Source organism: Castanea sativa, chromosome 9 (genome assembly GCF_040712315.1).
Source record: "Castanea sativa cultivar Marrone di Chiusa Pesio chromosome 9, ASM4071231v1".
Classification (NCBI taxonomy): Eukaryota; Viridiplantae; Streptophyta; class Magnoliopsida; order Fagales; family Fagaceae; genus Castanea; species Castanea sativa.
The window spans coordinates 35,037,120-35,181,298 of NC_134021.1; the positions used below are offsets into that span (position 1 = coordinate 35,037,120).

A 144,179-nucleotide genomic window follows, 5' to 3' on the forward strand; every position below is an offset into this window, starting at 1 on the left:
ACTTCAAATTTTTGAACAACTCCAATTCTAAGAGCAAAAACTGCCTATTATAATTAAAATTAAATTCCTAAAAGTAGCAGAGGGTAAGAAATTAGAAAAATGAAGGCGTGGAATTGGTTTTACTCATCCAAATACACACCATTTATAAATGACAATTATAATACTTATTAGTACCTCCTGAGGTATTATTATTTGTCCAGCCTAAATTCTGCACCCTTTAAGTTTAGGTGAATTATACAACACCCATTTATTACCATTTATAAAACTGACACAATTTTCATATGCAATACAACATCATTTTATTTGATTTAACAACAATTTTATAAGTGGTACTGCATACAAAGACTAATTTCACAGAAATGTTAATATTAAGGACTAAAATAAAAAATACAAAAAAAAAAAAAAAACTACAGGGATAAATTGACAGTTCACCCTAGTGTAAGTGAATGTCAAAAATTACTTATGAGAGCTTTTATTTGAAAATTGAGGCCCTACAAAACAAGCTTTGACTATTATAATTACTTAGAAAGCATAATCGATTAAACTACTAATAAGATAAATGTCACACAAAAACAAAGTCAGATTATCTTTAGATATTGAAACTAGTCTAGAGCTTAAAAACTTTGAGCTTAAGCCCCTCTTCTATAAATAGTCTAAAATTTATTTGTAAGTTAAAACAAAGAAGAAAAGGGCATGAATAGCCTAAAAATTCAATTGTTGACACTGAAATTTCTTTATTTTTGTATGCTTCTATTTGAATAAAGAATAACATATGTTTGTGGGTTCAAATAAAAGATAAATATTTATTTTCATGTTTATGTTTATTTTTATGATATTTTTGTAAGATTGTTATATTCGCATAATAATAATAAAATAATTCTTAATTAATATATTCGTTTCCCTTTTCATTCTTTTAAATTATGTTTAAAAATAAAAAATAAAAATAAGTTGGCATTTATTAGTTGTTTGATATCCTTCATTACATGCAAGGCATGACAATAAACATACAAAGAAAAATAGATAAATTATAGTTATTTTATTGGAATTAAATTAAATTATGAAATGTAATAATTTTTTAAAGATTATAATATTACATTATACCCAATGACAATAACAACTTACCACTTATGATTATTTGTGAAAATGCTGTGTACATATCTTATTCTCATTCACACATTTCTCTTATTTTCCTTGTAATCTTCATCTTCTTCTTTTGCACCATCTCTCTCTTTCTCCCTGTAATCTGGTAACTGAGCTCTCTCTCTCTCTCTCTTCCCGTAAACTCAAAACCAATTCCAATCCAAAACTAGTCCCCAAATCATTGCAATTTGTCTAAGGTGAGGCCAAGATTCTACAATATTTGGTTAGTATTCTGTTTAGATTTCTGCACTTATCTTTCTTCCAGTACTTATGTTCATATGTTCAAAAAATTAACACAAAAATAAAGCAAACTATTTTTGTTCTTGGTTGATTTGATAGTTTGTTATGGATGGGGGGGGGGGGGGTGTTAGGATGGAAAATCTGTTTTTTGTTCTTTACTTTTTTAGTAGTTTGTTAAATTTCATTGGTTGCAAGCCAATCTAGACTGTTCTTAGGAGGCCTAAGCAAGTAGTCATATAATGGGGGTGGGGGAGGAGGGGGGGGGGGTGTTATACTTAGTTTTCAAGCCTACACAAATCTAGCAACCTATTCCAAAAAAAAACCACACAAAACACAAAACACAAAATTTTTCCTCTAATTCTTAATGCTCAACAAAGATGGTTTTAGCTTATAGATGCATACCTCATTCTTTTAACAATAGGTGCTTCAACACTGTTTCCCTTGTATTCAAACAAGGTCAAAACAATTCTCAATTTGTCTCAATCCTCCCTTACCACAATTGCTTCGTTCAAAAATTTAGGTGCTGCGATGGGATTCCTTTTTGGGCCATTCTTTGGCGTTCTTCCAACATGGTTGGTCATAGGATTTTCAGCCTTGTTTAATTTTATCGGTCATCTTTTCATCCACGTGGCCGTGAGTGACGCCTAAAACACGGAAGGTTTTGCTGGAAGTGTTGGTAGGGCTTCGTAACTCTTTTCATCTTCAGCTGCAACAGTTGCTATAACTTTTCAAAAAATAAATCCCTATTGAAAAGCAACTGTTGAAATCAAGGTACTCCGCACTTATTTCATCTGCATGGCATAGACTCATTCCACCAATTGTTTGTTCAACCACGTTCTCTTACATTCCCATGGTTTCCAGAAATTAAACTTAAAAAAAAAAAATTGAAAGGTGTACAACAATTGAAAGAACCATAAATAGTTAAAAGCTCCCACCCAAACCCAAAATTAGAAAGCAACATGTCTTTTGCTACACTTGCAAGAAGCTGTACTGATGCTTTAATCATCTGTGCTTGTTAATTAATTTTATTTTCTTCACACTTTCTCATTTCTGGAAATACTTCCCCTGTATTTTTATAGGAATGTTTAAGATGCATGTGGAAAATAGATGAATGCTAAGGAGATATCAAAGTGAACAACCCTAAACTTACAATCCTTAATAATATTGAAATGAATATTGTTTTTCTTTTTGCATACGATATTATAAAAATACTTATAAGTGATCCCATAATTGTGATTCCCAATGTTATTTTTCAAAAAGTAATCCACTAATTTATGAGCTACACGTGAATACATGATATGAACTTGTAACCCATTTAATATAAAAAAACATGGTTGGATTATCTTTAGATATCAAAACTTGTTTAGAACTAAGAAACTTTTAAGTGTAAGTTTCTCTTGCATAAATAGTGAGAACAATATTTGTATGTTAAAAACAAAGAGAAAGGGTATGAATAGCCTAAACAATTCAAAAGTTCACACTGAAATTTTCATATTTTTCTATGTTTCTATTTCAATAAAGTACAACATATGTTTGTAAATAAAATAAAATAAAATAGAAACTATTATTTTCATGTTTATGTTTATTTTTATTATGTTTTTGTTTAAGTGTTATATTCATAAATAATAATTATTAATTAATATATTTGTGGGGGGTAAAAAGATCCTGATGGAAACGTGGGCCTTTTGGGCCGTGTTAAGGAAGGCCGACCTGACCCTGGGTTTGGAAGTTGTTAATACTATGGGTCGGCCCATGCGCCGAGGGTCCGAGGACTCAGCCGAGGGTGAACTTATCCTCGGACTGACACCAGAGAACCCGGGACTTCATGGTACAGGTTAGGGAATGACACGGTCAAGACCAATGGTTAAAAGGGGTGAACCCTTGAATGCCCCAGAAGCACCAGTGTTGAAGAAATGACAAAGACAAAGGCTGCTACCTCCACATTAAAGACCCTGCACCTACCACCCTGGCCGCATTAATGGGGAGGTGACACTTGAATAGTGGAAGGGAAACTTCTAGTTACTGTTCAAAGGCACTAAGAAAAGAAATATCTATACTAAGGGAGGAGTTGGGGGCAACACGTGTATAAAGTATTAAGAAGAAGAGTATTTAAGGGAGGACCTAGAACAGAAAAAGTGACGGAACTGTTTGTAACCTAAAAAGAAAAAAGACAAAGAGAGAGAGATAATATAAGAACAGCTCTCGGCTTACGTCCGAGGAGACCTATTTACATTACTCTTTGCTGTTTCCTAATACTGGCAATCTTTAGTTTGTCATTTAATCTTCACTCACTTCTAACCTAGGTTTCAAGCCCACTCTCTACAAATTTTCATTGTTTAAGGCTCATTGGGCCTGAGCCCATAACTGTTCTTGGGTCCAGGTGCAATTGTGCACTTACAATATTAATGGTCATTTTAGAAATTTTAAATTATGTCTAAATAATAATTATATAGCATGTTGGGATGCAGAACATTTTGGAAAAAGTCCCTTTCATTCATATCCATTTGTCAGTTGTTTGTTAAATTCTAGCTCATTTCAAACAATGTATTTTGATGTATTTAAAATAACATCATTTTGTCCATTTCAATTATAATAAAAAAATTAAAAAAAAAACTTCATTCATATCTATTGGAATGTTCTTGTCTTGCTTAGAATAAAAAACACAATTTAGATTTTTTTTTTTTTTTAAAGATTCAACATCTCATTTTGATATGATCATTTTTTTTTAACAAAATTTGGGAGGAAAAAAAATGGTGGGCTTGTGGGAAAAACTTTATCTTTTTTTTTTTTGGTTTTCTCTCTCTTTCCACTCTAACTAAAATTTGAAAATATCATTTTACTCTCCCTTTACCTTCCCCCATTTTCCATCCTCTCTCTTTTCATCCCAACCTAACGTCACAAATTTTTTTGTGGGTTTTGTGGTGCTATTGTTGGTTAAGTTAGGCTCTTGGAAAGACATTTTTGTGAATTAATTTGAAGATATTGTGAATTGATTCTTCGTTTCTATTTGGATGATGATAAAATGAAGAGAATGAATTTTTTTATTTTATTTTATAGAGAAATTTATTAATTTTTATGTCTTTTAGGTTTAATTGATGTGCCACAATAAATTGAAATGGTATGATACAATTGGACCAATTATTACATGTAGCAAGCTTAGGTGACATTTAATAGACAGCTCATTAACGAATATATACGGAAGGACTTTTTTCGAATGATAAGTAACATTAGGGATACGAATCTAACTTTTGAAACTTTTTAAGAAGCAAAATCAAAATTACCTCAAAATTTTAAGAGTCTAAACTATAATTTAGTATTATGAGATTTATTAAATAAGGATCTACTTAATTATTATGATTTTTTGATAAGTCGATAGTTAAAAAGGGCGAGGGATATTTAAATCTTGGTCGTCCCTGTAAGAAACACCAAAATGTGTCAAATGAGCCATGAGGCTCTTAGCGATGTACCATTAATTTTAATGTCTCAATTTCGACAATTTGCTAAGTTCAGTAACACAAACTTATAAACTATGTTCTTCTCAAAAAAAAAAAAAAATTATAACCTATGTATGTAAGGGAATTGAAGTGGTAAAACCTTGAATTCCTAAAGGAGAAAAAAGAAAGAAAAAAGACATCTAATGTTATGGTGGTGCTATTTGAATTTCATAAAATAAACTCAATAATTTCATCCATGTTTCACCTCTTAAGCTAAAACGTAGGATTGGAGCATCCTATGCGAATGACTATGTAATAATTTGATTTCCATGTTGGACTAACCAATGGTTTTGTTAAGTTTGGTTATAAGGTCTTCTCATTTACCACACCCAAGCGATGTGAGATTGCAAGCCCTCACCTTATCGCACCCACACCTGTCCAATGTAGTCAAAGATGAAACCAGCTATATATCACTTTGTTTCAACAAAACCGTGTATTAACACAGGAAAACACTAGAAAGTGGCGGAGGTGACCAAGGCTCTTGCCTAGCACCTAGAAAATGTGCTCAAAGTGAGTGCCTTGTCTCCAAAGGCAAGTGCCTCACTGAAGGACACTTCGCCTCAATGACTTAGAGGCACTTTTATGCTACCTTGCCTTGCTTGAGCGCTTAGGCACTCACCTGGAATGCCTTTGACTACACTGTGCCCATCCACATGCCTTGCGCCTCTTAGCCTTTTGGGTCACTACAATCCACCCCTTAGAAGCTCACACATTTTCTTCTGTAGGTCCCTACACTTTTGGCTAGGTTTAGTCTCTAATACCATATTGTAACATCCCAATCCTTATGTCAACAATATTATCCACTTTGGGGGCCATATCTCTCATGGGCTTTGTTTCTCCCAAGCACAAAGACCTCACCTCATCACACTCACGTTCATCCACGTCGCCTTCGCCTCTTGGCCTTTTGGATCATTCTAATCCACCATCTTACAAACACGCACATCCTTATGTGTGGGTCCACCACAGTTTAAGCTGAGTTCAAGCTCTAATACCATATTGTTATGCCCCAATGTCGACAATATTGTTCGCTTTTGTGCCCATGCCTCTCATCACTTTGTTTCTCCCAAGAACAAAGCAAGGAAAAATACGTCGTTAACATTTTAGATATTCAGCCCACACCTAATATCTTCCGCTTCACCACACCCAAGCGATGTGGTCATGTGGGATTTCATGGATTGCAAGCCCTCACCTCATCGCACCCATGCCCATCCACATGGCTTGCGGCCTTGTGCCTCTTGGCTTTTTGGGTCACTACAATGTTGATGTAAATTATTTTGTTATATGTGAGAAAATAACATGCGGTAAATCATGTTGCAGTCATTTCTTATGTGTATGTGTGTATATATATATATATAGTTTGGCGGTTTGGCCGCCCCTCTAAAAAAATTTCTTGCTCTGCCATGGCCGGTACGTGACATTGTTTTCTCATCTCTTAAGTCTTTGAGCATTCCACGCAAGATAAGCGAGATTCAGAAGAAATTAGAAGGCATGTCAGACGAAATAGACAGACACTTTACAATTGAGATAGCCAAAAAAAGGACCCACATGGTCATGTCACAAGCCGACGACCGCATAGTAGTTCGTTAATAGATGAATGGACTGTGATCGGAAGGGATGAGCATAAAAGAAAGATAATAGAAATGTTATTGTGGATCGGAGAACGAGTCAATGTGTCTATTATTCCAATTGTGGGGATGGGGGTATAGGAAAAACAACACTTGCTCAATTTGTCTATAATGATGCTGAAATAGTGAGTTGTTTTGATTTGAGAATATGGATATCTGTTTCTGTAGATTACGATGTGGTGAGGATTACAAAATCCATTGTTGAGTCAGCCACAGAGAAGAGGTTGAAGTTATCTGAGTTGATCCAATTCAGGTTAGACTTCAAAATATACTAAGAGGGAAGAGGTTTTTATTGGTGCTAGATGACTTGTGGAATGAATATATTAGTGAGCGGGACGTATTACGTAGTCCATTTAGTGTTGGATTGCCTGGAAGCAAAATATTGGTAACTACTCTTGTGTGGACCCGAATATGGCTTTTGGGCCTAGAAGGAGTTTTGGGCTCATAATCTATTTATATCGTGGGCTTTTGGATTTCCTACAACGGGAGGTGCTATGCTCGGCGGCCCATGTACCCAAGTACCTTATGCTTTCAAGACCCCTCTCCCCCTCTTTCCAAGGTGATTACTTCCTCCCCTTAGTCTCTCCTCTTCAGAATCGCCAACCTCTTCAACTGAGTCTTCCTTGCCTATTTATAGCCAAAGTTAGTGGAATGGTCATGATTACTCTTCTGGTGGGTGGAAGGAGAGGTCCAATACTGTCTCTCCTAAATGGATGTTCAATTGTGAGTGGGAGAAGGTAGCAATGGCATTGGAACTAGCTCCACCGCTAGACTTGATGCTTGACAGGGGCATTCCCTAGGCAATGGAAGAAATGTCCAATACCATTTCACTTAAGTGGATGTTTGGTGATAGGTGGGAGAGGGTGGCAGTGGCATTGGAACTTGCTCTGCTAGTAGGTACTCTGCTCGGCAGCGGCATCCCCTAATGATGTCGTGCATTCCGAGTTCAACCTGCTCGGACGACATATCTGTCGGAGGCGGCGAGACTTCACACTCGCCGGCCATGCCGTGAATGTTTTTACATGTGATCAGCGTAAGCTTCTTACACGTGTTATTACCTCCATGGGCCACTAAGTAAGTGGGCTCGAAGGAGGGTGACGCCTGTACAATAGCCCCCCCTTGATTCATGCTCTGCCTCAGGTGATGAATCAAGGATCCCGGTCAGGTCATGATGATGACTTCCTGTGAATGTACTTCCCTGTATGCGGCCAGGGCAATTGTCATAGCAGATTTCTCAAAAATAGCGCTATGTCAGGTCGTCACATTAGTAATTAAAATTCGGTAGTTGGTGAAGCGTCTGACGATTCGTAAACCACGCCCACGCGTGTGGGGAGGTTACCCAAAAGGAATTTGGGAGGGTTTTCCTGCTCCTTACCTTATTAAATGCCTCAAAGTCCTATAAATAGCCCATTCTAGGCTCCCATTTCATTTTTTGTGTTCCTTTCACTCCCAATCTCTCCTTTGCCGAGCATTCCTCTTCTGCACAAAAACAATTCCTCAATTCTTCACTCCCTAGAGCCCAAAGTAAGTTTTCTCTGCCTCTTTTTTCCTTTTCGATTCTCTTCTGTTTCATACTTTAGGAATGGGATTTTCTCACATTCTCACCTCTGGGGCTGCCTTAGCTAGTTTTAGAGAGACCTTTAGTGTCCAAGGAGATGTCGATATTGCGTACTGCAATATGGACAGTATCGAACTTGAGAGGGCGGCTGATTCAAACGCAGCCTTCTTTCCGTTAATGTCCATACTTGAGGGTGGGGTTAGATTTCCTGTAGACCCTTTCATCATAGGCACCCTAGGATTCTATGGGTTATGCCCCGACCAATTTCCCCCTAATTTTTATAGAGTTGTCAGTTGCGTCAACCGACTGAATCAGATGTTCGGGCTGCAACTGAACCACCATGACATCAATTTCATGTACAAATTGTGTGGTAATTTTACAACCGCCTATTATTTAAAGACCAGAGATTTGCGAGCCCGGCTTATCTCTTGTCTGCCCGACTCTAACAGAAACTCGACTGGAGAGTTTGTTCGGGTGCGTGGCAACTGGCTCGCCAGTGAGTTACTTTGCTCGCTTTCGCCACGTGCAGTTGGTCGGTACTGAGAATCTTTGCCTGTTCTAGTTTTGTATCTTTTATTTGAGTTTAATTGATCGGTTTATCCTCAAATTTGTTGCAGAATCAAAAAGGTTCCTGCCGGACTCCCGAGTCATACACGCGCGAGATCTCAATTTTGTCCTTAGGTCGGAGATTTTCATGCACAAAGATGGGCAACTTCGGGCCTCCCACTTGATCCTCGGCGTTAACCCAGTGTACACCACCTGACAAAACTTCAGCCAAGCGCTTTTGGTAGACAGTCCGCTCCTATCGTACATAGACGTTCGACACAAGAAATTCCTTCCACCCACACTTACTATTGATGAAGCCCGAGACCTCGGCCCCCGCTATACCACCGCAGATGACATTGCTCCAGTGACAGACGAGTCTACCGAGCGAGTGTCCCAAAACCGAAGAAGACACGAAGCCATAGAACAGCCTGAAAACGCTGCCCCAGCAGCCGAGGAAGAAAACGCCGAACCCAGCGGAACCTCGGGTGTTGAACCCGGCCACGAGGAAAAAATGGTGAAGCAGAGGGAGATGACCCTTGCTTGGTTCATACCCAGTGCCGGCCCCATGGCTCAACCTCAAGCCCCCTAAGGGACCAACCTAGCTCTTCCCATTGGTGAGACAAGAAAGAGGAAACGAGTCGTCGATAAGAATACTCCCGTCCTAAGTGACACCCTACCCAAGACCCCGCCCTGCGCAAGGGGCAGGCCCAGGGTCCAAGAGACGCCGGTCGTTACTCCACCGGCGGCTCAAGTCGGTACCACCGTGGCGTCTTCCTCTCGGACTGAGGTTGGCTGGCAGCCTGCTTTTCTGTTGGGCGATAAGCCCTTACTAGTGACTACCAGCGTTCGGCTATAGGACAAGGGTGAAGGGGGGCGGGTAGCTCAAAGTTTAGTGCAAGGCCTCCTGCTACCCGAGGATGTCCACTACTTTTTGGAGGGCGACGACGAGACACTTGTCAGACGACTACAATGGCATACCATTGCTGTAATTCTCTACTCCCTTTGTCGCATATGTTGTAATGGGTAAATTTCTTCCCAGTTTCACCACTCTGTTATTGTTTTACTTTCAGGCTGCATAGTTGACCAGCATTATGGACTAGAGGCTGAAGGATGCAGCTGAGGCCATTGAGCGAGAGAAGGCGCTGAAAGCTGTTGCTGAGGTTACTGCCAGGGAGAAGGGGGAGGCTGCCGCTGCATCAAAGCGGAATACGATAGACGCCGAGAACGCCCGGTAGTCTACCGAGAGCAAGCTGACCGTCCTGGAGACAAAGCTAGATGAGACAGAACTCAGGTTAGCGAAGGCAGACAGCCTGAACCTTACCCACGCCGATTAAATTGCTGACTTGAAGGAATCCCTAGAAGCCTGTGAGGACAAGTGGTACAACACAGGCTTCTCGGAGGCTGAAAAATCGGTGGAATCGATCGTTCACCAGGCTCGGTGCCATGGATTCGAGGAGGGATGGTTCGCTGCTCTCAAGGTGATGGGGGTGTCCAAGGACTCCCCGCTGTGGAATCCAACTAAAATACCCTATCCGGCCTCCCCTCTGCCCGTTCAGAGTCAAGCAGATGCCACGGATGAGGAAGACACTCCAAGCATAAGGGATCTTGCGCGGGACATTGATGCTCATGTGGAAGCTGCTGACCCAGAGGTTACAAGCAACATCCATACCAGAGCTGAGACAACTCCAGATCAGACACCCCCCCTAGTAGCTAGGCCGGACAATGACGGGTCTGGGCAACCTTTTGACCCTACCGTTTGAAAACTTGGCTCTCTTTTCTTTTTGTTGGCTTTGTGATTGATGAGCCCAAGTCGCCGGGCTATGGCGACGGAAAAATTTCTTTATCTTTCGTGTTTTAATTAATGTTGTTCAAAAATAATTGTGTTTCTTACTGTTGCTTGCTTGATAACTGCCGATTTTATAAGGTCAAGGTTAACCTGCTCATCATACCTTACTTTCTCACTACCGGGGGCCGGGAGTAGCCTTTCTTCCCTTAAGGTATTCTGGCTTGGGACATTAGTTGTTCTGCCCGAGGATTAGTGTCATTAGAAAAGAAATGATGTCCTAAAATTTCCGCCTGCTCGGAGATAGGAATCGAACCGAGGAAAGGCTTCAGACCTTAGAAAGCGATAGCTTAAGGTTTCCACTTGCTCGGTGATAGGAATTGAATCAAGAATAGGTTTCTGACCTTAGAAAAATGATAGTTTGAGGTTTCCACCTGCTCGGTGATAGGAATCGAACCGAAGATAAGTTTCTGTCCTTAGAGAAATGATAGCTTGAGGGTTCCATCTACTCGGTGATAGGAATCGAATCGAGGATGGGTTTCTGACCTTAGAAAAATAATAGCTTAAGGTTTCCATATGCTCGGTGATAGGAATCGAACCGAGGATGGGTTTCTATCCTTAGAAAATTGTAGCATGAGGTTTCCACTTGCTCGGTGATAGAAGCCGAACTGAGGATAGGTTTTTGTCCTTAGAAAAATTTAGCTTGAAGTTTCCACCTGCTCGGTGATAGAAACCGAACTGAGGATAGGTTTCTGTCCTTAGAAAAATGTAGCTTAAGGCTTCCACCTGCTCGGTGATAGGAATCGAACCGAGGATGGGTTTCTAACCTTAGAAAAATAATAGCTTAAGGTTTTCACATGCTCGGTGATAGGAATCAAACCGAGGATGGGTTTCTGTCCTTAGCGTGAATGAGTTGTCTGCACACTAGCGATTCTCCCTATATTTATTGCCCAGCGATAATAACCTAATAGTAATGAGGTCAAATGCACCTACATGAATAAATACCGTCATATTAAATACGTGATAATGCAAAATTACATCGAGTTTACATCTTTGGAGAATAACCAGTCAATGATAGAACTTTTTCAAGTTGTGAACATTCCATGGCCGGCGAAGCGGTTTTTCCTCCATATCCTCCAAGTAGTATGCCACTGCCCCTGCAATAGCAGTCACTCGGTAGGGCCCTTCCCAGGACGGAGCTAGCTTCCCTACATTAACGTCTTGTGTATTCCCTATGACCTTACGAAGTACTAGATCCCTCGCAGCAAATTCCCTCTTCCTTGCAGCTCTATTGTACCTCTGAGTGAGTTTTTGCTGATATTCTGCCAGCCAAATGGTGGCTGACTCTCAGTGCTCTTCCAGCAAGTTCAGCTGCTTCGCCATTAGCTTCTCGTTCTCGTTCGGAGCGAATCCTGCGACTTGGTTGCTGCATAGGTTTACTTCAGCGAGGATTACAGCCTCTGCCCCATAGGTTAGAGAGAATGGCGTTTCTCCCGTGGATCTCCTCGAAGTTGTCTGGTATGCCCATAGGACGCTTGGCAATTCCTCAACCCATTTTCCTTTAGCACCCTCCAATCTCCTCTTTAGTCCGTTTACAATGGCCTTATTTCTGGCCGTTGCCTTGTGGATATGTCGGAGTAGAATACTGATTCTTGATGCCGAGGTCACTGCAAAACTTACGAAAATCTTTGCTGTCGAACTGCAGACCATTGTCTGACACAAGAGACTTTGGAACGTCAAATCTTGTTACAATGTTTCTCCATACGAACCTCTTGACATCAGCATCTCGGATGTTGGCCAGTGCTTCTGCTTCTGCCCACTTCGTGAAGTAGTATATCGCCACCAGCACAAACCTCCGGTTGCCCGTTGCTCGGGGGAATGGCTCGACTATGTCTAGCCCCCAACAGGCGAATGGCCACGGGCTGTTTACTGGGTTCAAGTTCCTGGCAGGTTGGTGGATCACTGGGGTGTGTATTTGACACTGCTCACATTTTCATGTGTGCTCGGTTGCATCTTTCCTCATCTGCGGCCACCAAAACCCTTAAGTCATTGCTCGGTGAGCCAATGAGAGTCATTGCTCGATGAGCCAATGAGAGTCATTGCTCGATGAGCCAATGAGAGTCATTGCTCGGTGAGCCAATGAACGTCCCCCCACGTGACTACCTCACACACCCTCGTGCAGTTCAGCCAAGAGCTCCTCAGCTTGACTAGGATGAAGACACTGCAGGTATGGTCCTTCGAACGATATTCGATATAACTTCTGATCGGTGGATAGCCAATACCAAGCCGTGGTTCATCGTACTTTGGCTGCCTCTTTCTCATCTTTCGGGGCCTAATCGTCTGCAAGGAAATCAATGATGGGGTCTATCTAGCACCTTTTAGCTATGGTGACCTGTGCAACTGGTGCTTTAGCAGTGATATTCGGTTCAGCCATCAACTCCACCCTGATCAATCGAGGTACCATGTTAGCTATTGTTGACGCTAGTGTTGCCAAGGAGTCGGCGTGCCAATTCTGTCCCCGAGCTACCCGTTCAATTCTGACATTTGAGAAACTACATATGGTCTGCTTCACTAGTCGTAGATACTCAATCATCCGGGAGTCCTGGGCCTCGAAGTTCCCTTACGCCTGAGTAACTACTAGGAAAGAATCCGAGTAGACTTCCACCTCTTTGGCTCCTAAGTCCATGACAACTCTTAGTCCAGCAAGCAGAGCCTCATACTTGGTCTCATTATTAGAAGCCCTAAAGCCCAATCTGAACGAGTACTCTAGCTTTAGCCCTTCCGGGGTGATGACCACAATTCCAGCCCCCGCTCCTGCCGTATTGGACGCACCATCCACAAACACTTTCCAAGGCCTGATTTCTGCGAGGCAAACTACATCCGCACTTTTTAGTGAGAACTCAACAATAAAGTCTGCAAGTACTTGTCCCTTCACCGAGTTCCTCGATCTGTATCTGATGTTGAATGAGCCTAGCTGGGTCCCCCACTTGGCTATCCTCTCCATAAAGTCAGATCTTCTCAATAATGACTAAAGAGGATACTCGGTCAGAACATGGATGGTGTGAGCCTGAAAGTAATGGGGCAATTTTCAGGTGGAATGCATGAGTGCCAGCACCAGTTTCTCCAATGGTAAATACCAGGTCTCGGCGTCAACAAATGTCTTGCTTATGTAGTAAACCGGCAGCTACACACCACTATCCTTCAATAACACAGAGCTGGCTGCATGCTCGGATACCGAGAGGTACATATGCAGGTCTTCTCCCGGCTCCAGGGCTATCAATGTTGGTGCCCGTCCCAGGTAGTCCTTAAGGTCTAGGAAGGCTCTGTCACACTCCTCGTCCCATTGAAGCCCCCTCTATTTCTTCAAAAGCTGATAAAATGGTTGGCACCGATCAGCAAATTTGGAAATAAATCGGTTGAGAGCAGCCAACATGCCGGTCAATTTTTGAACCTCCTTAGGATTGCTCCGTGGTTTGAGACGTTTCACGGCTTCAATCTGATCAGGGTTAACGTCGATCCCCCGTTTGGTAATTCAATAACCCAAGAATTTTCCAGACCCTACTCCGAAAGCGCACTTATCGGCATTGAGGCGTAGCTGGTGTCATCGGAGTATCTCAAACACCTCTTTAAGGTCGTCAACGTGTTGCCCTTCCTGCTTGCTTTGTATCACCATGTCATCAATGTATACCTCAACTGTACGTCCAATCTTGTCCCTAAACATCCTTATCATCATCCGTTGGTAAGTGGCTCCCGCGTTCTTCAATCCAAATGGCATCACGGTATAGTGGTAGTTAGCATCAGGTGTTATGAACGCAGTCTTCTCCTGATCCTCGGCAGCTACGGCAATCTGGTGATAACCCTAGAAAGCATCAAGGAAGCTCATTCTCGGGTGTCCGCACGTAGCGTCCACTAATTGATCAATTTTTGGCATTGGAAACGGATCCTTCGGGCATGCTCAGTTCAGATCAGTGAAATCGACACAAACCCTCCACTTACCGTTCTTCTTCACGACCACTGTGTTTGCAAGCCATTCCAGAAAGAATGTTTCCTTTATAGCCCCCGCTTCCCTCAACTTTCCAACCTCCTGTCTGATGGCCTCTACATGCCTTTTAGCAGATCTTCTCGGCCTCTGCTTCTTAGGAGGGTATAAAGGATCAACATTCAGTTTGTGAACTATAAATTTGGGGTCAACCCCGAGCACCTTATATGGACTCCAAGCAAATACATCTATGTTTTGAATAAGAAAAAGCAGTAACTCCACCCTTTCTCGGTCACTCAAACTTGCCCCTATTAGGAAACTCCCTTCTCCGTCCGGCAAAATTTTTACTTTAACCAGGTCCTCGGCGACGTTGGTCCCCTCCACTAGGGGCTGCTGTGATTGCTACAAGGGAGCCTTCTTGGTTGATTCCAATGGTTCGGTTTGTTTGTTGGCCGCGGCAACTAAGCACTATCTGGCTGCCTACTGATCACCTCTTATCACTGTAATCCTTTCTTCAGTTTGAAACTTGACTTTCACGTGCAAGGTGGACGGCACAGCCCCCATGTCATGGATCCACGGCCTTCCAAGTATTGCCGTGTACGGCGAGAAAGAAGCAACCACTATGAACGTCACCATTACCTCCTTACCTCCCATGTTGACCGGAAGTGAAATCTGCCCTTCTAGAGTCACCATATGGCCGCCAAATCCCATCAACGGCATATCATACTTGGACAAATCCTCCTTTTTCAAGCCAAGCCCCTTATACAAGTCTGGGTACATTACGTCTGCGCCACTCCCCTGATCTATCATTATTCTCTTTACTATGAAACCCCTTACACGGGCTATGACTACTAAAGCATCGTGGTGCAGTTGATTGGTGCCTCCCATGTCATCGTCGTCAAACGCTATAAGCTGTCTGGTGTATCTCAGCTTCTTCTCCAGTGGGCGTTCGCCCGTGCAACTTTCTGTTGATACCACGGCCAATACCCCGCTTGTTTTGTGTGCTTGTAGTAGGCTCATTGGTATTGCGTGGATGACCTCTATCACTCCCAAAAGGGGCAGGGAGGGTATCCGCGTAGTCGACCCACTTGCCCGGTCTCTTGATTCCTTGTTTCCACTTGGAACTCTTTCAAATGTCCCGCCTTCACCAACTACTTCAAATGATCTTTCAATACTCTGCACTGCTCGGTGGTGTACCTTTTATCTCTGTGGTAGGTGCAATACAAATTCTAATTTCTCCTTAATGGGTCGCCCGCCATCTTGTTCGGCCGCTTAAAATACGGCTCATTTTTTATCCTATCAACGATCCTGTGTACGGACTCCTTGAATGCCGCATTGACTCCTCCAATCACCGAACCAGGCTCTTGAATTCTCAAATCCTTCCTGTGTCTAGGATTGAAGCCAATATTCCAAGGATAATTGATGATCGGGGCTTTCCCTTTGGTCTGCAGCCGATCGTCTTCTAAACGCTTGTACTCCTCGATACGCCTCATCAACTGCCTCATATCCTCGGGAGGCCTTCTCGTCAATGATTCCTTCAACCCAGACTTTTTAGGTAACCCTATCCGAAAGGTGCTTGTCGCGATCTTTTCATTGCCCTCGCCAATCTCATTATACAACTCCCAGTACCGATTGGCATAGTTGCAAAAGGTTTCCCCATCCCCCATTTTCATTAATAGTAACGCGTCTACAGGCTGCGGAACCCGGCTACAAGTCATGAACTGCACTCCAAACTCCTGGATCAGTTCAGAAAAACTATGGACCGAACCTTTCTTCAATCCATTGAACCACCTCAAAGCGGTGGGGCCGAGGCTCGAAGGGAAAACCTTATGTGCGAACCCAAATATGGCTTTTGGGCCTAGAAGGAGTTTTGGGCTCACAATCTATTTATATCGTGGGCTTTTGGATTTCCTACAATGGGGGGTGTTATACCCGGTGGCCCATGTACCCAAGCCCTTATGCTTTCAAGACCCCTCTCCCCCTCTTTCCAAGGTGATTACTTCCTCCCCTTAGTCTCTGCTCTACAGAATCGCCAACCTCTTCAACTAAGTCTTCCTTGCCTATTTATAGCCAAAGTTAGTGGAATGGTCATGATTACTCTTTTGGTGGGTGGAAGGAAATGTCCAATACTGTCTCTCCTAAATGGATGTTCAATTGTGAGTGGGGGAAGGTAGCAGTGGCATTGGAACTAGCTCCACCTCTAGACTTGATGCTCGGCAGGGGCATTCCCTAGGCAACAAAAGGAAGGTCCAATACCATTTCACTTAAGTGGATGTTTGGTGGTGGGTGGGAGAAGGTGGCAGTGGCGTTGGAACTTGCTTTGCCAATAGGTACTCTGCTCGGCAGCGGCATCCCCTAGTGATGCCGTGCAATCCGAGTTCAACCTGCGCGGATGACATATCTACCGGAGGCGGCGAGACTTCACACTCGCCGGCCATGCCGTGAATGTTTTTACACGTAATCAGCGTAAGGTTCTTACACGTGTTATTACCTCCATGGGCCTCTAAGTAAGTGGGCTCAAAGGAGGATGACGCCCGTACACCTTACACATCAATGCATCGTTATAGGCATCTAAAGACATCATTTGAATATAGTGGCTTACATGTTCCACCGGGTCTGTCTTTCCAATGTAGGAATTGAACGACGGTCGTGTGAACCTGCTCGGCATAGGCGCACTCTCAATATCTCTTGAGATTGGAGACATTACAGCTTGGCGTAATGCCCGGCTCATTGCATCCATGGCCACATTTTGAGGTCGCCCTTCATCCAGGGAAGTCGATTCACGGGCCGCATTCTCTAGTGAATGGTCGCGATGTCGACGGGGCCCGGATTGATGGGATCCTGCCGTGCGGCCATTCCCTACGCTTGCCGACCTTTCCCTTCGTTCCTCATGGTCCCTTCTCCTGCATTTGCCCCGCGCTTGCAATTCCAAATCCCTCATCGCCCTACGCAAGCGCTCGAGCTTGTGATCCCTCTGCTCAAGCTCCTGGTCTTTTCTGTTGAGGCGACTGCGGCCCGAGGCGTCAGACATTGTCCGGAGGGTTTGGTATGATCCTTCTATGGGTCCAGATTCCTCTACTTCCTCATGTCGTCTGTCCTCTTACCTCTTTTGCCTTCTTTCTCACCATGTAGACCCCCGTGACGACCCTCCAGAGCTGCTCTCTGCCTGACTTCCCATTTTACTTCTAGGCATTCTCCCGTGTGCGCCTTGATAGTACCATAGCTTCGTAGGATATTCCCACAGACGGCGCCAATTGTGCGGACCCAAATATGGCTTTTGGGCCTAGAAGGAGTTTTGGGCTCACAATCTATTTATATCATGGGCTTTTCGATTTCCTACAATGGAGGGTGCTATACCCGGCGGCCCATGTACCCAAGCCCCTTATGCTTTCAAGACCCCTCTCCCCCTCTTTCCAAGGTGATTACTTCCTCCCCTTAGTCTCTGCTCTACAGAATTGCCAACCCCTTCAACTGAGTCTTCTTTGCCTATTTATAGCCAAAGTTAGTGGAATGGTCATGATTACTTTTCTGGTGGGTGGAAGAAGAGGTCCAATACTGTCTCTCCTAAATGGATGTTCAATTGTGAGTGGGGGAAGGTAGCAATGGCATTAGAACTAGCTCCACCGCTAGACTTGATACTCGGCAGGGGCATTCCCTAGGCAACGGAAGGAAGGTCCAATACCATTTCACTTAAGTGGATGTTTGGTGATGGGTGGGAGAGGGTGGCAGTGGCGTTGGAACTTGCTCTGCCAGTAGGTACTCTGCTTGGCAGCAGCATCCCCTAGTGATGCCGTGCATTCCGAGTTCAACCTGCTCGGATGACATATCTATCGGAGGCGGCGAGACTGCACACTCGCCGGCCATGCCGTGAATGTTTTTACACGTGATCAGCGTAAGGTTCTTACACGTGTTATTACCTCCATGGGCCTCTAAGTAAGTGGGCTCGAAGGAGGGTGATGCCCGTACAACTCTAAACTCAGTTGTTTCATATATTGTTGCCACAATTGATCCTTATTATTTGCAACCTTTATCAGATGAAGATTGTTGGGAATTGATTGCACAAAGAGCCCTCTCAAATAGGAGTTTGGATGGGAAGGAAAAATTAGTAGCCATTGGTAAAAAGATAGCAGAGAAATGTGAGGCTCACCGTTGGCAGCCAAAACAATAGGATCTGTCTTACGTTTCAAGTTGGTAGAAAGTGAGTGGGAAGCGTTGTTAGAAAGTAAGCTGTGGGACTTGCCTGAATACAAAACAGAAGTTTTTCCAGCATTGAGACTAAGCTATAACTATTTGTCTGCTCCCTTGAAGAGATGCTTTGCTTATTGCTCTATTTTACCTCACAATTATGAATTTGAGAAGGATGATTTGGTTCATTTGTGGATGGCAGAAGGGTTCATTCAACCTCAAGGAATGAAAAGGATTGAAGACATTACATTGGCAATGATTACTTCGATAACTTGTGGAGGTGTTTTTTCCATGTTCCTCATTTTTTATTATCTTGATCAACCTGTATATCATGTGCATGGTCTCATTCATGAGTTGGCCCAATTAGTGTCGACTGACATTTGCTTTCAAATGAAAGATGGGATGTCACCCTTATTACCCATATTCAGAAATGCTCGTCATTCATCTATGCTTTCTCAAGAAGATATTCAACCAATGACTTTGAAGATGTTTCAAAGATACAAAGGCTTAAGGACATTCATGGTGTTCTGTAGAAATGGATCTCATATCGTAGAACTCCTATTTGATCTTTTTCGGAATCTACAATGCTTAAGGTTGTTGAATTTGAGTAGTACTGGTATCTTTGAGCTACCAGATTCTATTGACAATTTGAAGCACCTTCGGTACCTCAATGTCTCTAAGACAAATATCCAGAAGTTCCCTGAATCAATTGCCTATCTATATGGTTTACAGATACTAAAGCTCTAAGATTGCTTTAACTTCCTTGTGTTACCCAAACATACGAAAAACTTGATTAACCTGCGCCATCTTGACTTGGACATAAAGCGTCAGTTAAGTTCTATGCCATTAGAGGTTGGAAAGTTGACTAGTCTCCAAACTCTACATGCATTTATTGTTGGAGAAGATGCAGGGTGTCAAATTGGAGAACTTCAGAAATTAGGGAACCTTCGGGGACGAATTTGCATAACAAATCTTGAGAATGTGGTCAATCTTAGAGATGCAAAAGAGGCCATGTAAGAGAAGAAGCCATATCTTGATAGGTTGGAACTGCAATGGAATGAATTTAGGGATGGACAAGAAGTACTTTCGGGCCTCTGCCCTCATTATAGACTGAGAATTACAGGTAACAAATTATGGCGGTTCAATGTTTCCAAGCTGGCTTAGTGATCCATCTTTGTGCAAGCTTGTGAGTATTTACTTGCGCAGTTGCCAAACATGCACAGTTCTTCCACCAATTGGTCTTCTACCAGCCCTAAAGTCCTTACACATTTATCAAATGCATAGTTTGGTTAGTGTGGATCATAGATTTTGCAGGTCGGATATGGACAATATGGTTAGGGGCTTTCCATCTCTAGAGTCACTGACATTCCATGACATGCCAAACTTGAAGGTTTGGACTGGACTAAATGCCGAGGACATGCCTCATCCTCATCAACTTATTGTTGTTGACTGTCCAAAACTGGTCGGCCTGCCTTCACTTCACTTCCTTTCTTCTCTTAAAAGTTTAGATATTAGCCAGTGTCCTACACTTCAATCACTCCCAAATGAAGGGCTACCTGATTCACTCAAAACTTTAATTATCTTAGACTCCGCCATCTTGAAAGGAAGATGCCAACAAGGAGGTGCAGACTGGAGCAAGATAAGAGCCATTCCCAGGATAGAGATTGATTATGTGGAGATTCCACCGCAAGTGTGGGAAAACTGAGTTTCAGTTACAGGTAATGATACTAGACATTATTCCTTAATCAAGTAATATAAGGAGTCTAATGCTAGAGATGCAAATTTTGTTGCAAAATATTTTACAAACTGTTGATACGATGAATTAGTTATTCGTAAATGAAAAATTGATATTAATGGCGGTTTAAATAAAAACCAATAAGAAGTTGGCCACATCGAGATTTAAATTTAATACAACTACGATGGAGTAATGTTATGTATGGTTTGGTTAGTGCCTTAGTGGATAACCTCTAATTAATGTTGGCAATAACTTTGAAATCCTCCCTAATCAGATACTTCATTGTCCAATTAAAATTTAGATGCTTGATAAATGAATTATTATTATTATTGTGTTTCACATAGTATGTGAAGGCACAGATAATTTCATTGGCTGGACTAGTTTATGTAGAAAATTATCTATAACTCTAAAATCTACAAAATGTACCTTAAACGCATAAAGAACCAGTGGGCTACAAATACTTTAAATTAATCTCCCTTCTGAATGCGATTTTCTTTTTTTAGGAAACAAACACACACAAGGGAGAGGGAAAATGGATTGTAACTTTTTTATGCCATGAAAGTTGTTTATTAATTAAATTACAGTCACGCAATGACACAACATATTTCACGTTACTCTTGTTTGATTGATCTTACAGAAAAATTTTCAATATACTAAATCTTAAAAGACACATAATGTATGATCAATTAGAGCTCGAGTAAAAGATATCTCCTTATTCTGATGTCTGTATTAAATAAAACTTCCAAATTTGATCTTGATATCTCAAATTAGAGTGTCACTGTAAGGAATATCCATATTTTTTGCCGCAAAAGGAATCTCCATATCAGTATAAAAAGTTGAAAATGCATTGATACGAACTTATTTAATACTTTCATCCCTTGATTGCAATGTCTCGCTCATGGACCATCTATATTTTTATTGAGCTAGAACTTACTATGCGCATCTGCATTCAATCCTGGTCCTCTAAAAAATGTTTCTTTATCTTCACAAGTTTTAAGCTTTGAATAACTTTGATCTCTATCTTTTGTATCAAGGATGGTAACTAAATGAACTATTTGGCTCACTTATATATTATTGAACTTTTCAGACTCTAGAGTGCTAACAATGGGATCCAACGAAGGAGATGTTCAGTGTTTAAAGTTCTATTAGGAAATCATTAGATAGACACTATGACTTGATGTCTGCTATCTGAATACTATGTTTGGAAGGCCTTGAGCTTGTAAATGAGTAATGAACTAAGTGTGGATGTATTAAGATTTATTATTGTGGAATATTCTGTGTTCAGCACGATCCAATGTGTTGTTTGGTGCATGATTCAAATGGAAGGTTTTTGAACGAGCCACGATTTGAAGTCCTTCATCTTGATTTAGGGTCTTCTGGATCTGGAGTCTCACACAAGAGGTAGTGCGGTATCTCATCTCAGTTTGGCTGTAATTTCTTCTCAAATTTCATAAACAATGCTAAGTTACAACACTTCATATAGGCATACTAAGGTATTTACTGAATGTTGGAAGTCCTTCATTTGAAGTAAGCTAAACCAGATTGCTTCAAGGTGAAATACTTGAAGGCTACATAAGCTGCTGACTAGCATCTATTCTTCCTAAAAGTGAATAACTGAATCTCCCCACAGAAAGAACAAAGGCCTCCAACCTTTTAAGTGATAGTCTAAACCCATGCAATCGCCCAGGTCAGTCCTGTTCCATGCCAAAGCAAGACTGGTTAATGATATTATTCCTGCCCACTCATGATTAGATTGAAATTGTCTTCATTAGGTTGAAGTGGGCATGTTTGGGTCACATATTTGACAGCAGCATGAGGTATTAGGGCAATATGTCACCAATATTTGGAAGATGAGAATCTAGTTGGAGTTGTGAAGCTCAATAAGGTTATGGAAGAATTTAGTTAATTTTTGGAGGTCTAAGGTATCGCCTTATTGCATTGTGAAGACATGAATTCTACAAATTTATAAAATTTTAGTTTCAATGCAATTGTTGTTGTTGAGTTGAAGGTGATCTTGCCGTGTGCCATTTTGAGAGATTTATGGAACTTGACATGAGTGGAGACCTCATATACTAATTCAATTGTTTGGACGTATAGTGATCAAGGAGAAAATTAATTAAGTTGGTCGTTGATAGTTTACTGATTTAATGTGTTATATTTAATATGATTATTAAAAAAAGAATAATAATAATGTCTAATTGAAAATTTTAAATTACAGTAATGAAATAAAAAACACACACACGACTGAATAAGATTACAAAATCTCTCTCTCATGCATGTGCATACATCCGAGATAAATGTCTCTACAGATGTTACAATGATGTATCCCTGGGTCTAGTGGCACACAACCACTGCCTTGGGGTCTCAAGATCGTCACCTGTGATCGTAGGAACATGCCAACTACCCTTTTCTGACTCCTGCGTTATACCAACACGTATTATGTTTTGAATAACTCATTATAAGAAGCAAAATGCTATCTCTATTCTTAATAATTAATGATCATTTTAAATAAGAGATTAGCAAGCAGATGATTGATCATCTTACCTGAATAACAATTGAATAAGGTGGAGGCATGTGGAGAGTAGGCTCGCGTTGTGCAAATGACAGTCGAATCTGCAATTTATCCAAAAAGAAGAAGCAAGCTTCATTTCATTTTCTTCATAGTAAAGACCTGAACTATGTCACATCCATGCATGTGAAATGTATGTGTGTGTGTGTGTGTGTGTGTGTGTGTGTGTAGGCAATAACATTTTATTAGAATGAATGAGGTTTCTCATTTTCACACGGTAGATTCTCCTAAAGAATTAGGATCAGAAAAAGAGGAAGTCAATATAAACAACAATAGAATTCACTTCATTTGCACCAAAAGCGTTGGATCACTCAAATAATTATCTAAAATATGATGATTTCAGCTCAATTACAGAGAGTTCCACACAACTAAAAGTACGGTTAAACCTTTGCCTCCATACAGTCCCATATAGCTATAATCCTCATCAAACAAAGGGGGTTGCATTTCACACAAAGAACTTCTATAGTCACCAAACCAACTTCTCCAACTAAAAAAAATACAACAATGACCCTCTTAGGCATCCCCATATGAACTTTTCTTTAGATGAATAAGAAGCCCACTGAATTATTTTTGCACGTTCATCATCAGTCTACCAAGATAATATATCTTTTAATAAGGTTTTCTTTTAGGCCTTCACTACTAGCTATCTGAGCCCACACCACTTGGAATATTGGCGTATAGGTTATTCAACAAAGAATCAACTTACCCCAATACCCAACCTTTGAAAGCTCATAGAAACCTGATTCCTTGAGTAAGCAACCCTTCATTTGAAGACCCTGAACAAGAGTATACAGAAGGAACTTTCTCCATTGCAAAAAAATCTAGATTCAACTTTTTCAATGAACAATTCTCACCCAATATATCGTACCAAAATCTAACCCTTCTCCCATCCCCAACCACATATAACTAATATAGCCTGCAATTCTCTCCCAACCTGCTGTGATACTCCCCTTCAAATCCTGGAAGAGAAGATTCCAAAGTGGATTCAACAAAATGACAAACCCATTTTAGGAAACTTGAGGACATATGCCAGCTAAAATCATGCTGGTCTGTTGAATTACAGTTACACATCAGAAACCTATGGACTTAATTCATCCCCCACAAAAAAATAAAAGGCTAAATTGCAAAGAATAGCCCTGAAGTTTGGAATTGCTTGGATTTTACACCCTGAAGTTTGAAAATTATGATTTTACACCCTAAAGTTTGGTTCCGTTAGCAAAACTACACCCTCAGTTAATTTTGGCTGTTAAGTGACAAGTCATCATGCTAACTTTTTTTTTTTTTTGCCAAATTAGCCCTTAAACGACCTGTTTAGCCCAAAACTCAACACAAAATCTGGAACTTTATAAGATATCGTTTCACTGTCTTAAATGAGCCTATTCCCAAATCAAAACATCAAACCTATCCCAGGGTTCTCTTCTACTCATCGTGTCCCACGAACCCAGCAGCCATGGCAAGGGCTAATATATATATAGAGGCATCACTCTCCAAAACTAGCACTTGAATTCGTCTGACTCTCGCATATAAAAAAAGAAAGAAAGAAAACCCACAAATTACAAGCAAAGCCAGTAAATTTGATGATGACCAACTCGTTTTCAATGCCACACCATCATCAACTCCATTGGCTTCTCCCCATAGCCATATTCTGCATGCACTTCTGCTACTTATTTTATGGAGTTTTAATCCTCAACTGATACTTCTTCTATTTAGACCATAATTCTTCACCTGATGGCCAAGACAAACATGGTGGATTGCCTAGAAATTTTTCTCAACCATCAGATCATCTCGTTGTCACTGTGGCTGCTGGGTTAGTGGGGTTCACGATGAGTAGAATAGAAACTCTGGGGTGGGTTTGTTGTTTTGATTCGGGAATAGGTTTAGATGGTGAAACATTATCTTATAAAATTCTAGATTTTGTGTTGAGTTTTGGGCTAAACGGGTAGTTTAAGGGCTGATTTGGCCAAAAAAAAAAAACAAGTCAGCATAATGACTTGTCACTTAACAGCCAGAACTAACTGAGGGTGTAGTTTTGCTAACGGAACCAAACTTTAGAGTATAAAATCCAAGCAACCCCAAACTTCAGAGGTGTACTTTGCAATTTACCCAAAATATTACAAGCAAAGCCAGTAAATTTGATGATGACCAACTCGTTTTCAATGCCACACCATCATCAACTCCATTGGCTTCTCCCCATAGCCATATTCTGCATGCACTTCTGCTACTTATTTTATGGAGTTTTAATCCTCAACTGATACTTCTTCTATTTAGACCATAATTCTTCACCTGATGGCCAAGACAGACATGGTGGATTGCCTAGAAATTTTTCTTAACCATCAGATCATCTCGTTGTCACTGTGGCTGCTGGGTTAGTGGGGTTCACGATGAGTAGAATAGAAACTCTGGGGTGGGTTTGTTGTTTTGATTCGGGAATAGGTTTAGATGGTGAAACATTATCTTATAAAATTCTAGATTTTGTGTTGAGTTTTGGGCTAAACGGGTAGTTTAAGGGCTGATTTGGCAACAAAAAAAAAAACAAGTCAGCATGATGACTTGTCACTTAACAGCCAAAACTAACTGAGGGTGTAGTTTTGCTAACAGAACCAAACTTTAGAGTATAAAATCCAAGCAACCCCAAACTTCAGGGGTGTACTTTGCAATTTACCCAAAATAAAACCCTATGGACTTCTAGGAAAACCAGATAATAATGAAACCATTGGAAAATTCTAAGAGATTTCATTAATCAATCAAACTGTAACAGTCTCCATTGGAGTACAATTGATGTAGGGAACCAAGATTTTATGTTTTAATTTGCAATTAATTTTGTTTTTGAATTTGGTCATTAATGTTGATGGTATTTAGGGATTTGATTAGATGCTTTCCATATTAGTATAATTCCTAAAACTATTTAACTTGCACTCCTGTAATGGTGAAAGACAAATGAATTTGAATAAGATTAATTATTATGAGTTGAGAATGTCTCCTCCCTTGTTTCTCTTTGTTTGGTGGCGATGCCAAACGCCCTTAGGTGGTGATGCCTAGGGTTTGCAAGCATATTCTAGGTGGGTATAATGCAGCACAAGTAGAAAATAAGAGATAAAAGAGAGATAAAAGAGAATTAAAAGTAACAACAGAACAAACTCTAGGCTTCACCACCTAGAATCTGCCTGCAAACCCTAGGCATCACCACCAAACAGAGAGAAACAAGGGCGGAGACATTCTCGACTCATAATAATTAATCTTATTCAAATTCTTATGTCTTTCACCATTACAGGAGCGCTAGTTAGATAGTTTTAGGGATTATACTAATATGGAAAGCATCTAATCAAATCCCTAAAAACCATCAACATTAATAAATAAATTCAAAATTCAAATTCAAAAACAAAATTAATTGCAAATTAAAACATAAAATTTTGGTTCCCTGCATCAGGAGCGAGGCATGATCTAAATGACACCAAGAAGAGGGAAAACAAAAAACCAAAAGATCTGCTGTAGAGCAATGGAGGAACAAATGTATCATCACTATTTTCATACATACAACACCAATCTAGTTATATTTCTCTTCCACCGATTGTCAACAGCCAAAATTTTCCAATGCTGCCATTCAAGTGAAGAATGTAACTTGAAACTGTGCTTTCACGTACCAAACAATTTGCAAAGGAAATGAAATTCCTTGTCTGTTTTTCTCAGCATGCTGTAAAAATGACTTGACCGTGAATTCCCTTGGTTTAGACCTTAGAAGCCAACCATATCTTCCTGTCATCTTCACCCCTTTCTGATTTTAGTTTGCATACAACAAATCAAGGAAAGAATCCAAAGGCTCCAACTCCCAATCTTCATCTAACCTAATGAATCTAGATGACATTGTCACATCCCTAAGAAAATAATCTAAATAATGTGCCATTCATGTATTCCTACTGACTGAAATATCAAATAATTCTAGATAAGTAACTTTCAGCAACATATGTCCACACCACAGTTCAAGCCAGAATCATATGTGAGTACCATCTCCTACCTCATATCTAACTAACTTAGAGAACAAATCCTATCTGCCCCTAATGTATTTCCACGCTCCCACAGCATAGTAGCCTTCAACTACTGCTGAACACCATTGACCGCATAAACACCATACTTCCTATCTACAACATTCCTCAAAAATTGATCTCTGTCCATCACATATCTTCACAACCATTTCCAGCAAAGCTTGGTTGAAAACATGAAGCCTCCTCGGCCCTAAACAACTAAACTCTTTGTAACTTCTCTAGTCTTGGAGCCATTGATACAGGTACAAGAAAAAGAGACATAAAATATGTTGGCAAACTAGAAAGGGTGCTTTCTATTAGTGTTTATCTTCCACACACAACCCCCCCCCCCCCCTCTCTCTCTCTCTACCCCCAAGTGATAAACATATATATATATATATTTTTTTTTTTGATAAGTAACATAAAAATATAAAAATATTATTAATAATAAAAAAAGTGCCAAACCAAGTACATTGGGGATGTACTATGGGGGCACAAATCAGGAACCAAAAATACAATGATAAAAAAATAAAAAATAAAAAAGGAAAAGAAGAACAAGAGTAATGAGAAAAGACCACACTCTAAGCAAAGAGAGTGTACAAGAAAAAAGACTTAATCTATAGCAAAGAACGTTCACAACCCTCAAAGCTTCTAGCATTCCTTTCACGCCAAATGCACCAAATCAAGGAATGAGGCACTAATCTCCAAACATCTATATTACGATGTCACGCAAACTTTCCCTGCTAAAACTCAAACAACTCAAGAACTGTATGAGGCATAACCCAGTTAATACCAAACAAGCTTAAAACCAAAGACCACAACTCCCAAGCTATGGGGCAATAAAGTAGGAGATGATCCACAGGCTTCCCATATCTCTTACACATATAGCACCAATCAAGCACTAGCACACGTCTTTTACAAAGATTGTCTATTGTTAAGATCTCACCTAAGGAAGTAGACCAAACAAAGAAAGCTACCCTTGAAAGAACCTTCGATTGCCATATCATTCTCCAAGGGAAGGATACAAGAGTAGGAGGGTAGAAGGAACTATGATAACCTCTAACCTAAAAACCTCTGCTCTTTGTTGGCTTCCAACAAACCTTATCCGAACCAAACCCCCTCATAGTCGAAGAATAGACCAACCCCATAAACCAATCAAAGGCTTCTTGTTCCCAATCTTGTGGTGAACGACGAAATTGCACATTCCAGTGAAACCTTCCAGCAAACCAACCCATAACTTCAGCTACCGAGGAATCCTTTGACCTATTAAGACAATAAAGCTCCGGAAAAGCCTCTTGGAAAGTACAGTCCCCACACCACACATGCTTCCAAAACTTCACTCTAGTACCATCCCCCACATCATACACAAGGAATTTTAAAAAGTTCAACCAACCACTTCTTATGAATCTCCACAAGTTGACCCCATAAGGACTCATCACCTTTTTCGTACACCAACCACCCCAAATATTCCCATATTTTGCTTCCATAACCCTCCTCCATAAAGCATCGGTCTCCATGCCATACCTCCACAACCATTTTCTTGCAAAGGCTTACAGACCTTGGCCCGTTTAACCAGATGTAATTTAGATCCGCTACCAATTCCACTCCACAGAAAAGTCTCTCTGTAATTTCTTCATACGCTTTGCCACCTTTTTCCGGAAAAGGAAGAAGGGAAAGGAAGTATGTAGGTAAAGACGAGAGCGTGCTTTTAATGAGAATTAACTTAACCCCCTTTAGATAAATATAGTCTCTTCCAACCTGCTAATCTCCGTTCCATCTTCTCTAATAGGATAGGATTCCAAATAGATAAGTCCTTAAACTTAGCACCTAAAGGAAAGCTCAAATATTTCAAGAGCAAAGAAGATTGCCCACACCCCAACAATCCCACCAAAGCCTCCAAATTGTGCACCACACCAACAAGTACCAACTCAGATTTTCCCAAATTAATACTTAACCCTGATGCCTCCTCAAATCTAGCAAGAATCGCCCTCAAATTAGCAATCTGAGAAGGTTCAGCATCACAAAATATAAGAGTGTCATCTGCAAATAAAAGATAAGACACCATCAATGATGTACCAGCCGTACTACCCACAGAAAAACCTAAGAATTGCCCAGCGAAGGCAACCAAATCCAACATATGACTCAACGCCTCCATAACAATATCAAAAAGCAATGGAGATAATGGGTCCCCTTGCCGAATCCCCCTAGAACTTCCAAAGAAATCAGATGGACTACCATTGAGCAAAATGGAAAATTTTACAGTTGAAATGCAATACATTATCCACTTTCTCCATTGTTTTGAAAACCCACATCGCTGAAGCATATACTTTAAAAAATCCCAGCTCACATGATTATGCGCCATCTCCACGTCCAACTTACACAACACACCTGGAATTCCTGACTTCAATCTACTATGCTATACAAATTTGCATATGAAAGAAAAATCCAAAAGTAGTACCCACATACATCATAGGAAAAGCATCCACCTTAGAATGAAGAGGACCCACTAACTCATCATTCATTATTCACTACATTAAAAACCTGAACTAAACAAGCCCAAAACTCTCTTTTAAGGGTAGGAATTTGGATAATATATCATAAATCAATCACTTCCTTTGTTGTGCTAGCACATGAATGTCACCATACCGAAGATTCTCTTAAAATGCAATTAAGAATAATACCTGATGTTTTTCCTTCCATCTTGGAAAAAAGCTTGTCCCTAGCAGTTGGAACAGGTGATCCCTCATCTCATCATTTGTCACCAGTAAACACTTACAACTAACAGCAGCATATAACCAGTACCTGTGAATAATGAGAGAACAAACTTTTCACAAAAGTTTACTAATACGGTCATAATCAAAGCTACAAATGCACTGTAGATTTGAATGTTTTAACTTTTTGATTATATTACAAATTACACCTTCCATTTCAGTCCTTTAATTTTCATTTGTTGTCCATTTAGCCCTTTTGTCTAATTCCATTACATTGCGTCATTAATGTCTTTTATACATACATACATACATATATATATATATAATTTTATAAGTAAGAATAATTTTATTGAAAGAGTTCATGTATAAACAACACAAAGAAGACTAAAGAATTAGAAAACAAGGAACTATCTACATAAGTAATGACTATGAATAAGCCGATGATAAGACCACTCGTATGAAGAAGTAATGAAGGTTGCTAGCAGTTGATATTGGATGAATGATTAACTCCCCCATCTTGCCACCCACATAATAGATCAAGACCTTGTCCATTAATACCCATTGAATCCTAAAGGATCTAAAGACAAAACTCCACAATTCAAATGCCACAATATAGCAAAAGATAGTCCACCGTCTCTCCACAACTTTGGCACATATAACACCAACCCACAATAGACTATCGAGTCACCCCTCTTGAGAAGGTTTTCACTAGTATTTTCCCCCAAGCCGCAGTCCACACAAAGAAGGAAACTCTCTGAGGAGTTTTTAACCCCCATATAGCCATCCAAGGGAAAGACATAGGGGATGAACCCCATAATGCTTCACAAAAAGAACAAACACTAAAACCCCCACTTCTCTTAAGCTTCCATCACATCTGATCTCCTCCCATCCCACATAGGAACATGAGATTCTAGTAGGTGTATGAATGAATCCACCCCCTCTTATCTCCCAATAATTAAAATTCCTCATGAACCCCACATCCCGCTACCACAACCACTTACCCACCAAAGATTGATTGAAAGTAGTAAGCTTCCTAATCCCCAATCCTCCACTAGCTATAAGAGTACACACCTTGTCCCATCCAACCAAATGATGTTTGAACTCCTCTCCTAAACCACTCCACAAAAAATTCCTCTGCAACCCTCTCAATCATATTGGCCAAACTAGGGGGAATGGTAAAAAAAAGATGAGTAATATGTAGGTAGGCTCCAAAGTGTACTCTTCAACAGCATCAACCTCCCCATTTTGACAAGTAAAGCCTCCTCCAACCAGCTAATCGACATTTGAATTTCTCCCAAATAGGGTTACAAGTTGCCCTGATTTGAAGGAAGCACCCAACAGCATACCAAGATAAGTCCTTGGCAAACAATCCACCTTAAAATACAAAAGGTTAGCAAATTCAATCACATTCTCCATCTCACCCATTGGCACCATCTCACTTTTCCCCTTATCAACTTTTAACCAGTCACCGACTCAAAACAAGTTAGCAATATTCAAATATACAAGATCTGTTCAGTGTTAGCATCACAGAACAAGATGATGTCACCAACAAACAATAAATGTGAGATAGACAACCCACCATTTTCATCATTCCCAACTTTAAAGCCTTTGACAAGACCTTCCTCCTACATCCTCCTCGACATTCTACTAAGAAGCCCCATAACCAGGATAAAAAGCAAAGGGGATATCTCCCTGCCATAATCCCCTGGAAGTGCCAAAAAATCCACAAGAGCCATTGACCAAAATAGAGACTTGAACCATGGTAATGCATGTACAAAATTGATTCTTAACAGAGCCATTGAAAATTAGAACAAGATTCTTAACTATTTTGTTAATCCTTTTTTCTTCATGTTCTTCGTAGGGTTTAATGCTTCTTTTTTTTAATACCAAATAAGAATTCTACTTTTTAAAAACTTTTGTTATTTGTGAAATGGTTTTTTATTCCTTTTTTGGATTTTTTTTTTTTAATGAAGAAATTCAAAAGAAGCAAAACTACTTTGTTTTGGGCAATTAATGGCAGCCCACCTAGCAAAATTAGACAGAAGGACAACAAATGAAAGTCAAAGGACTGAAATTTAAAAATAAAAAATCAAAGTTACAGAACTAAAGTTAGAGGTGAAATTTGTAATTTCACCTAACTTTTTCAAAATTAAATAAAGTGCCTTAAATAAATAAAAAATAAAAATAAAAAAAGTCAAAGATCAATTTTAGTCATGTTAATCAAAGGGAGTTTTTTATGCATAACATGATAAACAAAGAAAAAATGTGTTAAGACAACATATATAACCAAAACATATATATTTTGTTAGTGACCTCAATCTAACCTATCTATAGTTCAACTGACTGAAAAGATGCAATCACGAAAACTTACCAATCATCGTTTGAACCAGGAGGAGTAGCATAAAGTGCACCAGAGTTTTTCCAATGCTCTAACAACTTCTTGTTATTAGGATGTTGAGCAGGACCACCAGTCACACGATTTTTATGTAAAATAACCAGAGGCAAACGCTTGGAAGGACTCATTTGACGTAGTTGTTTTACAACCATATTAAGCTACAACCAAAAGGAATTAATGAGCACACCATTGGTAGATTTTTTAAAGGATTCAAAAGATAGTGTCATAAGCTATTTCTTGGTATCCCACTCACCTGGGAAAACTTGAAACTATGCTGATTGATAAGACCCACATTGGCACCATCTACAACCGCATCAAATGGACCATGCCGTTGGAGCCACTCCTGAATGAGTTCACCTTCTCAATCAATGAGGATGTCACTGACAATCATTTTATGTATTACTTGTTGAAGCAAACAGAAGTAGCAAGCATCAACCAAACCAAAACAGCCAAACCATTTCAACAATGACAAAACAAGGAAAAAAAAATCCTTGAAAGCCTTATTGCACCAAAGAAATTGGTCTTCCAATTTGGCCTCAGGTACCATAACAAAAGTCTTTTACACGCATTATGTGCCAATTTTTGCCAACATACCAAACCTTCAAAACAGAGCAGCTTAAGTGTACTTTTTTCTCTTTTTTAATTTATTTTATTATTGTTTATTTTAGTTGGCAAGTTACATATGCACCTAGTGGGTTTTGAATCAAGACCACACCCTTCATCCACTCTTGTGGGAAGATGAAGGGCCATTTGAGCCAGAACTCAATGGTGTAATAGTAACAAAGAGCAGCTTATGCATACTTGCTTTTATAACAAATTTTAGTTTGAATTTCAGCATAGGGTGGGTCCAATGTACATCGAGTAGTCTTCTTTTAAATAAATTTATCATTACCTATTAATAAAAAAACAACAAAAGAACACATTTTCGCACCTGGAAGCGAACAAAATCGGCCTTAACCTCCTTTTGGCAAGCCACATTGGTCAATGAGGAAGCAAAATTTTCCGTCTCCTTTGGATCAATATCAATACAAACAAGCTTCTCGCCACACGATTGACAAACCCCGGCACCATCCATTTGAGTACTCACCACTCTCCACTCCCCACTCCCCAACCACCCTTGACCATGCCATCCTCCACCACCTCTCACAACCCCTTCCCTCACTTTACTTGCATCCCAATTATCTAATCCTACTTTTTTCGCCTCTTCACATTTAAACCAATCCTCAATAACCCCAGCAGTCGTCTCCGACACTTGTCTCACCGCAGCTCTTAACCTGTGCATTGTTTCATACACTTTATGTGCATTGTTACAAGCACCACTAACTTTCAAAATCGCAGAAAGCTCAGCCTCCTCAGCCACCACACCGGCCTCAACCATATCAGAATCAACTTCATAAGCCTTACCTGCCATCCCTTTCTCGCAAAACCCGAACAATGCCGGCCCATACGACCTCAACTTCGGCACAATTCCAAACCCTTTCATCTTCTTGATCAAATCAAAAGCCATATCCGGGTCTTCCTTGGCCGCAGCTATCCTCGCCAAGCTAGTAAACGTGGCCTCATTCGGCACAACCTTGTTTACAACCATGGCTTGAAAAATCTCGAAACCTCTGTTCAAAACATGGGATCCTCTGTTTCCGTCTAAAGAGCAGAGATAGAGCAACACATTGTAATGGAGTAATACAAGATTGAGTCCATCTCGAAGGGCCTCGTCGTAAAGGCGAAGTGCCTCGACTACGTCGCCGTGTTTGGAACACATGTCGAGTTTGAGCTTGAGAAGTCCCTCCGGGGATTCTCGGCGAGCTTTTCTACTGGCTTTTTTGGAGAGCCTTGTGGAGGAGGAAGAGTCATGGATTGGTGAGGCGGCGGAGAGAGAGGAGAAGAAGAAAAGAGGAGAGGGTCTGGTGAATTGGGTGGTGGTGGGGTGGAGAAGTGGGCGGCGGAGAGTGTGGGAATTGGTGGATGGGAATTTGGTGAAGGAGAAGAAGAAGAGAGGAGAGGGCCTAGTGGTGGTGAGTGACAGTGAGGGTAACATTACAAGAGAGCGTCTGGATAGCATTGCTGAGAATAGTACCAAAGGATTATCCTCTCTCTTGTCATGAGAGAGAGAGAGAGAGAGAGAGAGAGAGAGAGAAGATTGAGAAAGGGTTTAGGCAGGGTCTAGTCGTCCGCACTACTAGGCATAAAATGGATATATAAGCCTAGCCTACTCCACGTTTCTTTCGTGTAATTTTACCCCTCCTCTCTAGTCTCTCCTACCAAATTTTACCACAATTACTTTTTAACTATTTAGGTAATGTTTGGATAGCGTCTGGTGGCCAGCGTTTGGTGTTTGCGTCCAGCACAGCATGAGTCCCACAGCTACAGTGCATTGGACAGGAAACGCAAGTGCACAGTACCTTGCGTGTACTATAGATGGACACCAAGCAAAGGAAACGCGTCGGCCAGCACCGTTTCTTGTTTTGTATTTCTCATTGTTCTATGCTTTTATCTCACTGTATGTTTTGGGTCAATTTCACCAGGGATATTTCTTTTTTCTTCGAATTTACTGATCTAACCAAACACACATAGAGCAACGACTATTTCGCACAGCCCCATCTCTCTCAACTATCATGGCAAACGTCTTCATTGCTCTTCATCAATAGTGTTTTCAGTTTTCAGCAAAATAAGCTCTATTCAAACAGACTCTTATTTCTTTATTTTATTCGATGTTTATGATTGGTAGCTATTTTTTTCAATTCTCATATTCAACTTCTCAATGCTATTGCATGAGGTGCAATACCCTCTCAATCCGTTTTTGTCAAGACCTTTTCTTAAAAAGTAAAATCTCTGAATTTGTGCACTTATGTTTGTATAAAAGTAAGGTTTTATTAGTATATTCTAATTAACTCAACTCGTAAAGTCTAATACTTGAATAAAAATTTTGAGATTCAATCTCAGTTTTAATAATTGTGATAACCTTTAGAAAATATAGTTATCACAGTCACTCCACATATGGGAAGTCGCTCAAGCTTTTCATAGTCATAGGTGTTGAGTTCTTCGCACAATTTTACCTAGTGGCTTATACAGAAAAGTGAAAATAGATAAAAGGGAATTTTAAGAGATTACTTGAGATTGTTTAAATTTGCTTAAGCCTTAATTTATAAATACCACTTATGGAAATACCCTTAAAATATGGTGCCACCATGTGTTTTATTTTGTAATACTTACCTCTTATGTGATCAGTTCCTTGAGCCATTTTTTGTTAAGTGTAACAGAATTTGAAAATGCAACAAGTGTCAACATCACCTACTAAGTCTGCCCTTTATTCTCAAAAAAAAAAATCGTCTACTAAGAATGAGGTGGAGAAAAGATTGTTCTGCCCTTATATTTTCTTGTTCTTTCTCTAATTTTCTCGTTCAATCCTCATTTGGGTTTGGGTCCATTCACATGCCATAAACTTTACGGTAAAACAATTTTATTTTTTTTGGGGGGGGGGGGGTACTTACCAAATCATCAAATTCCCTGAAAGTAAAGATAAATAGGTCATAATGCCTAACCAATGGGAAGCTAAATGTCAATAAAGTATTACAAAATAACTCCACATTTTAATGATACCACAGGTGACATTTAAAATTTTTTCAGCAAGAGATCTACGAATTACCGTAGATACTAAGTTATTAAATTTTTCTTCCTTGGTTAAGTAAAGGTTGAGTTACATCCAATTAACTAAACTTTGAATGAACAAATTTTCCTAAAAAAATATCACTCACTTTTTAGTTTTTACATTCAAACTAATGGTATTTAAATATATACACCACCGAGCACTCTTTGTGCGGTGGTCACTCCACAAGTATAAACGTTTGTAGAGTGTGGAGAGCAAAGACTGAGATTCAAGTTTCTAAGAGAAAGTTTTACACACATATACGCTTAAATTAAGCTAGAGTAGAAATTCTATCTTATATCAAAAAATATATATACGCATAAATGCATAATCTTAGAACACAAGCACTATCTGCTTCACATTTCAAAAAATAATAGAGATTACAGGTTGCCCATTGAATATCATATCATAAAACACCCCCTGGCCATCATTTGAAGATAAACCACGAATTGTGTCAGATCAAGGAAAAGGTAAATGGAATTTTCTAATCCTTTTTCCATTTCAAGGCTATTTTAGGAGAATGCTACGCCCAATGGAAACGTTTCTGGTTCCACCTGTGGATTGTTCAATGCAAGCCAAGGTGCTAAAGCGATATCAATGAGCCCAGCTTCCAAAATTAGAGACTCTTAGTCCTTGCAATTAGCAACCAACCAATCATCCATTTGTACTGGCAGCGCAAGTTAAGGAAGTATTGCTTCATACACTGACAACACCTTGAGTTGCTGATGAAATTGCTATCCTTTACTTCATCAGAGACAAACGAGACAAAACTATGACATGTTTGTCCCACTTGCTGAAACAGCATAACCTAAACTGAAGGTTACTCCAACAACCAAAATCTCAATCAGCATCACCAAGTCCATCACTCCCATCACCTTTCTTGGATATAGGTGCAAAATGAGGGCTGGATTTCTTCGTTTGTGAAGCAATTTCAGCATTTTTCCGTAAGACAGCTCCTGGAGATGGGTATGGACGCTGTTGAAAGAGAGGACCCTGAAACACAGAAAATAAACAACTAATTAATTAATTACCATTTCACCTTAAGCATGAGACACCATCGAGGAAGTGCTGATGCTAAAACCTCAGATTGTACAAAACTCTGTATTTTCAGTGCGTGCATGTTTCCTACCATGGCCCCCTTGGGGAAGATAGGTTTGCAATGAAGATGCAGGATAAGCTGTCATGTGCTGAACTCCATGGTCAATCATGAGGATGAATACAATCTAAAAAAGGCCATTTATTTAATAAATAATGTGCAATTGTCTGCACATCATTGAAACTTCCATGAATTAAAGTCAATAGGCATTGTAGACGCATCACTCATGCAGTTGCAGAACAGCATTCTCTTAGTCAACTTAAGCAACACCCATCCTCTTGTTTTGCAAACCAACATCAAGATATACACAAAACAAAGATTGCATTATTGTTCCTGACTGCCACCTCCTCACTTCTCAAAAATGTACATCCAACCTTGTCAGTACCATGTAAGAACTAACACTATATTTGAATGGAGCAGATGACTAAAATGTACTAATTTAGTACCAAGTCTGAGCCCAAACTGCAGTGTTTTTTCTTTATTGGTTGTGAAAAAAATATAGCGAGAGCCTTATTGCAGTGTTGACTCACTTCCAAGTGGATTAGATATCAAAGCAGACCGTTAAAAGCAGAGTCCAGGGAGTACTAACTGGCCAAAGTTTATCAGTTATGAAGTATGCAAGATCACATAGCCAAGCCAGTAGAATAAACATTACAGCAAGAACTACTTCCAGTCTACAACCAAGTTCTTGTCACTCTTCCCATGTCCTCCATCTCAAGAGGTGAAGATCCCTAATATTTTTCTTTTGATAGGTAGATTGAGGGGAAGGGAGAGGTGGGATTCAAATCATAGACGCCTAACCTTTTTCACTAATACCTTCATCATGTACATGAAGATGGGCAACCAGTCCAAACTTTACTCAAAAAAATATCCAAATGATTGTTGCCAACTATTGAGAAAGATATGATCCTTGTTGCCATTCAACTCTATCTCTAGTAGATCAAATGAAAAAAAGGACAAAAAAATTAAAAGTAATCCTCAAAGCAAAGCAATTAGCATACCGTGGCAGTTGTATCAGCTGCTCGTGGCTGCACTCCTTTTAGGCCTACAACCCTGCAAAAGTAACATCATATAACATTAGTTATTCAGGCACTTCTCCTGGTATATATGCCAAATAGACTCTATTCAGCATATGCCAGAATCTTTTTTTCTCTTTTTTGTGAAGTGCATATCAGAATAGTTAAATCAAATATCTAAACATACCAGCCACCACGAGGAGCATCTGAATAAGAGCTTGGGTCCATGGGGTCCAATTCATCATCCTCAGCATAAGCACGTTTCCTACCACTTTTTTTACTTCCTTTTCCCATAGGAGGCTTCCAATTGGACCTGGAAATCCATAGCAGAATCAATCAATTCTCTCAGAGGGGGCACAGGGAGGAGCAATGCTAACCTCCTACATGTGAGTATTGTCACCACTCTTCTAGTGCCAATAAAACCATCTTTCCTCATAAAAAGTAGAAAACTGTAGTAATTTTGTTAGAAAACAAACTTAACTGGAAAATATATTCTCTCCATGGCCACTCTCAATCAAACATAATGACGAGGGTAAGACTTAAATAAGGCATATGAAGCCATAGAACTTGCCCATAATTTCATTCCAAACTAGCATGTACTCTGTGCAATGCCTTCTTTTTTGCCACACTTTAAAAAAGGTTGTACCCATTGCACAAAACTCCCACTTTTGCAGGGTCTAAGAGGTCATGGTAGGCAGCCTTATCTCCAATTTTTTGGAGAGAATGATTCCCTGACTCAAACTTGTGACATGTCACATTTGGAGGAAGGCACTTGCCATCGCACCTAGGCTTGACCTCTCTTTTTTGCCACCCCTATGTCCAAATTATGATTGGTTTTTTAATCATTAATTGTGATTGATCACGCTACTAGCTAACAAATATTTTTTTTCATAAAATGCGAGGCTCCTTTAAATGTCACATTCAGCAGCAACTTCTTCAGTCTTGGCTGTACCTTGGGCAGTGTCACTATGGTAACATTTATATTGTATGACAAACTATTTTTTACTAAAATTTTGATCCCACACTGTCCAAGTCAGTAATTTTGGTTGTGGGCTTTAGCGACATTGGACAGCAGCAAGGACAGAGAAGATGCCGACAGCGTGACAAAGGAGGTACAAATAGGAATAAGAAAGTTGCTTTCGTGCCCTCAAAACACGTCTCCAGAGCTGTACTTTTGTTTTCATTATGTATAACTAGATGGGAATAAACATTTAAAAAGTTAAATTCCAATTAGCATCTTCAATATCCGCCTAAACCATCAATCAGACCAAACAAGCATGTGATTGAAAACTGAAAAGCAATAACTATTTTTTTTTATATAAGTAAAGAAAATTTTATTCAAAGTCATACAAATGACTAAATGAGTTGCCCAAGTATACAGGAACTATACAGCAGCAAACCAAAACAATCAAATACATAAATTACAAACATCCATCAAATCATAGACTAAAAAGCACTGACTTAGATTGTAGCTCAACAAAATTTAACAATAAATTCTCTCCAAATCTTTTTTGAAAAGATCACAATAATTAATGAATTATGGAGAGAAACTTCCGTTTTTGGTTTCTGAAAACTGGAAATTTTGCTAGAATTTATCAAATATTTCTCATTTGAATCCAAGTATTATAAAATTCACTTTTTTTAAGGGGAGGGAGTCAAAAGTTCACTACAATAACCAAAAGTCCGCCACAAATTGATTAAGATGTTTTCTATCAGAGGCAATGGCCAGAGAGTAGGGTATTAACCAGAGAGTTACATCCTGGGCAGCAGGAGCTTTCAGTCACCAAGAGATTTTTAGCTTTTTTTTTTTTTTTTTTTTCTTTGTTTTGTAGCCACATCACTAAGTAGTAAGTACCCACATTTGTAATGCTAAAAGAGGAGTAATTCTGGTCGAGAAGAAGCCTAGGCAATGGTGATATCCACAAAACATATAGGAGGATAGCTTTACTCATATAAACATGATGTAGTTTCTTAGTTTAATGTATAGCTGATTAGTAACACTGAATTTCAAAGTTACACACACACGATTGGTCCTGAACCCACAACCTCACCTTCCACCTGGGATTTATAAAGGGAGGACATGTCAATTGAGCTAGAGCTCATTGGAGTATATAGGGATACTCTGTGATAGGCCTTGTGCTTCATCAATGTTGATGGAACCTCATCCATTTTCACACGAATTGGTGAGATTACTTGAAGGCCCCAGGACACAGAATGTGTCTCAAGCTCAGAAACACCTGGACACTCTGCGTGTGTGTCCTCGGTGTGCCGAGAGGAAAATAATAAATAATTTTTTATTTCAAAAAGTACCCAACTTTAGATGTGTTTTTTAAAGATTTGTCTAATAGTTTTTATTTATTTTGAAAACTTAAAATAAAGATAAAATATTTGTTAAAATAAATAAAATAGACCTGTATATATATATAAATTGTTGTCATGTCCTAATTTTTCAAGAGGAGTTGTATCCATCAAGATTGATGGGGTACCCCCCCCCCCTCCCCCTGGCACACACAGACATACACACGTGCATACGAATGTACATACATTGATTGTAGTGAACCCCACAATTTAAGCAATATCTGAATCTCACATAAGATGAGTACCTTGGTTTTTCAGAATTGTTGGTCTGCTGCTGGTCACTTGATCTGGTTGACAAGTACTGGCATTGTGGAAGATTGAGAACTCTGCATTTGAAAAAGTATTTGGTAACCAAAAAAAAAAAAAAGGAACACTATATATTGCTCATTTATAGAACATGAGAGGGAAAAAAATAACAATACAAATTGAGCAAAAGAGGATTCTAAAGGCCAGCAGAAATATTATGTCATTCACTGGGAAGATCATCATCACTTTCCTAGAAGACATGGTTTGAGCAATGGGAATTAAAAAGTCAAACCTATAACTCACAATCCCAGGATATTATTATCTATATTAGATTTCAAAAAAACAGGAAGAAAAAAAGAATATCCTATGACAAGGAGCAATTACCTTATGCAAATATTTCCTTGCACTAATTTAATCATTCCCAATTGAAAGTCAATAAAAATCAGAAGCCATACTATAACTCCATACTTAAAAGGGTAAAAATTTCTCAAAGTGGAGGATTGCAAGAGTTGCATTAATACAATATTACCAATTCCAGAGCCATCAGGAGGCTATAATATCAATTCCACTGGTCAGCAAAGGTCTTTTTTTTTATAGGTAAGATAAATTTATTGAGAAAGGACTACTTCATGCAGAATAACACAAAACAGCCAAAGGTCATTTTAATCTTATGACTTGCAAGACTAGTCAAAAAGAAATTTATTTATTCTAATTACAAGGAAGCTTTCATTTTTGATGTACTATGCTACCAAGAGGGCGGAAACAATAGAATTTGGAATTTGAGATTTTATAGGGATTTTCATGAAAGGGAATTAGAGGCTGCCTTCTCCTTCCTTGAGTTCATTCAATCTCAAATCCCTAGGGGTGTTAGGAGTGATATTTCACATTGGTGTCTCAATGGGAATGGCAAGTTTGATATTCGGTCCTACTACAATAACATTCGGGGTGCATTTGCCTCCAATTTTCCTTGGAAGGGTGTTTGGAAAGTTAAGATTCCTAAGAGGGTGGCATTTTTTGTGTGAACAGCGGTTCATTGGCAAATCCTTACAATGGATAATCTTATGCTCAGGGGCCGCACTTTAGTGAATTGGTGTTGTATGTGCCTTTGTAATGAGAAAACTATGGATCATCTCCTCCCTAATTGTCACGTAGCTCACTCGTCGTGGGTACATATGCTTCAATTCTTTGGGATCCAATGAGTCATGCCAGGGCTCTATGGAAAGTTTGGTGTATCGTTGGAGCTATTGGCTAGGAAAATTTAATTCAGACATATGGAACTTGGTTCCTGGCTGTTTGATGTGAATTGTTTGGATGGACAGAAATTGGCGCTAATTTGAGGATACTGAGAAATCCTTGGTTCAATTACAACCTCTATACCAGAAGACTTTGTTTGATTGGTCTAGGTGTTGGGGCTTCTCGAATTGTTCTTCTATCATTGAGTTTCTTTCTTCTCTTAATATTGCACCTTAAGTTTTTTCATTGTTGTTTGTTGTTTTGTTGCTTTTTCTTGTATTCACCATCATGAACACCTTGTATTTGCTTTCTTCAATTTTACAGTTTGTTTAATAATACTCTTATTACCTATCAAAAAATAAAAAAAGAAATTTATGATACAAAGCAAACTGCAATTAACAACTTCCTGACAATATGCAAGTCCTATTCTTCATTGAACAATAACAAGCAGCAGAGCATCACTTCTTTTTTGGAATTCCTTGACCACCTGGATGTTTAGAGTGTAATTTTTGGAGAAGTTCTAGCACACTTCCCATATATTTGAGCATACTTCTTTTATTATTTAATTAATTATTTACTTTTCAAAAAAACAAAACTCAACTCAAGTAAAAAATTAATCCCCAATTAAATAGAGGCCAACTTTATAGAACCTCTTCAACTGATGGGATAAGCCACATTTTTTTCAACAATTATATCCTATCTAAAATCAAACTCTCTCGCTTCCTTACTTAAACCAACATCTTTATTTAGTAGAACCAATGCATTGTATTAAACAAAAAAAGTAATAAGAAAATCCAATCAATAGATCTCCAGTGAACAAGAGGCATTATCTCACCGTGTGCAATGATTGCAGTAACCCCACATCTGTACAAGGCCTACTCCCCAGCCACCACATTCCATGCACTTCTCTAGCTCAGATGATCGATTGTCCTGATTCACATCAGCACCACTCCGGGGGAGCATGCTGTCATAATCTTTTGAAGTAACCTGCTGTGAGGAATCAGGGTGCTCCCATTGCGACACATGGGTCTTCGTATTGTAATAATATTTATGGCCTGGATAGAGAGAATAAAGTTCAAGTAAGAAGGGAATTAGAAATGAAGGTTGCAAATGATTTTAAATATTCTTGGTGTCTACAAGTAGTAATCCAGGTACATTCTGTTGTTTACCAGTATTTTTACCACAAATGTAGTCAAAAAAATAAGGTAAACCATAATTGTGCTTACACGGAGAATACTATCGTGAGCAGGATATTACCATTAACAGTAGACCTCAGTAGTGGCTTGCACCAAAAATTAAAGGACATGGACACCATGTATGAAATTTACTTTCAAGTACTAGTCACTGACAGAAACTCAAGGTAGGAAATTCCCCAAAAATTCTAATAAACTCATATTCACCATCAGTACCTAAAAATCATTCACTATAGAATTTGAATTTTACACAATGTTCCCGCAACTAAGAAATACAATTCTATGTATTCATTTTTTCCTCTCATTTCTTCATGGTAACTAAACACAGTAGGATGATCATGATATGCATACAGATTATTGCATACCTGTTGTTTCATCCAAAGACTCCACCCAACTCTCTGGAAGAGATGAAGGTGATGGATGCTGTGTGACAGCAGATGCTCCAACAGGTCTTTCCCACTGACTCTTTTGAGTCTTTTCATTGTAATAATATAAAGCACCACTAGCAGGGTCTTTTGCCTCCACCTACATCAAAATTTCATAAAGGTTTTAGAAGCATCAAAGAAAGCCATACTAAGAAATTTAGAGAACACAACTTCACAACTTAGAAAACTGAGAACTGAGACAACTAATAAAGTTCATGTAAGAAAAAAGTTGCAGCAGAAAAGCATGCACAAGCATGTATTCATGTACACACCTTAAGTCCCTAACTTGGACATTTAAAAAAACATAAGGGTATCATAAATTACTTCCTTTTCTTATGAGATTTCATAAATGTAACAACAAGTTAACCTCAAAGTTCCAACAAAAAGTTCTATGAAATGATCTTAAAAGCACCAGATGCATAAAAAGAACAAAGCTATTAGTATCATCTTTAACAGTCCATGACATTGTAATAAATCTATTTCAAGCAAACGAGTATCATAAATCTATAACCCACCCAAAATTTGACAAATAGCTGATATTTACTAGATTTAACTGAAGCTTCATAATCAGTTAGCCACTTCACAGTTTTTCATCCTTATTTATCTTCATATTTAGTATTTCACATTCACATCTTTAATTCTTCACCCTTCTTCTCAGAGCAAGCACAGTACTTCTATTCCAAAATATCTTCCATTATTTTCCAAATGACAATTGACCAGACTTAGAGGGTGAAATTTGTATTTTTGCCTAATTTTTTACCATTGAACTTGATAGATGTCATGGGACAGATTAAGGTAGCAAATGAAAAACTAAGTCCAAGCTTAGTATTCATTATGCTAACAACTGGAGTAGAGAATTCAGAAATGCAAGCCCCAAAAATGGCTAAAAGAGGAAGGAACAATACCTTAAAAGGGTCAATTAAGTGAAAATTAATGCAGATATTCAAAATCAGCTGAAGCTCAGTTTGTATTGACCAAAACTTTACTGAATCAGCCAAAAGACCTCATGGCAGCCAAAAGTCCCCTAAACCGACTGAGACTCAATGCGAACCAACTGAAAATCTGAAACCTTTGTTGATCCAAGAAAGATTTAGGCAGGACCCAATTGGATCTGGGTCAGGCTTGGGTTGATTTGGGTATGGGTTGGACTTGCCTGATTCGGCTGGCCTAAATGTGCTATGCCAAGATAAAGTTATAAATTTCATGGATACGACAAAACATGTAACCAAACAGGCCGACAAGTCTGAACTCAGTAGCGGATAAGGTTATCCTTATTTTGGATATGAACTAGCAATACATGTAACCAAACAGAAGGCTTCCTTTTCCACTTCAATGAACAACACCGCCGCCAACAAGACTCAAAAATGGCTGGCAACCACAGCTATGACGTTAGAACATGACATTGATGACCAAAAACCACCGCCAATGTTGGAATTGACAAAAAGCACTGTGAGTGACCAGAAAACGCCACTAATCCCCTTAGAAACCACAGAACCTACTCAGAGACCACCAACAACCATGAAGCGCCACCTAAACAACCACAACCACAACAGCAACAACCTCATCCACAATCAACATTAACAAGCTTCAGCAACTGTGATGCTGGTTGTGGATGAGGTTGTTGCTGTTGTGGTTGTGGTTGTTTAGGTGGTGCTTCAACTATTGGACCATGACAAAAACACTGGTGGTGAAGACTAGAGTCTTCATCCACCTCACCACTAACAGATACCACTAACTGGACCAACCACCAGACTAACCATGAACAATATAAATGGGATGAAGATTCAGAAAGGAAGCAGCAAAAATAAAAATTGCACTCAGAGAATAAATGAGGGATATGGCTCTGATACCATGTTAGTGAAGTACTTAGAAAAGAATTCAATTAGGAAGATTAAAAAAAAAGGAGATAAAAAATTCCTATCTAGCCTCCCATCAACTATATTTTGATAGGTATAGGAGAGTTAGTTACAAGGAATAAAGAATATTCTTGACTATGACACCTGGTGAGTGACATCTTACCACTAAAAAATTATAGACTCTTCTAGAAGAGTATATAACACAATGCTTCTAGAAGAGAACAATGCCATCGTACTAATACAATATTGGCTCTCTAACAAGCTTGAAATCTGATGCAAATATTTTGACAACATAATTGGCACAATGAATTATTTATATTGTATCATATTTTACATATATATGAATTATATTCTAATCAAATTTACAATAATACACTCTAAATTACTTCTTTTTTTTTTTTGTCCTCTATTGGGATGTCCCATAATAGATCTTATTCCAAAACTAGAACACAAAATTACAACTTCACAAAACTACCCTAAGCATTTAATCAAAGAGTAGACTATAGTACCAAAAAAAGGGAAGTTTTGGAAAGTAACATCTTGTTTAAAAGTCAAAAGCAATAATTGATGTTCACTTCAATAGTAAGAATTACAAAAGACCAAAAAAATAGAATAGAAACAGTAACAAACTTATCAGGTATAGCAATGCACTTATCTGTTTATTATCATACATAAATTCTAAGAAAGAAAATTATCCCAATTTAAAGGTTGAAAATGCATTTCTGCATATTTACATTGCTTTTTCATTAAGAAATTGCCAATCACTTTTCCCACAAGTCCCACACCAGATAGTTTCATTACACTAATTACCAATCATGAATCTTGTACTATTATTTAACAATTAATGAGTAATTGACTCAACTCTGCTTTTTCTAAATATGTAAAATCCTATTCCGAATCATTCGGGCCTGGGCATAAGAATTCTATACAGCACTCGATTCTAACACAATCCCCCAAGAGAGAGAGAGAGAGAGAGAGAGAGAGAATAGAAAACATGTTTATGACATTTGATACATACCCATCCAGGAGGCAGCTTTCCATCATCCACTAGTTGAGTTGAACCAGTCTCCAACTTCTGAAAATCAAATTCACAGGTATGCTGTTGAGCAATAAAATTTGGTATATTGAAAAGATAAAATTGTAAAGAAATCACTTTATAGGGGTTTTTATGTTTAAGCCCCTTGAAATTTCATTAAAGATGCCAATTTACCCCCCTTAGCTTCCATTTGATTCAATGCCAGCACACACCCCCCCCCCCCCCTTTTCCAAGAAATAAAGAAGTGTGCATAAAAAAGGGGCATAAAACTAGAATTGCCTCAGCTTGACTCTTGACAGTGTCAGCTGGATATAAGCAAAACCACCAACACCAAAATTGATGATACTGATTCCTATAAAGTAACACATCAATAATTTCATTGACATCCCAATGACAAACTGATATGAGAAAAACCACCAAAACTAAAATAAACAGCATTGACACTGAAGCAATAAAAAGAACAGAGAGTTCCAAAAAAATATAAATCAGAGTCTCCCCAAAAGAATGTTGATGAAAAGAAATTTTACTCTATTACTGAATCTTTTAAGGGTTGAGAAAAGAACTTGGTACAAATTGGACATCTCTCTCTCTCGAAATTTAGAAAAAAGAAAGAAAAAAAAACTAAAGAGAGATCCTGCTCTTAATTGAAGGTTACTTGGGTTTTTGAGGATGTCCAATTCCTTGACATTCTCTTCCTCTACTTCACCATTGCCCATGCCTCCATTGTCATAATGGTTATTATGACATGTTATAATAAAAACAAATGTCATAAGACAGGGCTCACAATCATATGTTGTATTTGTGACATATTATTGTTGATTTTAACCAACAAATAATTTGACAGAGTCTCAAAGTTTAAGGGGGACAATGGCACAATGGAAAATGCAAGCAGTAAATTGACAGTAGGATGAAAGTTCACGGAGATATAGCATAAAAGGCCCCATATTTTAAAGTTGAGAAATGCAGATCCAAATCTGACCTAAAAGAGCATAAAAGGTCCAAATCATAAGTAAGTTAAACTAGCGTAATTGGTACTTACAGGAGAGCCTTTTTCTGTATCATCTTTAAGAATACCTCTTGCTTTCAACTTCTGCTTAAGGTAATCAGGCAATTCTTTTGACTTTCTGGGGGTATCAATATTAGGCTTTTGAGCACCATAATAAGCACCTCCACCTGGTACCCCATACCCATTTCCAATTTCTATGTTACCTGACATCAAAGCATGAATTAGCACATTTTCCAAAAAATGCTCTTGGATTAATTTCAAATAATAAAAAAAAAGACTCTTGTTGCTTGCTGATATTTCAAATATGGCATATCAATTTGTAATGTGAAACATAGAAATTTCAACCAACAACTTATTATGTTAAGGTTATTTCAAAAAGAGAATGTTTGATCTGGTAGTCAGTTAAACATCATTTTTTGTTGTAAGCAAGCAGTTTTTTTTTTTTTTTTTTTTTTTGGGAAAAGTAAATAATTTCATTAAAAGCCAGAAAGCAAGCCCAAGTACATGGGCAATATACAAAAGGCAACTCAAAAACGAAAAGAACAGAAAGAACAAAAGTAGAACAGAAAAACAGCAACTACTGAAAGCTCAAGATTCCAAAAAAAATCAAGAAACACATCCACAGAAAACAAGGAAGTCAGAGAGGCCCACTCATAGAGGCTCTTCAGGAAGATATATTTCGACTTAGTCACACTGAGTTCATCTCCCTCAAAGCACTGAGCAGGCAAGCATTCCACTCACAGCAAAGAGACCACAAAAGACACAGCGGAACAGCTATCCCAATACCTTCACTGCGTTCATCTCCCTCAAAGCACCAAGCATTCTGCTCACGCCAAAAACACCACAAAAGACACAATGGAACAGCTCGCCACATCATCCCAATACCTCCCCTGCCAGTCCAGCCCTCCTTCCACACCACAAAATACCCGAACCAAAGAGGGCATCACCCAATAAACCCCAAATAAACAGAATATCAATAGCCATAGGTCCGAAGCCATGGAGCAATGTAGTAATAGATGATTTGCATCTTCTCCATTAGCTTTACACATGAAACACCATTGGGTAACTATTAACCCCATTTCCTTAAGTTGTACCTATTAAAAAAAAACCCATTTCCTTAGGTTGTCCACTGTTAAGACCCTATCCAATAGCACACAACAAGAAAAGAAAACCACTCTAGACGGGACACGAACTCTCCAGATACTCATCGAAGGAAATTCTATGCAACCCCCCCCCCCCCCTTCTCTCTCTCAAAGTGTTATAATAGCTCTTTACCTGGAAACCCTTTTCTTCTAAATGATTCCACACTAGTTTATCAACCTCCCCATAACAAATAAGTTGTAAGCAAGCAGTATCAACTGGTTTTTGACAATATCAACATAATGTGTTCCTCAGAAAATTTTAGTGGCAATTTTAAATGAGTTGCATGGATGGGTATTTGTCTCATAAATTTCCGGGCAGTTTTCTAGCAAAACCTTTTTTATAACCTCAGGCCCCCCTTCCCTGCCTGATTTTCTTCTCATAGGACCTTTGACGCTTCTATTCCTAGGACTCTTTGTTGTTTTGCCATCTTTATCTGTCCAGTTATTAAGGAGGATACCCATGTAAGAATCTGGCAAAGACCAAGAAGTATCCATTCTTAATATTTAGCTACCAGCCTTTATTTATCACACTCCTCTAATGTGACCATAGAGAATCATCATTTTATGTTATTTTTTTATTTTTTATAAGTAGAATCACCATGTTATCGAACTTATCAATAGCATATAATCATTAGGGTTGGCCTCTAAAATTGAACGATGTCAAAGATATAACAGTCTACATAAATGCAGGTATCAAAGATATATCAAATGTAGATAAATGAGAAGGATAACACTAACTACCAACCTTCTTCGGGATGGGTTGCCTTCCCCCGCTTTGAAGCCATTTCAGCACGATGTTCTGAAGTCATCTTCAGTAGATGTTCCTGTAAGGATACTCGCAAATAAAATGTAAAAATTGATAACATTTTTAGAATAATAAGTGATCTATGTATAAATTCATTAAAAAATAATAAATAAAAAAAGCAGACAAACAAAACATCAAAGAAACCTAACATAGATTTGCAAATTTTACCTTCAGAGCATTGGGATCATGACGTTCAGAGAAAATGTCCGTATTATCCTTAGGAGGTCCACCAGCACCTCTTGCCTCTCTGAGTTACAGAACACAATTATCTAAGTCTCATATGCTATCAATTCTAGCATTTATGAAATCAAGAATGGCATACATACTGTCAGGGACAAACTAGTACGCACCTTTGACTTTGTATGACATTTTGGGTGACAATTTCCTGTTAAACCAAATAGGAACAAACTAATCATATATAAAGTAATGAAACATGTAAGCATGTCCTAGATATCATAACGTATATGTACCTGTTCACGCAACACAGCATCCTGAGCGGCAGTTTCAACCTCAATGTCATTTTTAACATGAAGTCCCGAGTTGCTAGTAGATGCATGAGGAACATCTACTGCACTTTTGTACTCTTCGTGCGAAAAATTAAAATTAGATTCTCGATAAACTGAGTCAGAGTTCTTCTGATCATTTCCATCAAATTGCCCCATATCTTGAGGTCTCTGATTGTCCTTGTGCAGAGGCATTTCCCCAACTGCAGTTTGGTTTTGCGGTTGCTGCTCAATGAGGTAGGCACCATGTTGTACTGAACCCAATTGAGAAGCATAGCCATTATGAAAGTTGTTTGGGATGTGACCTGACCATTGAGGAGCATAACCATTTGATGGACCATTATGCGGATATGAGCTTTGAGTAGTAGGAGTAAAGGTTGAATTAGAATAAGGAAGCGGAAATACATAATTTCCAGTGTTGCTAGAGTGATACTGAGGTCTTGCGGCGTAATCAAAATGTTGAGGGGGCGGGTAAGGAGCCGGGTTAGTTGAATAGTTTGGCAAAGATTGAACACCTGGAGGGAGTGGCTGATCATGGGCATTATCCATATCTTTCACTTATTTGGCCACAATGTGTCTAACTTTCTATACAACCAAAGATTGAATAGTCTAAAATGGAAACTGAATTCCAAACCCAAAACCCAAAAAAAAAAAGACCACTATGCTGCACCTGCATCATAATACTACTTACATGAGAACAAATTATGTTATATATAAACATTTTATGAAGCAATTAAAAAAAAATTGAAGCAATTGGAACATACAAACATTTTGCAGAATATTAAATGTTCAGATGATTTCCAAAGCCAAATTATTTATTAAAAAAATTGAAGCAGTTGAGTGAATAAAAAAAAAAATCTTCAAATTTTCAAAAATTCCAAACTTCACCTATTCAGAAATTTGGACCTCTAAAAACACCCGAAATTTTAATAATTAAAAAAAAATACTAGAAAGAAATAAGAAAAAAACTGTAGTAAGTTCTAAAATTGTAAGATAGTGTTAATTCTGAACATATTCAGAAAATAAGATTAAAATTAAATGTACTAACCTTGGGGTTGCAAAGCAAGAAAGGAAAAGATAATTGAGAAAGCTGAAGCCACAGTTATACGAATGGATTTTACTTTTTTTTTTCTGGGAAAGAGAAGCAAGAAATAAAATCGAATCGGGTTTCGAGGGGAAAGGGCCGTAGGAAGTCGGTGTTTGGAAGGAAGTTCGATTGAATTGGATTTATTATCTATCCCCGACTGTGATAAGGTTAATTTTGTCTATAAGCTGGGTGTTTGGCAAATAGAGAGATCTGGATTTACCAAACTACATCGTTTGGGTTAGGATAAGTAGGAAAAAAAAAATGGAGCTTAGCTTTAACTTTTGAAGTATGTAGCAAAATACTCCTATTTTGGAACTCATATTAACCTATATCTATTTTGCTACTTATATTTTTAAATTGGTAAAAATACAAAGTTGACCTTTTAACTTTCAATCTTTTTCTTTTCAGTCCTTTAACTTTCAATTTTGTCAATTCAATCCTCTAACTTTTAATTTTTGTCAATGTAGGATTCCGTTAAACCCCAGTTATAGGCTGCCGTTAATTTTCCTCTTTTTTTAATAAATTTTGGAATTTAAAGAAAATTTAAATTAAAAAAAAAACAACTTAGTGCTGATTTGGATAGCACGTCCACGTCTACATCTGTGAGGTTTCTGTGTTTTTATTTTTTTTTTTTTTTAAAGACCAGCGCCTGATGCACTGTTCATGAGACATGAACAGTGCACCAAGGCATATGAACAGTAAAAAAAGAGTGAACAATAATTTTTTACACATTTAAAAATTATTTTGCTTCAGTATTTTCAGTTTTCAGTTTTCAGCAATAAGTTCTATCCAAACGGACCCTTAAAGTTAGAATCTTAAATTTTTTTTTTCTTCTTTTTCTACATTTTCTCATCACCCAAACAGAGCTTTCCCAAATCATAATATAATTACACCTTTTTTTCCTGCATATTCTTAACGAAATCCTACTCTCCTGTTTTCCTACACTTTCTAACTAACCAAAGAGAGATTTCCAAAACACATGAATATACCAAATCTCATTAGCACAATACAACGCAACATTTAACACCATTTTTTCCTATATAATCTCACACCCTTCCCTTCTTTCCTACACTTTCTTAGTGACCAAACACAAATTTTCAAAAGCCAAAGAAATGACTGAATCTTTTTAATTTAATACACAGTATAACACAAAAAAATCATCATACAACAACACTAATTCATCTCACCAGCTTCTTCTCTTCCCCTACACTTTTCTCAGCAACCAAACATAGCAATTTAAAATCAGAACAATAATTAAACAATACACACACACACACACACACACACACTAAGACGAAGTGTCAATGATCGTAATGGGCACGCGGTCGAGATAGAAATCCTCAGGCAGCCTCGTCGAAGGAAGAACCGGTGGACTGTTTGCTGGAAAGCTCTCGACAACGTTCGCCGAAAAGTTAGCATCACCACGTGATCCTAACTTTAAGAATCTAGCTTTAAGTTGTTTTCTTTTTTTTTAATATCAGTTTTTTTTCTTTAAATTCTAAAATTTATTATAATAAAAAAAAAAGGAAAAACAACATCGTTTCAATGACATTAACAGTAGCCCATAACTAGGGTTTAAGAGAATCTTGCATTGACAAAAACTGAAAGTTAGAGGGCTGAATTAAAAAAACTGAAAGTTAAAGGACTGAAATGAAAAAGACTAAAAGTTAGAGGGTCAGTTTTGCATTATTGCTTTTTAAATATTAAGTACCACTTAAAAGTATGTATGGCTAATGTTGAGTTCCAGTCAAAACGTGATATCAATAATATCGAGTTTCGTTATAAGGGTATTGATGGTGAGCAAAAATAGACAGCTCCAACTCGTCCATAGCAAAATGACTATCCCAACATTGGATGGTCGCCCCTCTTAGGACGGTCGTCCATGGGTGCAGGAGCCATCCGTCTAGAAAATCCCAGGACGACTCCCCGATCCTTAGGAAACTCCCAGATGTGGATTTCTTTTCCAAATCTTATGAATCGAACCACGTAGTATTATCTGGTGGCATTAGCAAGATTTTCTCGCTAACCTCCTACTTAACTTCCCATGGCGGTTACAGAAGATAAGATTAAATACTCTAAACTTCTATGGTAATTGACAGAAGTTAAAGCTTCCACAAACACTGGGGAAGTTACAAACCGAGTAATCACCCCGAGACTTGGTATATAAAGACTCATCCTCATCAAACAAAGGGAAGTGCTTTTTATACATAACTCTTGAAAAGTTGGAACTCCATAGAATTTGAGAAAGAAATTAACTTTGGTATCGGAGGGTTCTTGGCCAGTCCACCCCGATCACCTTTGATCATGTGTTCCTTTTTTTTCAAGCATTTCAATCAGTCGGTAGCCCTTTGAACCCCAAAGCATCCAACCTACTAATTTTCCTTAGCGAAAATCATGCAACAGAATGTCAAGAACTTCGTTTGGAAAAGCATTGTATGCAGGTTTGGGGTACCTAGGGTGCTAGTGTCCGACAACGGACGACAGTTTGATAACACGCCTTTCAGGGAGTTTTGTGAGCAACTTGGAATTAAAAATCATTATTCCTCCCCATCCCACCCACAAGCGAATGGCCAAGCGAAAGTTGCAAACCGATCCTTATTGAAAATCATCAAGAATCAACTTGAGGGGGCAAAGGGAGTATGGCCAAACGAACTACCAGGTGTCCTATGGGCTTATAGGACAACCATGAGGACACCTACAGGCGAAACCCCCTTTAAACTAGCCTATAGAAGTGAAGCAGTCATACATGTGAAAGTACACATGGCCAACCATAGGGTAATGTAGTATCGGCGCGAGGAGAACGAAGAACAACTTCGTCTTAACCTCGATCTTATTGACAAGGTAAGGATGGACACAGAGCAGAGGACATCGAGATACAAAAATCTTATGGTTAGGCAATATGACGCGATGGTGAAACCCAGACGCTTCAACATTGGGGACCTCGTCCTTAAAAAGGTCTCTTTGGCAACCAAGAACCTAGCTCATGGGAAACTGTGACCTAATTGGGAAGGACCCTATAGGGTCATTAATTGCAAAAGGCAGGGATCATACTACTTGGAAGCCCTAGATGGACGGAAGCTTGAGCACCCTTGGAACGTTGAGCATTTGAGAAGATACTATCAATGAAGGGTTAAGCCTGGACAAGCTGCATTATGGATGAAGTCATGTACTTATTCTTTGTAATGAAGTTGAAGGGTTTCCCTCTTATCTACCTTACCTATGTTTATTACCACTACTGTGTGTTTTATATTTGAATTCCCTAAAAAGTGCATTAGACTCTAACTTATGCACCATGTGAAGATGAGTTTGTGATGGATGAAGTTATGTACTTAGTCTTTGTATGAATATTTTAATTCCCTAAGGCACTAGCTTCCAAGCGTGTGTCGTGCTTGTGGACAATGTTTTATATTATGTATATGTAGTTTGGATTTCTGATGTATGTGATACATAAGTTTAACTCTCATAATCTCTTCCACAAGAAGGCTAAGGCCTAAGACGAGAAAAATCCATGGACGCAGAGGTGTAACGTCTACAAGCTTTCCTTGAAATAAAGCAAAGAAAAATAAGCTTAAGGCATGCTCGTCTAATCAATGGACGAGAAGATGCATACTCGTCCAATGGACGGAATAAAACCTTAAGCATAAGCGTCCAAGAAATGGACGAGGAAAATGCATGCATATAAAAATATTTGGAATCCATGGATAAATACACCCAGCCAAGACGATCCAATCTTTGGATGAGTTAAATGCTGGAGGCGTCTTACCTAAATACAAAAGTAAACAGTCTAGCCTATGGACGAAAAAAAAGAGCTAGCTAAGTCAGGCTTCTAGACAAGCAAAACTGGTAAAAGCAACGTCATTCATAAGACGAGTTATACTTATGACAAAAACATTGAACATGAAAGAATGCCTGAATAAGGACGAGCTAAACACCACGAGTGGACGAACCACACTTAAAAAAACTAGTATAACACGGATAATGTAAACAAAGAGAACCTCGTCCAAGCAATAACCTGTTCAATAGAAAATGGGATAATTACAGTAAACCCACCTATGGTATGGCCTGTTTTCACTTTGTCTACCCGTGTTTCAATCATTTACACTTTGCCCACCTGAACTTCAATCCATTACCCATCCGTTACCCACATCTCCCTTTGCCGTTAGAAAAACACATTTTTAGAGAAAAACAAACATAACAAAGATCAAAAAGCTAGGGTTTTGATTGCTTAAGAAATTCTATAAGAACAAAGCGAAGGGAATAACACACAAATCCCACTCTGATCTTGGCTTCTTTCCCCAACCCAATTAGTTGCATGAACTTGCTGCCGTGTCCACTCCCAGCTTCTTCCTCGTTGTCGTTGCCCAGCAAGCTGAAGATGATCATGATCACGATCATGATTTGGGTTGAGGAGCTGCAAGAAGAGCCGCCGGATTCGCCGAGTTGTGGGGTTGTCGGATTCAGCCGGAGCTCAGTCTCACCAAGCCCTCTCTGTCACTCTAAACCCAAGCTCAGTCTCTCTAAGCTCTCGGCCTAAGCTCTCTCTAAACCCTTGTTCTCTTATTTCTAAAACTCTCTCAAACGAACACCATGGCCGCCCCTCTCAAGCTCACTCCCTCACATCAACATCGCCACCTTAGCAAAAACCCAGATCGACCGCTATCTTTGCTTCATGGGTTTTCTTTTTTTCTTTTCTTTTTTTTTTTTTTCTTTTGGGTTGTGGGTTTGATAATGATTTGATTATGGTGGGGTTATGGGTTGTGGCTTGTGGTGGTTGTGGATTGTGGGCGAGGTGGTGGTGGTGCTAAGTTGTGGGTTCTGATAGTGGTGGTGGTGGAGTGGGTGGACAAGAGTGAAAGAGAGGATGAAGGCGATCGGACTGCTTTGTGGGTTTCAATATTTTTTTTTTTTTGGCTTTTTGGTTGTGGGTTTTATTTGATTTTGGCTTGCTAGTGGTGGTTGACCTATATAGCCGCCGTTAGCACCACTACAAGCCATCGCCATGACAGCCAAGCTGCCGTACAAGCCACCATCAAACTTTAGGTTGAAACACTCGACCACCACCATCGGCAGGATGAACAATGGTGCTGTTTGCCTGTGATTGAAATTCTCTCTTTGGTTTGTTTCCATTTTCTATTTAATCTATGATTGGGTTCTAAAAAAATTTTATTACAGTTTGGGTTTGAAAAATGAGAGGGATTTTTGGTATGGATTCAGAGGGTTTAATTGGTTTTGGATGTGTGTAACTGAAAATTTTGAACTATATTTACAAATGTTGTGTTCTTGTGTTCGTGAGGAAAAGATTCAATGGTTCGTATTTTTTATCCGTGTTATGTTCTTATTTTTAATAAAATGGTGTTTTTCTAACGGCCGAGGGTGAGGTGGGTAACAGATTGAAGTTCAGGTGGGCAAAGTGTAAATGATTGAAATATGGGTAGGCAAAGTGAAAATGAGCCATACCACATGTGGGTTTACTGTAATTATCCTATAGAAAATAAAGCAATGAAAATAAACATTCATTCATGAAGTTAAAAAAAAAAGGGTAGACGACCACCGTCTAAAAACCCTTTATAAGTTAAAGCCTAGAAGGCAGTTGTTTGAAAGCTCGTCACAGAAACTATAGACGAGATAAATGTACTTGAATAAATTTGAATGGTCCAAAACAACGGACCTCCTACTTTAAATAAAATAAAAAAAGAGAAGTAAACTGATCAAATTTTTATGCTTTTCCCGAGGGGTTTTCTCCAGTCATAAGCTTGTCTTGGGCTGGCTGTGTGGAGGCATCATTTTCAACGTTGACGTCTTCAGAACTCGTCTGGAGGAGGGAGATGGCAGCGCCACCAAGCTGAAGTTTGATGGAGCTAAAATCAACTTCAAGGAAGTGTTCAATAGCGCCCATGTGAAAATCTTCGAAGCCAGCAGCATAGTTCGTGTCCAGAAAGTCAGTGAACTGGCTAGAAGCTCTGAACTCCTCCACAACAACCTTTTTGACATTCTTAAGAAGGGTACTTAGCTCATCATTCCTCTTTTGAAAATGATCAAGACGAGTATCCTTCTCAACAATGTCAGCCTTCAGCTCCTCGACAAGATTCTTTAGCTTCGTTAACCTCGTCCTTAGCCTTGCCCGCTGCTTCAGCCTAGCCTTTACAATTGTCCTCAACCTGCCGAAGCCTCGTCTCAAGCTTGGCCCTCTCCTTGTCTATCTCTGTGGCCTGCCTGGACGCCGCAATGAACTTTGACATTGCCTACGCGAATGGTTAAAAGTCCTATTAAAAAATAATAATAACAATAGAATGACAGGATGAGGTAAAGGTTAGGTTACACACCTTGAAGAGGTCATGAATAGCAAAGTGTTCAAACTCTTTCAAGGACATGTCATAGCACACCGCCACGTCCTCTTCAGTCATAAACTTTTTAAATCTTTCTCAGGCCAAGTCCTCATTCTCAACAATGTTCATGGGAACTTTTGGAAGAGGCTAAGACGAGACAGGAGTAGTGGTCTTGGACGGGGTAACACCAGCAGGTTCAGGCGTGTCCACATCAAGAACTTGGATGGATGGCACTTGGGAGATAGGGGGGACGATGCTTGGCTTGATAACTTCAGGCCTGGACAACCCATGTTTCGCCTTCTTATGCCCTCGATGACTAGGGAGTTTTCCCAAGTCCAGCGTCTTGGACAAGTTCTTCCTTTTGTCTCCAATAGAAGGATGAGGCTGAGACTGAGCCTCTGGCCTGATGCCCTTGTCCACTACCTTTTTTCCTTTGTTCTCCTTCATAGTAGTCATCCGTAAAAGGAAAAATGTTAGAATCATTTAAATAGATGATATCAAAACAAATTCTTTAAGTAAAAACTCACTTCTACGGACTGTAAGCTCGTGGGCTATAGCTTTAATAGAGGGCTCAAGGCCAAGTTCCCACATTGCAAGACGTTGAAGGGTGACCAAGGAATGGAAACTCCTATCGGGGTATAGACGAACTTTGTGGACGTGATCAAGATAAAACTTGCTTAGAGACGGTCGTCTAATAGTTGCATAGGAAAAAAGAAGAGAAGGGTTAGACGATTATAAGCAAAAGACAACATTATACAAAAAAAAAAAAAAAAAAAACAACAACAACAACAACAACAAAAACAAACAAGCATGTACCTTCAAGATGAAGGTTCCCTAACTATCCTATGTAGGGGGCAAATGTATCCCTGCTAACCTCCACAGGGTGCCCAGACCAAAAACCAAAGACAAAGAAAAATTTCGTCTTCTAGTTTCTATCAGGCATCACAAGTGACTTTATTAACTTATAATCTTTGCCCCTGGCTATAAATTGATAGAAGCCAAGAGACTAGTTAATTTCTGAGGATTTGTAACAGAAGAGGAACTCGTCCACGGTGAGAGGACGATCCCCTTCAAACGCCACCCTCCACAAAACTTGCATAAAAACAACTAGTTTCCATGCATTGAGGTTGGATTGACACACACCTAAACCTAACCTAGTAAGCAATTCCCTAACAAAAGCATTAAGGGGTAACCTAAGTCTCCTAAGAAGGTAAGCTTCATAGATGCCTATCTCAAAACGGGGGTTACAACACCACTCCCCATGGATGGCTAACATAGGGTTAATGTCGTCTGGGATCTGGTACCAACTCCTAAGTGAAGTAAGCCTCTTTTCATCCGTTTTGGAAGGAATGCCTACAGTGCAACTGTACACGGTCTCTACCTCGTCTAAAGGAGTAGATGGAGGAACACTCATCAAGGTACCAGCTTGAGACCCAAAAGCTGCCCTAGTCCTAAGATGTTCCTGGAAAATCTCTAAGTGAACTCCAGGAACACCAGGAACACCAGACATGTATTCCTCGCCCGTGTTACCCCTACTACTACTATTGCTATTACTGCTACCACTACTAGAGCCACTTTAACTAGTGGAGTCGTGAGACTCGTCTATAGCCTTTTCAGTACTGTTACTGGATGAAGAAACAATTTCAAACATTTTGAAATCTAAGGAAAACCAAAGAACGAGGATAAAGAGAGTACCTGGCTTTAGACGGAGGACTAAGGACGGGGAAATACTTCTAAGACGAGGTTCTGGATGACGAATGTCAATGAGGAAAATTTAAGAAATGTAAAGGGTAGGAGAGGAATTCCACTATTTATAGGCAATAAAATTTGGCATCTGAAACGACACAACCAATCAGAAGACACCACGTGGCATTTTCCTTGGAAAAATAAATCAACGCCACAGGCCTCCGATAAAATCATGACACGTGGCACAATCTGGACCACATAGGGTCAACCAAGTAAATGATGACACGTGACACAACGTGTAACTATCAGCATTAAGGCATGTGTCCAAGGACGACAGTGAATTCTATGATGCATTGGACAACCCTTGGACAAGGAGGCAACTGATGGTAAGCAAAAATAGATAACTCCAACTCATTCATAGGGGTCGTCCATGGAAGAATGACTATCCCCAACATTATATGGTCGCCCCTCTTAGGACGGTCGTCCATGGGTGCAAGAGCCATCCATTTGGAAAATCCCAGGACGACTCCCTAATCCTTAGGAAATTCCCAGATGTGGATTTCTTTACCAAATCTTATGAATCAGACCACGTGGTATTATTTGGTGGCATTAGCAAGATTTTCTCACTAACCTCCTACTTTACTTCCCGTGGCGGTTACAGAAGATAAGATTAAATATTCTAAAATCCTATGGTAGTTGACGGAAGTTAAAGCTTCCACAAGCACTGGGGAAGTTACAAACCGAGTAACCGCCCCGAGACTTGGTATATAAGGACTCATCCTCATCAAACAAAGGGAAGTGCTTTTATACATAACTCCTGAAAAGTTGGAACTCCATAAAATTTGAGAAAGAAACTAACTTTGGCATCGGAGTGTTCTTGGCCAGTCCACCCCGGTCACCTTTGATTGAATGTTCTTTTTTTCAGGCATTCCAATCAGTCGCTAGTCCTTTGAAACTCGAAGTATCCAACCTATTGATTTTCCTTGCATCATCAGGTATTTTACTACATATTTTGAAAAGTGTGCTGTATAGCTACATAATTCAAAAATTAAGGTTAAATTGCCCATCTTATTTCTCTTTTAAAAAAAAAAAAATCAAGTTAGAGTTTTTTTTTTTTTGGGGGGGGGGCTCTTAACATGTTTTGAGATATTCTCCTTCGATCTACTATATATCAATTGAGCAAATCATTCATGCATATTTTTCAAGACAATCTTAGGATTTTTTTCAAATTACTAATTTGGTCTATGTAAGTTTTTAAAAAAATTAAAAGTAAAAAATGTACAATTAATATATATATATATATATGAGTCTTTCAACTATTAATTATATTAATTTGGTAAACACATAGACCAAGGGTCCACTGAGTCAGATTAAAAATGATTAAAAACTTTTCATTGGACATGTTGCCCTTGATTATGGATCCATGTTATTCATGATTGAATATGGTTGTTCAGTCACTCATTCAGAGTATTCACACTAGGCCCAATGGTGTTTAGCTAAATTATTAAAAAATAATAATAAAACTCACTTTTTCTGTTTTAACTAGCCATTTTTCTCAAACACCCCAACGTTAGCCTTGATACTGTATTTCTAATTTTATTGAAATATTTATTTTTCTCTTCCCTCCCAACTCTAATAGTAAACCAGTTTCTCTCTCCAATCTTTTCCACCATCAAGTCTCAACACAGATCAATTTACAAATCATTCAACTTGGAAATAAGATCCACAATCATAAAAAATTTTCATTGTTCATCAACATAGATTGTCTAAAATTTTTTCACAGAACAATTTGCTGTTCATCAACACAAATCATCCAAAATGTTTTCATCACCTCTTAAGACAAATCAATTCACCATTTTTTGCACAATCATACATGCACCATTGCACAATCGCACAACCAAATCACACATCATCAAACATCACAATTTTCTCAAACACCATCTCATATCCAAATTCAACCACCACCTTGCAAATCTAGCGACCTAGCCAAGAACTCGAATTGTGACCCACCTCCACTATCACCCACCACAAATTGCCACCATAGCTTGGGAGCCTAAACATCAAAGACTCACCAAAATATGGGAGCATCCTACCCAAACAACAATTCAATTTCAAAACATTTTCCCTAAATCATGATCCAACCACCATCACTCACCACTCAAACCCACCGACCACCATCCTCCATCTTAGCTGATTTAAATGCATCGGAGAGAGAGAGAGAGATTATTATGAGTTGTATAATTATGTCAAATGGTTGGATGGATAAAAGAGATAGAGAAGTGACAAATATGAATATAAAAAAAAAATTATATTTAAATAATGTTTTTTACCTTTTTTTTTTATGAATTATTGAGCTTAATGTAGGAGGTGCTCATTTTTTTTTTTTAAGACTTGATGCGTAAATCCCAGAAGAGGGAAAAAAAAATCCTTCAACAAAAAAATAAGGCGAAAATGACATCAAATATTTGTGATAATTTGATAGTTACTATTGAAGGTGAAATTTGAACCATGGATATCATGGATGTGGATGACAATTTTGCCCTATCCTGCTTTATACCTTGGCCACCCCACCTAATTAAGTTTTCCCCACTCCATAGAGGTGGTGGAGTAGGGACAGCAAAATTATGGTGGAAGAAGGTAAAAATTATTGTTGAAAAACTAGGTAGTGTGTGTGTGTGTCTGTGTGTGTGTTTTTTTTTTTTTTTTTTTGCATTAGGAGTTTGGATTATGTTATTATGTATTAGAGTATTAGCGTTAAAGATTAATTTGTATTACCTTTGATGCGATAGTTACTCTACAAATATAAATATTTGTGGAGTGTGAGAAGTAAGGACTGAAGTTTAAGTCTCTAGAAAGTACATATATATATACACTTAGATTATGCAAAAGTAAAATTTCTATCTTGTATTAAAAAAAAAAAAATTGATTTGTATTATTAAGTATTTTAAATTTTAAATACATAAATACTAAAACAAATTTGTTTTTACTGTGATGTTATTATAAACACTCCAAATAAAATAATATTATTTAAATGTGATAAATTTATTTATAATTTTAAATATTTATATTAATGGAATGGGGATTATAAAATAATAAATTATAACAGTGGGCGGAGAAAATTGACACAGGACAAGACGGTTTCATTGCAATTCCTGAGTCTCATGAAATGGCAAATGTCAACTAGTTGTTGAGCAGCTACACAATTCTTGCCGACGTTAAATTGTATTTGGTATTCACCTAATTAACCACCCTTGACACTGAACGAAGACACAGTCACACAGTATACTAGTGTAGTGATGAGTTAATCCAAATATTTTGCCCCACTTTTCTTGCATCATTTTATATTCTACCCATAAAAACTTATTACGTGTTCATTTAATTAATTAAATATTATTATTAATTAATAATGGTAGTATTAATAAGTCAATAAAGATAGTATTTAATTACTTAGGTGAATACGTAATAAATTTTTATTGATGAAGTATAAAGTGAAGTAGAAAAAGTGGGACTGAAGATTTAGACCCGAGTGGGTGTGAGTGTGAGTGAGAAAAAGACATAAAGAGACGCAGATGGCTCAGTATTTGCCACGTGTAATTTAAGATAAAATTGATTCCTTCCGGATATAAAAAAAAAAAACCCAAATTCCACACTCTCAAATCTCAATCAGTCAAGCTATTAGGGTTTTCATCAACACACACACACTCTCTCTCTCATCGCAAAAACCCTTCGATCGATCCATTCGCTGCACTTTCGATCTCCCAAAGGTACACATCTTTCTAATCACTTCAACACTTTTCACAATTTCAACACTATGCTTCAAATTATATAAATCAAATTTGAAAAAAAATAAAAACAAGTTTCATTTCTGTTTGGTTGCCGAGAAAACGTGATAATCTATACTCAAAAATCAAAATATCAGGGTTTTGTAATGCCCGGATTTTTTTTACTAGCTGGGATCTTAGAAATTACCTTTAAAAAAGAAAAAGAAATTATATATGTTTTTTTTATACTTAGTTAAGCTTGACTTGACCCGTTGGATTAATCTGAGGTCAATTGGGAACCTAGAATAGTAAAAAATTACTCTGTTTATAGATTTTCATTTGTTTTTCTTAGCAACCAAACAAAGGGTTATTTGTGTTTTTCTCAGATATGTGATTTTTGTTGGTGGTTGAAAGTGCTGCATTAGATCTTTCAAACTGGGTAACTGTTTCTGTTACTTTGATCATAAGTAGAAATTAATTGGATATTCTGGAATGGATCTGGGTATTTTAAGTTTTTGTTGTTGGCCTTGAAAAAATTTAACAAATAAAGCATAAATATTGGGGATTTGCCACTTTTCTGTTGTTTGAATTTTGATGTAGAATCATAGGTTGCCTTTTTGTAGTTTAGTCTTTAGTCGAGCATTTGTTTCAACGACTAGTATAGTAGTATATTCTTTTATTCGGAAGCTTTTGGTAAGTTGAATGCTTCGAATTTGTACCACATAGCACTGGGGCATTTTCTTTTGGGAAAATGGGGGTAATTGCTGCTATTTTTAGTAACTGGATTTGGGTTTAATGGTTTTTATTCATTTCAATCTATCGATTGTGATGATGGCTGATGGATCCCTTTGTTCATTTAGAATCTGCTAGCGTGCCGTGCTAGTAAATGAGCATGGGGCATATGATACTTGTACATGAAGAGAATTACTGTCAGAATGCTTGGAGGTTTTGAGGGGTGTGAACGAACTATTATAGATCTAAAACTGTTGTTTTTTAAATCTTTGTATTAGTTGACGGTAGGACTAGGCTCAGTTTTTTTTTTTTCCCACCCTCTTAGATTTGATTAATCATTGTGCTAGGCTTTGATTTGATGTACCCATAGTATACCCTGTGTACTTGGGCTACACTCTTTTTTTAATAGGTTAATAAACTCATTAAATTAAGAAAAATGAAATCCCAATACACAGGGTGTGTACTGAAAAGGCATAGAGAGTACAAAAGAAAAATAAAAATAAAAACATGAGCTAAAGAAAGCTAGCCAATGTACACAGTTTTTTCATATGAATAAATATTTTTATTTACCAAAAAAAGTGTTTTAAACCTGAAGGGCTTTGTTCTTTAATTAATAATGAATGACGATTACAAAGCAAGTGGAAACCAGAGCAGTAGTATTAATTGGATTGAATATCATTTAGAAGCATTATAATTAACCTAGCTACGAACTATAAATGACAATTGATTTGCTTAAAGTCATACATATGGTATGGTGACTGCTAAAGTTTTGAGCTCACAACTTCCTTTGTGTAGTAGTATATAGATAATTGTATAGTTCCCTCAAGCGTTGGGGTAGGCCTTATTCATACTTCACCAATCAAAGAATAACATTAGGCGAGTAAAAAAGAGAATGAATTTATACAATCATCGGTGGATGTTGACTAGTTTGAGCATGATCATGCACACAACAATATCTTCTCAAAAGAATAGAAAGTTTTGAGCAACTATTTGTATGGAATGAACCTGTTGCATTTGAAGTTAAATATAGCCCCATCTGCTATTATGGGTCAATTTGTGTGCGTATAGATTTTGACATAAGATTTGATTCTGTCATTCTGTTGTTGGTTTGTATTATTTGTCTCTTTATGCGGCTTTTGTTTTTCTTTTACCTCATATTTTATGGGTTCATGTAGTATTAGATCATTTAATGCTTGTTTTCTCTTAAAGTTTGGCTGTGTTTTCAATCTTCAATATGAGCATTACTCTGCTATTGTTTGTGGTTCATGTTTTTGGGCATATTTGATTTTCCTTTCCTTTATTCCTTGTTTTATTGCTGTACTCATAAATTCTGATTTGATAAGGGTAACTAGTGGACTTTCCTCTCTCTCTCTCTCTCTCTCTCGCGTTTTTTTTTTAATTTTTTTTTTACTTTATAAATAGGACTTTCCTCTTTTTATTTTGTGCTTTCCTTTTTCTTTTTTATTTTTATAAAGGTGGGGGTGGGGCTTGCTTGAAGGAATATGGAATGATCAAAGATATGGTCTAGACAAATTAATTAGCATCATATCTTATGAAATTTTTTGTTTTACATTTACTTATTAGTGGAGATGAGGCTGTGATACTAAAATTCAAATTTCCTGTTTATATGCTTTAGTTTCTTTATAACTACCATGTTTCAAAAGCTTATGTTATATCTAATTTTTATTGCAAACTTAGACAGTATGTTCAGATAATAGTTAAAGGTTTGAGGAGCTCCAGGGACAAGTTTTGGGTTTGGTCTTCGCAACTTTGCGAGGGGAGAGGGTGAGGAAAAGATGTCAAGTGGCAGAAACACCCATTGGTGTTACCGCTGCAACCGGCCAGTTCGACTGCGCGGACGAGATGCAGCCTGCCCCAGCTGTAATGGAGGATTTGTTCAAGAACTTGATGATATGATGCGTGTCAGCCCATTTGATTTATTTGGACTGGACATTGATGAAGATCGCGATAGGAGGTTGGGGCTTATGGAAGCTTTCTCTGCTTTTATGAGGCAGCGATTGGCAGACAGAAGCCGGGGACATGATATCAGGGCAAGATCAGATGCAGTTCCGGAACATGCTCCTGGTTTAGGTCCTTTGCTGATCTTTGGTGGCCAAATTCCTATTAGGTTGTCTGGAAATGGTGGAGTTGAAGCTCTTTTCAATGGAACTCCAGGGATTGGTCTTACACGGGGTAATGCTGGTGATTATTTCATAGGTCCTGGACTGGAAGAGCTGTTTGAACAGCTTTCAGCTAATGATCGGCGAGGCCCTCCCCCAGCATCTAGATCTTCCATTGATGCAATGCCAACTATTAAGATCACACAGAGGCATCTTCGTTCCGATTCACACTGTCCTGTTTGCAAAGATAAATTTGAGATGGGGTCTGAAGCAAGGCAAATGCCATGTAATCATATGTATCACACAGATTGTATTGTCCCATGGCTCGTTCAGCACAACTCATGCCCTGTATGCCGCCAAGAACTGCCACCACAAGGATCGAGTAGTGGCCGTAGCTCAAATAGTCGAAGTAGAAGCAACAACTATAGCAGTAATGCTGATGGAAGGGAAAATAATAGGGAGACTCAAGGAAGAAGGAACCCTTTCTCCTATTTGTGGCCATTCCGCTCATCTACTTCTAGCTCTAATCATAATGGAGCTGCTTCCGCTGGAAGCAGCTCTCCGACTATTCATGAAAACGAGATGGGTTACTCAGGATGGCCTTTTGATTATTAGCACATGGTCTGTATAATTGTATTATTGCCATTGTGATTAAGATTATCGGGTCCAGCTTGCTAAACAAGTTGCTTGGATTGGACCAACATAAGGGAGGAAAAAAAGGAGTTGCTTGAATTGAAAGTGGTTTTAGAGCTTAAAGTCTACCAGACTGAGTGTGTGTGCTTGATGGTGAATTAAGCTCTTTTTTTAATTTTTTGTTATGTTTTGTAACTTGCTGCTTTTTATGTAAATGACTCTTCTTTTGTGAATTACCTGTCCTGAGCCTCTTTAGTGTTTTTGACGCTGCGATTGCTTGTGTTGGTGAGAGCTTTTCACTTATTCCTGATTTATTTGTCAGCTTGGGAAAGGGAGATTTTGATTCTTTGAATTCAAGTTATTCTCGTGCGGAGACCACGCGCATTAAGCCAAAAGCCTCCTGGGTATTTATTAGCATTCACAGGAGGCTCGCTAAAGGCTAAACCTAGCAAAAGTTTGGATTAACCAATGCTAAACAAAAGACCGAAAAAAGTTGCAAAAGAACATAGTACCGCCCGACTTAATGAGCATTGTTCATTGCCAACACTAAATTTAATTTGTATATTTCTTCTCTCTCTCTCTCATGCAGAGATTTGTTTAGCAATGGTGGTAGATGGGTATCAATGGGGGCTACTAGCCGGTAATTAGTGGGTTTGGTGCATGGTTGTCAAAATCGCGATTGAGATCGTAGGATCACATGATTTTACGATCTTACTCCACCAAAATATTTAGAATTGCAATAGGATTATAAAAATTGTAGGATCATAAAAATTCTAGGATCGTATAGGATTAGGATCGTATGAGATCCTATCAAAACATAAATTTTTGGTTTTTTTATGGGATAATTTTTTTTTTATTTTTTTATTTATTTTGATGAAACTTTTAAGGGTTTCATTTTTTCCATTTTGTGATGGTATGACTTTTTTTGTTTTGTTTTGTTTTTTTTTATTTTTTTATTTTATAAAATTATGTTAACGTAGGCAAATGTTTTCTAGTTTCTAGTTCACTTGTAATCAAATTGAATGAATGTTTTATCATTTTTAAATAAAGAATTTGATGTTGGCTTTGCTGCCTTTTAAGCTATAATGTTGTTAGATTTGTTTAATTAGTATACCAATGTGTGTTCTGATATTACTAAAATGTCTTTTTATATATAATTTTTTTATTAATTATGTTTGTATTTCTATATTGATTGATTTTTTTTAGCATGCTCTGTAATTGTTGTTGAGTGGTATAACTTGAATAGTTAAGTGTGAAGCTGTATCTTGATTTTTTTTGCAGTTTTAATATACAAATATACAATGTCTACCTAGATGATGAAATGAATGATGATTAGGACGGTGGTTATAAGAACCCTAGAATGCGAATGATTAACTGTTCATTTCACTTTAATATTCATCTTACTTTTGGATTTTATATTGTAGTTAGCTAGTTTCCATTTCCTAACTTATTTTGAATTTTAAACTTGGAACTTAGAACTTGGAAAATATTTTTCATATGTGTTGATAAATATTTTGATACTTGGTTGCTAATTAAACATTTATTGAACTTTTTAAATACATTGGGTCAACTCTTAAATATATTTGTTTCGTTAGTATAAACGTAGCAATGAATGGTATACAAATTACATCATATAATGCAAATCTTTGTTTTTTTATGGATGAATTCATAATTTACATGATTATTCAACGTACAAAATCACTATCAATGTTTTTTTTTTTTTTTGCTTTAAATATGAAAATAGTTAGGATCTTACGATCTACGATCCGATTCTACAATCCATGATCGCACCTACCTCTCATGATCCTACGTAGGATCCCTATCTTGATAACCTTAGTTTGGTACTTGAAGGTGGGTTTTTCTGGTGATTGGGTTTGGTGGTGATTGGTGGTTAAAGTTGAAGTTGGGTTCATGGCGGAGTAGTGGGTTGTATGTGATGGAGTTGGGTTGAGAGAAAGGGGTTTTATGGTGGTTGAGAGAGAGAGAGAGAGAGAGAGAGAGAGAGAGAGAGAGAGAGAGAGAGAGAGAGAGAGAGAGAGAGAGAGAGAGAGAGAGAGAGAGAGAGAGAGAGAGAGAGAGAGAGAGAGAGAGAGAGAATAATTTTAATTTAAATAACTTGAACAGAGTTGAAATGACATTTTTTAGAGCTAAATTGCAAACTAAACCCTTGTAGTTTAGGGGTAACTGGATTTAACACTCTAAAGTTTCAAAATTTTAATTTTTCCCTCTGAAGTTCTATATTGTTTGCATTAACAACCCCTCCATCCACGTATTCAGTTAAGTGCCACATAAGCTTACCACGTGTGTATAGTTCATCCAATAAAATAATGACATGTCAGTTTTATTATGTCATGTCATTTTAATTATTTAATTATTCAGGCTAAACTAAACATATGTGGCAAGTTTATGTGCCGCTTAATGGAAAATAAGAATGAAGGGATTGCTAATGCAAACGAAATAGAATTTTAGGGGGTAAAATCTAAATTTTGAAATTTCAAGATGTAAATTATGGGTGTAGTTTGTAATTTATCATTTAAAAAAAAATATATATCTATTAATGAGTTTAAACTTTACTAATATTTGGATTTGAAATACTTTAGTGTAAGATGTTATTTCAAATCCATAGTATCATAAGTGTTTGAATTTTGTAAAATCTTCAAAAACTCAAATCATCAGATGTTGTTAAATTTATATCAAGTTACCCATCGTAACAATTGTTCTTCAAATTCCTTGATTTTAAATCCTTAAGTTCAAACTTAAGCTTAGGTCTTTTATTGGTCTTTGGTCACCTTAGGATGGATGACTAGCTAGCTTTTTAGGATGGATGACTAGCTAGCCTCTTAACCCATGGCTATTAAAAGTTAATTCAACCTTATGTGTCTAAGCACACTTAGAAAATTCTACAAAACATCGTCCTCGAAACACGTACTCTTTGCTAAGGGATTGGTTCAAAATCTAGTATTAATAATCTACACCCTTACAAGTTATAACGCTTATCAAAAATCTACACCCTTACAACTAAGTTGTATTAACGGCTTTTTTTTTTAAACATTGGAAATGAAATTTTATCGTCAGATGATATCATTATTGTACTATTATTTCAGTTTTTAAAGGAAATTATTCTTCTAATATGATTTTTTTTTTTTTTACTATATATGGCCTGGTCAGATTTAACTTTGCGAGACACCAATTTTTTTCATAATAAAGAATAGAAGTTGACGTACATCATTTTGATTTGAAAAACAAGGGGGAAAGGAAGAAGCATTTTGGAGTCATTTAGTTTTGATATGGTAGCTAGCTTAAATGGTGTATAAAAAGTTGTGATTAATGTTTTATATGATTAAATCCAGTTCCATCTTTGGAATATAAAATTATCAATGAGCTTAGAAAGGATTGGAAAACGCATAAAAAAACGATTGGGAAATCCCACGGTTTGTAGCCCATTCACAACATAGCTTTAACATTAACTAAGGCAGAAAGAAAGCTCCTTATGTTATAAATACCTCATTTTGCTATTCTATTTGGCACAAGCAAGGATGGTCATGGCTAAAATTACTCAATTTCTTTGTATTTTTCTATTTCTCTTTATTTTCATTTTTCACCTTTCCTGCTGATGGAAGTAAGTGCACAAATTTAAAACCAACGTTTTGTTTTTGTTGTTGTTATTGTTGTTTTTTTGTTATTAATTGCTGCTATTATTGTTGTTTTACACAAGTTTAGCCATTCAAAATAATTCCTAATTTGGAATCTATTGAGCAAAAAATAGTCATAATGTTATTGGGTAGGGTATATCGTCAAAAGTTTTCTCATTATTTATTAATAAATTATGTATTCTTATTGTGATTGGAATTGCACTAATTTTCATTACATTCACAAGGATTCTTATTTTAAACACTTTTGAGGAATTTATGTATTTCACTGGTGATTTGAACTATTAAGTGCATACACTACAATATTAATTGCAAAAAGAAAAAAAAATAGAGTATTTAAATTTGAATTTTACTCATGTTAGTTTTACCATTACAAATGCTACTTGCGAAAATTAAATAATGAGAATATTGAACATAATTTTCACTTATTATGATAATTGAAAGAAAAAGAAATATAAATAAGGAGCTAGACTACTTTAGAAGTTGAAGGTATGATTTCTCTAAACACCATCCAAAGAAACTAGGAATTTTTTTTTTTGTTGAGAATACTAAATATTTTTAACACTCACACAGGATGAGGGGGGTGAAGATCTTAAAAAAACTTACAGTGGTGTATATTCAAAAGAGCCTAAGAAACTAGAATTCTCATTATGAATAGCAATTCTAACTTTCATAGCTTGAAAGGTACAATTGCTCTCTTTCTATATCTGTGTCTAATATTCTTCAATCTTTATATTGTAGAACGCACACATGACTCTCCTCTTCAACAAAGCAAAAGATACAAAGGGAGATGCAGGAATTATGAACCTTATATGAAAGAATTTGAAGAATGTTTATTTGCGTGCGGAAACGAAGAGGCATATCCTGCATATTGCATAAATGAGAAGTGCTACTGTCTTCGTAAGTTACTCTAAAATTGTTTCTTAAAAAAAAAAAAATTCCTCTAAAATTTAAAAATATTGGTTTAGACAATGGCAGGGCAGGGCCACAAATTTATCTTTGAGAGATTGAATAAAGAGCAAAATGATTTTTTTTTTTTCCCTTTGTATGAACAAAAATTAGATAGTTACTATGAGGAGGGAGATTTGAACCCCGAAATGAATGTCGGCATTGAAAACACTAGGAGATGTCAGTCAGTCTAATTATAGGTTTCTTGACTTTGTATGTATAGTGGTGTAAGAGGAAATTACTGCAACAACAATTTAAAATACAAATTCAATACTTTACTACCCACTACTTACACTACAAAGAGTATAGTTATTAAATAAACTCGTGTGATGATTGACACAAAAAATTGATATCTTTAACTTATTTTTAATTAATTATGACTTACGCACTTTATTTAAATTATGACTCATAAAGTGTAAGAATCAAAGAAAGAGTAATATTATGAATATTACAAATTTTATAATATAAGTCTTATAAATTTATGTGTCACCAATCATATTCATTGTCACAAGTGGGTTCCAGCTAGCTCAACTAGTAAAATCTCTGATGGTTGAATAAAAAATCTGGAGTTCAATCTCCATCTACACCAAAAACTGATTAGTGTCTTGGTCTGATTATAAAGAACTATTTTTAGAAGTGGACGCCATAGGTTAAAACTCTCTCTAAAATATATATATATATATATATATATATATATATATATTAATTGTCACGATAATGTGTAACCCTTTTGTAGTAGATTATTAATTACTTTAGCATCTACCACAAATAAAAACCCTTCTTTTGTTCTTCCAATGAATTTGAAGATAACTACATAGTTTAATTTTATAAATATCAAATTAATTCATATAATTTTATAAATATCCAATTAATTTATAGAAATTAAATTATTAGATATATAAATTTTAATTGTGATTTGTAGGCCATAACCATGAACAACTTATTTGACGTTTCATATGTATAAGCATGTGCACTTGTGATATTATTTAAACTAGTCGCAAACTCACGTGATGCGTGGGAATAGATAATTTTATTTTAATTATGGTATAATATATAATTTGTTCTCTAAATTTTGAGGAAAATAATTTGTTCTCCCAAAAACTCAAACAATTTCTATTTTTTTTTTTCATTTATCTATCTCAAAAAATATATCATCATTTTATTATTTGGATTTATTTTTTGTATACAACTAAACTGTTTGAGTTTCACATATATTATTCAGAATTTTTGTTGTCTTAAAAAGATATTATTATATTTATAATTTTTCTTATCATAGGAGTAGCTTCAAACTATTGATCGAATTTTGTTTATTAATATAGATACATGAGATTGGAACTGCATATTTCTTAACCATTCCTAAGAAACTATACTATATTATAAATTTAATATTTAAAATAATATGTAGGAAAGAAAAGTAGACTTTATGTCTAAAATTGAACATTTCACCTATTGAAATGAAAGAAAATAATATGTATAACGACATAAAGAGAACATGATCTATATTTTTTTTTTACTGCATACACTTTTATTTATTAAGATTTAATTGTCTTTAACTGGATCTTCATATCGCATTTTTGTTGCTCTGCTCTTGTTGAGCATTCTCATTCGTTACATCATTGGCCACATCATTATTCTTTTTATTATTTATTTTTTACTTTTAATTTTTTTGAAAATATTAAATATATAACTATATTGGCTTTATAAATTCATCTTAGGTAGTTTTAACTTTACATTTTCATTTACTTTAATTTTAATGTTATAACTAAATAATAAATTAATGAAAAATAAAAATAAAAATATTGTTTATACATATTCATCTTGGACAATTTAGTTTTAATAGTTGATAGACACATTTAAATACATAGCCAAAATTGTATTTTGACATAAATTCAAAATCTCACTTCCAAAATAACTAAGTATTATGTCCACAAAAAAAAAAAAATCAAACAGAAGCTAAAAGAGGGAGAGAGAAGACTTGTGACAAAAAACTTAAAAAATCAAACACACTACCAAATCGTATTAACCAATAATATTATATAAAAAATACAATGATTCATCAACTTAAAGTAATGTTGCAAAAAGAATAAATATTATATATATATATATATATATATATGTGCGTGTTTGTGTGTAGAGAGAGAGAGAGAGAGAGAGAGAGAGAGAGAGAGAATAATCACCTTTTTCGAGAGAGAAATAGAAAATAAAATGAGAAAAAGAAGTATTAAAATTAAAAATATATATAGTTATAAGTCAAACACCAAATTATCCAAGCCATGATATATAATAGAATAACATTATATTCTTGTAAACTATATTTATAGGCAATAGAATAACATTTAACAATCTTAGAATAAGATAAAAAAGATAATAACTTAAAAATACAAAACCAAATTACAACCCAAAGTAAAATTCTAAAAAATACATAAATAGATCAATATAAAGTAGAGATACCAAAAAAAAAAAAAAAAAAATTCACACAAAAATAAAAACATGAGAAAGAGAGAGAGTAATAACATTTTTCATGTGAGAAAATATGTATAGAATGTGAAAGAGAATGCCATATTTATAATAACAGAAAGGAGATAAGAAAAGTAAAAATAAAAGGAAGAGGAAGAGATAGATGAAGAGTGACATTAAGGTTGAGAGTAGTGGAGAATTGAATAGGTAAAAGGGGAGAAATAATGGTTGGAAGTGATGGAGAGAAATGGAAAATATGTAGATGATGTGGTCGCTGATGTGGCTCAATATGAGCGTAGCAACAGTGAATGCTACACTTTAGCTTTTGGATATATATAGATTCATGACCCATATTGTCCTAATGTGTCTCTACAACTGGGTAAAGAGGGACATCTAATATGATTAGTATAATACCTTATAATGAAGATGCTCCCTTAGTTAACTTGGAGATTTTACATTACAATCACAATGACTTCTATATCGCTCTTAAGTTTTTGAAATTTCACAATGATTCAAATTTTAATATATTTAAAACTGAATTTAAGACTTGTGCTTATGAATTTAGCCATGATAATATCGATAATAAAATTGATATATATATATATATATATATATATATATATATATTTAACTGTGAAGAACATAAATCCATTAAGATTTTGGACTGCATGAGAAGATAGAGACTCAATAATCAATATTTATTTATTTAACACTATTCCAAGAAACTAGAATTCTAATTTAGCCATGATTTACACTACTAACTGCCGTATGCAGTTTTGGTGTTAGCGTGTGAGTGTATTCTCTTATCTCATTTCTCTTATCCTATATATATGTGTGTGAGTGTGTGTGTATGTGTGTTTATCAAAAAAAAAAAAAAAAGATACTCAGTATTGTTGAGTAGTCTCACATCGGTAAGGTGTGATATTGAGAAGGGGTTTATCACTTGCTCCGCGACACTAACTGTCGCATGCATTTTTGGTGTTGGTATGTGAGTGTATTCTTTTATCTCATCTCCCTTCCTTATATATATATGTGTGTGTGTGTGTGTGTTTTTTTTGCAAAAAAAAAAAAAAATTGTTTGTAATTAAGAAATAATAGAATTTTGTAAGTGTGAGGGTTTTGTTTTTGTTCCCATCTCTATCTTCCACTCTTTTGGAGAAGGGTAGAGTTGGTTAGATCATTTCCCTTTCTTTTGTTCTTGTTTTAATAAAATTTTCTTATTCAAGAAAAAAAAATTAAAAATGATCACGATGCCGGTTAGAAACCTTGAAAAATTAATAGTATTAGTTTATTTTGTTTTGTTGTAATCAGCAATGCTTTTGACTTTTGTTTTTGAAAGGTTAGGAAACTGAGCAAAAGGCAATTAAATGAATAACAACGACTGATTACAATTTGTTACCCAAAGCAAATATCAAATATCCTTAGCACTATAATGAACCAAGTTGTTTATGAACAGCTCAAGCTCAGTTAGAGAAAAAATTTATCCATGTTCCTCTTTTTTTTTTTTTAAGTCAAGTTCAAGCCTTAAGTTTAGGCTTAATTATTAAATAAGTCAAGCTCAAACATAATAATGTGTTTGTGAACAAGATCGTGAACATGAGAACTCAATTTAACTATATATATTATTATATTTTTATGTATATATTTAGTCTAAAAATATATTTATATAGACTTGAAATTATATTGTATAAGTTTGTCAATAGGTTCATATGTTATTAAATTATTATTTGTAGTTTATTGTGATATAAACAATTTATTAGTAGTAAAATTATATAAAATTGTAAAGAGATAAAAAAATTTTAGTCATTGTTTCACAATATATATGAAAAGAATAAGTTAATTAAGTTGATCGTGAACAGGCTCGAGCTTGCTCGACAAGAAAATGAGCTACGCTTAAACATAAGTTATTTTTTGGCGATGATCGAGCTCAAGCTCGGCTCATATTCGGAAAAAAAAAAACCAAATCAACAAATTTGAACTTTTAATACTCAATTAAGCTCGGCTTCTTTACGACTCTAAATATCCTTATTATCTTTTAAATAGAAGTTTGAGAAAATGGTAGATATCAAAATACCTCCTTATGCTTAGAAGGATTATCATATATATATATAGCCTCCTCTCTTTCCAAATGTTACTGTACACCTCCTTGAACCTTGAATTATAGTTTAACTTTAACCACTATTATTGACTAATTTAAAAATCATGACACACATGTGACCAATGGCCAAGATTTACTGCCCAATTTCACACTAATGACATGTGATACGATTGTTACCACTCCCCCAATAAAATGCTCAAAATATTTCATGCAATGCAAGCCTTTCGGAAAATGGTGGTTTACAAAATTTTGACTGCATATATATAAATATTGGATATGTGTATGTTGTAGTCCGTGAGATACATTGTATGTATGTGATTTAAGTAAGAATCCAGCTCAAAGCTTATGAAATGATTTCTGCATAAGTGCATCAGACCCCTCCAGAGTGGAATTCTGTCCACACCGAAGTAGTTCAACAATTAAAAAGATTAGCAGAAAAGCTTCCCCCCCCCCCCCCAGATTCCAAGAACAAGCAAACGAATTTTACAGACAGATGCAAGTGACGAGTAGTGGGCCGCAGCTCTTTTTGAAGAGGTTAATCGAAAAAGAAACATTTGTGGATGTAAAAGTGGTGTATTCAAGGAGATCCTTGCAGTAAAACATGGAATTGAAAAATTCTAGTCCCACCTTCTTGGGCATAATTTTCTAGTAGAGATGGACATGTCTTCCTTTCCAAAAATGCTTCAGTTCAAAAGAAAAATGCTTCCACATCCTCAGTTACTTAGATGGTCAAATTGGTTTCACAATGGTCTTTCCAAGTTAAGCACATTAAAGGAAAAGATAATCTGATCACTGATTATATTTCTAGAAAGCCTCCAGCTATTAACACCACAATTGTTCCTCCACCCCTGTGTGTATATCTTATTACTAATCCATCCTCATCCTCATCCTCAGGCTCTTCCTCAGCAACCCCTGATGATATCCTTAATATGATAGAAAACCTTCCCCCAGATATAAAAGACCAAATAAAGATCTTGACTCTTGAATCCAAATCCAAAAGAATCATTAGAGTCCTCCATAATTACCTTAAAGAGCACCAAAGCCACTTCCTCGCCATATATCTTGACGTGGACCAACCATGGAAAACCCTTTTTGCTTTTTGGGTAACCAATTGGATAGTCATACATTGTCTCTACATGTGGTATTTACTCAATGAGTATTATTTGTGTCTTCATTTTGAACTAGAATTTTACAGTTTTATTTTCCCTCATGGAAATAGATATTTCCGAAAATTCTGGTATGAAATCCTAAAAAATGATGCTCATAATGGAGATTGGAAAAAGCATCTCATCACAGTACATCCAAGATTTGGTCACAAGATTACTACAAGATTAATTGCTAAGCTCAATTCCAAAAATGATATCCAGGCAGAAGGAATCTTTCATCCATCAGAGATGCATTGGATCACTAACCCAGATGGCACACTCCATTCACACATTGACACTTCTTAGGTATCCTGTTACCAGGCTCTCACAAAGGCAGAATCCCTTAATAAGGGAATCTTATCCGAAATAGTGCCAACTGATCCAGAAGTTTGTAGACAACAGTGGCCACTCGAAGATCATTGGGAAATGCCCAATCCTCTTATTGACTACGATGATCCCTATTACCATAACTATGATCCAGATGTTAATACAGACATGGACGAAGAATGGTACCAAGAGATGGATGGGACTAAACAACTTTAACACTTAAAAAAAAAAGTCCTAGAAATATCCTGATGCAATTTAACCTTATCCTTCCTGACAGGCACAATTATTGCCCTTGCAGAAGTCTATCCAGAAGAAGATCAGTCTCCAGCCAGGCCCTAACTCCCTTCGCCACTTGTCAATTCATGACTTAGGCCCCTACTATCTTCTAAAAAGCATAATATACATAGTCCCTAAGCTTCATGGTCTATAAATTGAGTCCTTGTAACTCTGAAGAGGCAAGAGAGAAGAGAAAGCCTCTATCAAACTTTCTATCAGAGTGTCTTATGTCTAATGTAAAAACCCTGTTGAATATAATAATATCAGTTAGTTTGTTGTATCTTGTTCTGTAACCTTATATACTTGCTTAACAATATACTAACTGATACAACAAATTAACTGATACTATTATATTTAACAAGGTTTTTACATCAGACATAAGACACTTTGATAGACATTTTGTTTGGTCCCATCCATTTCTTCCTTGGTACCATTCTTCGTCCACATCAGCATCTACATCTAAATCATGGTTATGGTAGTAGGGATCATCGTAGCCAATAAGAGGATTGGGCATTTCCCAATGATCTTCATGTGGCCACTATTGTCTACAAACTTCTGGATCAGTTGATATTATTTTGGATAAGATTTCCTTATTAAGGGATTCTGCCCTTATGAGAGCCTGGTAACAGGATACCCAAGAAGTGTCCATGTGTGAAAGGAGTTTGCCATGTTGGTTAGTGACCCAATGCATCTCTGATGGATGAAAGATTCCTTCTACTCAGATATCATTTTTGGAATTGAGCTTAGCAATTAAACATCCTGTAGTAATCTTGTGACCAAATCTTGGATGTACTGTGATGGGATACTTTTTCCAATTTCCATTATGAGCATCATTTTTTAGGATTTCATATCAGAATTTTCGAAAATATCTATTTTCATGAGGGAAAATAAAACTATAAAATTCTAGTTCAAAATGAAGATACAAACAATACTTATTGGGTAAATACCACGTGTAGAGATAATGTACGACCATCCAATTGGTTACCTAAAAAGAAAAAGGGTTTTCCATGGTTGGTCTACGTTAGGATAAATGGCAAGGAACTGGCTTTGGTGCTTTTTAAGGTAATTATGGATAACTCTAATGATTCTTTTGGATCTGGCTTCAAGAGTCAAGGTCTTTATTTGGTCTTTTATATCTAGAGGAAGGTTTTCTATCATATTAAGGATATCATCAAGGGCTACAGAGGAAGAGCCTGAGCATAAGGATGGATCAGTAATAGGATATACACACAGAGGTGGAGGAAAAATTGAGGTGTTAATAGCTGGAGGCTTTCTAGAAATATAATCAGTGATCAGGTTATCTTTTCCTTTAATGTGCTTTACTTGGAAAAACCATTGTAAAAACCAATTTGACCATCTGAGTAACTGAGGATGTGGAAGCATTTTTCTTTTGAACTGAAGTATTTTTGGAAAGGAAGACATGTCCATCCCTACTAGAAATTTATGCCTAAGAAGGTGGAACTGGAATTTTTCAATTCCATGTTTTACTACGAGGATCTCCTTGAAAGTGGAGTGGTAATGAAGTTTTGAAGTCTTGAATGCACCACTTTTATATCCACAAATGTTTCTTTTTCCATTAACCTCTTCAAAAAGAGCTGATGCCCAATACTTGTCACTTGCATCTGTTTACAAAATTTGTTTGCCTATTCATGGAATTTGTAGCAAGGGAAGCTTTTCTGCTAATCTTTTTAATTGTTGAACTGCTTCTGTGTGGATAGAATTCCATTCTAGAGGGGTCTTCTTCAAGAGTTGAGCTAAACAGTTCCTATATTTGGAAACCTTTAGAATGAAGTCGAACATGTAATTAACAATTTCAAGAAACTTTTGTATCTACTTGGTACTTGTGAGCTTATCTGGAAATTTGCCAAGAGAGACAGCTATGTGAGGCTGCAAAGTATATTTTCCATCTGAAATGCTTACTCCTAGAAAATCTATAGAAGATTGTCCAATAATCATTTTCTTTTTTGAAAGTATTATCCCTTGGGAATTCACTAAATTGTAAAATTCAGTGAGAAACTTTTCATGGGATTCTGCATCTTTGGAGAACAGGAGGATATCATCTACATAAATTAATGCATTGGCCAAGAGTGCTTGGAACAACGTTACCATTGCTTTTTGGAATTGACATGGGGCATTTTTGAGGCCAAAGGGCATAACTGTCCATTGGTAATGATGATCTTGAATACAAAATGTTGTCTTGTACATTTCTTCTAGATGGATTCCTAATTGCCAAAATCCTGCTTTAAGATCAAATTTTAAGAATACTCTTGCATTTGAAAGATGCTGGAAGAGAGCACTTTTATTTGACAAAGGGAACTTGTCATCTGCAAGAAAATGATTAAGATCCTAATAATTGATTACCAATCTGAGTTTTCCTCTGACTTGTTCAGCATGCTTGTTGACATAAAAAGCTTCACACACTCACAGAGAGGTTGTGGGTTCTATAAGGCCTTTAGAGAGGAGAGTAGATAGCTCTTGTTTAGCTAAGGCTAGATGATGCGAACCTCAATCGACACGCTTTGAGACCTAACAAAAATATTGGAATATTTAATACCAAATGATGCGAACCTCAATCGACACGCTTTGAGACCCAACAAAAATATTGGAATACTTGCCCAAGAAAGCTAAAATTCAGATTTTTGATAAAGACCCTGACCCAACGTTTATAATCGAAACGCGAACCAAAAGTATAAGTTGACCTTGACCCAATGATTATAAAGAATCACGAACCAAATGTATAAAGTTTGAACGCCACAAGGAAGAATCCTTGATAAGTTCACAGTTCTTGGAGAACCAAAAGAGAGCAAAGCCTTACCTTTTCTGAATTTTATTCAATAATTTTCTTAAAAAACGTTTACAGACTTCAGAGCCTATTTAAGGGCTCTAGAAAACTTGACAGACAAGAAAATATATTCTAAAATAACTCCTAATTGATACCTTACCATATCAGGAATCAAGTTTGACCTAAAAAGCATTAAATGCACCTAAAAACAAGGAAAATACCTAAAAAACGTACTAAATAATAAAACCCTAAATAAAAGCTGATATTGCCACCTATTAGAGGAATAAAGCATCAATTTGATTTTGTACCAGGGGCGACAATTCCTAATCGACCAGCTAATAGGAGAAATCTGGAGGAGACAAATGAACTTCAAATTCAAGTTGAGGAGTTGCGTACTATAATTCAGAAGAACTTGAAAAATTGGGAGGATCATTTGCCATTCATTGAGTTTGCATATAATCAGAGTGTTCATTCTACTACTAATTTTTCACCATTTGAGATTGTTTATGGCTTTAATCCACTAACACCTTTGAATTTGCTACCTTTACCAGTTAATGAAATGACTAGTTTGGATGGTGAGAAGAAGGCTGAGATGGTGAAGAAACTCCATGAAAGTGTATGGCAACATATAGAGAATAAAAATGAGCAATATGCGACCAAAGAATCACTCCCAATTAAGTCAGATCAGCCCTAAATAGTTTGAATTAAATTTACTATACTTTCATCTTCCTTTGGGCCAAGCTTGGAATATCCTGCGTTAGAATCAACCCAAATCTCTTGAATCAGCCCATTAAGTGCTTCTTGGATCTTCTTGGATCTTGCTCTTGTAATAGGCCCAATTGGAACATGCCATGGATCCTCGAATGCTTGTTGATTCTCATCACTAGATGTTTTGGGTTCATTCCTCGATGACTGGCTTTTGTGGGGTTTACATCTTCATTCTTTTTGAAGGCAAGATGTATGAAAAAGTTTGGGTTCTAATATGATGGAGGCTAGAGAGCACAACGTGGAATAGGAGACAAATTGCAAATATGGTGTGCTTCTAATATCTAAGTTTTTCTTCTCATCTTTATGTCTTTTTATTTATATTCTTCTATGAATTCTTAACTGGGGTTAAGAATGAAACCTTATTAATGGTTATCAGTATTTACTTATGAGATTTGATTTTTTCCTCATAGTGATTGTTCTATAATAACTGAATTGTTCTTACTTCATATCAATTGACAAAGATAAGATTCTGAATATAGGTTCCATCATGTTTTTCTCATAATTTGATGTAATCTTAATCAATTGAATGCTTAATTTATAATTGCTTGGTTTTAAAGTTGAATATCTCCTAGGATTTGTTTGTTAACAAATACAACTAATGATTTGATTTTATATTTGTACGGGAAATAACATACTTCAAATTTTTTATTATAGCAATTTTAGGGTTCGTTTTAGATTCACTTATTTTGCTGAAACTGAAAACTTTTTGCTAAAAGCATTGTAGATAAAGATAAAGTTAGTTGAATTAGTATAGTAAGACCCATAAATAGTACCAAAAAGTGCAGTGAGACCCATGAATAGTAGCAAAAATAAGTTGAATAGTAAAATAAGTTGGCAAATTTTATCCATGCCAAATGCACACTTAATGATAGTTTCTTCTATGGTACGAAGACTGAATTCTAGATTATCATGCAGTTGTTTGGGAACAACCAATGACCATGAATATATGCTATTATGAATTAACAAGGCAAATTTCAAAACCTTAATTCTTTACTTTTGATTGTTTACCACTCATCATTTCCTTTTATTATCTTTTTGGTTAGATTAATTGCTTGTTAGTTTTATTTAATTTTAAAGCTAATGGCTTTTATTGAACTAGATAGTTTTTTTTTTTTTTTTTTGAGGTTTGGTTAATTTCTCTACATTCACATAAGTCCCAATGGGTTCGACTTCACACAAGTCACATGGCATATGCATGGCATTCTAGGTGGTAAATATATCATTTATTTATTTATTTAACACTTAACAGCAGAGACTAATTTGACACAATACCAAAATGCTAGGACCAAACTGACACATTTGAAATTTCAAATTGACATATGGTCTAAACGTTAGGTACCAAATAGGTAATTTACCCACCTTTTATGGACAATATTTTTTGTTTTTAATTCTTTACCGATTTCATTGTTTAGTTATAAACGCCTAAATTAAAGTATTTGTAAAGGAAAAATTATAAGTAAAATTAAAACCACCCAAGATGAATATGTATAGAAAATAATTTTTTTTTTTTTGTTTATTCTTCATTGATTTCAATTTTTTTCCCTATATAAACATTTCAGTTAAAGTAGATAAATATGTAAAGGCAAAGCAAAATTATATATAAAGTTAAAACCACCCAAGTTGAAGATTTATAGACAATATTTTTTATTTTGATTCTTCATGAATTCATTGTTTTGTTATAAAAATTTCAGTTAAAATAGATGTATATGTAAAGGTATAGTTATATACAAAGTTAAAATCATTCATGATAAATGTGTAAAGAATGATGAAGAGAACATGGATGTGGGAAATGAGGTGGAGCTACAAGAGCATAACAACATTAAATGCTATGTTTCCATTTTTACATATTACTAGTTGCTGACCCACGCGATGCTTGGGAACAAATAATTATTTTGTAATTGTAATATAATGTATAATTTGTTCACTAAAATTCATTGAAAATAATTTGTTCTCCCTAAAAATTAAACAGTTTCTATTCGATCCAATTAGATCTACTTCTGTCCAATTCGGTCTACATGCTCAATTTCGGTCCCCTTAGGTCCATTTTGGACTAATTGGGTCTTAAATTGATTTTTTGTTGTTTGCCTTTTCAAGTTTAGCTCAATTTTTTTTTTTCTTAATTTTTGGGTTGAAAAGTATGCAATTTTAATATATTGGGCTAAATTCTTCAAATTTGAGTTAAAAAATACAAAAAAAAATAGAGATTAGTTATTAGAAATATGAGCATAAAAAATGCAATAAAAATGATAAATATTCAAAAGTCCTATTCGGTCCTATTTGGTCCATTCTGTCCTCTTCGGTCCACTTGGGTCCTATTTAGTCCATTCTGTCCTCTTCGGTCCACTTGGGTCCTCTTTGGTCTACATTAGTCCTATTATGACCACTTCAGTCATATTCAGTCTATTCAGTTCACTTTGGTCCAATTTAGACCTATTCGGGCCATACAGTCAACTTTGGTTCTATTCGGTTGACATTGGTCCTATTCAGTCCATAATTAAAATAATTAATTGTCTACAGAAGAGAATTGAAATTTTTCCTAATATTGCAAAACCACAAGCTAATTAAACTATAAAATAACAATAATAATAAAAACCACCACCTAAGATTACATATGTGAACTTATCATAATTCAAATTATAATCGAACAAATTGTTTCTGGTTTAGAAGGGAAAATGGTTCAAACTGTGGGATTAGCGCATATTGTAACTATCTAAAAAAAAAAAATTTCAAATAAAGCGAACCAATAGAGACAATTGGATTTGACAAAATACTCGTCTAATGAAAAAGTATAGAAAATGTTACCTAATTTGTCAAAATACTCATTTAATGAAAAATTATAATTCCAGAATTTACATTAGATGTAATTTGAATATGAAATATAAGTAAGTGTGTGTGTGTGTGTGTGTGTAAGCATTCTATTAGAATTCTTCACTAAAATCTTAACACATTTGTTTCAATCTGTTTAAAATCAATAGTTGACCTAAAAAAATTAGAACTAAAGTTTTACTGATGTTTACCATATCACTAACTAAGTAGATACATAACTAGAAATTTGTTAAGACTCAAAAACTGTCCCCTATGCGCTCAAACCCACCATACTATCTCAGTATGAACTATGAAGACCTTGATTTAGTATGTTTGGATAGCGGCAATCAAAGCACGTTTTGCGCGTCCAACGTTTTTTGGTGGGTCTCGTGCCTTGTTCATGGGACCCGCAAGTTTTTTTTTTTTTTTTTAAAGAAAAACAACTTTAAAATTGGGTCCCACGATATTATTCACACATTTAAAAATTATTTTACTACAGTGTTTTTAATTTTTAGCAATAAACAGCATCCAAACAGACTCTTAATCTCATCTAGATCCACGCCTCTTAGGAGTGGGCACAGATCTGGTTGGGTTCATGCTTGACCCGCAACCCAACAATGCCATAACCCTATTTACCTAAACCTGCACAGACTGAGTTGGGTCGGGTCCCTTCTTGCTCTTCCTTATATTAATGAAACAATGTAAGAAGCTTTTTCTTATTTTAATGAAACAATGTAAGAAGCTTTTACTTTGGTTCTATTTAAAACTTGGGATTTACACTTACCAATCATTAAGCCCGGCATACGTTGACAAAATTTAAATTTCCAAACAAGTTTCTTAATGAAGTTTGGAAATGGTCCAAATATAATTGCTTTCAATTAAACTTGTAGTCTTGTATTCAAAATCTGGTCAATATATTCAATAAAACTTGTATGAAAAGAATAGAAGGAAACTTCTGTCGTTTATGGAAAGATTAGCTGTCACGAGTTGTTAGGGTTTGTACTTAAGATTTAAGTTCTATTTGTTAAAGCAACAATGTTTTATAAAAAATAAGTCATTTTTCAAAAATTAATTTTTATAAAATTATCTGATTTTCTTATATTTAGTAACAATCTTTTTCTCATTTTTCAAGAATTAATTTTTATAAAATTATCTCATTTTCTGATGTTACTAAATACTAAAAAACACAAACTATCTTTATACAAAGTTTTCCATCGAAACAAACAGAATAAAGCAAATGGGTCCTCGCCCAAATCAAATACCAAACTGACTCAACAAAAATTGCGGGTAGAAACATTTATTAACTCAAATATTGATTCGTGCAAATAAAAAAAACAAATGAAACCCTCCAAAGGTGTAAAAACTCGGAAGAAGAAAAAAAAAAATCAAAACTAGAATCAAGCAGGTCGAGTCATGCAGGTGAGATTCAAGACTGACCTGAGCCCGAAACAGGCCCATGCATGGGACCCGAACGCCCCCCTGACCAGTCCAAAGCCCTTTGGACCGGGTTGGATGGGCAGGTCAGGTTATGCGGATTCCTGCTCAGCCCTATCACAATACAAAACCAAAATATTCCGGATTTTACAGGAGTAGGGTGAGATATTTCTCATCCAAGAAATAAAGCAATTAGAAAGAGTAAAGAGACAAGTAGAAAGAAAAACTCAATGCCATTTATAAATAAACTACATACAGAGATTATAACAAGTAGAGGTCATTACAATTAATCGCATCACCACCTGGATGTGAATGCCCATTAGGGTTCTACACCTTTGACGCCATATCAAAACATCTGCTATTAGTCGGAAGAGGGAGACCAGGAAAGGAGATATATTAGCATATCATGTGGTTTCACCAACCACCACCCCCACCCCCACCCCCGCCCCCGCTACCTCCTGACCATCCATTCCCAGCTTGGGACTGAGAAGAACTTCTCTTAGGTGCAGTTCCCCAACCAGAACCCCCATTATCAGTACCAGCGTCATTTGTACCTGCATCCCCCCACCCAGCATTTTCATTGCCACTAGCTCCACCACCCCAACTATTACCACCGCCACCGCCACTGCCACTGCCACTGCCACTGCCACTGCCACCCCAACCACCTGGGAAAGCCTCCCTGCCTGGTGAGTTTTGAACTTTAGCACCAGGAAAACTGCCCCAACCATCTTCTCCATCCTTGGTAGTTGAATCCCATTTGGGGGCATCATAGCCAGAATCTTGCCTCTCATTGCCGGAACTATTTCCTCTGCTGCTGTTATACGAACCTCGACCACGTCCACGCCCACCATATGGCCTAGGCAATCCACTTGGATGTCCATCTCGGCCACCTCCATTTCTATAATCATTTCGGCCTGTCAAATGAAACATGGAAGTCATGAATTATATAGGAACATGAGTTGTAGGCCTAAAATCTTTCTCAGAAAGTAAGACATGGAAAGGTCATCAAGGTGATTTTCCCATTGCAATGATTGAAACTATTGCTTTAATTCCAGCTCAAAAAAAACCATGCAAAAGATTTGTTTTGAAAGAGAATCAAAATTTATCGATAACCTTGTGAATAAAATGAGTACATTTGGAAGACAATTATTAGTAAAAAATTTATAACTATTTTCTAAGGACTTGAGATCAGATTTTACTGTGGGAATTATGATCAAGCCTATAAGAGGCTTTTTCCTAGTCAACTTGTTTTGAAAAAGAATCAAAATTTATTGATACGATTATGAATAAAATATGTTTGGAAGACAAAGATTACTAAAAAATTCAAAACTATTTTCCAAGGACTTAAGATCAGATTTTATTAAGTGATCATTATTATGGTCAAGCCTGTAAGAGGTTTTGTCCTAGTCCATTTTCCTACCAAACAAGGACGAGAGAAAAATACTTAAAAAATAAACGTTCATGCAAAGATGAATGTTTATCACCTTGCCATATATTATTGTAAAAGAATGAAAAAAGAAGAGCAGCTCAAATCCAAAGAAAACAATAGGACTTTAAGATCGAAGTGTAGGTCATGATATTTGCTAAACATTTGGCAGGTTTATCTTAGTAGAGCCAGATATGTCCAAAAATACAGTTCAGGAAGTTCAATACTTTACTATTTAGTTGCATACGTCAAAGACAAAATGAAGAATGAAATTTAATTTTAAAAAACAAAATCAAGAGGTTAACAGTATTACAAAAAATCATTGGGATAAAACACATACAAGTTGCAAACTGAAATCACAAAATAAACAAACTTATATAAAAGGTTTGCATACACTAGCATTGTAAACAGAAACAAAAAAAGAAAACAAAAAGAGGAATGGACCATAACAGAACACGGTAATGCAAGTGTTGATGCATAAAATATACAATTATAGGCAATTGATATTTCTGTGGAGTATACCTGTTCTTGAACCAGGTGTAGAAGATCGATCCCTGTCATAAGATTGACCCCTCCAATTATCCTCATCGGTTGAACCACCCCAGCCACTACCCCCAGATGCCCCTGAAGAGCCCCCAGTTGCAGGGCTTCGCATTGGCACCCTAGCAGCAATCGATCTGAGAGATTGTGCTGACTGAGGATCATCAATATGTCTCTGGAAGTATGCTACAAGCCGATCAATGTCCTCAAACATCCTTTTCCGGAATTTAAATCCCTTTGGATATAGACCAATATACTCATGGTGTGGATTTGTACTCCTTACATAGGTCAGGATGAAGGTGCCTGGATGCTCATGTGAGATGCCAAAACAATAAACTATCCTTGTAGGATTTTCTGATTTCTCAATCCTTAGGAGTTCATCAACTTCTGCTTTTGTGCCCTTCCTGAACTTTCGATAACTTAGCATTCCTTTCAAGTGAGACACCAAGGGATCAACATATCTATCCATCACCTACAGTTTTTTTTTTGGGATAAGTAACAAGCAACTTCTGGAAGGTAAAAAACAACATTTACACACGATGTAAACAGCAAAATTGATTTTCACTATGTTTATGCCAAGATTAAATCCAAAAGGTGACATCAAGAGGCCCAAAAGCCCATACCCTTACCCCCAATGAGTAACTACAACAATATAATATTATTTTTCTCCAAAATCATATATGCTAATTCAAATGGCCATTTATCTACAAATTTGTACACTAAATCCTTATGCTGCTGTGATGTGAAGAGCAACACTCCACAACGGATGTCTTTCTTACTGGAATTAGACTAATATCTACTCATTTAGCAATGAGAGCTCACAACCTTTGGAAAAATAAAAAGGGATTCCATCTTTCCCTCAATAATTATAACTATATGATATAAGTGCCATTAGTTCTACTCATTCAAGATGGAAGGTATACATATAAGCTGATTTGGTAGGCAATGTCAATCTTATCCAGCTCACTTTGATTGCAAAAGCTCCCAAGTTCAATTCTCAGAAGGCCCCATTAATCAATATCAATATTGTAAAGATTACATATAAAATATCAAGTTCAATTCAGAACTTAGAGCAGTTCACCACTGTCATCAATATGTAACTTCAATAAACAACAACCAATCAGAAAACACCCCTCTAGAGAAAAATACTAACCTCATCCAAATCCTCAAAAGTGTCCTCCCCAATTTTCAATGACTTCCCAATACGAAGTAAACTTGTGATGTCCTTGTGCTCCTTTCCACCTTCAACTATGTCCTTTTGAGCATAAACTCCATCATAAACTTTGAGAGTTAGAGTTAGATGAGAAGGTCCATGGCGACTGGGACTTATGATACTTTCGCCAGGATCCTTGTCAGACAAGAACTGTAAGATCCAATCAACATAAAAATGTATTAAAATCTTGCCAACATATTAAAGAAACTATAATACAAAACATAATAACAATTAGTGAAAAACAAAGAAAACCCTATCTTGGTGCCTTCCAGAAATGATATGCTATGGCTTAAATACTATAATTCAAGTAGAACAATTTAGAAGAATCTCAATTTATTTAAATCTGAAAAGCAAGGAAAATTTTAAATCTAATTAATCATTTACGAAAATATATCTATTGAGAGGGGGGGGGGGGGGGGGGAAGAGGGGGTGAGATACAATTTTGTCCCTGAATTTTGGTCTATATTTGACAGCAATGGATGGAAAGGGATCGAGGCCAAGGTTGCAGGTTCAAGGCATCAAGCCCTACTAGGTGTATGCATGCATAACTTACTAATTAGAAAAATGTAGAAACATATTATATGCCGAAATTACAAATATATCCTAAAACTTATAAAGGCAGAACACTCCAACTAGATTCCGTTTAAAAGTATAAATGATCCTTCTAACAGACAAGCTTCATAAATCCAATAAACATTAAGCACAAATTATTAATATGCATGCTATTAAATGTTTTAGTTGACAACATACCTCCTTTGCTTCATCTAAGGTAATATTCTGAAAGCGGGGATGAACAATCATCCTTGGCTTAAAATGCTTCTTTGCAAGCTCCTTTTCTTTGCGAGCTTTGTCTTGCTCACTTTGAAGCCTGCTTCGGTCTTCAAGATAGTATGGATCGGCATTTCTGACATACTGAAGTCGGTTACTTCGCATCTCACTCTCTTTAGAAACTAGGAAGACCTGATACCTATTCTTTTGAATTGACTTAATCTTGCAAGTGAGAATGTCACCTTCATGTAGCCTGTCAGACAACTCAGCCTCCCTCCAGTCATCTGAATAGTCTTCCTTCATGAGCATCCCAGTCAAACCAGATTCAAGAACACAAATTGCTTTTTGACCTTGCACCCTACGGACAGTGGCTTGCACAATTCTTCCCTCAGCAAGGGTATCCTCAGTTTCACCTGAAATCATATAGAATTCATCATCTTGACTAGGCTCTTCATATTGCTTACGCCAATCCTGAAAACCCTGCATAAGTTCCCTTTTTATGTCATAAAAAGTTTCCCTCTTATTCGCACGGTTCTTGCCATTAGCATATTCATCAACATCAAGGCTTCTCAAAATACTAGGTCGATCTCTAACATGCTCTATTGCCATCTCCAGCGCATCATCATCATCATTTGTGTCACCTCTTATGTCCTCGTCATAAACATCTTTGGCCAACTCTTGTGCGAGATTATAAGATTCTGGATGTATTCTTGTATCATCTAGCAAATCAATGAACTGGCTGCTGCTAGCAGCCAATCCACTCCGCCGGACACGCAAGAAACCAACCGAATTGACAAACACCTTTTTACCAAGTCCATGCACCGTGACAAAGTCCTTTCGAGTAAATATGGCCCCAGCTCTTACCAAGGACCTCTGCAGAGATGCTGCCTTCCTAGGACCAAGCCCAGAAATGAACTGTAGAGGAGCAAACAACCATTCATGACTGATAGCCAAATTAATGTCAACACCCACTTGGTTTGTTACGTCTACCAAAACCTGTTCAATCATTCCATATTTCTCATCTGGGTTTAAAAAGTTCTCTAGCGAACTAAGTTTCCAAGATAAAATCTCCCTTCCTGGTCCACATAGCGTCGCAATCATTGCCAAAGGATTTTGCAAATATCGCCCGAGAGCAACAGCCCGTTTAACAATGCCTGACAATACAAGAGAACAAAATTAATAAAAGAAGTCTAGAATGCATTAAAAATAAGAAAGGTAATGAAGTATGTACCTGATTGCCCAGGTAGCTGGTCAGATGAAATCCGAGAGTTCTCATAAAGGCGAGGTAGAGACTCATCCCCATATACAATGCTTAACCCATCCATCTCATGCCCAACATCTCTGGGATTTTCCTCCACCATCTTGAAAATAATCTGATAAACACATGGTAAACTAAAATAAGACCACCTCCAACAAATGAGAAATTAAGAACATGAACTGCAGAACTGTTCAACACACAGATTCTTAAACTATCATGTAGTAATTTATCATTAATTCGTCACAAAAATATTTAAGAGATTTATAAACTGCAGCATAACAGATTTGCAAAAAATAAGAAATAAAAGGAAAAAAAAATTGCACTGTCTCAAAACCATTCTTGGAGCCTCTTTTTAGGCTTCAATGATTACCTCAATCCACAAACGCATCCCACAAAATCCTCAACATCAAAGCCCAAATTCAAAATACAAATATGAAATCTAGTACCTCAAATAAGGAAAAAAAAAACCTCTAAATAATTTTGGCTATAGTCCCCGCAGATAAAGTATCATGTAGTAATGGAACTCAAATCAATGGAAAAATGAACTACCTTTCTATGACATCCCAAAGGAGCAAAATATAAAAATAAAGACAAGGAAATACAAGCTTAAAATCTTATGTTTACATCCACTACTAAAAATAAAATAATGAAATGAAATGAAAGGAAACAAAATTTTTTTTTTTTTTTTTTTTGAAGAAACAATTTTCTCATATTAAAACAACTACACCAGCCTAATCTTTTATCAGGCATAGAGCCATTTTAAGAGGACAAGTAGCTTACTGATATCATACTGATATCCGATACATTAAATGATTTCAAAGCATCTTTCCGCCCAAAAGAAGTGAATTCCTAGAGTGTTCTACACCCCCCCCCCCCCCCAAAAAAAAAATGAACAAACAAAAGTTTGCTACATATTCAAGAATAAACATGCAAGTTTTATTATATGTATTACACTGTTAACTGAAGGTTTGACACCTATTACTCATCAATATCGAACAAGTCAAATTATAATAAGCCAGGGTCAACAATCTAATTACGTGTCATGAATTTTCATTTCAAGAACAGTAGCAAACCAAATCAACAGAACCAACAAGTGTCATTCTAAATCCATTCCCTAGTATAACTTGATGCCATTCAATCTATTCAAATCTCAGAACCATTAGAAAATAAAAAATATATCCAAACATGAAAAAAATAAAAGATAACAAATAGAGTTCTAGTAAAAGAAATTGAAACATTATTGGAGAACCATACATTACACATCGTAAGTTGTAAAACAGATAAGCTTTTTAAATTATATTTAGTAATGAAAAAAACAAACATCACCACTGCTTCAAAACATTAGGGTTCAGATTTTTTAGAATGAAAAACGATTAAAAAGAAATATTGTTAAAACCTACCCATTTTCTATAGGTAAGCTTACACAGTGGTTTTGAAGCCACAGCCTCCAACCATTCTTATGGGGGGAAAAGGTGCGGTATAATGTGAAACACCATTACAATAATCTATTTTAAAAGATAAAATAGAATTCGGATAGCACTAGTTTCAAAAGAAGCAAAGACACGACGACAAATGCACATTGCATCACACTTCCTTGCATAGTTTAATAAAAATGTTAATGATAATATAATAAGAAATACTAGAAAACCATGAGATCCATAAATTACTGAAACTAAACATAGCGCTAAAGTTCAGGATCTCGAGAACAATAATCACAATTCCGAACAATAAAAATTCAATGACTTCCATGGAAAGATAAATAATGTTCACCTCATATATATCCTCCTTCAGTCGGGTACAAGATAGATTTACAGCTCCTAAAACAACAACATGTGGTTGGTGATCTGTCATGAACTTCAATACACGTTCCTGATCATTTTTCTTACGTTGTTGGTCATTCACATTTTGGGACCGCAAAGTGAGGGACCCAGTGTAAAGCACATCCAGCACCTCACCTGATGAATCTAACATTACAAAGGTAGTAGCTGGCTTTCCAGGACCCCAACAGCAAGCCATGACCCTTGGTGCAGCTTCTTCATCTGAGTTAATATCAGTTTCTTTCCGTTGATATGGGCCCACGGAAACTTTGTTCCACAAAACATTCCCATACTCCATAAGTAACCAGTTTTTCGCTCTACTGGTCAACAAAGATCTTGCTTCTTTCTCCATGGAGGGCATAAGAAAACCAAAAAGTGCATCCTGCAATATTAATTTCCTCTGCTCATTCCATAGTTGAGCAGATTTACTAACACCATCACTAAGATAATACTCATTAAATTCATTTATTAACTTCTCCAGATCCCTTTCTGGCATCTTAACCGTAACCTGAAGAAGCCTCTCCTCTTCAGCCTTCTGAATGAGGAGCCATTGTGCATCATCAAATGCACTAAGAGGCTTCTCGCGCAACCACTTCACCCCTGCAAACTGATGGAAAGAATCTATTGCCACATTCCCATCAGGTGTTGGACAAGTTGATACCACAGCATGATCCATAAAGTTGCTACGGACATGTTTCCTAACACATGGCTCACAACTTATCTCCACAGCTGCCTGGAACAAGTCACAGACAATTGCAGTCAAACTTAGAACATAACCGTTTGATCAAAGCATTGAACTGAAAAATAGTTGCACAGATGCCTATGTAGCACAAAAACTAGCATACCATGTGCCTAGCTCCTTTAAGCACAGCTTGAGGTGTCTCAAACATTGCACATGTAAAGTTAGAAGCCATCTCCTCAGGTGTTTCCTTAGGATCCTCCAACTCATCATTTCTCTACAAACCAACAACATAAGAACAATAAGCCTTTGTTCAACAGAATAAAAATTGCAAGGCAAAAGTAACCTACCATCTTTTCTAATGATAGCTGCAATCCAAATTGCTCAGAGCTGTAACCAAACTTGTTTGCAACCTCCCATAGACCAGCTTTACTGCAAACACTATATAGTGATTTCCTCTTGGGCCTCTTGTATTGTCCCTCATCCACTCCCACTTCACCCGAAGGGAAATGTAAGTTAAACTTGGAGTCAACATCATCAACCTCCCTTTCTGATCCTGCTGCCTTGAGTGACTTCATAATTGAGTCAAAGAGTTGCTGATTTAAATTGAGTCTTGTTACATCATACACACGTCGAGATTCTTCCTCAAATCTCTTATTGTAGTATGACTGAAGAGCACTCTTTCGCTTCTGAAGCAGCAGCCACTTTCTGTCCAAGTCTTGAATTGCCCAAAGTACCTTCATATATGCAAATATCAGTTATTCACTTATTAGTCTTGCTCTTAACAAGCACAATTTTCCTTTTTTAATTTGAGTAAATATTTCATCAATTAACATGCCAGTTCATCCTATGAATAAAAAACTCACCTTGTGCCACTTTAGAGTAGGTGTCTTCTCATTCTTATCCTGATTTTCATCATCATCTTCCGGCTGTTCAGGATCTTTCAGGAGACTTAGGCACTCCTCCTTTCGATACATAGCAATAAAGGGGATCTGAAGGCATGAAGAAAACGCCAAAATAATAAGATAGAGATCAAATAAAAAAAGAGTGGCTTCCAATGTAGATTAATGAATACTAACATCTAGTTTTTGCACATGCAGTAGGTCCAAAAATCTCATGATATCATCTTTCTTAATAGACAGATCCCCCCCTTCCTTAACAGTCCCCGTGCCTCTCTTGCCAAACAAAGGTACCGTACCACTTTGGAGTTGATTATATATCCAAGCGGTCTCTTCAACTATACTATCATCCAATGGAGGAGAACCAGTGCTCTCCTCAGATATCTGAAAAGGAAAACTATTATATACATGTTATCTCACATATTTGAAATAAAGATATATCTCAAAAGGCCTGTCAAACCTGCATTCTTTCTGGGATGTCAAGCTCCTTAATCTGGTCATCCTTCTCTGTCATATACTTCTCAGAAAGAACAATTGGTTCAAATTCATCTTCCAGCCTCCTTTCCCTCCATTCAGTAGAATCTAAACCTTGCTTACGGAGCTGCAGGAGTTCATCAACATCACCGAATATTTCATGAGCTTCCTGCAAAGCTGATGAGGAAACTCCAGGCGCCCTCCTAGTCCCTCCTTTCTTTGGCCGCCTCCCTCCTCTACAATTGAGCCACTTAGTTAAATTAGTTTCTTGGTAAAACAATAGAATACCTCAGTATTGAAGAAACACACACAGAACATACTTGGGAGGAGCTCCATGCTCATCTTCTTCGTCCACAATAAAGTCAGCCATTTCATCCTCCTCACCAATGTCTCCATCCTCTTCATCTTCTGCTTGTTCCTCCTCTTCGGCAATGTCCTCAAGCGGAGCACCTACTAAATCACAGCATATTGTCAGTCAACAGTCATCAGGCACCTAAACCAACAAATTTTATAAGACAATACCTTCATCATCACCAAATAAACTACGCTTAAGCTTCTCCTCTGCAGTTCTCCCACCTTTTCCACTTCCAAACATCTCCTCCTCATCAGATAATCCAGAGGGCTCCTCGGAAACCCCCTGAGCTTTTTTCAGCCGCTTAAACTTTTTGCTCTGCTGATAAAGATTCAAGATAAAACATCTACCATATGAACCATTATACTTTACACATACACAGCTCTACAAAAATTTATAATAACATCAAGAGGATGAAATGAAAAGATATCAAGAAAGTTCAAAACCTTCCAACGGGGAATGGTTATATTGTTGTCCTCCAAGAGCTCATAGTCATCTTCATCAAGTGTATAATTCTCTCTAAAAAGTGGGCATAGAAGTTGTTAGAATCAACAACTTTCATTCCGGGTTTTAACAGAATAACTAAAGAAATGGAAAAAAAGATTTGCTATGTAAAACAATTTCAAATTTGAAAGGGGAAAAAGGGAAAAATATATATCAACTAGCCACAAAGTTTAATTGTTAGATCAAAAAAATGACAATCATTTGTTTCAATCAGTATCAATTAAAAAAACACAAGTATTTATCTCTTCTTTTTTCTTACTATTTTCTAATCAACAACCCAGTCCATTTCTTTTAAATGTGTGAACTTTATATAAATAACAGCCAGAGGAAAGAAAATCTACTTTTTCTTCCGTTTCTTCTTCCTCTGCCTCTCCTCATCACTGTCTGCCCTCTCTTCTTCATCTTGCTCCTCTTCTTCATCAACATCATCCACTATAAATCCATCCTTCTCGTATTCATCCTGCCCTTCTTCTGCACAAAGAAATTAAAAAACCAAAAATAAAAAATAAAATTATTCAGTCTCCCCCCACAAAATGCACCAAGATACTTCCAACAGAAGGTAACTGCATACATCAGAACAAACAGCCAAAAGTCCAAATAAAATTCCAAATTACATTGAACTGCACAACTATCACAAGAGTGGAACAGAGGCACTACGAAGAAGTTCCCAGAGTTACGAAGGAAACTTCGAGCTCATATTGGTCATGGGTTGAGAATGAGAATTTTTTTTTTTTTTTTTGATAAGTAAAAGTTTATTGATCTCAAAAAGGTGAAACACCCTACTACACAGGGTGTGTACAAGGGGGCAAACAATCAAGAACAAAAATTACAAGAATCTAAAAAATCAAGAAAGGATGAAAAGGATTGGTTCCGCAAGGCAGCCAACCAATCCATTAAAGTTCTAAAGAAAAATAGCTTCAAGTCTAATATGGATCTCTCATTATCTTCAAAGCACCGACTATTTCTCTCCCTCAATAGGCACCACAATAAGTAATCGGGAACCATAAGCCATATATACCCATTTCGATGGCGGCCAAAACTTCCTTGCCAACATGCAAGAAGCCCTACTACAGATTGCGGCATAACTCAACTCACTCCAAACAACCTGAACACCATAGCCCACATATCCATAGCAACCGGACAATGAAGAAAAAGATGATCAACCGATTCACCATTACACTTGCACATATAGCACCAGTCCAATACCCAAACCTTCCTTCTTCGTAAATTGTCAATCGTTAAACATTTTCCTAAAGCAGCAGTCCAAACAAAGAAAGCTACTCGAGAATTGAACTCTACAAGATCAAATCTCCAATTGCTCCTCAGGAGTTCAGTGGTAGAGCAGTCGGCTGTTAACTGACCGGTCGTAGGTTCGAATCCTACGTGGGGAGATTTGATTCATTCCAAATTAAAGAAAAAGCATCTCATTGAGTGCCACATAGTAAATTATATAAAATTGACCATGACTGTGCCAATCAGAACATAATTTTGATGGGAAAAATTAGCATGTATATAATTGATTCATATACAAAAGAAACAACCATCAATTCTTCAGAATCTCAGTTAAAAATAACATAAATTTTCATGTCAATTGAAGTTCACAGACTACAAAAAATTGCTAAAAAAGCTTAAAACCAATACCACAACAGTGGTCAACCACTAGAATTCAGATGGAAATAATTCCAAGATGAACATATATTATTTGAGAAAAACAGATTTCAGAAATCAATTTTTCTTATAAAAATTCTTCGGAAACCAGACAAAGTGTTATCACTTTGGACAAATATAAGACTCAGATTCTTATGTCTTATCAATCAATATTACTTGGTAAAAAAAATTAATAATTAAAAAATTAAAAATCCACAACTCAATTATAATTTCTCACCAACCAAACACAATTAAATCCAAGCCTCTAAACTCGCACTCCGAAATTTCCCATCAACCAAACAGACCCCATCAAAGGGGAAAAGAAACTTCTTACTCAACATGCAAGCAAACAAACAAAACCCTAAATCGAAAGACTTTGACTTTGAATTTGAAACCCTAATCCACACCAATCAATCGCATTAAACCCCCCCCCCCAAAACCCAAAACCAAACAATTTAAAAAATAAATAAAACGAAACCCTAGAAACCGTACCATCTTCTTCGTCCTCTTCATCCTCATCGCGACCACCTCCATGACCGCCGACGTGTTCCCTCTCGTCCTCGTCTTCAACCTCGAGCTCATCTGTTTTTTCAAATCCAACAGAGACCAATGTGAGAAACCCAGAAAAATCTAGGGCTTAAATTTGTCCAAAATCAAAATAAATAGAGAGAGAGACAGAGAGAGAGAGTAAATTTGGGTCTTCGAGGGCTTACCTTCTTCATCAGAGACTACGTTTTTGCCCATTGTTGGAGAAGAAAATTAGGGCAAAGATGAGGAAAAAAAAAAAAAAAACACAGATGAAAAGAGAGACTGAGCTCGTGGAAATATGTGAGAGAGAGAGAAAGGACTGCGAGTTTTTGTCAGTGTAATGGGGGACGAAAGAAATTTATATAGAAAAGTGAATTTAATTTGTATAAGCGAGAGCGAGACAACAAATAGTGGCGGTTTCGAGTGTGTGAAAAAACATAGGGGAAAAAACACTTTTTGTTCCTTATATCGTTCCTTTTTTTTTTTATATCTTGGTCCTTAAGTTTTTGAAGGTATTGCCATTTTAATCCCTGCCTCATCTAGTGACAAAAATAAATAGCTTACCCGAGTTCGAGTTAGTTCAATTAGTAAAAAAATTTGACATTAAATAACATATTTGGAGTACCTATAATAAAAAAAATCACTAAAAAAGCCCTTAAAAGTTAAAACATTCATTCCTCAAATTAAAATAAAAGAACCCTTAAAAGTTAAAACATTCATTCCTCAAATAACACCACCGCGCATTATTGGCAATAGTGACTTTACAGGTATAAGTACTTATGGAATGTGGGAATAAGGGTGGGGGTTCAACTCCCTAAGAGGGAGTTTCACACGCATATACACTTAAATTAGGTTAAAGGATAATATTTACCTTGTATCAAAAATAAATAAATAAAAATAATGAATTAAAAAATTTTAATCCTCTTCTTTTTTTTTTCTTCTGGTTTAGCAACCAAACACATATCAAAAGTTAAACCTAATCAAACCCCTAACAAAAGTCAAATCCAATCAAAACAAAACCCTTTGATTGCGCTTCCTTGCCCTACATGACCTAGGTGTTAAATGTTGATGCTAATTTACTTAGATATTAAATAAAAAGACATCTTAGAGTGATAGATGTTGATATTAATCTAATACTTTGCTTGTGTATATGATTTTATTGTAATGGACATCATTAGATATAAGGATGCAAATGCCTATAGTATTTCGAAGTTGTAAAATACAAGGATGTTTATAGAATTTTGAATCACAAGTACATGATTAGATTTTATGCAACATATGTGAAGATGATACAAATAGATAACCAATTTATTACAAAACAAAAGTCTCGATTAGTGTCATTTGACACAAAAATCTACCATATATTCATAGGTTTCTTCCTTCAATAGCATAACCAAAAACCATTCACCCAAATTCTAAACAAACCAATTAAAATCACCACACTTAAAACTCAAAATACATCAACTCATTCACAATTTTTGTCTCTACCATTACCTTATCTACAAGTCTCCCCAAATTAAATCCCCATTTTGAAGATCTAAAATTGAAATGAGAAAGAAACTTAGCCTTGATATGGTCTATATCATCACCGCCAAGGAAATCAATACCGTACCGGAGACTATACCGGTTTGGCCAGTGGTACGATATATTTCGGGTACCGGTCAATACCGGTATACCGTTTCGGATTTACCGCTATTTTTTACTATTTTATACAATATACAAAGTTATAATGATTTTTTTTATAAACATTTAGTTATAATGATTATTTTATTGGTATGTTTAATGTTTTATATAATAATGTTTTATAGATAATCTAACACTCTTCAAAAAAAAATTCTAATATAAACCACATATTATTATTATTATTATTATTATTAATTAATTAATTAATTGTAGTGTACTGTGTAGAGACTAAAGACCATTAAATCACCGGAACAACACTTCTTTACTATTATATTTTGTACTATTATATGTGAAATGTTTTACAGCTGTACAACACTTCTCTTTTTTGGGTAAACCAAACAGCTGTAAAACACTTCATTACTTAGTCTAGAAGTTCAGTTGTTCAGACAAAATGAACTGCTTCACAGCAGTGTTCAGCAAGAGAGAAAGAGGTGTTCGGTCAAAATAAACGACAGTGGCAATAGAGAAAGAGGTGTACCGGCGACTGAGGAGTGGCGTTACAGACTCTCAGTACCAGATCGCCGCCGATGAGTGTTTGTTTGTTTTTTTTTTTTTTTTTGAGTTTATATATGTTGTAAATTTGGAATTTATATATGTTCACCGATTACCCTTTGCATTTTTCTCCTTCTTTCTGCTGGGTTTTCTTTAGCTTGCTCAGATTTGCATTTTGTGTTTCGGTCCGGTATCCATTTACCGGCCGAAACAGCCGGATTTCGCCGGTACATCCGATATGCAGCCGGTACGACCGGTATTTTTTCCGGTACGAAATAGGAATGTACTTGTACCGGTGCACTGGCCGGTACGGTATATACCGGTCATACTGGCCGGTACGGTACGATATCACCCACACTGATCACCGCTGCCCAAGGCTGGTTACCCATCTCCAAATCTCTCAAAACTAATTTAATTCACCATCCCTATCTATAAATTAACAAACCCTCTTTTCTTTTACCCAATTTTAAACACAAACCCTAAATTTAGATCCAAATATGAAAAACTCCAATTCAAGCTGACCCACACCTCCTTCATTAAACTCATTCATTAGTCATACCTAAACATCATCTTCACGGCAACGACCTTCAACATCGAAATATGCAAACTTGGCCTCCTCACCTCCAATATTTGATTCTATGGCACGTTTTTCAACGATGATGAAAGTCTCAATGCGACTACTTATGGGTTTTGTGAAGTGTCTAGAAGAACCACTAAGAATGTGACAAAGTAGAGGGGGAGAGAACAAGACAGGAGAGATCAAATTAGAGAAAAAATGGAGAGAGGCATAAAACATAATAAAAAAGACACATTTACCCCTCCTTTTAATGGTGAAAAGGGAGAGATGGGTAACAGCTATCTAACAGAAAGTACCTTAGGTGGGTTAAGTGAGAATTTTCAAATCACGAGTAAGATTTGTTAAAATCAATCAAACCACAAATGGGCTAATTATAACTAACCTTAAAAATTATTACTAGATTTTTTTTCATAAAAATGAAAATTTAATAAGGATATGGTTCAAGCCTGCTTTTACACCCTCCAATCAAATATTGCCACATAAAATTTAAGTAAATACAAGAAGAGACTAAAACACCAAATCACAAAACCCACTGTCTCTCTTGATCTTGGATTGGACATTTGGACCACCCACCATAGCCATACTCTTAAGCTCCACCAATTATTGGCGTTGTCGCCACCGTCCCTCGCCTCTCTCTCTCTCTCTCTCTCTCTCTCTCTCTCTCTCTCTCTCTCTCTCTCTCTCTCTCTCTCTCTCTCTCTCTCTCCATACATACTATAATGCATACAACAAAAATTAAAAAACCAAAGAAGATAAAGTGTCAAATTAAACCCAAGTCCATACACCATATAATCACCAGAATCATCATCACCACCAAACAGTGTATTGTTTTTGTTTTCTTTAATGTTAATGGGATGGTGAGGTGATTTGGTGTTTTACTCTCTATTCTTCTTTTTGCACAAATCTAACATAGCAGTGTATGATTGGATGGTGTAAAAGTAGGCATTTAAACCACATACTTATTGAATTCAATCTCTTTTCATAGTAATTCTAGCAATATGTTGTAACAAATGCACAAATAAAAATCATATGTTGTGGTAAGATCATATGAGTGTGATATTGCATTACTTTTAACTTGACACCCATAAGTTGTGAAAAACATTGTGTCGCTAACATGATTGTTGTTGTTGTTGTTTTCTTTTTTTTTTTTGATAACCAACATAATTGTTGTTATTTTAACTAACCATTTCTGCAAATAAATCTTGCAATTTCCAACTACTTCTTTTATTCCACGCGATAGTATTTCATTATCTTTCTCATATTCTCCACTCAAGCCATTCAAACCAAAGTGAAAGGGAGAGATGCCAATCAAACTTCACAAATTGCACGGGGCAGTCACATCGATTTTCACCTAGACCATTTCATTGCCACCCTCCTCATGATAGTCATATATCATCTTCATCCCCATCCCTTACCCCACTAATGACCATGATCTATGACCACCTAGTTGGAGTTGTGTGAACTCCATTATCAAACACACTTGACAACTTGGATATACGAATAGTTTGCACATATGGTTATTATGCCACAAATAAAGAGCATGGTGAGAACTGGAGATTTTTTTAACTATAAGGGTAGAGAAATTTTAGTCTTCTCACATTTGGAATGGGCAGTCTTGGAAAAAAAGAAATTGATAATAAATTTTATTATTTATTTTATTATGTAACTATTGTACTTTTTTTTTCTTAAACTCACCAATTATTTATCAAAATTTGATTCAATTTATGTTTGAGTAAAATACTAATAAATATGATTGAAAATTTAACATATATCTTGAAAATGTATCCGATAAAAATGGAAATATTCATTTGTTAGTTATAATTAATTAAAAAAATGAATGCTTTTCATATTTCCCCTCATAAAAAAAATACAAATACTAATCAAACATTCAACTACTAACTAGAAAACTATAATTAAAATGACTCTAATTGGGAAATTTGAGAAATATTGGGGTTGGTAGTTGAACGGTCAAGTAAGATAAGAATTAAAACATAGTATTCATATCTATGGTTGGCCTCCATAACTCACAGGTTCACTACCTCGAATTGTTGCCTGATTTTGCTGTTTGGTGTTTCTCTCTATCTCTTTGTGTTTAAGAGTGCAAGTTTACTTTGTTTCATGGGTATATAGAAAAAACAAATATATACACACACACACACACACACACACACTAAAACAGTGTTATTTTGATAATTGTGTATTGTATTGCTATACAACTTGCATTTTATAGAATTGGAGAATGACCCAAAGAGAAAACGGGAGGCTATTAACATTGATCTTTCTGAGGATCGTGAAAGGAAAAGAAATTAAGGTTGGAGAGGAAACTAGAAGCCTAAGCTTTCTTATGGCAACACACTTGGGATCAGCGGAGGTTGCTGAGCAGCCCCACTGGGTCCAATAAGTCTCATCAATTGGAACTGTCGGGGGCTTAGGAACCTCCGATTTGTTAAAGCCTTGGAAAATGTGGTCAATAATGAAGAGCCCATTATTGTCTTCCTTATGGAGATGAAGTCGAACAGAGAGTGGATAGAAAAAGTTGAGGACAAATGTAATATGAAACATAGACTGATCGTACCAAGCGAAGGGAAGAGTGGAGGACTAGCACTACTTTGGAAGGAAGGGATAACAGTGGAGGTTCAGATGTGCTCTCAGTCCCATATTGACACTTTAGTGGATGGTGGTGCAAGCATAAGGTGGTGGCACTTTACGGGCTTCTATGGAAATCCTGATACAGCTAAAAGGCCTGAGTCATTGGCAAAGCTCAGACACTTGAAATGAACCTCAACCTTGTCGTAGCTCACTCTTGGTGACTTTAATGAAATTACAGGAGCTTCGAAAAAGGAGGGTGGGAGTGATAGACCGCGACAGCAGATGAAGAATTTCATTGAAACTATTAACTATTGTGGTCTACATGACTTAAGCTTCACTGGCCCAAATTTCACGTGGATATATCAACGAGAAGATGGCATGCAGATTAAGGAGAGATTGGACAGAGCTATGGCAATCCCAGAGTGGATGAATATTTTCCCTCAGGCCAAACTATCCACCTCACTTCTTCAGTATCAAATAGTTTGCCCTTAGCCTTTCATACGGTGCATAAACTGAGAAAAAAGAAGGCAAGAAAGATTTTCATATTTGAATCAATGTGGATGAGAGACCAAAGGTGTGAAGGGGTGGTAAAGAAAGCATGGGAGGAAGGAAAGAGGGATAGCACAGGGAGTAAACTTGAGAGCTGCTTAGGAAAGTGTCGAGCTAGTTTGGAAGTTTGGAACATAATGGAGTTTGGGCACGTAGGAAGGAAGGTAGTGGAGCTGCAAAAACAACTTGAATGGCTTGAACTCCAACCTCCATCCCATGAGATCAACCAGGAGTTGAAGGGTACTAGAATCGACCTAAATTGCTAGCTAGAGAAGGAGGCTGATATGTAGAGGCAACAATTAAGGCTTAACTGGTTCCAGTTAGGGGATAGAGTCACAAGTGTCCTCCATGCAAAAGCTTCTGCCCAACAAAAAAAGAATTTCATTGAAGGAATCCTAGACGAACATAAGATTTGGCATGATGAAAAGGTGGAGGGAAGTGGTGGTGGCATACTATAATGAGTTGTTTACCACAAGTCAGCCCAAAGAATTTTCAGAACTAATTCAAGCGGTCCAGCCAAAGGTGGCTCCCTCAATGGACCAGGTGCTTACTAGAGACTTTACTGAAGCAAAGGTTAAATTGGCTTTAAAGCAAATGTACCCTTTAAAAGCGCCAGAACTAGATGGCATGCCTCTTCTGTTCTTCTATCAATTTTGGACGATAAGTGGTGAGGTGGTCACAACAACGGTATTGGATTTTCTTAACCATGGTATTGCCACTCCTGATTTTAATAAAACTCATATTGTGTTAAATCCAAAAGTAAATATGCCAAAGAAGGTAACTAACTACAGGCCTATTAGCTTATGTAATGTGGTATACAAAATTGCATCTAAAGCCATAGCTAACAGGTTAAAGAAAATATTACCTTCCATTATTAATGATACCCAAAGTGTCTTTGTGCATGGTAGGTTAATTACTAATAATGTACTTGTAGCATTTGAGACTATGCACCATATTAGTCAGAAAAAATGGGGAAAGGTTGGGGAGATGACCCTGAAACTTAATATGAGCAAGGCATATGATAAGGTGGAGTGGGTTTGCTTGGATAAAATAATGGAAAAACTGGGTTTTGATGGAAAGTGGAGGAGGCTTATTATGCAGTGTGTCACAACTATCACATATTCTGTAAAGATTAATGGGGTTCCTAGGGGTAATATTATTCCATCTAGGGGGATCTGTCTAGGAGATCCTTTATCACCTTATCTCTTTATTTTATGTGTAGAGGTTCTCTCATCAATGATACAAGCCTCAGTTGCAAATGGAGTAATGGAATGAGTTGTTGTTTGTCGTGGTGGCCCAAAGTTATCACGTCTTTTCTTTGCAGACAATAGCTTGATCTTTTGCAAGGCTTTGCTGGCAGAATGTGATGCTCTTTAAAGAATCTTAGGAGTTTATGAGCAAGCATTAGGCCAACAGCTAAATCAGGCTAAAACATCACTATTTTTCAGCAAAAACACTCCCAATGCAATCCAAGAGGAGATAAAGCAAAGATTTGGCACACAAGTTATAAAGCAACATGAGAAATATTTGGACTTGCCTTCATTGGTAGGGAGGAACAAAATGAATACTTTCAACAAGATTAAGGAGAAGCTTCATAAAAAACTAGCGAGATGGAAGGAAAAGATGCTGTCTAAGGCAGGCAAGGAGGTGCTCATCAAGGCAGTAGCATAAGTTATACCAACATATACCATGAGTTGCTTTATATTATTGGATTCACTATGTGAAGAGTTGACAAGTATGATACATAATTTTTGGTAGGGTCAAAAGAAGGAAAAGAATAAAATAGCTTGGCTTAGTTGGGAGAAGTTGTGTGAGCCAAAGAGTAATGGAGGTATGGGTTTTAAGCAACTTAAACATTTCAATATTGCCCTCCTAACTAAGCAAGGTTGGAGACTCCAAACCAATCAAAACTCCTTGGTGTATCGAGTGCTCAAGGTGAGATATTTTCCACGGTATGAATTTATTGAGGCTTCCCTTGGTAACAATCCTTCTTATTCGTGGCGCAATATTATGTCTACTCAAAACTTGGTGAAAGAGGGGGCATGGTGGAGAGTTGTTAATGGAAGTAACATTCGTATTTAGGGAGACAAATGGTTACCTTTTTACTCCACATACAAAGTTGCTTCACCCAGGCTATTTCTACACCAAGACACGAGTAAGTGAGCTAATTGATCAAGCCACGGCAAGCTGGAAGACAAGTGTAATTGATGCCTTGTTCATTCCCTATGAGGCAGAGGTGATAAAAGGTATTCCCATAAGTTCTCGCCTTCCTGTAGATAAACTGATTATTAGAGAGGACAAGGGTAGAATAGAGGCTGCAATGAGCAAGAAGATGAATGCTCTGTTAGGTGCTATGGAGGCAGAGGTCATGACATACGAAACAGGTCTAGTGTTTACAAAGGACATAGGCATCCAAGATTTTATCATTGAGGGGGACTAGCTTATTCTTCACCGTGCCTTATGTGATGCATCCAACCCGCCTTCTTTTGTGTCTGCTGTCGTTCAAGGAATGTAGGAATTGTCTAGGGAATTCCGTAAGGTAAAGTTTTCCCATGTTCGGAGACAGGGTAATAGGCCCGCCCACCTATTAGCAAAACACACAGCTAGCATTAATGATTTCACTACTTGGATTGAAGAGACGCCTTGCTTTCTTGAGCAAGCTCTTATCCATGATGTAACAAGTATTTCAAGTCCTTAATAAAAGTTTTCAGTCATTCTTATAAAATAAAATAAAAAAACTTGCATTTTAATGTTTTGAAAACTTAAATTGTCTAGGCGAAAATACGATTTTGATTCTTGCATTTTAATAGTAATCAATTTAGCCCCCTGTTATTTTGAACTTGCTGTCGACTCAGTCCATACCGTTAACTCATTAACAAAAAATGCTTACGTGGCACACGACATGCACAGTTGACACACTTAACACCTACATGGCTACTAAAATAATAATTAAAAATTTATTTATCATTTAAAAATGCAATGTCAGCATTAAACAAACATCCAAAGCAAAAAAAAAATAACTTTTGAATGGATGATTTTAAAAAATTCCCCAGTTTCTTGGCAATCAAACATAGAAATCCAAAAACACAAAAATCAAACTTAATCTAGAAAATTCATAATAATCAAATTTTTTGTTTCAAGAAAATGAACTTGGCATTTGCGTACTAACTCAAACTAATCTTCTCCTCCTTAACTATTTGCAATATTAACACAATACAACACACAAAGATCCATCTCAAAATTTGATAAAACTTGGATTCAAGTCAATAATTACACAATACTATACAATAACGCCTCTTCGTAAGAAGGGTGAGAAGGGGGTCTTCTAAAAGCATAAGGCGTGATAGCTTTATGCCCCTTGGCTTTCTTGGATTCAACCCAAGAAGGTACATAACGTGGCCCAATCAAACTATAGAGTTTTTGAGCCATTGGATTTAAACCCAGCATATAGCGGATCCGAATCCTCTCCATTTCAAAGAGAAATGGAGAGTGTCCAGCTAAGGGACAGGATGCCTCTAAAATAAATCGAGGGTGTAAAGACTGCCACGTCAATTAAAATTTAAAGCACTTAACTTGGGAAAGCTCAACTGTGTTTAAACAAACGGGTTAACTCAACAAACCCATCTTATTCTTATTTGAGATTCCAATATATCAAAATCACTCTTGCTCTCTCTCAATCTCTCTTCTCCATCACTGTCTCGCTCAACCTTGCCGTCGTCGTTGCCACAACCACCAACGTATGCCAAGCCACCATTGTTTCTTCGACCACGTCTCACACCAGCCTAACATCACCGAACCCACTGCTTGGTAAATTTTCTCAATCTTATTCCTTCTTTATAAGCTTTGTTTGGTGGCCTAGAAAACAAAGGAAAATAAATTAGTATACTGTTTTTATTTATTTATTGATTTCATCATGTTGAGTTTGGTTTCTATTCTCTAAGTGTTTTTTTTTTGGGTTTTGAGCTTTGGGATTGTTTGAAAACAAAACAATTGGTTGCTCGACTTTGCCAGGCATCTCTTTCTCTTGCCTGTATTCTTTGCTCGTTTTTGTTTGTATGAATGTAAATGCGCACAAACAAGACAGACATTCAAAGTTTCTGTTTTTGTGATTATGCAATGTTTGATATCTTGAATGATGTGTGTGTGTGTGTTTTGGTCTGTATTAGGAGTATTGTTAATTTGAAGATAGGGGATTTGTTAATTTGAGAGGAACCCAGAAGCTAAATTCATTGTTTGAGCAAAATTTAGAGCTTAATGGTGTTGTTTGAGTGAAACCCAGATCCTAAAAATGATTATTTTGAACAACTCATAGCATAATGGTGTTATTTGAGTGAAAGCTGGATCCTAAAAATAATTATTTTGAGCAATCAAGAGCATAGTGGTGTTATTTGAGTGAAACCCAAATCCTAAAAATCTTTATTTTGAGCAAAATTCAAGCATAATATTGTTAGTTGAGTGAAACCCAGAACCCTCACATCATCATTTGAGGAAAATTCATAGCATAATTGTGGGAATCACTCAAATTACACTATTATGCTCATAAATTTTTTTGAGACAATAATTTTAGGTTCTAGGCTTCACTCAACTAACAACATTATGCTCTGAATTTTCCTCAAATGATGATGTGAGGGTTCTGGGTTTCACTCAACTAACAATATTATGCTTGAATTTTGCTCAAAATAATGATTTTTAGGATTTGGGTTTCACTCAAATAACACCACTATGCTCTTGATTGCTCAAAATAATTATTTTTAGGATCCAGCTTTCACTCAAATAACACCATTATGCTTTGAGTTGTTCAAAATAATCATTTTTAGGATCTGGGTTTCACTCAAACAACACCATTAAGCTCTAAATTTTGCTCAAACAATGAATTTAGCTTCTGGGCTCCTCTCAAATTAACAAATCCCCTATCTTCAAATTAACAATATTCCCAATACAGACCAAAACACACACACACACATCATTCAAGATATCAAACATTGCATAATCACAAAAACAGAAACTTTGAATGTCTGTCTCATTTGTGCGCATTTACATTCATACAAACAAAAACGAGCAAAGAATACAGGCAAGAGAGAGAGATGCCTGGCATAGTCGAGCAGCCAACTGTTTTGTTTTCAAACAATCCCAAAGCTCAAAACCCAAAAAAAAAAAAAAAAACACTTAGAGAATAGAAACCAAACTCAACATGATGAAATCAATAAAAAAAAATAGCAGTCTACTAATTTATTTTCCTTTGTTTTCCAAGCAACCAAACAAAACTTATAAAGAAGGAATAAGATTGAGAAAATTTACCAAGCAATGGGTTCAATGATGTTAGGCTGGTGTGAGACATGGTCGAAGAAACAACGGTGGCTTGGCATACGTTGGTGGTTGTGGCAACGGCGACGACAAGGTTGAGCGAGACGGCGATGGAGAAGAGAGATTGAGAGAGAGCAAGAGTGATTTTGATATATTGGAATCTTAGATAAGAATAAGATGGGTTTGCTGAGTTAACCCTTTTGTTTAACCACAGTTGAGCTTTCTCGAGTTAAGTGCTTTAAATTTTAATTGATGTGGTAGTCTTTACACCCTTGATTTATTTTAGAGGCATCCTGTCCCTTAACTGGACACTCTCCATTTCTCTTTGAAATGGAGAGGATCCGGATCTACCACTGCCACCATTCTCTCTCTCGAAGTTTCTCAAGAGGAAAAAGATTAATTCCGCTAATTCCTTTGTTGACGTGGATTTGGTTATTATGAATTTTTTGGGTTGATTTTTGTGTTTATGGGTTGTTGTGTTTGGCTACCAAGAAAGAGCAAGAACAAACAGGGACTCATCCTTCTTTTTATTTTTTTGGTTGATGTGGATTTTTTTTTGTTTTTAAATTTTTTTTTTAAAGCTGACATTGCATTTTTAAAAGATAAATAAATTTATTATTTTTTTTTTAGTAGCCACGGAGGTGTTAAGTGTGCCAAATGTGCATGTTGTATGTCACGTAAGCATTTTCCGTTAATAAGTCAATAGTATAGACTAAATTGACTGCAAGTTCAAAATAATAAAGATAAAATTGACTGCTACTAAAATATAAGAACCAAATTGACTGTGACTTCAAAATGTAAGAACCAAAATAGTGTTTTTGCCAATTTTCTATTATTTTAAGTGTTGAGACTAGACTTACTAGATTTTGTTACTATTTTCTATTTTGCTTTCTTCTTCTTCTTCTTCTTCTTCTTCTTCTTCTTTTGTGATGTGTATATGATGTGAGGTTTACATCTTGCATCTTTAGAATTCAATTTCTCTCATTTTATTTTGTATTCATAAATTAATTTTAATACAGTAGTGATTTGTTGTTTGATATTTATGTTCAATTATTCTACTATCACAATTTTTTACTTAAGAATTTTGTTAGATTAAGTCCCCTTGAATAAAATCCCTGGCTCCACCATTGGTCCTAATATAGTAAAACTTACAACGCCAAGTGGTTCAATATATATGTGTATAATAGTTTGTTAAACTAATGTGTTGTAGTCATTCATCTCATTAATTATTCAGATAGTAGTTTTTTTTTTTTTTTTTGCAACAAATGCTTAATTTCTCACTAATTAGAATAATTCAATTTAGGTAAAAGTCTATAAGTCAAGTTTCAAGAAATCTAAAATTCTACCCCGACTATAATTCAATTTAGGTAAAACACATCCAGGTGTTGTGGCTGGAGTGATTATGCATGTATGTGTGACTTGCATAATTTATGCATCAACACTGCATTAATGTGTCCTTTTGTTTTGTGTTATGGTCACATTCCTCTTTTTGTTTTTTTATTTTGGCCATTTTACGTACGATGCTAGTGCATGCAAACCTTTTATATAAGTTTGTTTATCTTGAGCTTTCATTTTTGCAACTTGTATGTGTATTGTCCCATGGATTTTTTTTTTTTTTGTAATACCGTTTACCTCATGATTTTGTTTTTATAAATAAATATTATTCTTAATTTGTTCTTTGACATATGCAACTAAATAGTAAAAAAAAAAAAAGAACATCTAGAACTGTTTTTGGTCATATCTGGCTCCACTTAGATAAACGTGGCAAATTATTAGCAAATATCATGACCTACACTTTAATTGATCTTAAAAGAACTGTTGGTTTCTTTGGAGTTGAGGTATTCTTCCTTTTTCATTTTGTACAATACTGAATGGCTAGTTGAAATGAAACATTCTTGTTTGCATGGACGTGCATTTTCTAAGTGCTTTTCTCCCTCCTCATTTGGCGGGAAAATTGACTAGGACAAAGCTTTTGTCCGGCTTTATCATGATTATCATTGAATAAAATTTGATTACAAGTCCTATGAAAGTACTTAAATTTTTTTAATAATCATTATCTTCCCAAACATAATTATTTTATTAATAAGGTTATTTATAAATTTTGATTCTATTTCAAAAAAAATCTTGTTGCATGCTTTTTTTTTTTCAATAATTTGGAATAGAAAGCTCACACTTACAAGCTTTATTTGAGATTTTTTTTTCATGCAAAAGATTTTAGGCTTACAACTCCTGTTCTTTATAAGTTATGCTTTTTCTATAATTTGTAACTTATAAACCAAAATGATTACATAAATAGAGGTGGCTGACATAGACATCCGAGCAGGGCCGGCTCAACAACTTTTGGGGCCTTAGGCAAAAATTTTGAGTGCGGTCTTTTTTATATTTAAATATTTATTAAATAATATTTATTAAAAATTTATTTTTCTTGCTTTTTGAGATGCAAAATTACTAATTGGTTATTGCAAATTTTCTAAAGCCATAACCACTTAAAGTTTAAACCTACACAAATAAAAATTAATTTATTACATGATTCAATAAATTAGTATCACTATAATACAATTGAGTTGATATGATATACATCAAATTATTAGTTAGTGATATATATATATATATATATATATATATATATATATATATATATATATATATATATATATTAATTTGAGTGGGTATACATTGGGTGTGGGTGGGTTATTGCGTTAGTGAGTGTGTAGGTAGTGTAGCTGTGTGGGTGGGGGCTAGCTAACAGCTATATGTGGAGATCTCTTGCACAGGCGTAGTAGCTATGAAATTGTTTTCTAACGTTTTTTAGATTATAAAATATTGTATACTCAACAGTTGAGTCCTATCAAGCTATCATTATATCAAGTATCAAGTTGTGTGTAATGTGCACCGTCACTGTAGAGTGTGACAGTGAGTAGACTGTGCATTATTATTATTATTATTTAATCTTCTACAATTTAGGATAGAATGGGGCCTTTTAATGAGTTTTATTGACCAATAAAAGGACTAAAAAAATTTATTTTTGTAATTAAAATATATAGATAAATATTATATATATAATTTTTTTTTACAAGTGAGGGCCTTTTTTTATTTGGAGGCTTTAGGCGATTGCATCAATTACATTTATAGTTCAACAGGCCCTGCATCCGAGTGGGTACTGTTATAAAACGGTCTTATTTAGAAAGCTGCTAATAAGGATAATGTTTGCATGAAGATGAACAACATCCAGAGAGATAAGTCAACACGACATGATCCAGCTGAGCAACTAAAGGATAATTGATATTGCTTGGTTATTTATTTTCATCTTAATAATAATTAATAATTTCCTAAAGTATTTGTATTTAAATTCAAGTTCTATTTGCATTTGCCATGTTATAATTTCCTAAAGAATTATTTAACTTAAGTTGTATTTGTTTTTGCCACCATGTTATTCAGGATCCAATGCAGAAACTCCTTGCAATTTCCCTGGTTTAAGTTTGTGTTGGGTCTAGAGAGATGCAAATTATGCTCCTCATACTCTGGCCACATAGTCATTATATATCTTGCTCTTTTGATATTGGGAATGTTCCTCCCTGTTTCGTTGATGTCATTAATTAGGAGAGAGGCCTCGAAAACTTGTTTCTCCATTATTTAGGAGTTCAGCATATGAATGAAGTAAACAGGAAATAAATATATATAAAAAATGTCTATTTCCTTTCTCAAGCTCAGTTTATGTTCATCTCAAATTCACAATCTATCTTTTACGTTTAGTCATTTATCCCATTCAGATCAGGTGCCTAGGCCATATGGATATAACAGCAACAGTGAAAATAGTTCCGACAATGGGTGGCAGGATTCTGATTATGATGCTCCCAAATGGGATTTCGCTACCAAAGATGGTTGGAGCAGTTTTCCAGTTGCTAAAAGTCAAAATTCACCTGGAAATTAATGAGGTTTTCCCAAGTCTTTGGAGGTGGTAGTGGAAGTGGCAGCGGCTGTAATAGTTGGGGTGGTGGAGCTAGTGACAGAGACAATGGTGCCGATGGAAATGATCAATGTTGGTATTGATAATGGGGTTTTGGGTTGGGGTACGGCCCCTAAGAGAAGTTCTTCACAATCCCAAGCTGGGAATGGATGGTCTGGAGGCAGTTTGGCTGTGGTTGGTTATATCAAGAGTTCTAATCCCTCTCTTTTCCTAGTCTCTTCTAAATGTTTTGACATTACATAAAAAATGTAGAACCCTCCTTGGACCTGCACTGGCTGTACATCCCAGGTGGAGTAATTTACGACAGTTTATTTATCAATGGTATTGATACAATAGTAAAATGTATCTTGCTCAAATACTTGGTTGCAGAATGAAGTTTTTCATTCTAGTTCTGTCAAGACTTTCTATTCTCTCTACTCGTTCTAATTTCCTTATTTCTTGGATGAGAATCTCACCTGACCATGGTAAAATCTAGTACATTTTGGTTTTGTATTTTCACCTAGATGAGATTAAAGGTCTTTATTACTAGATTTAATCAAGGTCTCCATTATTGAGTTAGTAGGATTTGATTGCATAGAGGATAGTTTTTGAGCTTTGACAAATTTCCAGTTGTTATCAATCCATTTAGTAAATGATACGGTAAACAACAACAAAACCTTAGTCCCAAATTTGTGAGGTTCAATTATGAATTCTCAATAGAATTAAACATATGTTTGAGGATTTAAAGCTTAATTTGTTACATATTAGGGTTAGTAGTATGCTTGTGCCATGCACTCCTTGATTAATAATTCTATATAATGTGTGCCACTTAGAATTTTATTAATATTATATGGATTAAATTATCGAAATGCAAACATATATTAATTTACTTGGCATAAAGATGGTTATTGGTACGTATGTATACATTGTATTATATATTAAATTACAAAATTATTATGTTAGATGATCTATATAATTAATATGCAATTTAGATTTCATTTTAAAATTCTTCAAAATCTTTGAAATAGAATTTTAAACCCCCCAATCCATTGCAAGAAATGCTGGTAATAGCATCTAGCGCACTTAAGCCTATAAGCTTCTTGGAGCCTAAGTGCAAAGCACAAACGCTCTCTATAAGTGCACATTTTTCAAATTTAATATATAATCATTTCTAATCAAATGATAAATGGTATATGGGGAAAAAAAGTTCAAAAACTCTAAATAGTAACATATTTTGATAATTAGATAAAATGGATAATGAAATTGCACAATTTGTACATTCAAATTTTATAATAGTTATTTCAATTTCTTAAAACTTTGTTATAGTAAAATTAAAAAAAATTATTAACAAATAACAATATTATAATATACTCATAGAAAGTTTAAACATACCATCCTGTAAAATTCTCTTGTACTTTATAATAATCCATAATTGGGATAGTTATGATCAAATAAAGTATATGGTTAAATGAAAAATAAATCCAAAAGCAAAGTAAAAAAACCACAAGAATATTAAATTATCCTTATCTATTTCTTTTCATATGTAAAGAAAAAATCATTTGTGTTATACAACACCTTAGGAAAAGTGTTAGTTTAGGGTAAGTTTGGATACCACTTATTTTGCTAAAAACTGAAAGCTGAAAACTAAAAAAGAAAAAAAAAATCCAAAGTTAGTGTTCATAAGCCTAAATGCACTGTTCATGTCCCATGAACAGTGCAATAGGCGCTGGTTAAAAAAAAAAAAAAAAACTGAAACATGTTTTGCGTCTAAACGTGGACGCAATAATCAGTACCCAAACCCAACCTTAATTAGTCAATGTCCATGTTATTTTCTTCAAGATCAAGGAGTTAAGTCATATATATTTTGTTCCTAGAAAAAAAAAAAAGCACATCCAAACGTTCTTTTTGCTTCTTCAAAAAGTGCTAGAAAAGTGTGCTTAAGGCACGCTTCATCAAATGAGTTTTGCTTCGACCAAGTGAAGCGCTCAGAGTCTCAGACCTTGGAGCTTTAAGCATTTAGGTACACACTGTTAACAACACTAGTTGCAGGGCTTCGCATTGGCACCCTAGCAGAGATTGATCTGAGAAATTGTGTTGACCGAGGATCATCAATATGTCTTTGAAAGTATGCTACAAGCTGATCAATGTCCTCAAACATCCTATTCCGGAACTTAAATCCCTTAGGATATAGACCAATACATTGATGGTGTGCATTTGTACTCTTTATGTAAGTTAGGATAAATGTGCCTAGATGCTCGTGTGAGATACTAAAACAGTAAACTATCCTCATAGGATTCTCTGATTTCTCAATTCTTAGGAGTTCATCAACTTCTGCTTTTGAACCCTTCCTGAACTTCCGATAACTTAGCATTCCTTTTAAGTGAGACACCAAGGGATCAACATATCGATCCATCACCTACAGATTTAAAAAAAAAAATTTGGATAAGTAATAATGAACTATTGGAAGACAAAAAAAACAAGAAGTTTACACATGACATAAACAGCTAAATCGATTTTACCTTTGTTTATGCCAATATCAAATCCAAAAAAGTGACATCAAGAGGCACAACAGCCCATACCCTTACTCTCCAATGTATAACTACAACAATAATATCATATTGTTTTTTCATATTGCAAAACCGCGGCTATAGCTATCCTATAGCCACGTTTGTAAGTAGTTTTAGCCACGTTTTTAAAACGCGGCTATAGGTTAAGTTTATAGCCACCGTTAAAAACATGGCTATAGGTCCAGCCAAATTTATATTTTTTAAAGGAGGACCTATAGCCACGTTTTAAAAACGTGGCTATAGGTCTAGCCAAAAAAAAAAATATATATATATATATATGTATATATATATATATTTTTTTTACAGGAGGACCTATAGCCACGTTTTAAAGCCAAATATATATATATATATATATATATATATATATTTTTTTTTTTTGAAGGAGGACCTATAGCCACGTTTTTAAAAACGTGGCTATAGGGAAAAAAAACCCAAACAGGTTCACTTCAGCGTAAACAAAAATGGAATATGCCATAGAATATTCTATGGCATATTTCAAAATGTTCCCAAAAAAAAAAAAAAAGGAGTTCTGAATGGGTCGACTTCCACGTAAACAAAAATGGAATATGCCATAGAATATTCCTAGAATATTCTATGGCATATTCCAAAATATTTCAAAAAAAAAAAACTGAAGATTTCAAAACGAAATCTCAGACACTCCCTCTCATCAAAACAAAAAAATAGCAGTTCTCTCAGTCATTCAAAAAACAAAAATAAAAAAGCTCTCTCATATTAATCTTACAACTCTCTCAATCTCTTTCTCATATGTGCATACTATCATCAATCTATGTTGCTGGAGATCCAAAAAGTGCTGACCCACACTGTTAATCCCTTTTTCCCACTGATGCTGTATGAATGGGTTTGTGAAAATATGAGGTTTTGTTCATTGTTCTTTGAGTTTTGTTCATTTTTGTTCCTTTTAACTTTGTCTCTCTTTGCAGTAGATCTAAAGATTGAGTCTCTCTTTGCTATAGACTTGAAGATTTTAAATCAATGAAGCTAAAGTGCCTCAAAAAATTATCTCTGTTTGCTTTATTTTTCTCTAACCCATGGCCAAAAATTATTTTCTTTTGTTTGATTATGTTTTGATTAATTTTGGCTTTGAGCATATGGACTCTTTTTGTATTTTTGAGCTTGTACTTTTGTTGAAGGAGATGTTCTGTTTGTGTTCTTGCACTGTTTTCTTGTATTTTAGAGCATGTTGTGTTTATATTATGGGTATGTTGTGTTTGATTAATTTTGAAATTTTCTAGGTTTTTGTCTGAATTTGAATTTGCTGGGTTTGTATTGCTGTTTTGAATTTCTTAATTTAATTAAAATTAAAATTTTAAAATTTGAACGCATTAATTTTAAAATTTTAAATTTAAATTTTTTTTAAAAAATTTTGATTACCGAAAATTAATTTTTGGTAATTAAATTTTTTTTTTTAAAAATATAAGGGTCTATAGCCGCGTTTTTTAAATGCGGCTGTAGGCTGAGGATTTATAACCACGTTTAAAAAATGTGGCTAGAGTATGTCCTATAGCCATGTTTGAAAAAATGTGACCATAGACCCCTCAGGCCTATAGTTACGGATTTAAGGCCATGGATGAAAACGCGGCCTAAAAAAACGCAGCTGTAGGCCAAATCAGGCTATAGCCACGTTTTTCTGAGCTATAGCCACGTTTTTAAAACGCGGCTATAGAACTTTTTTTTGTAGTGATATGAAAGCACCTAGTATACAAAACATAATGACAATTAGTGAAAAACAAAGAAAACCCTATCTTGGTTCATTCCAGAAATGGAATACTATGACTTAAATCCTATAATTCAAGTAAAACCCAAGCAAAAAGTATCAACAAATAAGATACAATTTAAAAGAATCCCATTTATTCACGTCCAAAAGGGAAGAAAAATGATCCTTGTGCATGCATGCGTAACTTACATATTAGAAAAAAGTAGATATACTAAAACTTATAGAGGAGGAAAACTTCAACAAGATTTCTTTGAAAAGTATAAATGATCCTTGTGACTGACAAGGTTCATAATTCCATTAAACCTAACAAACAAGTTATTAGTACACAAGATATCAAAAATGTTTCAGTTAACAACATACCTCCTTTGCTTCATCTAAGGTAATATTATGGAAGTGGGGATGAACAATCATCCTTGGCTTAAAATGCTTCCTTGCAAGCTCCTTTTCTTTGTGAGCTTTGTCTTGCCTACTCAGCCTGCTTTGTTCTTCATGGTAGTATGGATCAAGGTGTCTAACATACTGATGTTGGTTACTTCGCATCTCACTCTCTCTACAAACTAGGAAGACCTGATACCTGTTCTTTTGAATTGATTTAATCTTGCAAGTGAGAATGTCACCTTCATGTAGCCTGTCTGACAACTCAGCCTTCCTCCAGTCATCTGAATAGTCTTCCTTCATGAGTATCCCAGTCAAACCAGATTCAAGCACACAAATTGCTTTCTGACCTTGCACCCTATGGACAGTGGCTTGCACAATTCTTCCCTCAGCAAGGGTCTACTCAGTTTCACCAGAAATCATATAGAATTCATCATCTTGACTAGGCTCATCATATTGCTTACACCAGTCCTGAAAACCCTGCACCAATTCCCTTTTTATGTCATAAGAAGTTTCTATCTTATTCTCACGGTTCTTGCCATTAGCATATAAATCAACATCAAAGCCTTTCAAAACCCAGGTCGATTATTAACATGCTCTATTACCATCTCCAGTGCATCATCATCATCATCATCATTTGTGTCAGCTCCTATGTCCTCATCATAAACGTCTTTGGCCAACTCTTGTGCAAGACCATATGATTCTGGATGTATTCTTGTATCATCTAGCAAATCAATGAACTAGCTGCTGCTAGCAGCCAATCCACTCCGCCGGACACGCAAGAAACCAACCGAATTGACAAACACCTTTTTACCAAGTCCATGCACCGTGACAAAGTCCTTTCGAGTAAATATTGCCCCAGCTCTTACCAAGGACCTCTGCAGAGATGCTGCCTTCCTAGGTCCAAGCCCAGAAATGAACTGTAGAGGAGCAAACAACCATTCATGACTGATAGCCAAATTAATGTCAACACCCACTTGGTTGGTTACGTCTACCAAAACCCGTTCAATCATTCCATATTTCTCATCTGGGTTTAAAAAGTTCTCTAGCGAACTAAGTTTCCATGATAAGATCTCCCTTCCTGGTCCACATAGCGTCGCAACCATTGCCAAAGGATTTTGCAAATATCGCCCGAGGGCGACAGCCCGTTTAACAATGCCTAACAATACAAGAGAACAAAATCAATTAAAGAAGTCTAGAAAACATTAAAAATAAGAAAGGTAATGAAATATGTACTTGATTGCCCAGGTAGCTGGTCAGATGAAATCCGAGAGTTCTCATAAAGGCGAGGTAGAGACTCATCCCCATAAACAATGCTTAACCCATCCATTGCATGCCCGACATCTCTGGGATTTTCCTCCACCATCTTGAAAATAATCTGATAAACATGCAGTAAACTAAAATAAGACCACATCCGACAAATGAGAAATTAAGAACATGCTCCACACAAAAAGATATTTCCTAAAGTATCATGCAGTAATTGATCACTGATTCCACTCGGAAAAAGATTTAAGAGATTTATAAAGTGCTGCAGAACGGATTAGCAAAAATATGAAAGAATTAGAGAATCCAAAAGATATCCAAACGTGGAAAAAAACAGATACCAAATAGAGCACGTACTAGTAAAACAAAATGAAACATTAGTGGAGAACCATACAATTCACATCGTAAGTTGTAAAACATACTAGCTATTTAGATTATATTTAGTAATGAGAAAAAATACACCACTTCTACTTTAAAACTTTAGGTTTCAAAAGTTTTAGAAGGAAAAAAGATTAAGAATCAGTATTGTTAAAACCTACCCATTTTAATAGGTAAGCTTACACAAGCACTGTTTTTGAACCCGCGACCTTAATTTTCTCCACCCTTTCTTATGGGGGAGGAGGTGCTGTATTAGGTGAAACACCAATACAATTATCTTTTAAAAAAATTCAGAAGCGAAGACATAATGACGAAGGCACAATGACAAATGCACATCGCATATCACTTCCTGGCATAGTATAATCAAAATGATAATGACAATATAATAGAGTACCAGAAAACCAAGAGTTTCATAAACATGTTGCTAAAGTTTAGGATCAACAGAAGAATAATCCCATCTGAAGCAGTGAAAATTCAATGACTATCATGAAAAGATAAATAATGTTCACCTCATATATATCCTCCTTCAGTTGGGTACAAGATATATTCACAGCTCCTCTAAAACAATAACATGTGGTTGGTGATCTGTCATGAACTTCAATACACGTTCCTGATTGATGATGCCGAAGAAATCACCAGTAAGCTGCGGGTACTCCTCCGATTGAAGCAACACCTGCAAAGAGAAAATAGATGATCGACAGAGAGCACCGGTGTGGTGCCGGCCAAGAACCCTCCGACGATCAAGTTAGAGTCTTTTAAACAACCCTAGAGTGCCAAAGTTGAGATAATTGTGCGTACCTCTTGTCATGAGGGTTTCTGGGGTTTATATAGTGGAGTAGAGCCGAAATAAACGCCTTGGCGAGGAAGTACTTTCCTTTTAGAAGAGCAATTCGCGGATCTTTGCATATCGTATAGAGCTCTTTTCCTTATAGGGATCCTTTTGACTAAGACCAAACGTGTAGCGAAAGAACTTTCCTTATATTCATGTATGTAGAAGTCAAGATAGATTAAGAATGGAGGTTGGATTACTCCTTCAGCTTTTTCCTGCCTAGGTCGTCAACCAATGTGCACCTCCTATATTGCCGTCAGCCTAGGTGTGTCTACAAAGATATCGTCAGCTAAGGACCTTCTCACCTTGGCCGTCAGTCTTGACTTCGCTATCTTGATTCCTTTAGCCTAGAGTCGCCACGTAAGGGTTCTGGCCTTGAACGTCAAAAGAGGTGTCAATGACAATGGCTGACGGATAGTATATTTCCGTCAGCTTCTTAACGTGCAGTCAGTATGTAATAAGCATATTTCCGTCAGCTTCTTAACGTGCCGTCAGCAAATAATAACGTCACTATCACCTGCCCCCCACTCCATTATCCCGTCAGCTATGGGCGACGGGTCATGGAGTTGGTGTTACCGGGGAAATGGTGTTTGCATGGTGATTTGTGCCATGTTCATTAAATGGTGGGACACATGTCATAGACTAATTGGCTCCGCGTCTGGACGAGTGTGTCGCTTCGTCTTTCGCGCCTCCTCTCTGCTATATATACCTCACTATTTACCTTTTTCCCACTTTTTTCGCCTTGTTCATCTTGAGAGAAAGAATTCGTCACTGCCAATTTTATCACACCGTCGATCGTGCAACCGTCACCTTCTTGAGACCGTCCTCCTACACGTAAGTTTTCCTTACTTTACCTTTTTACTTTTTCTAGTGACGCCCTTGAGTGAAGTCGTACGCACAGGATCTTAGAAAAACCGTCGTTTGTAGGTAGTCGGATGTCTGGGGAGACGCCGAGTGATCAATCGTCAATGCGACGGAGCGGGTTACGACGAAGTTTTCCCATCGGGTCGTGAGCCCGTGGAGGCCTATCTGAGGTCGTCGAAGAGACTCGTCAACTCCTTCTGACGGTGAAGTAGAGAGTTCTAGAGGAAGTGAGGTGAGTGGTGATGAAGAAGGGGTAGACGATGAAGACCGGGGGGTTCATGGAAAGGCAAGTATCAGTGACGGGGGTGAGAGTGACGGCGACGAGAAAGCCTTAGAGAGCACCTCGGGATCCTCTGGTGATGACCGTCCCTTCATCTTACCCTCAGAGTGGTCCGTCAACAATTTTCTCCCGACGATGTCGGAGAACGTTTTCAAAAGTTTGCGGTCCTGTTACCAAATACCAGACGACATTCCCATCCGTCTTCCTGAGGAGGGTGAGAAGTGTTACTCGGGACGAACCGCGGACGTCGGCATGTATGATGCCATGTTCGCGGCAGGGCTAAGGCTGCCGCTGACGGCATTACACCGTCGGTGGCTAACTTCCTCGGGATATCCGTCGGCCCGGTGCCCCCAATGCTTGGCGAACCTTCATTGGTGCCGAGATCTTGTGGGGTCGTCTGAGTGGTGGGAACCATCAGCTGACCTTGGACGAGTTCTTTTGGTGTTATCGTCCTCAGCACATTTCCTCGTCAAAAGGAGTGTATCATTTTGCAGTGAGGGATAAGGAGTTGAAGTTAGTGTCAGATATGCCCGACTCCAATAGGAAGTGGAAGGGCAAATACTTCTTTGTAGAAGGAACAAATTGGGTATGTCGTCAAGAGGAGTGGGAGTCGATGCCCAATGGTTTTGACAACACATGGGCTTACGTTAGAGATTCAGGTTAATCTCGTCGACCCTTCTCGCCTCGTCTACTTTTTTTGCTAACCTAACCCGTCACTTTTCATTGCAGCTAACAATCGTCCACGTATTACCGAGGAGCAAGAGGATTTCATTCGTCGAGTGACGGCCATTCCTTTGGACGAGAGGAAGTGTCGGGATCTAATCACGTTAGATACTCTTCACTTATTTTGTGGGGGTCCTGAACCGACGGAGGAAGCTTGCAAATTGAACGCTTATTCACGTCGGCGTAAGTGTCTTTTAACTTCTTGTCTTTATCCTGACGCTGTCTCTTTCTAACCCTTATTCTTTGCAGAAATGGAGTCAGCTAAACAACGGGTTCGAGCTGCCGCTGCGGCCAAGAAGAAACAGCAAGAGACGGCTGGGGGCGAGTCAACCCCACCGTCAGCCCTCAGGCCCGTCGGGAAGGTCGCGGCCAGAAACGACGGTAGGGAAGACCGTCCGGGGAAGAAAAGCGCCACGCTCCGGGGACAAGTCTTCATGAAGACCGTCACCTCCCAGGCCCGTTCATAGGGCAGGTAAGGGGCCCATGACCTCGTCAGGCCCTATCTCCCAGGGGTCTGTACGTCGCCTGCTAACCCATAAAGATTACGTTGTAGAGGTGACGGAGTCCATTTTGAAGGATGAGGAAATTGACCCTTGTGCCGAGCAGACTATTGACGAGATAAAGGCGTCAGGCCTTTTCGACCTTACCAGAGTGAGTCTCGCTTTCTACTTTGGTGCCCGTTCAATTTTTTATACCCTGACGTTGTCTTGTCCCCTTCTTCTTCCAGGCTGTGGTTCGTATGAAGGCACTGTCAAGCAGGTGCTCTGCCAAGGAAGGGGTGATTACCCGTCTGAACGAGCGCGTCAAGTACCTAGATTACGGTCAGGCGCAGTTCAAGGAGGCGAACCGCATCTTGGGCACCGAGCTGAAGGATTATAAGGAAAAGCTGACGGAGGAAGCCCGCAGACGGGAGCTGGAGACGGAGGCCAAGGTGACGGCGGAGAAGGAGTTGAGGTCCATCCTAGTCCAAGTAGAGACGGCTAGGAATGACGCTGTGACGGAGTTCAAGGATTCGTCAGCCTTCATAGACGCTTGTGCTGCCTACTACGGTGATGGGTTCGAGGAATGCTTGAAGCAAGTAAAATCTGTCTATCCTAACTTGGATTTGTGAAGGATTTCAATGGATGAGTCCATCCCGTCAACCCCTGCAGGCGACGCCGTCCATGAAGAAGCTGTCGACAATAGTCAGAGGGACAACAGCGTCGTCCTAGCCCAGCCAGCTGCGGATCACTCCGTCACTCTGACTCCAAATCCTCACAATGGCGACCCAAATGCCGTCAACCCTTCTCTCTCCTGCGTCCAGCCTTTTACTGCCGAAGACGTTGGACAACACTGACGCTCCCCTATGAATTTAAAGTTTTCTTTTCTTTTTTGAGAAGTGTAGACGGAATAGTAGTACTTGACGCCCATTTTTCTGGGCCTTTGTAAAGACATTGCCTACTTTAATTTTAATGTCATTTTATGCTTCAAGTATGTGTGTTTTTTATTGTAAGTCAGAATTATGTTCGTGATGAGCTTCGTCAGCTTAGGGGTGACGGGGTTTTTCTCTTTCAATTCAATTTTTGAACTGATGAAGGCGTCAGCTTCTTTTCCATGAAAACTCAGGGTCGTTTTTTATCATTCCGTCAGTTTCATGGGCGACGTCGTTGGACAACTTAATTGTATGCCTGTTAGTTTCTTAATGGCGTCAGCCTTTTTCTTTCAGCTAATCTAGCTTGACGTATCCATTTGGCAATACGCCCATCATTTCTACGATCAATGCCGTCAACTAACTTTGAACATAACACCGTGATTAGGCCGTCACTTTGAACATAACACCGTCACTTTGAACATAACACCGTCACCTTATTGCATCATGGCAAGGTGACGAGCTCAAGAGGGAATATATCAGCATTTTATTGCCCTTGTACATCTTATGCGCTTGGTGGTAAGGCCTTCTAGTAATGAGGTCGTCCACCTTGTTGTCCTTAGATTGGGATCGTCCACTTTGTGGATTTTAGGTGTAAGATCGTCCATTTTGTGGACTTATTTATGACGCCGTCCACTAGGTGGACTTAGCAATGGGATCGTCCACTTTTTGGACTTAGAAGCAGGTCGTCCACTTTGTAGACTTTGGAATAGGTCGTCCATTTTGTGGACTTAGGAATAGGCCGCCCACTTTGTGGACTTAGATGTAGATCGTCCACCTTGTGGACTTAGAGGCAGGCCGTCCACTTTGTGGACTTATAAGCAGGTTGTCCACTTTGTGGATTTGGATGTAGGCCATCCACTTTGTGGACTTTGATGTAGGCCGTCCACTTTGTGGACTTAGATGTAGGCCGTCCACTTTGTGGACCTGTAAGCAGGTCGTCCACTTTGTGGACTTGGAGGTAGGTCATCCACTTTGTGGACTTAATAAGCAGGTCGTCAACTTTGTGGACTTAGACGTAGAGGACCTGTTGTTTTCTTCAAGACATAAAAAATTCACTAGTCGTTTCTGAATGAACCTCCTCTTATTATGATGAATGCATAAGTAAAATTTTGTTCAAAAATAGGAAAGATAAGTTTTCAGCCCTTTGGACTTAAAATATACTGTAGGCAAGAATAAGCTAAAACAAATAATTAAGGATCATAAACTGGTAATGAGGAGTAACGTTCTGCTTGCTATCTTCTCTACTGGTAGTACTTTCTGAGGTGCTCGGCGTTCCATAGGTGTCGCAGTTTCTGCCTGTCAAGAGTCTCTAGGTGATAGGTGCCCTTTCTTCGCCATGATACGATCTTGTAGGGTCCTTCCCAGTTCGGGCCGAGCTTTCCTTGTGTGGGATCTCTGGTTGTGCCCATTACTTTCCTCAAAACAAGATCTCCGACTTTGAAGTCTCGGTGCTTGACTCGAGAGTTGTAGTGCTTGCTTACGAGGTCCTGGTATCGCGCGAGTCTCTGCTCAGCCACCGCCCTTACTTCGTCAATTAGATCCAGTTGTAAACGAAGCTCTTGATCATTTCTTCCCTCGTCGTGGTTGGCCACCCTATAACTTGTGAGTCCTATCTCGGCTGGAATGACCGCTTCACTTCCGTATGTCAGCTGGAAAGGGGTTTCTCCTGTAGGGGTTCGTACTGTCGTTCTGTATGCCCATAATACGCTGGGTAGCATCTCAGGCCATACGCCTTTTGCCCCCTCGAGCCGAGTCTTGATGATTCGAAGCAAGGATCGGTTGGTGACTTCTACTTGTCCGTTTGCCTGAGGATGGGCTGGGGAGGAATAATGGTTCTTGATTCCTAACTCTGAACAGAAGGCTCGGAAGGAGTCGTTGTCAAATTGTTTACCGTTGTCCGAAATTAAGACTCTTGGAATTCCATACCTGCAAATAATGTTTCTCCATACAAAACCCCTTATATTCTTTTCAGTGATTGTGGCTAGGGCTTCAGCTTCAACCCATTTGGTGAAGTAATCAACTTCAGCTGCCTTGCTGCCATCGGGAATGGTCCCATGATATCCAACCCCCATTGGGCGAATGGCCATGGGGCAATTATGGGGGTCAATTCTTCCACCGGTTGCCGAATAATGTTGCTGAACCTTTGACACTTGTCGCAAGCTCTCACATAAACCTGGGCGTCATTTTGCATTGTTGGCCAATAGTATCCGGCCCGAATCAACTTTTGTACCAATGACCGTGACCCGGAATGGTTGCCGCATATCCCCTCGTGTACTTCTCTCATAATATAGCTTGCTTCTTCGGGGTCCACGCACCTTAGGTATGGTCGAGAAAAGCCCCTTTTGTAGAGGACGTCCTTTATCAAGACAAAACGTGCAGACCGGACCTTCAGCTTCCTGGCAGCCTCCTTTTCATCAGGAAACGTGCCATCTTTTAGGTAGGAGATCAAGGGCGTCGTCCAATTGTTTTCGGAACCAATTTCCTGTATGCAGACAACGTCAATTAACGGCGAGGACTGAGTAAAAGAAAGTACCTCGTCAATGGTGGTCATAGGGTCCGCAGATGCGGCTTTGGAAAGTCGATCGGCATGTTCGTTTTCTCCTCTTGGAATTTGGACTATTTTGGCTTGCAGCCCGTCTATTCTCTTTTTTGCTTGCTCCCAGTACTTCTTCATTCTTTCACCCTTGCATTCGTACTCGCCGTTTACCTGGCTTGTGACGACTTGGGAGTCGCAATGAACAACCACATTCGTGGCCCCTACAACTTGAGCAAGGTCCAAACCTGCTATTAGGGCTTCGTACTCAGCTTCATTGTTAGTCGTAGGGAAATCGAGGCGAATCATACATTTGAGCCCGTCGCCTTCCGGGGAGTTAAGTACGACCCCTACCCCACCAGCCTTCTTGTTGGATGACTCGTCAGTGAAAATGCTCCATTGGGGATTCTTTTCCTCTTCGCCTTCCGCGCTGGTGAACTCAGCAATGAAGTCGGCCACCGCTTGCCCCTTGATGGCGACACGGGGGCGATATTGTATATCAAATTCGCTTAGTTCTACCGACCATAACGCCATTCGTCCGGCAGCCGCAGGACTGCTCATTGCTCGCCGCAAAGGTTTGTCAGTTAGGACGACTATTGTATGGGCTTGAAAATATGGCTTGAGCTTACGGGCCGCTGTAACCAAGGCGAAGGCAAGTTTCTCCATGGGGGGATATCTCTCTTCTGCGCCGTGCAATGCCTTGCTTGCGTAGTACACGGGTCGTTGGACCTTATCGTCTTCCCTAATTAAGGCCGCGCTGACAGCTGCTGGGGAAACGGCGAGATAGAGGAACAGTTCTTCTCCTGGTTGCGAAGGGCTTAGCAACGGCGGTGAAGAGAGGTAGACCTTTAAATCTTCGAACGCTTGTTGACACTCGGCAGTCCATTCAAAGGATTTTTTCAATGTTCGGAAAAAGGGTAGACATCTATCTGCAGCCTTCGACACAAATCTGTTAAGCGCGGCGACCCTACCATTGAGGCTTTGTACTTCCTTAATATTTTTTGGAGGGGCCATCCCCATAATGGCCTGAATCTTGTCCGGGTTGGCCTCGATCCCTCTTTGGGATACCATGTACCCCAAGAACTTTCCTGCCGTCACTCCAAAGGCACACTTGCTTGGGTTGAGCTTCATGTTGTAGGAGCGAAGAGTATCAAATGTTTCCTTAAGATCCTCCAGATGAGCTTCTTCCCTTTGGCTTTTGACCAGCATGTCGTCAACATACACCTGGACGTTCCTTCCAATCTGTCGTGCAAACATCTTGTTCATGAGCCTCTGATAGGTTGCGCCAGCGTTTTTCAGGCCGAAGGGCATGACCTTGTAGCAAAAGAGGCCTTGCCTTGTTACGAACGAAGTCTTCTCTTGATCAGCTTCATCCATCCGGATCTGGTTATACCCGGAGAATGCATCCATGAAGCTTAGCAACTGATGTTTGGCCGTAGAATCCACCAGGACGTCGACCCGCGGGAGAGGGTAGCTATCTTTGGGGCATGCTTTGTTTAAGTCCGTGAAGTCGACGCACATCCTCCATTTCCTGTTGTTCTTTTTGACCATCACGACGTTCGCCAACCAATCAGGGTAATACACTTCCCTGATAAATCCCGCTTCTTGCAGTTTACAGACTTCTTCTGCTATTGCTTGGTCTCTTTCTTGGGCAAAGGTTCTTTTCTTCTGTCGGACGGGCGGAAAAGATGGCGACACGTTCAACCTATGCACCATGACCGACGGGTCAATTCCCGGCATGTCTTCGTGGCTCCACGCGAATACATCTTTGTTTTCTTTCAAGAAAGTTGCGAGTTTCTGACGTATCGCCGGGTCGGCCAGGGTTCCGACTTTTGTCATTCGCTCCGGGTGGGCTTCGTTGAGATGTACGTCTTCGAGCCACTCGACGGGCTCTATCGCCACCCGACGTTCCTCTATGTTCATGGCTTGAATGTGATTGTCCATCTCCATCATGGCCACGTAACATTCTCATGCGGATACCTGATTTCCTCTCAATTCTCCAATTCCATGATCAGTAGGGAATTTTATCATCAAATGGTATGTCGAGGTTACGGCTTTCCATGAGTTGAGGGTTGGACGTCCTATGATGGCATTGTAAGCCGACGAGCAATCGACTACCAAGAATGTTATGTTCCGGGTGACCTGCTGTGGGTAGTCTCCAACGGTTACCGCTAAAGTGACAGTGCCAAGTGGATGTACCCTCGCCCCTCCAAAGCCAATGAGTGGGGCGTTAACCGAAATTAGTCGCTCCCTTTCAATTCGCATCTGTTGGAAAGCGGGATAGTAAAGGATGTCTGCTGAACTACCGTTGTCTACGAGAACTCGGTGTATGTTGTAGTCCCCTGCCCGTATGGTGACGACCAAAGCGTCGTCGTGGGGATGGTGAAGGCGCTGGGCGTCTACTTGAGAATTCGATGGGGGGATTTCAATCCGTGACCTTCCAATCGCGAGGACTTGCGTGGACGTTACGGACCATTCGATGTATGTCCTTCGGGCTTTCTTGGAAGATCCCGGACCTGCGTGGTGCCTCCTACAATCATCCTTATGTCTCCTACGGGTTGCACAGGGGCGATCATTATCTCGCGAGGGGCTTGATTTTGTGGCGGGTCCGCCCTCTCTTTGTTGACGAACCTCTGTAATCTCCCTCGCTTAATGAGAGCTTCTATTTGTTTCGGAGTCGAAGCAATCGGCGGTGTCATGGCCACGGTCTTGATGAAATCGGCGATATTTATCCCTTGGTCTCTGGTTGGGATCTCCCTTCGAGTTTTCCGGGAAAGGCCAAAGTTTCCTCAACTTTAATGCGCATCAACACACAGTCGATGGGCGCATTCGGGGAGTGAAGTTCGTGTACCTCCTTGTAGGGGGCTTGGGTCGTCGATCATCTCGTCCCTGCGGTTCTCCCCCTTTTTCGTCCATTATCGGGTTTCGTATCTTCTGTCTCTCCATTTTTCTTGGTTTATAGTCGTCTGCGACGACAAGGCATCCTCCGCGTTCATATACTTCGTCGCCATTTTGTAATACACATCGGACATAGTCTTTGGGTCATTCTTGCATAGAGAGAACAAGAACTTACCCTCTTGTAGCCTTTGTTCGTGAATGCGCCACAAGTATCTTGTCATCGCCGTCTATCGAGAGGGATTCCTTGTTAAAGCGGGCTATATAGGACCTTAACGTCTCGTCTTCTCGTTGCTTAATGCCCGGTATACACGCAATAGACCTCTTGTGTCGATGACTTCCAATAAAGTGTGATACGAACTGCGCGCCCGGTTCCTTAAAAGTGCGATAAATTAGGCGTCGGCTGGTGTACCAATCCCTCGCGAGGCCCCTTCAAGGTGGTGAGAAAAGCCACGCACATGATTTCATCGGTACACCACGAAGATGCATCGGGGTTCTAAAAGACTCCGGGTGGTCTAACGGGTCCTTGGATCCGTCGTAGTTTTCCACGTAGGGCATGCGAAACTTTGGAGGAACGGGGCATGAATTCACCAATTGAAAGGTGAATCCGTTCTATGGACTAGGTCGTCCGGGTTCTTTGGACACACTGTCCTCTAAGGGCGTTCATCATCACATCCATGCGTTCCCTCGTCTCATCTCGGGCGTGATATGAGGTGGTAGGGAGTCCGAGGCGGATGGCGGGTTTGTCTCCGGCCGCTTCGGCCTTGTTGGTGCGGTGCTACCTTCAGGCCTGACGGCATTCCTCCCTTCTGGGCTTGCTACTTCCTGGTCCTCCCCTGGTGCACTTTGGTGCGCGGTCATCTGCCGTAGTTGCTCTTCTAAGTCGTGATTCTGTTTAGTAAGGCGCTCGACGGCAGCAGCCAGCGTCTAAACTTGCCTTTCTAGCGCTGTAGCATGCAGTTTGTCGCCTTGGTTGTTGATTGTTGCCATCGATCGAGTGAGTACCATACAACTTTTTGTCTCAGGAATAGAGCAAGGCTGAATTTCTACCTTTCCCACAGACGGCGCCAACTGATGATGCCGAAGAAATCACCAGTAAGCTGCGGGTACTCCTCCGATTGAAGCAACACCTGCAAAGAGAAAATAGATGATCGACAGAGAGCACCGGTGTGGTGCCGGCCAAGAACCCTCCGACGATCAAGTTAGAGTCTTTTAAACAACCTTAGAGTGCCAGAGTTGAGATAATTGTGCGTACCTCTTGTCATGAGGGTTTCTGGGGTTTATATAGTGGAGTAGAGCCGAAATAAACGCCTTGGCGAGGAAGTACTTTCCTTTTAGAAGAACAATTCGCGGATCTTTGCATATCGTATAGAGCTCTTTTCCTTATAGGGATCCTTTTGACTAAGACCAAACGTGTAGCGAAAGAACTTTCCTTATATTCATGTATGTAGAAGTCAAGATAGATTAAGAATGGAGGTTGGATTACTCCTTCAGCTTTTTCCTGCCTAGGTCGTCAACCAATGTGCACCTCCTATATTGCCGTCAGCCTAGGTACGTCTACAAAGATATCGTCAGCTAAGGACCTTCTCACCTTGGCCGTCAGTCTTGACTTCGCTATCTTGATTCCTTTAGCCTAGCGTCGCCACGTAAGGGGTCTGGCCTTGAACGTCAAAAGAGGTGTCAATGACAATGGGTGACGGATAGTATATTTCTGTCAGCTTCTTAACGTGCAGTCAGTATGTAATAAGCATATTTCCGTCAGCTTCTTAACGTGCCGTCAGCAAGTAATAACGTCACTATCACTGATCATTTTTCTTACGATGCTGGTCATCCACATTTTGGGACCGCAATGTGAGGGACCCAGTGTAAAGCACATCCAGCACCTCCCCTGATGAATCTAACATCACAAAAGTGGTTGCTGGCTTTCCAGGCCCCCAACAGCAAGCCATGACCCTTGGTGTAGCTTCTTCATCTGAGTTAATATCAGTGTCCTTCCTTTGATATGGGGCCACTGAAACTTTATTCCACAAAACCTTCCCATACTCCATAAGTAACAGGTTTTTTGCTCTACTAGTCAACAAAGATCTTGCTTCTTTCATCATGGAGGGTGTAAGAAAACCAAAAAGTGCATCCTGCAATATCAATTTCCTCTGCTCATTCCATAGTTGAGCAGATTTACTAACACTGTCACTAAGATAATACTCGTTGAATTCATTCATCAACTTCTCCAAATCTCTATCTGGCATCTTAATAGTAACTTGAAGAAGCTTCTCCTCTTCAGCCTTCTGAATGAGGAGCCATTGAGCATCATCAAATGCACTTAGTGGCTTCTCACGCAACCACTTCACCCCTGAAAACTGATGGGAAGAATCTATCACCACGTTCCCACCAGGTGTTGGACATGTCGATACCACTGCATGATCCATAAAGTTGCTACGGACATGTTTTCTAACACATGGCTCACAACTAATCTCCACAGCTGCCTGAAATAAGTCACAGACAATTGGCAGTCAAACTTAGAACAATACCATTTGATATAGCATTGAACTGAAAAACTTTTGCACTGATGCCTATGTACTACAAAGACTAGCATACCATGTGCCTAGCTCCTTTAAGCACAGCTTGAGGTGTCTCAAACATTGAACATGTAAAGTTAGAAGCCATCTCCTCAGGTGTTTCCTTAGGATCCTTCAACTCATCATTTCTCTACAAACCAATGAAATGGGATGATTAAGCCTTTGCTCAACAGAATAAAAATTGCAAGTGAAAAGTAACTTACCATCGTATCTAATGATAGCTGCAATCCAAATTGCTCAGAGCTGTAACCAAACTTGCTCGCAACCACCCATAGACCAGCTTTACTGCAAATACTATATGGTGATTTTCTCTTGGGCCTCTTGTATTGTCCTTCATCCAATCCCACTTTACCCGGAGGGAAATGCAAGTTAAACTTGGAGTCAACATCATCAACTTCCCTTTCTGATCCTGCTACCTTGAGTGACTTCATAATTGATTCAAAGAGTTGCTGATTTAAATTGAGTCTTGTTACATCATATACAAGTTGAGATTCTTCCTCAAATCACTTATTGTAGTATGACTGAAGAGCGCTCTTTCGCTTCTGAAGCAGCAGCCACTTTCTGTCAAAATCTTGAATTGCCCAAAGTACCTTCATATATGCAAATATCAGCTATTCACTTATATAGTCTTGCTCTTAGCAAGCATAATTTTTTGTTTTTCATAATTTAAGTAAATATTTCATCAATTAACAAAGCATAAACTTCATTGTTGCCAAAATAAATTCACCTTGTGCCACTTTAGAGTAGGTGTCTTCTCATTCTTATCCTGATTTTCATCATCATCTTCAGGCTGTTCAGGATCTTTCAGCAGACTTAGGCACTCCCCCTTTCGATACATAGCAATAAAGGGTATCTGAAGGCATGAAGAATATGCCAAAATAATAAGATAGAGATCAAATCAAACAAAGAGTGGCTTCCAGTGTAGATAAAAGTATACTAACATCTAATTTTTGCACATGAAGTAGGTCCAAAAATCTCATGATATCAACTTTCTCAATAGAAAGATCCCCCCCTTCCTTAGCAGTCCCCATGCCTCTATTGCCAAACAAAGGTACCGTGCCACTTTGGAGTTGACCATGTATCCAGTTGCTCTCTTCAACTATACAATCATCCAATGGAGAACCAGTTATCTCCTCATATATCTGACAAAGAAAATTATTAAATACACTTTATCTCACATATATGGAATAAAGATACATCTCAAATAGCCTGTCAAACCTGCATTCTTTCAGGGACGTCAAGCTCCCGAATCTGCTCATTCTGCTCTGTCATATACTTCTCAGATAGAACAATTGGTTCAAATTCATCTTCCAGTTTCCTTTCCCTCCATTCACTAGAATCTAAATCTTGCTTAGGGAGCTGCAAGAGTTCATCAACATCACCAAATATTTCATGAGCTTCCTGCATAGCAGATAAGGAAGCTCCTGGTGCCCTCCTATTCCCTCCTTTCTTTGGCCTCCTCCCTCCTCTACAAATGAGCCACATAGATAAATTAGTTTCTTGGTTAAACAATAGAATACCTCAGTATTGAAGAAACATACACAGAACATACTTGGGAGGAGCTCCATGCTCATTTTCTTCGTCCACAATAAAGTCATCCATTTCATCCTCCTCACCAATGTCTACATCCTCTTCATCTTCTGCTTGTTCCTCCTCTTCAGCAAAGTCCTCAAGTGGAGCACCTACATAATCACAACACATAGTCAGTCAAGAGTCAACAGGCACCTATACCAACAATTTTTATAAGACAATACCTTCATCATCACCAAATAAACTTTGCTTAAGCTTCTCCTTGGCAGTTCGCCCACCTTTTCCACTTCCAAACATCTCCTCCTCGTCAGATAATCCAGAGGGCTCCTCAGAAACCCCCTGGGCTTTTTTCAGCCGCTTAAACTTTTTGCTCTGCTGATAAAGATTTAAGATAAAACATCGAAAATATGAATCATTATACTTTATCCATACATAGCTCTACAAAAATTTATTACAATGTCAGAGGATGAAATGAAAAGATATCAAGAAAATTCTAAACCTTCCAATGGGGAATGGTAATATTGTTGTCCTTCAAGAGTTCATAGTCATCTTCATCAAGTGTATAATTCTCTCTACAAAGTGGAAATATAAGTTATTAGAAACAAGAACTGACCCCGAGTCTGGGTTTTAATATAATAACTAAAGAAGTAGAGAAAAATATTTGCCATCTAACACAACTTCAAATTTGAAAGGGGTAAAGTGAAAATAAATAAATAATATATATATCAGCTAGCAATGAAGTTAAATTGTTAAGTAAAAAAATGATAATAATTTGTTTCAATCGGTATCAATGTATAAACACAGGTATTTATCTCCTCTTTCATGCTACTTTTTCAGCAACAACCCAGTCTTTTTTTTTTTTTTTTTAAATACACTTTACATAAATAACAGCTAAAGGAAAGAAAATCTACTTTTTCTTCCTTTTTTTCTTCCTCTGCCTCTCCTCATCACTGTCTGCCCTCTCTTCTTCATCAACATCATCCACTATAAATCCATCCTTCTCATATTCATCCTGCCCTTCTTCTGCACAAAAAATGAAAAAAAATAATAATTATACAATATACAGTCTCCCCCCACAAAATGCACCAAGATAATTTCCAACAGAGGATAACTGCATACATCAAATCAAACAGCTAAAAGTCCCAAAAAATAAAATTCCATTTACAATTGAATTGCACAAACTATCACAAGAAAATAAACATAAATAAATAAAAAGAATAACAAAAAAATTACTGAGTGGCCACGTAGTAAATATAAAAAATTGGCCATGTGACCATACCAACCAGAACATAATTTTAATGGTAAAGTTGATAGCATGTATACTGTTGATTCATATAAACAATAAACAATCATGAATTCTTTGTTATCTCAATTACAAGTAAGAAGAAATATCATGTCAATTGAAGTTCACAAACTACAAAAAAAATTGCTAAAAATGCCTAAAACCAGAACTGAAACATCGGTCGACCACTGGTATTCAGATGGACATTATTGTGAGATCAATTTTTCATACAAAAATTCATTAAAAACCATGTGAGTCTTATCACTTTGTAGCCATATGAGACCGAGATTTTTATGTCTTTATCAACTACAATTTCTCAACAACCAAACATGACTAGGGTTTTCCACAAGAAATCCAAACCTCAAAACTCGCACTTTGAAATTTCCCTTCAATCAAACAGACCCCACCAAAGTAGAAAAGAGATTTCTTACTCTCCAAGCAAGCAGGGCCGATTGGTTGGAAATTTCTAGTATTGTTGTTCAGTTTCAGTGATGTAAAAATACATATTTAAGTATTATAGAAATACGTGTTAAAAGTGTTATTATTATTTAAATACTAAAACCTGTTGTTTTAAAAACTAATGGCAAACAGCATCTAAGACTTCGAAACCCTTTTTCGAAAAAAAGAGCAAAACCCTAAAGACCATACCGTCTTCTTCATCCTCTTCATCGTCATTGATATCACGACCACCTCGGTGACCAACGACGTGTTCCCTCTCGTACTCGCCTTCAACCTCGAACTCATCTGTTTTTCAAATCCAACAGTGACCAATGTGAGAAACTCAGAAAGTTTCTTGAGCATAGTTTTGTCCAAAATCAAAATAAATAAATAGAGATAAAAGAATTTTGGGTTTTCGAGGGCTTACCTTCTTCGTCAGAGACTACGTTTTTGCCCATTGTTGGAGAAGTAAAAGCAGAGCAAAGAAAGAAACAGAGCAAGGAAGAAGGAAAGAGTGCGAGATTGTAGAATGAATGGATTTGTGTGTGAATAGAGAATCTGAGAAGGAAGCTATGTGCGAGTATCTGTAAATTGTGGAGTGAGGACGTGAAAGATTTATATACGTGTGAATTCTGGCGGCGGAACAATGGCGGTTTGAGTGTGTTTAAAAAAACAATAAATAAATACTAGCACCCAGTGATAATGTTTTTTTTTTTTTTAAGTCATAAATTTTCATTCATTCTAATTTGAAGTTTATACATTAATAGGGATGGCAATTTAAATCCGACCCGCGGATACCCGGTTTAGCCCGACCCTAATGGGCAGGATTTTACCCAGTCCGATAAAGAATAGGGTCAGGTATGGATTAAAAAAAAAAAAAAACCCGAAGCGGGTCCGGGTTTTATCAAAAAAATCTAGACCCAACCCGAAACCCGACCCGGATAAATACCCGGTATATTAAATTACTAAAATACCCCTCATATATATATTTTCTGATTTTGTATTGGAACCCTAAGTCTCTACTCTCTACTCACTGTACACACACAGCCAGCCGCCTCTCTCACACTCAGCCCTGCCCTCTCGCTAGCCGCCCTCTTGCCTCAGCACACAGCCCTCTCGCCTCGCGGCCTCGCCTCAGCCCGCAGCTCTCACCTCGCGGCCTCACCTCGTGGCCAAAAGGTACCATTTAAATCCTCAATGTTGAAAGCATATCAATTGAGTAAAAGAAGGTCTCAGCGAAAAAAAAAAAAAAAAAGAGTTAAAAGGGATTTGAATCTGGACTGTTGGCAATATAGGATAGTAGGACTTGATTAATTAAATACAACACAATGTTAGATTGGAAAACCAGATGTATAATGTTTGGTTTTCGCAGTATTTGTGGGTGTTTTTTTTTATTAGTGTTTGTTTGATTAGCTGAGCTAAACGAGGTTTTGCTTCTCAAAACAATTTTGTGGAAACACATGACATTATTGGTTCATTTGTCAATGGATTTGCCTATTTCGATTTGTACCTTTTTTTTTTTTTTTTTAAATCCATGTAACTTGGGTTTTTTAATGTTAGTTACTTGTGAATGATTTTGATTAGTCTGTTGAGATTCATAGCCGAAACTGTAGTTTTGGGACTAAAATTTTGTTGTTGTTGTATGTAGTATGTCAAATGCGGCTTTGCTGGAGAGAATTTCCCTACCAAAATAAATCAGTCCCAAAACTCATTTATTTTTATTTTTCCAGCTTCAAATTTAAAACCCAAAATTCTAATCAATTGATAACAAGTAAAAACCATTATCAATAATGACAAGATTAGTCAACAGGCAGAACAAGAAATCACATATTATTACAAAAACAGAAAGAACTCAAGTTCGTGGACTATTGAAACCTTTCAACAAAGCACCATGATGGTTTTGCTTAATATCTATATTAAGAGAAGCATGACCAAATTTAGAAGTAACTTTCAACTCTTTATGTATATTTCCGTTAAATTTCAGCAACATAAGACCTGTAGTAATAAGAAAACAAACACAAACATTCTACAACCTATCACTCAACTCATCATTGTACTATAGCACCAACCATCCGATAAGTACAACAGCAATAAAACTCATTTTGTAATGAAAAGGAATGATTTTTCAGTTTTCATGTCAATTTAAAGTCAACAACACGAAACAGAGCATGCACATTCTCCAATCATTGTACTTCAGCACCAGCCATCCAATAAGCACAACTGAGATAACAATTGATTCAGTAACACAAAAGACTGACTTTTCATATCTAATTAAACCTAATAAACAGAGACTTGTTATCCATTTTCTTCTTATCAATTGCTTCATAGCTTCGTTTTGAGTAGTTATTGATTTGTTTGCATGGTTTTTAAAATTGCATATCTCTTCAATGCATACACGATCGTGTTGAATTTTTATATGATAAGTCTATATGTGGGCTCATTGCATGAAATTTTATTTTGTAATAGATGTTTAGTGAAAGGGGATGTTAAATTTGTTTGCACAGTTTGTGAAATTGAATCTCTCTTCAATGTATAAGCAACTGTGTTGGATTTTTATATGTTACTTCTATATGTGGGCTCATTGTATGAATTTTTATTGTGTAAATTGTAATAGTGAATACTTTTGGGTTTGGAATTTTCATGTTGGGTTTTGGTAATTTTGAATTTTGTGGTTAAACAGTTTGTTGAATTTGAAATATGGGGTATGTGGGTTTTGGGTAATTCATGTCACATGATTTTGTGTTTGTTGTGAATGCAGAGCCTAAAACAGAGATGGAAAACACAAACAAATCTAGTTCTTCCTCGCCGAGCGGCTCTCCCTTGAGAAACAAATCTAGTTCTTCCTCGCCAAGCGGCTCTCCCTTGAGAACCGAACGTTTTCCCTTGCCAACTATGCGGCCCTCTTCACCATTTTCACGTTCACCCTCACCATTGTCGCCTGGCAGCTCACCCTCAGGATCACCATCACCTTTATGCCCATTAAACAACGAGTAAGCGTTTGAAATTTGTAGTTAATCATGTTTAATTATGTTTGGGTTGATAGAATTTGTGAATCGGTGTATTTATGAATTTGTGCGTATTAATCATATATCACATAATAAATTTAAGTATATTTGTTGTGATTCTAATTCCTAAACTTTTGAACCAATTAGGAGTCCAAAATCCCCAACGGTGGACTTAGGAGAAGACTTAGAGTTAGAGGAACAAGAAGGGGGAGAGGGAGAGCAAGAGCGAGAGCGAGAGCCTACAAATGAGTACTTGGAGTTGGATACAACTAGAAAAAGAAAGACTATCTCAGATGTTTGAGATCATTTTACAAGGAAGAAAGTTGATAGAAAAATTAAAGCTCAATGCCATCATTGTAGCAAACTTTACTTGGGTGATTCTAGCCAAGGTACAACCCATTTACGTAATCATTTAGCAAGATGTCCACGGTTGAAGTTTAAAGATATAAGAGATATGTGACAACAAGTGTTAATTAAACAACAAAATAAGATGGATGGAACTATGAGTTTAAATGCTTATCAATTTGATCATGGCAAAGTGAGGAATAATCTTGCTCGTATGGTCATCCTACATGAATACCCCCTTTCAATAGTTGACCACATTGGGTTTAGAGAATTTGTGGTTTCTCTTCAACCGTTGTTTAAACTTGTCACAAGAAATACTTTGAAGAGTGACATTCTTAAAATCTACGATAATGAGAGGGAGAAAGCTTTGAAGATGACGGACAAGAATAGAAGTAGGATGGCAATTACAACTGATATGTGGACTTCAAGTAACAAAAAGAGAGGGTTTATGATCATTACCGCTCATTTTATTGATCATACTTGGACGTTGCAAAGCCGAGTTTTAAGGTAATTTTTTTATCTATAAATTGAATGTTAAAGACTTTACATTTAGAATGTTTATTGAGCTATGTTATAATTATTCCTATTATTTTTTTAGGTTTGTTTATGTTCCTTCTCCACACACAAAAGATGTCCTTGCTGATGTCCTTGTTGATTGCTTTTTAGAGTGGAATATTGATAGGAAGTTGTCCACAATAACCGTTGATAATTGTAGTACTAATGATGCTATGATAAGACTTCTCTTGAATAAGCTTGATACTAGTTCTCTCATGTTGGGTGGGTCTATGTTGCATATGAGATGTGCTGCACATATTTTGAATTTAATTGTTCAAGATGGGTTGTCTCTTATTGGTGATGGTATTGAAAGGATTCGTGATAGTGTGATTTATTGGACTGGATCACCAAAAAGGAGGCAAAAATTTGAAGAAAATGCACGTCAATTGCGTGTTCAATGCACTAAAGAGTTAGTCTTAGATTGTAAAACTCGTTGGAATTCAACTTACTTAATGCTTTCTACTGCATTGATTTATAAAGATGTTTTTCCTCGTTTGGCTAAACGTAAAACTTCTTATTCTTCTTTGCCATATGATCATGATTGGGAGTTAGCCAAAGATATTTGTGGGAAGTTGGAGTTGTTTCATAGTGTGACTGAGTTTTTTTCAGGTCGTAAGTACCCCACAACTAATATGTATTTTACTTTGGTGTATGAGTTGAAAATTGTATTGAATGAATGGAGTTTGCCTTCAAATGAGATGATAGCTACAATGGCAGAAAGCATGCTTGCTAAATTTAATTCTTATTGGGCTAATGTTAGTGTTGTTATGGCTGTTGCTGCTATCTTAGATCCAAGATATAAGATGAAGTTATTGGAGTTTTATTATCCTAACATTTATGGTGATAATTCAAATTTGGAGATTGAAAAAATAAAGAATCTTTGTTATGATTTGCTTGATGAGTATGGAGATCTAGATGAGTCCCCTGCAAATAATGAAGGAAGTTCTCATATTCCTGCAAGTAGTGCTTCAAGCCCTGCGGCTCAAATGAAGTTTAGATTAAGTAGGTCAATGTCATGTTTTGATTTTTTTGTGAACAATAGTTCAAAGAAACATGGGAGTGCTAGAATGAAATTTGATTATTTCATTGATGAGGGAGTGTTGAAGAGAAGTGAAGATTTTGATATTTTGGGATGGTGGAAAAGTAATGGTCTCAAGTATCCTACTTTACAAAGGATTGCAAGAGATATTTTAGCCATTCTTGTCACAACTGTTGCTTCAGAATCTGCCTTTAGCACTAGTGGGAGGCTTTTAAGTCCACACCGTAGTAGGCTACATCCCAAGACTATAGAGGCAATGATGTGTGCTTAGAATTGGTTATGGAGTGAAATCAACGGTTAGTAATTGTCTAATTTTTATTTATAAAATCAAAATTGTATTTTTATATTTGCTTGTTACAAATTGATGAAGTTTATTCCATTTTTTAATTCATTGTTGTTGTAGGTTCTTCAACTATGTCTGGTGATTGTGATCTTCAAACAATTCTTAATGATGGGGAGCCTAATGAAGAGGATGGGAGTTGTGTCACAGTTGTGGACGATCAAACATTTTGTAATAATTTAGTAGCCCTTTTAATTTCTTAGACTTGTTAGATTAATTTGTTGGTTTGTAATTATTCTAAACCGTTTGTAATTTCTTAGTCTTTTTAATTTGTTGATTTGTGGAGGATAAGACATTTTGTAATTTCTTAGACTTGTGAGATTTATTTTGTAGCTTTTTAAGTAATTTATTGCCATATAAGATGTTTTTGGGTGCCATATAATGATATAAATGGAGGTAAATGATTTGGCTACCATATAACAGGGCAAATTTTGGCATTTGGGCCATGTTAAATGACTTGAATGGGCTTGAATTTAGGGAAAAAAATTTAATGGGCTTCAATTTTTTTTTTGGTTGGCCCAAATTTGGGCCCAATAAGTTAAACGGGGCCCGCCGGGGCGGGTCTGGGCCCCAAGAAAAAAACCCGATTATTATTCGGGCCGGGTCCGGGTTTCGGGTCTTGGCTCGCAGGTCAGGTCCGGGTATGCAAAAACCCGGCCCGAACCCGACCCGTTGCCATTCCTATACATTAAAAGTGTTATGAGTCTTATTGGTCCTATTTAGCAAAAAAAAATCTGTGTATTTATTTTATATATAATTTTTATTTTGAAATCTAATTTATAAATAGATAAAGTAATTTGAAAATTAACAGGAGAGTGACTCTATTTTTTTGGCAATATTTTAGTAGGAGTTAGAGTTGTATTTTTATCGGATTATCCTTTAATTTTATCTCTACTTAAACATAGGAGTGTGGAGACATTTTTTAATAAAAAAATGAGGAGTCCAAACAGGAGAAACCCTTTAAATAATAGTATAGAAAAAACTAAGTTACATATCGCAACCTATAATTTTTTACCAAAATTCAATTTCGGTTTCTAACTTCACTTTTATTCAATTAAAACCTTTAACTTTCAATTTTTTTTTTTTTTAATATAGTCTTGTGTTAGTCTCCGTTAAAATAGTGTCATCAACGTTTAAATTTGTTATAAAAAAGAAAATAAATAAATAAAAACTTTGTTGGCAACCCTGTAACTTTGCCTAAACTAAGCTTTTTCTACTAACGAGAGGCCTAAATAAATAAATTTGACAATTAAAAGACTTAATGGAACAAAATGAAATTAGAAGTTTGCATTGAATTTTGATCATTGTTAGAGAATGCAATTTACAATTTAGCCTTTCAAATTTCATCCTCTAACTTTATCTAAAATTCAATTAAGTCTTATAACTTCAACTTCGTTTAGTTCAAAATTTTAAATTTATTCAATTAAGTCCCTTGTTAGTATTTGTTAAATGATTTCCGTTAAGTTTCATTTGAGAGTTTATAAGGAAATGGAATGGAATTATCATAAAGAAATAGAAAGAAATGAAATATATTTAAGTAAGAAATTAATGAGATGGAATCAAGTAACATGGTTTGATTGACTACATTCATTTCTATTCTTTTATGATCATTCCATTTCACTTCTTTATGAACTACTAAACGAAGGCTTAAAATAAATGAATGGAAATGAATAGATGGTAAGTAACATTGTTTTGGAGTAATATGAAGGGAAAAGAATGGAATCATTTTATAACAATATTACTTATATAGGAGTATTTTAGAAATTTTAGTAAAAAATTCATTAAATCTAAATTTATTCTCTCTAATTCTTCCAAATCTTGTGAGAATGAAAATTTGAGATAATAGAAAGAAATGAATGTTCCCTCCTACTCATTCCATTCCCTCCAATTTAAACTCCAAAACAATATAATGAATTTTTCATTCTCTCTATTAAAACTCATAAAAAAGGAATAGAAGAATATTTTAAAACTATTTCATTTTATTAATTTCCCTCCTCTCAAACAAGCTGTTAAGTTCCCAAAATGACATAGTTTTGTGATGCTCTCTCTCTCTCTCTCTCTCTCTCTCTCTCTCTCTCTCTCTCTCTCTCTCTCTCTCTCTCTCTCTCTCTCTCTCTCTCTCTATTTTGTGTAAATATGTGTTTGAAGGTTGGATTTAAAGCCAAATGTAAATCGGTTGCTTGGTGATTTGCTAGTAACTTTTGGATGTTGGCTTAAATTTTACATTTTTTTTTTTTGCTTTGTAAAAGTATTGTATATGGCTGTAGACTGTAGTTTGCATTGGATTTTCAAGTTAATTATGTGCTGAATGGTTTATGCATTGGGCTATGAGTGCTATATTGCTTCTTTAGATGGAATTAAGACCTAGAAAGCTCTATATGAACCCACTTAAAACAATTGCAGAATGTTTTTTATTTTTTGGTATTTTGATATGGATGATCATTCTTCTGGCCTTGACAATATAACAAATGGGGTTTGGGTCGAATGGATTTTGGCTACTGTTTGGATTGATTGGTTATTCTTTTCATTTATTTTTGTGTTTGGCTAGTGAAAAAGTAGTTGTCGAGTCTTTGGTTTGCCATTTTTTTAACTATCGTTTTTTTATATGAAAAGTTTAAATAAAAAAAAAAAAAAATGAAGTGACATCATTTTGGCCACTTAATGCGGATCTTCTAGTGGACACTAATAGGTGGAATGAATTCAATAAAGTTAAAAATTAAATGACTGAATTTATCAAAATTGTAAAATTTGCAGTTTTTTCGGTATTTTACCTATGGTTTTATTGGTTTTTTTAGGCTATAACTTTTATTATTATTATTAATAATAAAAGATAGAAATGGCAAAAACACATTTTGGCAGTGGATAACTTATATTTTCTTTCATTTTAGTCCTTTATGTTTTAAAATTGTCAATTTTATATCCTCATATTTGAGAGCAAGCTCAATAATGCATCTTGGTTACGTTTCGGCATTAGCATTCAGTTTTTTTTTTTTTTTTTTCAGTTACATTCTTTTGATCATTATATAGTTAAATGAGAAAGGAAGATTTAAATTCTAGATATTTTTGTTAAAAACTCCAAAAAGATGTCAATTGTGCTAAAGGACTTTTTGACATTTTTCCTTTTTACATTCTTAACCCATTTTAGATGGAAAATAAAAATAGCAAAAACTAACCCATGAAATGGGGCTTGATTAGAAATGCAATTTGAACACATCGTATGTTGCACTCCCCAAATTGACTAATCATCCGTTGAAATCACAAAATTTCATTTCGTAATTTTCTTCCTCCCTCACAGTTCGATCAAACCGAACCCATTGACAGCTCTACTTTACTTGCACCATGGGTGTGGTCAGTGGTGTCCTCTTGACATGACTAATCATACAAATAATCCCAAGGATTGAGTTGGACGGTGCTATAAAATGCCAAATTTTGGAGTTGGGCTGGTGAAATCAGTATGGAAGAAATTCACTGAAAGTCAAATACACTATTACTAACCTGCTATTCAACTTCAAACATGAAGCATTGCTGCATTGGAAAGGAATCTACATACCTTACATTATATCATACAAAATGTAGTGATTACAAACTTCAAAAAGAAAGCCTGATATGTAGTTTCTATCATTAGAGCTGAGGCTCTTTCTCTGCTTGTGTAATTTTGTTCTTGCTTAATAAACATTGCTGGTTCATAAAAAAAGAAAAAAAGAAAGCCTGATATGTAAATCCCAACCCTGTAAATTGTAATAGTCCTACTCGTATACAACTATACATACAGGTGTGAGAGATTGTGGCTCTGGCTAACTGACATTTTTAGTTGGGCCAAACCCATGTAAGGGGGTGGAACGTGTGTGGTGTATCTCATGGTGGTGATTCAATTGATGATATATCTCTTTAGATTGAGAGTTTTGCATGGAGTGAACTCTTATTTTATTAAAGTGTCTGTTTGGCCAGATTATTTTTGCCAACTTATTTTACTATTCAGCTTATTTTTGTTACTATTAATGAGTCTCACTGCACATTTTGATACTATTCATGGACTTCACTGTACTATTTCAGCTAAATTTCACCTTTATTTACAGTACTTTCAACAAAAAGTTTTCAGTTTCAGCAAAATAAGCAGATCTCAAACAGACCCTATGTAATAACCCGATTTTATCATCATTATTAAAATTATTATTTTAGCTTTGAGAGGTGATGTGGATAAACACGTAATGTCATGATAGGATTATTTATATAGTTAGTTTTTGGATATGCTACATGTGAGTTGTAACTTGTAATTTTATGGCCAAACAAAGATTACTACCCAAAGTAAGAGATGAAACAATAGACTGCACAATTAGGTAACGTGTAGTCCTCATTTATTTTTGTTTCAGTCACAGAAAGATTAAGAAATTAAAACTTTTAGTCTCCTTGTCAATTAAGGAAAATGATGAGAGAATAAAAACCTTTTTCGATAAGAAGTCTAAGAGTTATTGGAATCCCTTGGAGTTCCAGCTTACCTAAATAGGCCAGTAGTTAATAATACCTAAAATTGAGGTTAACTAGAAGCTATAATATCTTCGAAGGCTCTAGGGTTTCTTCATTATACGCGTTAACCAAAAGTCAAAAAAAAAAAAAAAAAGAGCAGGGACGGTTGTAGGCATCATCTATAGACTATAGTTAGTGCTCAAAGATTGATCTCTCATCAGGTAGTCATTCCCTAGTCTTGGCAAGGACAGATCTATAATTTTTATTATAACTATTGTCATATAATATTGGCATGTGATTAAAGATTAAAAGAATTTCTGTTTAAGTGTATCGCTGCCATGATTAATTTGGTTATTAGACTTTGGAGCGTGAAAGATTTTGGTTTGAAGGACTGGACGAGACTTTGAATACTTAAATTATATTACTAGTTTAGGATTGACCCTAAAGGGAAGGTGGTGTTCAATAATGACATGAAGTCTTGTAGTTGGTTTAATTTGATATTTGATAGATTGGCCGATTGTTTTAGAATAACTAATAGGTATATTCGGATTTGATGTTTCTACATATGGAAAATAGTTCTGCCTATATTATGACTCTAGGAAAAAGAGAAGGTTGTGGAGGATTATAGTGTTTTTAGGAAGTATTTTATGATCATGAAATTTCATGCTTATTGATTAAAGTAATTTTTTGTTTAGAGCTTACGGAAGACTAAAAGTGCTTGGCTGTGTTCGGATATATAAGCAAGAGAGGTAAGTAATTATGCATAATATGCACAATTTTGTTCATTAGGTTCTTAGATATCAAAGGTTTTCAAAGGTTGTGTTTTAAGCTTACGTTTACTAAAGTTTATCAAGAGCATTTTTACATCATTGAAAGAGAAACTTCTACCTTTAAATAATGTTTTAAAGAGAAACTTTGAATTCTAAATAACATTT

The 144,179-nt window shown here is 37.2% G+C and overlaps 6 protein-coding genes, 1 non-coding gene and 2 pseudogenes across 11 annotated transcripts; 4 read left to right on the forward strand and 5 right to left on the reverse strand.

Moving 5' to 3' along the window:
- The first annotated feature begins 6,024 nt into the window (after positions 1 to 6,024).
- On the forward strand, positions 6,025 to 20,255 carry LOC142609110 (putative disease resistance protein RGA3; annotated as a pseudogene).
- Positions 20,256 to 22,420: 2,165 nt separating this feature from the next.
- LOC142609516 (proteinaceous RNase P 1, chloroplastic/mitochondrial) lies at positions 22,421 to 34,149 on the reverse strand. Its single transcript, XM_075781110.1, has 6 exons — positions 32,911 to 34,149; positions 32,233 to 32,322; positions 31,956 to 32,137; positions 29,555 to 29,675; positions 22,830 to 22,898; positions 22,421 to 22,702 (listed from the first exon to the last, which is right to left on the reverse strand). The coding sequence occupies exons 1-6, from the start codon at positions 34,036 to 34,038 to the stop codon at positions 22,598 to 22,600; spliced, it is 1,695 nt and encodes a 564-aa protein (XP_075637225.1). The 5' UTR covers positions 34,039 to 34,149; the 3' UTR covers positions 22,421 to 22,597.
- Positions 34,150 to 35,883: 1,734 nt separating this feature from the next.
- LOC142610824 (uncharacterized) lies at positions 35,884 to 50,724 on the reverse strand. Its single transcript, XM_075782764.1, has 13 exons — positions 50,586 to 50,724; positions 49,505 to 50,207; positions 49,385 to 49,419; positions 49,203 to 49,281; positions 48,975 to 49,053; positions 47,121 to 47,290; positions 46,064 to 46,120; positions 43,130 to 43,289; positions 42,407 to 42,626; positions 40,338 to 40,418; positions 37,922 to 38,047; positions 37,720 to 37,771; positions 35,884 to 36,615 (listed from the first exon to the last, which is right to left on the reverse strand). Exons 2-13 carry the CDS (start codon positions 50,084 to 50,086, stop codon positions 36,463 to 36,465), a joined length of 1,794 nt encoding a protein of 597 aa, XP_075638879.1. The 5' UTR covers positions 50,087 to 50,207; positions 50,586 to 50,724; the 3' UTR covers positions 35,884 to 36,462.
- Positions 50,725 to 62,264: 11,540 nt separating this feature from the next.
- LOC142610524 (putative E3 ubiquitin-protein ligase RHC1A) lies at positions 62,265 to 66,142 on the forward strand. 2 transcript variants are annotated; one of them, XM_075782338.1, is made up of 2 exons: positions 62,265 to 62,400; positions 64,828 to 66,142. In XM_075782338.1, exon 2 carries the CDS (start codon positions 64,926 to 64,928, stop codon positions 65,862 to 65,864), a length of 939 nt encoding a protein of 312 aa, XP_075638453.1. In that variant the 5' UTR covers positions 62,265 to 62,400; positions 64,828 to 64,925; the 3' UTR covers positions 65,865 to 66,142. The 2 variants fall into 2 exon arrangements, with proteins under 2 accessions (XP_075638453.1, XP_075638454.1); XM_075782339.1 differs by having other exon boundaries at positions 62,274 to 62,400; positions 64,832 to 66,142.
- An 18,388-nt stretch (positions 66,143 to 84,530) lies between these two features.
- On the reverse strand, positions 84,531 to 97,188 carry LOC142611268 (transcription elongation factor SPT6-like). Of its 4 annotated transcripts, none has more exons than XM_075783344.1 (17): positions 96,863 to 97,188; positions 96,642 to 96,731; positions 94,844 to 94,973; positions 94,445 to 94,517; positions 94,169 to 94,316; positions 93,967 to 94,096; positions 93,633 to 93,882; positions 93,353 to 93,556; positions 93,140 to 93,265; positions 92,624 to 93,010; positions 92,440 to 92,550; positions 91,548 to 92,327; positions 89,751 to 89,892; positions 88,502 to 89,673; positions 87,692 to 87,901; positions 86,521 to 87,010; positions 84,531 to 85,486 (listed from the first exon to the last, which is right to left on the reverse strand). In XM_075783344.1, exons 1-17 carry the CDS (start codon positions 96,891 to 96,893, stop codon positions 84,987 to 84,989), a joined length of 4,974 nt encoding a protein of 1,657 aa, XP_075639459.1. In that variant the 5' UTR covers positions 96,894 to 97,188; the 3' UTR covers positions 84,531 to 84,986. The 4 variants fall into 4 exon arrangements, with proteins under 4 accessions (XP_075639459.1, XP_075639458.1, XP_075639457.1 ...); XM_075783343.1 differs by having other exon boundaries at positions 93,967 to 94,099; positions 96,863 to 97,135; XM_075783342.1 differs by having other exon boundaries at positions 94,169 to 94,319; positions 96,863 to 97,134.
- On the forward strand, positions 95,822 to 95,893 carry TRNAN-GUU (transfer RNA asparagine (anticodon GUU)). The gene has a single exon. It is a non-coding gene; the product is annotated as a tRNA-Asn (tRNA).
- Positions 97,189 to 113,825: 16,637 nt separating the features above from the next.
- On the reverse strand, positions 113,826 to 117,860 carry LOC142609111 (transcription elongation factor SPT6 homolog). The gene is made up of 5 exons (XM_075780737.1): positions 117,731 to 117,860; positions 117,309 to 117,653; positions 117,100 to 117,197; positions 116,480 to 116,893; positions 113,826 to 114,233 (listed from the first exon to the last, which is right to left on the reverse strand). Exons 1-5 carry the CDS (start codon positions 117,858 to 117,860, stop codon positions 113,826 to 113,828), a joined length of 1,395 nt encoding a protein of 464 aa, XP_075636852.1.
- Positions 117,861 to 129,469: 11,609 nt separating this feature from the next.
- LOC142609112 (transcription elongation factor SPT6 homolog) lies at positions 129,470 to 133,954 on the reverse strand. Its single transcript, XM_075780739.1, has 12 exons — positions 133,924 to 133,954; positions 133,707 to 133,802; positions 132,715 to 132,799; positions 132,276 to 132,348; positions 132,001 to 132,151; positions 131,799 to 131,928; positions 131,465 to 131,714; positions 131,188 to 131,388; positions 130,974 to 131,099; positions 130,450 to 130,695; positions 130,266 to 130,376; positions 129,470 to 130,153 (listed from the first exon to the last, which is right to left on the reverse strand). The coding sequence occupies exons 1-12, from the start codon at positions 133,952 to 133,954 to the stop codon at positions 129,470 to 129,472; spliced, it is 2,184 nt and encodes a 727-aa protein (XP_075636854.1).
- Positions 133,955 to 136,220: 2,266 nt separating this feature from the next.
- Positions 136,221 to 139,094, forward strand: LOC142609113 (zinc finger BED domain-containing protein RICESLEEPER 2-like; annotated as a pseudogene).
- Positions 139,095 to 144,179: the final 5,085 nt, after the last annotated feature.

Coding starts and splice junctions, on each gene's coding strand:
- LOC142610824 (XM_075782764.1), bottom strand. CDS start 50,086: ATGGATAATGCCCATGATCAGCCACTCCCTCCAGGTGTTCAATCTTTG. Junction 46,121..47,120: donor ATACAGAAAAAGGCTCTCCT/GTAAGTACCAAT, acceptor TTTGATTTTCAG/AAGTTGGAGACTGGTTCAAC. Junction 40,419..42,406: donor TACTGCAATCATTGCACACG/GTGAGATAATGC, acceptor TTTCAAATGCAG/AGTTCTCAATCTTCCACAAT.
- LOC142610524 (XM_075782338.1), top strand. CDS start 64,926: ATGTCAAGTGGCAGAAACACCCATTGGTGTTACCGCTGCAACCGGCCA.
- LOC142609111 (XM_075780737.1), bottom strand. CDS start 117,860: ATGGTGGAGGAAAATCCCAGAGATGTCGGGCATGCAATGGATGGGTTA. Junction 116,894..117,099: donor ATGATGATGCACTGGAGATG/GTAATAGAGCAT, acceptor GAAACTGAGTAG/ACCCTTGCTGAGGGAAGAAT. Junction 114,234..116,479: donor CCTTAGATGAAGCAAAGGAG/GTATGTTGTTAA, acceptor TTAAATCTGTAG/GTGATGGATCGATATGTTGA.
- LOC142609516 (XM_075781110.1), bottom strand. CDS start 34,038: ATGCTATCCAGACGCTCTCTTGTAATGTTACCCTCACTGTCACTCACC. Junction 32,323..32,910: donor CCGATTTTGTTCGCTTCCAG/GTGCGAAAATGT, acceptor GAACTCATTCAG/GAGTGGCTCCAACGGCATGG. Junction 22,703..22,829: donor CTTATTCAATTGTTATTCAG/GTAAGATGATCA, acceptor GGTATAACGCAG/GAGTCAGAAAAGGGTAGTTG.
- LOC142611268 (XM_075783340.1), bottom strand. CDS start 96,893: ATGGGCAAAAACGTAGTCTCTGATGAAGAAG. Junction 94,518..94,843: donor AAGAAGAAACGGAAGAAAAA/GTAGATTTTCTT, acceptor CCCACTTTTTAG/AGAGAATTATACACTTGATG. Junction 87,902..88,501: donor CCTTAGATGAAGCAAAGGAG/GTATGTTGTCAA, acceptor TGGATCTTACAG/TTCTTGTCTGACAAGGATCC.
- LOC142609112 (XM_075780739.1), bottom strand. CDS start 133,954: ATGGGCAAAAACGTAGTCTCTGACGAAGAAG. Junction 131,100..131,187: donor TTCATGTGCAAAAATTAGAT/GTTAGTATACTT, acceptor TCATGCCTTCAG/ATACCCTTTATTGCTATGTA. Junction 130,154..130,265: donor TTAAAGGAGCTAGGCACATG/GTATGCTAGTCT, acceptor GACTTATTTCAG/GCAGCTGTGGAGATTAGTTG.